This window comes from Geotrypetes seraphini, chromosome 12, assembly GCF_902459505.1.
Source record: "Geotrypetes seraphini chromosome 12, aGeoSer1.1, whole genome shotgun sequence".
In the NCBI taxonomy this organism is placed as follows: domain Eukaryota; kingdom Metazoa; phylum Chordata; class Amphibia; order Gymnophiona; family Dermophiidae; genus Geotrypetes; species Geotrypetes seraphini.
This window is the reverse complement of record NC_047095.1, coordinates 102,284,695-102,428,873: the sequence shown is the minus strand read 5'-3', so window position 1 is coordinate 102,428,873 and position 144,179 is coordinate 102,284,695. Positions and strand designations below refer to the sequence as shown.

The following is a 144,179-nucleotide window of genomic DNA, read 5'->3' as shown; positions in this document are numbered from 1 at the left end:
AACGCGCAGGTAGGAGTGCGCATGCGCCGCTTAGGGTTTTTATTATCTAGTCATTAAGCCCGTTACATTAACGGGTGCTAGAATATATGTTGTCTGTCTCCTCCCGCTGACTCTCTCTCTCTCCCTGGCCCCTTTTCTCTGTCTGTCTTTCTGTCCCTCTCCCTGCCCCTGAGTCTTTCTTTCTTTCTGTCTCCCCTCCCTCCCGCTGTCTGTCTGTCATTTTTCCCCATTTCCCTGTGCAGCAGCATTTCCATCCCACTTCTCTATGCAGCAGCAACAGCATTTCCCTCCTATTCCCCCCTCTTTCCTGTGCAGAAGCAGTATTTCCCTTCCCCTCCAAGTCCCTGTATAGCAGTAGCAGCATTTCCCCCCACCCCCCTTTCCCTTCTCTTACCGCGATCTGGCCTGCTCCGTTCAGCCCCTCCCCCTTCTTTTACTGCCGTTGTTCTGCTGATCTAGCCTGCTCCTGACAAACCTCCGGGCTCCAGCCGCATAGGCAGCACTTTAAACACGCTGCTTCGCGGCCTACTGCCGATTTCCTCTCCCGCGTCTGTCTCCCGATGATGTCATCAGAGACGCGGCAGAGGAAATCGGCAGTAGAAGGGCGCGAAGCAGCGTGTTTATAGTGCTGCCTATGCCGCTGGAGCCGGGAGATTTGTGGAAGGTCAACGGGCGGAGCGGGACTGCTCTCCACACTCAGTTGCTGCCACTGCCCCACAGGGCCGCGAGTGTGGGGCAGTTGTAGTTGTGCATGCGCACTTCTTCAGGCCACAGACATACGGAACACGCAAGTGGAAGTGCGCATGCGCGGCTTAGGGTTTTATTATAGAGATACCATGAGCCTTAAAATAGTACCTGGCAGGCCGCATATGGTCCCCAGGCCGCCAGTTTGAGAGCACTGTTATACAACATAAGAACAACCATACTGGGTGACCAATCCAGGTCAGAAGTATGTTGTGTTATGTTAGGGTATGTTAAACAGGTTCTTTGTTCCCTCTCTACCTATTAAGTTCAAGGTCTGATTACATTACAAGAGGTTGGTTCAGTTACCCAGGAAGTTACATTGAACCGTTTCTAATAAAGTTGGAAGTTCAGGTAGATCAGTATGACTATTCATACAATAAGTTACAGCTTAGGGAATATTTTGGAAACAAAGAGAAGTGCATGCCATTCCTAGTGTTAGGTAAGTTGAGTGTTGTAAGGGTGTTTATAGTTCTTTTTTTAGGAGATTCAGAGTATATGAAGGGGTTTTGTGATCATGCATGTTTCTGATGGTGTGTTGTTTGTTTGTTTTTTTTTGGGGGGGGGGTTTGGGAGCAGCTTTAAAGTGGTTTTCTAGATATTCAATATTATATACAGTATATGATCAAATTCTCTAACATATACTTCCATTAAACCCTGGTTACTTAACATGTTATCTGATTAGAAGCATAGAAACATAGAAGATGACGGCAGATAAGGGCCATAGCCCATCAGGTCTGCCCACTCTACTACTGACCCACCCCCAAGTCTACTATCCTAGAGGGTGGGTCAGTAGAGTATGCAGACATGATGGGCTATGGCCCTTATCTGCCGTCATCTTCTATGTTTCTAATCAGACACAAGTGGGTGCTGTTAATTAGCACAGGTTGTAGACTCTCCTTGAGTCAGGAACCTTCTTGATCCTTGAATTGTTTTGAGCTAGGTATAATAGAGTGAGTTTTAATTGAGGTAACTTTATTCTTGTTAGATGTTGCTGTAGGTGGTTAGATATTTAATCATGTTATGTATTTTTCTAGGGTATCAGCAGCAAGAATCCCCTGACGCAAGTTGCCTTAAATCATGTACCAATGTTTGGTGTTGAAAAGGGCATATATTGTTTAGACTATTTTTGAATTTTCTGGGTTCTCTGAATTTACAAGTTGGTGGTGACTTCTAACAACGGAAAGTAAATAGGAAAAGAGTCACTTGATTAAAGGCTTACATAATAAGATCAGGACCTGGAATAACTGTGTATTATAGAAGTCCAGGTTTCCTAAGCAACCCTGATACCTCTCTTCCAATTTATAGAAAGCAGGAGGGGGGTTTCAACAATTTGTTTTGAAGTTCATTGCAACTCTAGGGAGTGATAGTAATTTATCTACTCACCTGTCCCCCTTTTTCTTTTGACTTGTTAAAGCAGTTTGGGATAGTGTGTGAGAAACCCAAATAGAAGCAACATTCCATTCTATTGATCCCATGGCAAGCAGTGAGTTTCCTCAAACATCCATCTCAACTATGAACTTTTCCTCCAGGAACTTGTCCAAACCCTTTTAAAACCCAGCTATGCTAACCACTGTTACCATATCCTCTGTCAATGAGATCCTGAGCATAACTATTCTTTGAATAAAAAATCTATTTCCTCTTACTGGTTTTAAAAGTATCTCCCTATTACCGTATTTTCACGCAAATAACGCGCACCCGTATAAAACGCGCACACGGGTATAGCGCGCAGAAATCACGATGATATGTACAAAAACTTTGGTATACCGCGCTCACGGGTATACCGCGCATGCTGCCCGACGCTCCTTTCGCCCGCCCTGACTTTCTGTGCGCTGTCCCGACTCTCCGTTTACCCCCCCCTGACTTCCGTGTACTGTCCCCCCTTGAAGGTCTGTCCCCATCCTGAAAGCCTGATGCCCCCCCCCGACGTCCGATACATCCCTCCCCCCGAAGGACCGCCGACTCCCCAACAATATCGGGCCAGGAGGGAGCCCAAATCCTCCTGGCCACGGCGACCCCCTAACCCCACCCCGCACTACATTACGGGCAGGAGGGATCCCAGGCCCTCCTGCCCTCGACGCAAACCCCCCTCCCCCCCAACGACCGCCCCCCCCAAGAACCTCCGACCGCCCCCCAGCCGACCCGCGATCCCCCTGGCGACCCCCACCCCCCTGCCCCGTACCTTTGGTAGTTGGCCGGACAGACGGGAGCCAAACCCGCCTGTCCGGCAGGCAGCCAACGAAGGAATGAGGCCGGATTGGCCCATCCATCCTAAAGCTCCGCCTACTGGTGGGGCCTAAGGCGCGTGGGCCAATCAGAATAGGCCCTGGAGCCTTAGGTCCCACCTGGGGGCGCGGCCTGAGGCACATGGGCCCAACCCGACCATGTGCCTCAGGCCGCGCCCCCAGGTGGGACCTAAGGCTCCAGGGCCTATTCTGATTGGCCCACGCGCCTTAGGCCCCACCAGTAGGCGGAGCTTTAGGATGGATGGGCCAATCCGGCCTCATTCCTTCGTTGGCTGCCTGCCGGACAGGCGGGTTTGGCTCCCGTCTGTCCGGCCAACTACCAAAGGTACGGGGAAGGGGGGTGGGGGGGTCGTGGGGGTCGCCAGGGGGATCGCGGGTCGGCTGGGGGGCGGTCGGAGGTTCTTGGGGGGGGGGCGGTCGTTGGGGGGGAGGGGGGTTTGCGTCGAGGGCAGGAGGGCCTGGGATCCCTCCTGCCCGTAATGTAGTGCGGGGTGGGGTTAGGGGGTCGCCGTGGCCAGGAGGGTTTGGGCTCCCTTCTGGCCCGATATTGTCGGGAAGTCGGCGGTCCTGCCGGGGGGGGGGGGATGTATCGGACGTCGGGGAGTCGACCGGGCAAGAGGGCTTGGGCTCCCTCTTGCTCCGATCGTGGATGCGGGTGCGGGTGGGAGCGCGTGCGAGCGGTCGTTCGGGGTGAGGGTGCGAGCGGTCCTGCTGGGGGGGTGAATCGGGCGTCGGGCGGGGTGGGAACTATGTTTTAAAACTTTTGTATACCGCGCTCACGCATATAACGCGCGAGGGGTATGCGCGGTAGGTAAAAACGCGTATAACGCGCGCGTTATATGCGTGAAAATACGGTACTTCATCGACTGTCCCCCTAGTCTTTCGGCCTCTTTTACAAAGCCATGCGGCAACAGCCCCAAAGCCATTTAAATCTCTATGGGCTTTGGAGCCGTTAGCGCAGTGCAGCCGCTAGTGCGGCTTTGTAAAAGAGGCCATTTGTTTTCAAAATATTCCCATTTAATTTAATTTCCCCTGGTTTCTGTACTTTTTGAAAAAATTGATTCTATCTTACTCTTTTAGGTATATATTTATCCTTGACTGATAAGTCTCTTACACTAAAATTTGGTGAGTTCACAAAAGCAAAATATAGTTTCACAAACTGTTCACTCTTTATCCCAAAAACATTTTATGTAGGAATCAGTGTTTCCCATTCAATCCAAGAATATAACATCTTTGAAATTAAAATGATTAAATATTTTGATTCCTACCAGAAAGGACTTAACAAAGATCTGGGCTTTATTTCATACTGCAAAGAAATTTAAAACTTCCTTGCCACCTCTCTATCTCCTATCCACAAACCCACCCACCAACCTCTCCCTCTTCCTGTGAACTATCACTGAAATGCCTTCATATAGACTGATATTGTCACCAATTTGCATCATAAAATGCATTGTTACCTTTTTGCCTTTGTTTTATTTCTATATGTTACCTTGAAAAGTGGGCCACATCATTTCAGCACATGCACAGTCTTACCAACTGAGTGGCATAGTGAGGGAGCTTACAGTTTAGCTGTAAGCTGATAACAGTGGCTGAGTGAACCCTTATACAATAGTTACAGTAGGCTGGGGGTGGAGGGGGGGTTAGAATGTGAGGATTGATAGTGGGAGCTGGAGGTTGGCAGGGATTGGTGGTTGGGGTGCTAGGATGGGAGGATTGGTTGTTAGGAAGGGTGAAGGGTGATTGGTGGAGGAATTGTGTGGATGAAAGGTGATTTGGCGGTTAAATCATTTTGGGAAGGGTAGGAGTGTGATAAGAGGTGGGTAGGCAGGGTTAAATTTGTCCCTTGCCGCCCTCCCAGTTTTTTGGGTTGTTTGGTTTTGGTGGGTGGTGGTTGGGTTGGTCGCAGCTTTTGCGGAAATGTGTTTTGGGGGTGATTGTGGACAGTGTGGCTTATGAAGTTATGTATTTTATGTGCTTATTCTGCTCATGTGCGGAACCACCATGGGTGGCCAGCATGATTCTGCACTACTGTGAGTCTTGCAGGGGGAAGTGGGGTTTGCTGGAATGTGATGAATTTGGTGAGATGAGCTAATTCGACTCCGATTAGCATCAAGGGGTTTGAGTTTTGTGAATTGAGCTAGTTCGACACCGAATAGCTCCAAGGTTTATGGTTGTTAAGCTACACTGAATTATTTATGTATGAAAATGTTATGTTTATATGAATTCATTGATGGATAAGTTTAATAAAGCTGCGGCCCATGCTTTGCCATTACTAAGTGTTATGTGTCTTTATTCAGTGATGTGTATATGAGGAGTGATTGCGAATGCCAGTGTTATGGTAGGAAATACCCACTTCTGAGTGAATTCTGTACATTTGGGGGCAGCATGTATATGTAGGATATTCAAATTAAAAAGAAATCTCTTCATCCTTCACTCTTGTTGTCACCTCATCCTTGATGTGATACAAAAATCTTACTGTCACTAATATGATAAATCAACTTCTATAAAAGATTGTCACAGTAAGTTTTGTCACTTATCTTTATTGTGCAGTGTTACTAACAAGCCCGAAGGGACCTGTTTTGCAATGTATTGGCTTTATCATGGTTCTATAGGAGCTCGGCATACAATAAGAAAGACATATTTAAAACCAATTTATAACACATCATCAACACACTCAAACTATGTTAAAGCCCCAAGTGAATCTATCTAATCTGTTATTATTATGATTTAATAATTACATATAATTCATAATCATTTTAAAATATAGGAAATTTTTTAAATTCATATTATACTAATCTATTGTTTAATGCTTCAAATTCTATGGCCAATTAAACATTTAATTAAAAACTTTTTAAAATTACCTAAAATCTAAATACAAGAATTCGATCTTCACCATCACTTCCTCAACACCGATCGTGTTTCACGTAGGCTGCTTCATCAGGAGGAAGATTAGCAAATTAACTAAAAATTATTGTATTGGAATATATTCTTTTATAACACTACACGTTAAGGATTTGATTTTTGATATAACACGTTGAGATTTTCTTTTGGGACAGAATTTGAATGGAACACCTGAATGGATTGATTTTGATTTCAAGCCAGCAATATTGATCTGAATAGAGCATTTCAGACTCTTTGTACTCGTGACCAAACTCTTATCTGGAACATAATGTTTGAAGCTAAGTACCATCTTTTTTTAACATCTCATATTACAACAATTGGGAACATATATATATATATATATATATCTATATATATATATATATATATATATATATATATATATATTGAGTACTATTTTTCATTCAATAGATTGAGATTAATCTTACTAATTATATGCTAGGTAGGTAGGTTGGAGAGTGCAATGATGTCTTGATACAGTATCATTGTTTCACTACACTGCTGTGTTTGATGCTATTAACTGAGCACTCATAAATATTGAGCACATAGTTTATATTTAAGAACTATTAATACAGTTTTAAGTAATTAAATTCTTGTTTAATTTCATAGTTTTAAGTGAATTCATATTATATTAAGTTTTTCTTCTGTTATGTATTTTGTTTTTGATACTAAATCTAATGCCACATGAATAGCCAATAATCTTGTTAACATACCTAACAATCCATTACACTATAAAGCACACATAAAATAATTCTCCATTATTAACATATTTTCTTAACTGTGCTCATAAAATTTTCAGTTTATCCCATCCATTAAAACTCAAATCCACATGTCAACATTTTACCCAAGTTTTAGCACATTTTTTATATCATGCTGCCTTGATAGGGGCTCAATTTAAATATAGAGCTCAATCTATAGAAGCATGTTTCAGAATCAGCCTCTTTTTCTCGTGTGTGGTGTAATCCATCCTACATTTGTGCAATACTATCATCACATGTTGAATCAATACTCCTACTTTACACCACATTCTTTCAAAGCAATGTCTTCTAAAAAATTTATTTCAATCAATACAAAAACCTTTGATGTGAGCTAAAATAACTTGTCTTTTTGTAAAAATTTAATTTTGGATGGATACCATGCAAGATTTAAATCACACACAAACCTTCGCAAATATAATTAAATTCCTAGAACACAAAAGAGCTATTCAAATCTAACCCAATTCCGCTTATATTTTCAAATATTAATCACTGGCTTATTGCTGAAATGTATTCTAAAATGATCTCTCTTAACATATATTAAAGTGTCATTACTTTGTACAATCTAGTTTAAACGCACAAAGTTAATATTATTACTTTAAATTTTTAAATATGTTCACCATAATGAACATTAATTTCTTACTTGTAGACAAAGATATTATATATACTTTTTAAAATCATCTCTTCAATGATTGGCTTACTAAATTAAAATTATGCTCATGATTATAAAAAAGTCTACATCCTTCTTATATTACTTAGTGCGTGAGAGAGTTATATAAATCAGCAGAGGTATAACTTACATTTTTCAGCATCCTTTCTATCTTTAGAGCTAGATTCAACTGCAAAGGCACCTTCGTTTCTAGTGAGTTTTAAAGCCACCTAACTTTGCAAATGCATGATGCATTTATCACACACATGCACACTATATTCTGATCTCGTAAATTTTAAAAATTTTTATTATTAATCTATGCTTTTTTAATGAAAGCCAAACTTTCATGAATACATCTAAATGTATAATCACTAATTTCATATCAATTGTGAGCATTAATTCATGAATAATAGTATTTCATAATCGTAACTTCTTTCAACTCTAAGCATGCACAGTTCCATCATGTTACCATATAAACACTCATAAATGATTCATAGTCAGTGGCGCGCAAGATGCCAGCGTGCCGACAATCCAGCGCCGACAATTCGGCGCAAGACAGAAGCGCGCGGGGGAAAAAAGTAATTTTAAAGAGCTCCAACGGGGAGTTTGGGGTGGCAACCCCCCCCACTTTATTGGTTAATGTTCGTGCTGCTGTTGGAGGGGAGTTCAGGGGGTTGGAACCCTCCATTATAGAGAAAATGGAACGTTTTCTGATTTTTTTCGAGAAAAGTTCTGTTTTCTCTATAATGGGGGTTTTACCCCTCACATCCCTCCCCCCGCAACGGCAGCACGAACACTAACCAATAAAGTGGGGGGTTGCCACCCCAAACCCCCAGTTGGAGCTCTTTAAAACTATTTTTTCCCCCGCGTGCTTCTGTCTTGTGCCGAATTGTCGGTGTTCTGGCATTTGGCGCGCGATTATCCAATCACCGTGTAGCATATATGTCCATCTAGTTTCCTGGCGGAACATTGCTGTACATACCAGCAAAAATTTGAAGACTTGAAATGTTTAGCCATTGACCAGGACAAAGGGGGTGGCAAAAGGAAGAACAGACTTCAGAAGGAAACTAGATGGACACCTGGAATGCGCTTCCGGAGGTTATAATAGGACAGAGTACCCTACTGGGCTTCAAGGAAGGATTGGACAAATTCCTGAAGGACCCGGGGATTGAGGGATACAGATAGAGGTAGAGATAGGTTATGAAAGGGCTTAGATAGAAGGATAAGGGGGATTAATAGGGTTTAGACAACGATCACCTTACAGGTCATGGACCTGATGGGCTGCTGCGGGAGCGCACTGCTGGGCGCGATGGACCTCTAGTCTAGTCCAGCGGAGGCAACTTCTTATGTTCTTATGTATGTTACAGTCAGTGGAACCAAATGGTCTCAATATATATATTGACTGGAAAAGCTTTTCTATGAAATATTTTCTGTGAATTGTTTATGACTATATATTTAGATAATTTAAAAAATATGTACTGTAGATAGGCTTTCCCATTAGAGTAGCATTAAGAAGACAGAGAACATAACATCATCTTTCATAGATGCTTTTAACCAAAATAGAGTTAAGCACTTTAAATTAAAGTAAATATAACTTAAATTAAATATATTTAAGCAATTTAAATTGGTTCATTTTAAATGGAATACATTATGTTTAAAGATGAAAGAAGTTAGGATCACTAAACATTTTTATTATTCATGAGTAATAGTTCACTATGGACATTTAATATTAGTACATATATTTAGATCAGAGGTGTGATATGCATGAGATCTATTTGCATGCACTGCTTTCATTGTATGCTAATAGATCTCATACATATTCATTGGGGAAATCCTGAAAACCCGACTGGATTGCGGCCCTCGAGGACCGACATTGGACACCCCTGATTTAGATGAATTCACGACAATGGAGTTCTTTTTAGATCTATAAGGTTATAGCAGATTGTGCATGCTCATTATTAAAAACACTGCACATGTGCAAAATAGACAGCTTTAAAATTAAAAATAGTTAAGCATTTTTATTTAAATTAATTTAAATTTGAGTTGAACATAGTGAATATAATACACATATCATTTGAGTGTTTTTATGGTAACATGATAGAATTGCGCATGCTTAGAGTTGAAATAAGTTACTATTATGAAATGCTATTATTCATGAATTAATGCTCACAATTGATATGAAATTAGTAATTATATATTGAGATAGATTCAAGAAAGTATAGCATTCATAAAAAAAAGCATAGATTAATAACAAAAAAAATTAAATTTACGAGATGAGAACATAGGGCTCCTTTTACTAAGGTGCACTAGTGGTTTTAGCACACGCACAAAATTACTGCATGCTAGCAAAATTATTATTGCCTGCTTAAAAGGAGGCGGTAGTGGCTAGTGCATGCGGCAATTTAGCAAACGCTATTCTGCATGTTAAGGCCCTAGCGCACCTTTGTAAAAGGAGCCCATAGTGCACATGCACGTGATTAAATGCATCACGCATGTGCAAAATTAGCTGGCTTTAAAACTCACTAGAAGTGAAGGCGCCTTTGCAGTTGAATCTAGCCCTAAAGAAAGAAAGGATGCTGAAAAATGTGTTATACCTCTGTTGATTTATATAGCTCTCTCACGCACTAACCCCCTCTTTTACAAAGCTGCGCTAGTGGCTGCCAAGCTGCAACAGCCCCGAAGCCCTTTAAATCTCTATGGGCTTCGGGACCGTTACCGCAGTGGCCCGCACTAAACGGCTTCGTAAAAGAGGCCCTAAGAAGGAAGTAGACTTTTTTATAATCATGAGCATAGTTTTAATTTAGTAGGCCGAACATTGAAGAGATAATTTTAACAAGTATATATAACATCTTAGTCTACAAGTAAGAAATTAATGTTATTATGGTGAACATATTTAAATTTTAAAGTAATGGCATTAACTTTGGGCTCCTTCTACTAAGCTGCGCTAGCGGTTTTAGCATGCGCACCAGATGCTAATGCCAGCATTGAGCTGGCGTTAGTTCTTGCCATGTACCGTGGGGTTAGCATACGTGGCAATTTAGCATGTGCTAAAAATGCTAGAGCACCTTAGTAAAAGGAGCCCTTTCTGCGTTAAAACTAGATTGTGCATGTGCAAAATGAAATGCACTGCACATGTGCAAAGTAATGAAACTTTAATATATGTTAAAAGAGAGAGCATTTTAGAATATATTTCAGCAATAAGCCGGTGATTAACGTTTGAAAATGTAAACAGAATTGGGTTAGATATTAATTATATTTGCGAAGGTTTGTGCATGATTTTAAATCTTGTGTGCTATCCATCCAAAATTAAACTTTTACCAAAAAGGTGAAATATTTTAGGTCACATCAAAGATTTTTGTATTGATTGAGCTAAAAAAATTTTTGAAGACCTAGCTTTGCAAGAATGTGGTGTAAAGTAGGAGTATTGATTGAACATGTAATGATTGTAATGCATAAATGTGGGATGGATTACACTGCGTATGAGTAAGAGAGGCCGATTCTGAAACCTGCTTCTATAGATTGACCTCTATATTTAAACTGAGCTCCATATCAAGGCATCATGATGTAAAAAATGTTTGGGTAAAATGTTGAAATGTGGATCTGAGTTTTAATGGATGGGATAAACTGAAAATTTTATGAGTACAGTTAAGAAAATATGTTAATTAATAACTTTATTTTTCTATACCGCCATAGTCAAGCGACTTCTAGGGGGTTCACATTGAAAGAAGGCTGGACAGTCAGCGAATAACAATAAGCCTAAATAGAAAAATTACATACTAATTGGAGTTCCATGAGTAAAGAACTACATGAAAATGGAGCTTCCTGAGAGAAAGAAATAGCGTTTACAGAGGGGGATAGAGGGGAGGACTGTTTTAATCAATGAATTTGTCGAATTGGGCGGTTTTCTAATTGATTTTTCAGAATGCATTATAAGTCAGATTGGGTCATTTATGCAGTTTTTTCAGCCAGACTTGCTGTCTATTGATTGGAACATGAAGGTTCTATCCAGGAAGGATTTGTATCTGCAGCCGTTTTCTTTGGGTATGCAAAGATGTTTTTGTTCTAGGTTGTTCGTGTGGGGTTGTGCTACAATGAAGTGAGTTTGCAGGTAGGCAGGTGCAAGTCCCCAGACTTGTTTGTAAACGATGCAAAGCAATTTGAATAGTATTCCGCTTTCTATGGTAGCCAGTGCCAGTTTTTTTTATAGTTCGGGGCTAATGTGGTCTTTTTTTCTCAGTCCGAAGATTATTAAGCGAACAGCGGTGGAAAGTTATTTTGATTATGTATGCTTTATAGAGTAATGAATTGTTAGGTATGTTATTACTCATAAGTATAACAGATTAGATAGATTCACTTGGGGCTTTAGCATAGTTTGAGTGTGTTGATGATGTGTGTTGTAAATTGGTTGAAATATTCTTTCTTATTATATGCCGAGCTCCTATAGAACCCTTGATCAAGCCAATACATGGCGAAATGGGTCCGTTGGGCTGGCTAGATAACACTGCACAATAAAGATAAGTGGCAAAACTTACTGTGACAATCTGTTATTGAAGTTTATTTATCATTTTAGTGATGGTAAGATTTTTGCATCACATCAATGGAGGAAGTGGCAACAAGGGTGAAGGATGAAGAGATCAACCCTTTTAATTTGAATATCCTACATATACTGTACATGCTGCCCCCTTCTGTATAGAATTCACTCAGAAGTGGGTGTATCCATATTTAACCTCACTTCATCATGTTCTTCATTTTGATGGTAGGAGGTACCCCTCTCTCCTTCTGCACCCCCACACTCCTACCAATGTCCCTATCAACGTTTGTCTACTTTCTTCCTATATCTCTCTTTAACTCTTTGCCAGCACAAGCAGCACCTGCAACCCTCCTGCCCACACTGTTCTTGGCTCTCTCTTTGATGTTACTTCCTGTTTATCAGCATTACCCCAGACCATCTTACATCTAATCAGCTAGTGATGCTTCAGTTGCACTGCATTTTCAGTGGCATTAACCAGTCAAGTAGTGCTGAAAATCCAGCAGTAACCAGCTCATCAGGATTTAACTAGGCAAGAGTCTCTCATGAGGTATAATTTCTTATCTAGAATCCCCTCCTAAATGGTTTCATTTGCAAAGTATGTGCTTAAATGTAACTACACCTGTTATTTTGGGTGGGTGTTTGAGAAAGGAAAATGCCCTGTCTTGTGAAAATGTCATATACATTCTCTGCTTTTCTCATCTTTTCAAAGCACCCCTCTGGAGAAATCTTTGTCACTGGCTGCCTAAAGGTGGAAGAAGAAATATATTTTTCACTAGGCAGAGGACATTTTCAAACAGGACTATCAAGGCATGTTCATCTGTTTTAAAATTGATAAAAGTGTAAATATGTTAAACTTCAATTAAAAAATGATAACATATTAGCAGTGTAGGGAAGCTCATTGCTTGGCTAGAAAGAATTCACTTGCTATAATTCAATGAAGGCACCAAAAAACTCAAATGTAATTATAAATGCAGTAATATCGTATATAGGTACAATAGAAGAAGGAAAATATATACTCCTTAGAAGGCAAAGACCACAAAAGATCCTGCATACAGGTACAAGTTACAGCTGCAATTCAAAGTCAACAGCTAGTCACAGCGAAACACACAAACACTTCTTAAAAGGGAAGTAATACACAATGCTACTTACCCTACGTCTTTAAAAGATATGATGTTGCTAAAGGATTTAGTTAACTCAACTTGATACTGTTCAACAAATCCCCCAAATATAATGTCCCCATCCATAAAGTAGCCATCTTCTGAAAAATCCATTGACGGCTTTGCACATCGGCTCTCAACTGGCTTCCACAGATCAGTGTAAAATATGAATAAAATCAAAAGGGGATGAGCTCCCATATTTAAAGGTGAGAAACAACTGTTCTTCCTGCTCTGTCACTTTGGGAAATTTCTAGTGGAAGATTCTGCATATCATGGTGTACACCACCTTTTTAAATCTATGTATTATGTTTCAAACTGACACTGAGAAGACCCTTTGATGGACACAGATTACATTAATGATGAACCAGAGAAGCCTCCTCCTGATGTTGATGTGAGCTATGATCTGAGCGAGTATCCTGCAGCTGTGTGGGCACCCTGTGATCTTTATAGGTCTCTGCTCCTGAAAGGTTCAGCCTCAGGGGATTTCATCCACTGACCTGTGCATTTAATATTACATATAGATTGTTTTTATAAACTTGTTTTTCTGAAAATGACCTTGCAAGATAAATATTAATTTGAAAGGAGTGTAATAATGCTAGCAAGGGAATTGTGCACTTGATTTATAATACACAGAAAACAAATAAATTTTGATGATTAGAATCTACCAGATATTCAACCTCCTGAAGGCCATGATAGGACTCACTGTATATAGAACAATATTTTCTGTCTTAGAGCTGAATTTATCAGTTGTTTGATTATGAAAATACAGAATTTTGAGGGCAATCTTGTGGATTTGTTCACCAGTGCATGGGTCTTTAGTCATATACAAATACGCATGGCAAAAAGCCACTTTTCATAGTAACATAGTAGATGACGGCAGATAAAGACCCAAATAGTCCATCCAGTCTGCCCAACCTGATTCAATTAAATTTTTATTTTAATTTTTTTTTTTCTTCTTAGCTATTTCTGGGCAAGAATCCAAAGCTTTACCCGGTACTGTGCTTGGGTTCCAACTGCCGAAATCTCTGTTAAGACTTACTCTAGCCCATTTACACCCTCCCAGCCACAGTTGTTATGGGAGACTTCAACTATCCTGGGATAGACTGGAGTCTTGGAAGCTCAAGATGCGCTAGGGAGACAGAATTCCTGGAGGCTATACAAGATTGCTTCATGGAGCAGCTTGTTAGAGAACCGACGAGATGAAATGCCACTCTGGATTTAATCCTAAATGGACTAAGGGGACCTGCAAAGGAAGTGGAAGTAGTGGGACCGTTGGGAAACAGTGATCATAATATGATCAAGTTCAAGGTTGAAGTAGGCATACCGAACGGAAAGAGAACCATAGTGACATCTTTCAACTTCAGGAAAGGAAACTATGAAGCAATGAGGGAAATGGTAAGGAAGAAACTTAGGAACACTTCCAAAAAATGGCAAACAGTAGAACATGCCTGGTCTTTTTTCAAAGACACAGTGAGCGAGGCACAAAATCTGCACATCCCCAGATTCAGAAAGGGGTGCAAAAAGGGTCGAACAAAAGACCCAGTATGGATGACTAAAATAGTGAAGGAAGCGATAGGCAATAAGAAAAATTCATTCAGGGAATGGAAAAAGGACAAAACTGAAGGGAACCAGAAGGAGCACAGGAAGTATCAAAAAGAATGTCACCGTGTGGTTCGAAAAGCCAAAAGAGAGTATGAAGAGAGGCTAGCCAGGGAGGCACGAAATTTCAAACCGTTCTTCAGATATGTTAAAGGGAAACAGCCAGCTAGGGAGGAGGTAGGACCGCTGGACGAAGGAGACAGGAAGGGAGCGGTGAAGGAGGAGAAAGAAGTCGCAGAAAGACTCAACATGTTCTTCTCGTCTGTATTTACAAACGAAGACACAACCAACATACCGGAACCTGAACAAATATTCAATGGAAATCAAGCAGAAAAATTAACATCCATGGAAGTGAGCCTTGATGATGTACACAGGCAGATAGAAAAACTTAAAACTGACAAATCCCCGGGTCCGGACGGAATCCATCCCAGGGTTCTGAAGGAATTAAAGGAGGAGATAGCGGAACTACTGCAGCAAATTTGCAACCTATCCTTGAAAACAGGCATGATCCCGGAGGATTGGAAGATAGCCAATGTCACGCCCATCTTTAAAAAGGGATCAAGAGGTGACCCGGGAAACTACAGACCAGTGAGTTTGACTTCGGTTCCGGGGAAACTGACGGAAGCACTGATTAAAGAACACATCGATGAACATCTGGAAAGAAACGAACTTTTGAAAACAACCCAACATGGTTTCTGCAGGGGGAGATCGTGCCTAACGAACTTATTGCACTTCTTCGAAGGAATTAACAAACGGATGGACAGAGGAGACCCCATAGACATCATATACCTTGATTTCCAAAAAGCCTTTGACAAGGTGCCTCACGAACGTCTACTCCGGAAACTGAAGAACCATGGAGTGGACGGAGACGTACATAGATGGATCAGAAACTGGTTGGCGGGTAGGAAACAGAGGGTAGGGGTGAAGGGCCACTACTCGGACTGGATGGGGTCACGAGTGGTGTTCCGCAGGGCTCAGTGCTCGGGCCGCTGCTATTTAATATATTCATAAATGATCTAGAAACAGGCACGAAGTGTGAGATAATAAAATTTGCGGACGATACAAAACTATTTAGTGGAGCTGGGACTAAAGAGGAATGCGAAGAATTGCAAAGGGACTTGAACAAATTGGGGAATGGGTGGCGAGATGGCAGATGAAGTTCAACGTTGAGAAATGTAAAGTATTGCATGTTGGAAACAGAAACCCGAGGTACAACTATACGATGGGAGGGATATTATTGAATGAGAGCAACCAAGAAAGGGACTTGGGGGTAATGGTGGACATGACAATGAAGCCGACGGCACAGTGCGCAACAGCCGCTAAGAAAGCAAATAGAATGCTAGGCATAATCAAGAAGGGTATTACAACAAGGACAAAAGAAGTTATCCTGCCATTGTATCGGGCGATAGTGCGCCCGCATCTGGAATACTGCGTCCAATATTGGTCTCCGTACCTTAGGAAGGATATGGCGTTACTCGAGAGGGTTCAGAGGAGAGCGACACGCTTGATAAAAGGGATGGAAAACCTCTCATACGCTGAGAGATTGGAGAAACTGGGTCTCTTTTCCCTGGAGAAGAGGAGACTTAGAGGGGATATGATAGAGACTTATAAGATCATGAAGGGCATAGAGAGAGTAGAGAAGGACAGATTCTTCAAACTTTCGAAAAATAAAAGAACAAGAGGACACTTGGAAAAGTTGAAAGGGGACAGATTTAAAACGAATGCTAGGAAGTTCTTCTTTACCCAACGAGTGGTGGACACCTGGAATGCGCTTCCAGAGGGAGTAATAGGGCAGAGTACAGTACAGGGGTTTAAGAAAGGATTGGACAATTTCCTGCTGGAAAAGGGGTAGAGGGGTATATATAGAGGATTACTGCACAGGTCCTGGACCTGTTGGGCCGCCGCGTGAGCGGACTGCTGGGCATGATGGACCTCAGGTCTGACCCGCAGAGGCATTGCTTATGTTCTTATGAAGCCCTCCCCTGCCCATCCTCCACCAATGGGCCATACACAGACACAGACCGTGCAAGTCTGCCCAGTAACTGGCCTAGTTCAATATTTAATATTATTTTCTGATTCTAAATCTTCTGTGTTCATCCCACGCTTCTTTGAACTCAGTCACAGTTTTACTCTCCACCACCTCTTTCGGGAGCGCATTCCAGGCATCTACTACCCTCTCCGTAAAGTAGAATTTCCTAACATTGCCCCTGAATCAACCTCAAATTATGTCCTCTGGTTTTACCATTTCCTTTCTCTGGAAAAGATTTTGTTCTACGTTAATACCCTTCAAGAATTTGAATGTCTGAATCGTATCTCCCCTGTCTCTCCTTTCCTCTAGGGTATACATATTCAGGGCTTCCAGTCTCTCCTCATACGTCTTCTGGCGCAACCCTCCTATCATTTTCGTCGCCCTCCTCTGGACCGCCTCAAGTCTTCTTACGTCTTTCGCCAGATACGGTCTCCAAAACTGAACACAATACTCCAAGTGGGGCCTCACCAATGACCTGTACAGGGGCATCAGCATCTTCTTCCTTCTACTGACTATGCCTCTCTTTATACAGCCCAGCATCCTTCTGGCAGCAGCCACTGCCTTGTCACACTGTTTTTTTCGCCTTTAGATCTTCGGACACTATAACCCCAAGGTCCCTCTCCCCGTCCGTGCATATTGTGGCGTCGCCGGTGCCGGCTTGAACGAAGGCACCGGTCAGCGCCCAGAATAGCCTGTGTCCCACGTGCCTCCAGGAGACGCTGGAGGTCCTGCTGGTTTTTTAATCAATAAAATAAAACAAATCAGGAACAATAAAGTTCTTATATAAACCAGTCTCAATTTATTGAGTGCCTTGTCCCCTAAAGCTGGGGTTTAGATCATGTGCTTCATGAATGAAAAGAAATATAAAAAAACATCTGGGCTGTAAAACCAGCAAGTCCTCACCTTCCTTGCAGGTATTAGCAGGTAAGCCCTGCAACAGTCTTTGGTAGTCCAGTTCCAATAATCCTGTGATTCTAGGCAGGGTAAGAATCAGACTATTAGACCTTCAAAATTGTATGCAAGAGTTCAATTAGGCCTGGCTTGCAAAGGGCTCCAACCTTCCTGAACAGTTGGTGGGGGAGGGAGTAGTCAAATCCACTTCTCTAATATACTTGCCACAAATGGCCCCACAATCCCACCCAAGGATCTTGTGTGGATTCTCCCCAACTACTATCCCTTCACACAGTTCATAACATAGTCCACAATCAGCCCCCAAAAGGCAAAAAGGAAAAATTGTTATAAACAAATTGAACCTGGTTTTTAATGCTACCAGATTCTAGCACCTTTGTAGCCTTGGGGGCCTGCTCAGCAGGCTCCCCCCAGGTGCATACAGGTTTTCAAAAGAAAACAAAACCAGCAAAAACAAAGTTCATCAAGTTAAGCACTGCCAAAAAGCAAAAGTTACTGTACTTAACTCATATCCATTGCTGTGGCATCCGGTTCCATGGAAGCATCCAAGAACTCCATGGGCTCCAGGTTGGCTAGCTGGCTGGCTTCAGGAACAGGGCTGCCTCTACCATTTCAACATCCTGATTCCTTTGGGCCTCAGGAGACTGGTCCTGAGCACCTTCTTCCTGGGTTGTCCCAGGGTGGACTAACTTGTTCCTTCTCAGTGCTGCCTCTAAAGCACTGAGGTGACCCCGCCCTGTTCTGTGAGGGGAAGGGCAGCCTGTAGCTGTTGCTGGGATTTTCCTGGGACTCTAATTAGGCCCAGTTGCTGTGAATTACCTAAGCTTGTGTTCTGGCTCTTAGGCAGTTGCTTTGTATGAGGCACCTCCCTCTGCCCCAGGCTGTTCTCTCCATATCCCTCTCCTCCCCAGGGTTTGGTAACCTGAGTTTTAAATGGTAAATCAGAACTTTCTTTTTTCTTTCTGTCTAACCCATCACATTGGTTAGCCCGGGTCAAAGCCACTCCAGGGTTAGGAGGAGCCTTCCCTGGCACAAGCCGAACCTTAGTGCTAGGGTTGTGACAATATCAGCTTCTCTCCTCCCAGCATATACGGTTCCTTCCTATTATTAATCCCCAAATGCATTACTCTGCATTTCTTTGCATTGAATTTCAGTTGCCAGGCATTAGACCATTCCTCTAACTTTTGCAGATCCTTTTTCATATTTTCCACTCCCTCTTCGGTGTCTACTCTGTTACAAATCTTGGTATCATCTGCAAAAAGGCACACTTTTCCTTCTAACCCTTCAGCAATGTCACTCACAAACATATTGAACAGGATTGGCCCCAGCACCGAACCCTGAGGGACTCCACTAGTCACCTTTCCTTCCTTCGAGCGACTTCCATTAACCACCACCCTCTGGCGTCTGTCCGACAGCCAGTTTCTGACACAGTTCACCACTTTGGGTCCTAACTTCAGCCCTTCAAGTTTGTTCAACAGCTTCCTATGAGGAACTGTATCAAAGGCTTTGCTGAAATCCAAGTAAATTACATCTAGCATATGTCCTTGATCCAGCTCTCTGGTCACCCAATCAAAAAATTCAATCAGGTTCGTTTGGCACGATTTACCTTTTGTAAAGCCATGTTGCCTCGGATCCTGTAACCCATTAGATTCAAGGAAGTACACAATCCTTTCTTTCAGCAACACTTCCATTATTTTTCCAACAACTGAAGTGAGGCTCACCGGTCTGTAGTTTCCTGCTTCATCCCTGTGACCTCTTTTATGAATAGGGACCACATCCGCTCTCCTCCAATCCCCAGGAATCACTCCCGTCTCCAGAGATTTGTTGAACAAGTCTTTAATAGGACTCGCCAGAACCTCTCTGATCTCCCTTAGTATCCTGGGATGGATCCCGTCTGGTCCCATTGCTTTGTCCACCTTCAGTTTTTCAAGGTGCTCATAAACACCCTCCTCCATGTCTCGGTCCTTCTCCAGGATTTTCTTCTGTGAACACAGAACAGAAGTATTTGTTTAGCACATTTGCTTTCTCCTCATCACTCTCCACGTATTTGTTCCCAGCATCTTTTAGCCTAGCAATTCCATTTTTATCTTCCTCCTTTCACTAATATATCTGAAAAATTTTTTATCTCCCTTTTTTACATTTTTAGCCATTTGTTCTTCTGCCTGTGCCTTCGCCAAACGTATCTCTCTCTTGGCTTCTTTCAGTTTCACCCTGTAGTCCTTTCTGCTCTCCTCTTCTTGGGTTTTTATATTTCATGAACGCCAACTCTTTCGCCTTTATTTTCTCAGCCACTAGGTTGGAGAACCATATCGGCTTCCTTTTTCTCTTGTTTTTATTGATTTTCTTCACATAAAGGTCCGTAGCCATTTTTATCGCTCCTTTCAGCTTAGACCACTGTCTTTCCACTTCTCTTATGTCCTCCCATCCTAACAGCTCTTTCTTCAGATACTTTCCCATTGCATTAAAGTCCGTACGTTTGAAATCTAGGACTTTAAGTATCGTGCGGCCGCTCTCCACTTTAGCCGTTATATCAAACCAAACCGTTTGATGATCGCTACTTCCCAGGTGAGCACCCACTCGAACATTAGAGATACTCTCTCCATTTGTGAGGACCTGATCCAATATCGCTTTTTCCCTTGTGGGTTCAGTCACCATTTGTCCGAGCAGAGCCTCTTGAAAGGCATCCACAATCTCCCTACTTCTTTCCGATTCCGCAGACGGAACATTCCAGTCCGCATCCAGCAGGTTGAAATCTCCCAACAACAGAACCTCCTCTTTCCTTCCAAACTTTGGATATCCTCAATCCTCAATTTGCTGCGATTGAGTCGGAGGTCTGTAGACTACACCCACGTAGATAGAAGTTCCATCTTCTATTTTCAGAGCAATCCATATCACTTCTTCCTCTCCCCAGGTCCCTTGCATTTCGGTCGCTTGGATATTGATCTTTACATAGAGAGCTACTCCTCCATTATTCTTTATGCCATCTCTGTCCTTCCTAAAAAGATTATATCCTGGTATGTTTGCATCCCATCCATGTGATTCACTGAACCATGTCTCTGTGATAGCAACAATATCTAGATCTGCCTCTAACATCAGGGCTTGCAGATCATGAACTTTGTTGCTTAGACTGCGAGCATTTGTGGTCATCGCTTTCCAGCTATTTTTCAGCGATAATCTCCTTTTTCGTATGGATTTTGTGTCGTTTCACTTTCCGTTGCAATACTAAGAAATGAGTTGCTGATATTGCTTATGTTGCAGCCTTTACAACTATCACATCTTTTCTTTTGCCGGGGGTGGTCTCTATAATTGTCCTTCGTACATACACCACCCCCACCTTCTAGTTTAAATGCCTAGAAAAATATTGTCTAAATTTCTCTGCAAGGTTTCTTTTTCCTGCTGTAGTAATATGTAGCCCATCAGTGCAATATAGCTTCTTGTCCTTCTATGTATTTCCCCATCCCTCCTATGTACCTGAAGCCTTCTTGATGACACCAGGCTCTGAGCCATCTATTAAAGTCATCTGTGTTTTTCACTCTTTGCTCTCCCTTTCCATATGCAGGCAGTATTTCAGAAAAAGCTAAAGTCTTTACAAAAGGTTTCACGCCCTCACCAAGCTCCCGAAAAGCTTTCTGTGCTGCAAGTGTGGAGTTATTGGCCAGGTCATTTGTTCCCAGATGGATAACAACATCAGTGTTAAAATCCTTAGTTTCTTCTTTAATTATAGTCAGTATTTGCCTGGAACTCCTGGTAGCTGAGGATCCTGGAAGACATTTCACTATTTTGGTCTCCTCGCCCTGTGTTCCAAGGTTAATGCCTCTGATGATGGAATCCCATAACAGTAATAGTTTTCTGTTTTTGGCCTTTTTATTTGTGCTTAGGGTGTGCTTGTTCTCTTGAGTTACCTTCATTGGTTCCAGTCCCACCTCCCTTCTGTTTTCTTGAGTATCGCAGTGCACTAGTGGAGCGAAGGAATTCTGTAGAGGTAATATTAGTGAAGGTGGATGTTTCTGTGTTACATGTCGCAGTCTTCCTGAGCCTACTGTGACCCATTTATTCCTGGGCTGGTTTATTCTTTGAGGTAGAGGTGGTAAGTTGGTATGATTTTGTGGAGTGATGGAAGCTGCTTTAATTGTATTCAATTCCTGTTTAAGTTTGCAGAGCTCCTCCTTAATACTGGCAAGTTGAAGACAGATGGGGCAAGCCTCCAAATAGTATGTCTTGGAATTAAAGCACCACAGTGATTGCATAGAATAAAGGTCATCTTGATTGGTTGTGAAGTCCTGATTATATGGGTCTCTATATATGAATAGTGGTCCCTGGGGTTGGTGGGACTATAAGTCTTACCCTTATTCCTATGAAGGGAAAGAGGAAATAAGATTTAACAGAGGAAAGAGAAGGGTTTATTTTTTTGTGCTTTTTTTTTTAGTAAGAAACAGTAGATGAGAAGAGAAATTAAGCAGACATAATGCTGAAAACCAGTGAAAGGAGCAGAATATGAAATGCAGAGCAACTTATCTTATTGAAGTTCCAGGTCAGCCTTGTTCACAGCAATGTCCCAAAGATAATGCAATTAACCTTAGAAGTAAAACAGAGCCCCTCCCTTCTCCACCTAATCAGCAGAAAACAATGGCTGAATACTAGTAAGACAGAAATATAGGCTCTATACCACCTAAAACACAGTATTTTAAACAAAAATGCAGGTTCTATCAGTGCTACCCTAAAACACAGGATTTATAACAGGATTTTCCCTACTTTAGTCACCCTGAGCCACAGGCACCAGGATTTAATTAGAGTTAACAAAGTCTTACCCTTTTTCCTATGAAGAGGAAGAGGAAATAAGATTTAACAGAGGAAAGAGAAGGGTTATTTTTTTGTGCTTTTTTATTTTTTTTTTAGTAAGAAACAGGGATGAGAAGAGAAATTAAGCAGATATAATGCTGAAAACCAGTGAAAAGAGCAGAATATGAAATGCAGAGCAACTTATCTTATTGAAGTTCCTGGGCAGCCTTGTTCACAGCAAGGGTATTCTTTCTGCATTTCTTTGAGGGGATAAGCAAACAACTGTGTTATGGCCCTTGACACCAATAAAGTCCTTGATTATGTTGAATGGACATATTTGTTTCAGGTATTGTACTGGTATCATTTAGTATACAATTTTATTAATAAGGTCAGTGTATTGTACTGTCACCCAATGGCCAACATTTTTTTGATGGTTGTGTCACAGAGGCCTTTGAGTTATCCAGGGGAACCAATCAAGGATGCCCCTGATCACCGTGCTCTTCAATTTAGCTATAGATCCATTATTGCACAGAATTCAGTCACACCACAATCTTTGGAATTCCCATGAGTAATTGAGTTAAGGAAGAAGTCCAGCTCATGGCCTTCCCAGATGATGCTCTCTACTTAATTCATCCAGAAAAGTCTATCCCAGTGATATTAGCCATGTTAAGCATTTTGGATCTCTATCTGGATATACTGTAAACTGGGAGAAAACTGAAGTTATGCCACTGAATATACACTATACAAAAACTATGCTAGCTACTTTCCTCTTCAATGGTACTCCTCTGGGCTTAAGTATCATGGTATAAAATTTTCTCCCCCTTGGGAAGACAAATTGAAAATGAATATACATACTCTGTTGACCAAACTATGTGTTTTATGCCAGTCTTGGTCCCTCTTATGGCTTATGTGATGGGGTCTGTTGGAGAATATTTGGATGACCATGACTCCGCAAATTCTCTGTTCTACAGATGTTACCCTTTTCTTTTCCAGTTTCCTTTTTTAAACAGGTTTATTGTATCTTGCATAAATTTTTAAGGGGAGGTATAGGCCCGGGATATCTCTCAATACCCTGAAAAACCCAGAGCTAAAGGGGGAGTCAATTTTCCTGATTTTTGCAAATATACATTAGCTTTAAATTTACACACCATATGCTGGTGGTTTCATTGTGACTCCACATTCCCTGTTCCAGTCTGGCTGTCATCGGAGTCAAAGCATGCTAACTACAGACCGGTGAGTCTCACATCAATAGTGAGCAAGCTAATGGAAACTCTAATCAAACGTCAATTGGATACGATCCTGAACAAGGAGAATCTACGAGATACCCGTCAACATGGATTTACCAAGGGGAGGTCCTGCCAATCCAACCTAATCAGCTTCTTTGACTGGGTGACGGGGAAGCTGGATGTTGAGGAGTCCCTGGACATCGTATACTTGGACTTCAGCAAAGCATTCAATAGCGTACCACACCGCAGGTTGTTGAGCAAGATGAGCTCTATAGGATTGGGAGACACATTGGCAGCATGGTTGGGGAGTGGCTTGGAGGTAGGTTTCAGAAGGTGAAACGACGGAGGTGATCAGTGGAGTGCTGCAGGGCTCGGTCTTCGGCCCGATCCTATTCAACATCTTCATAAGGGACTTGGCTGAGGGGCTTCGAGGTAAAATAGCGCTATTCGCCGATGATGCCAAACTATGCAATAAGAACATAAGAAGTTGCCTCCGCTGAGGCAGACCAGAGGTCCATCTCGCCCAGCGGTCCGCTCCCGCTGCGGCCCATCAGGCCCATTGCCTGAGTAGTGGTCCCAGACTATACCTATAACCTACCTCTACTCCTATCTGTACCCCTCAATTCCTTTATCCTCTCGGAACCTATCCAAACCTTCTTTGAAGCCTTGTAACATGCTCCGGCCTATCACAGCCTCCGAAGCGCGTTCCATGTATCCACCACCCTCTGGGTGAAAAAGAACTTTCTGGCATTTGTTCTAAACCTGTCCCTTTTAATTTCTCCGAGTGCCCCCTTGTACTTGTGGTTCCCCATAATCTGAAAAATCTGTCCCTGTCTACCTTTTCTATACCCTTCAGGATCTTGAAGGTTTCTATCATGTCTCCGCTTTTCCAGGGAAACAGCCCCTCTCAGTATATGAGAGGTTTTCCATACCCCTTATCAGTTTAGTTGCTATTCTCTAGACTCCCTCAAGTACCGCCATGTCCTTCTTGAGGTACGCGACCAGTACTGGACACAGTACTCCAGAAGCGGTCGCACCATTGCACGATACAGTGGCAGGATGACCTCCTTCATCCTGGTCGTGATACCCTTCTTAATGATACCCAACATTTTGTTTGCTTTTCTTGAGGCTGTGGCGCACTGTGCCGACGCCTTCAAAGTTGTGTCTACCATCACTCCCAGGTCTCTTTCAAGGTTACTTACCCCTAGCAGTGATCCCCCCATTTTGTAAGTGAACATCGGGTTCTTTTTCCCCACATGCATGACCTTGCATTTCCCTACGTTAAAGTTCATTTGCCACTTTTTGGCCCATTCTTCTAGTGTCGTTAGGTCCCTTTGCAGATCTTCGCAGTCTTCCATGGTTTCAACCCTGCGGTAGAGTTTGGTGTCATCCGCAAATTTAATAACTTCACAATTTGTTCCCGCCTCCAGGTCATTAATAAATATATTGAACAGGAGCAGTCCCAGCACCGACCCCTGCGGAACTCCGCTCGTGACCCATTTCCAGTCTGAGTAATGGCCCTTTACTCCAACCCTCTGTTTCCTGTCCGCCAGCCAGTTTTTGATCCATCGGTGGACCTCCCCTTGCACCCCGTGTTTCCACAGCTTTTAAGCAGTCTTTCGTGCGGTACCTTGTCGAAGGCTTTTTGAAAGTCAAGGTAAATGATGTCAATGGATTCCCCTTTATCCACCTGGCTGTTTACCCCTCAAAGAAGTACAATAAGTTTGTGAGGCATGACCTACCCTTGCAGAAGCCGTGCTGACTCGACTTTAGCTGTCCATTGTTTTCTATGTGTTCACAGATGCTGTCCTTAATCAGTGCTTCCATCATCTTTCCCGGGACCGAGGTCAAGCTCACTGGCCTGTAGTTTCCAGGGTCCCCCCCTGAACCCTTTTGAAGATGGGCGTGACATTTGCAATTTTCCAGTCCTCCAGGATCTCTCCAGTTTTTAAGGATAGGTTACATATTTGGCGAAGTGGCTCTGCTATTTCGTTCCTTAGTTCCTTGAGGACCCTTGGGTGAATGCTGTCCGGACCTGGCGATTTGTCGCTCTTTAGTCTGTCTATCTGCCTGAGGACATCCTCTTGGCTTACCTCTAGTTGGTCCAGCTTTTCATCCCGTCCCCATTTACGATGTCCTCCGGTTCTGGAATATTGGATGTGTCCTCCCTCGTGAAGACTGACGTGAAGAACTTATTTAACCTGTCAGCTATCTCTTTTTCCTCCTTTACCACTCCCTTTTTGTCTCCATCATCCAATGGCCCCACTTCCTCCCTTCCTCCAGACAAAAGCACAGTGCTGGACGGAAACTCAATGCCTGACAGTATGGTGCACGACCTACTCCTACTGGAGCACTGGTCCAGGACCTGGCAACTAAGTTTCAGTACTGAAAAATGTAAAGTCATGCACCTTGGCAGCCAAAATCCATGCAAGACTTACACCCTTAATGGTGAGATCCTAGCAAGGACTGTATCAGAACGTGACTTAGGGGTGATCATCAGTGAGGACATGAAGACTGCCAAGCAAGTGGAGAAAGCTTCATCTAAGGCTAGACAAATCATAGGTTGTATACGTAGGAGTTTCGTCAGCCGTAAGCCCGAAGTTATTATGCCATTGTATAGATCCATGGTGAGACCCCTTCTGGAATACTGTGTACAATTCTGGAGGCCGCATTACCGCAAAGATGTGCTGACACTTGAATCAGTCCAGCGAATGGCCACCCGGATGGTCTCGGGACTCAAGGATCTCCCATATGAGGAACGGCTAAAAAAATTGCAGCTATACTCACTCGAGGAACGCAGAGAGAGGGGAGACATGATTGAGACGTTCAAATATCTCATGGGCTGTATCGAGGTGGAAGAAGATATTTTCTTTTTTAAAGGCCCCATAGCATCCGTGGAAAATCAGGGGCGGGAAACTACATGTTGATACCAGGAAATACTTCTTCACCGAAAGGGTGGTTGATCGCTGGAATAATCTTCCACTACAGGTAATCGAGGCCAGCAGCGTGCCTGATTTTAAGACAAAATGGGATCGTCACATGGGATCTCTTCACAGAGAAAGGTAGGGGAGGGTTATTGGGGTGGGCAGACTTGATGGGCCGTGGCCCTTATCTACCGTCTATTTCTATGTTTCTATGTAACCTTGTCCACTGTAAGCTTTGCTTGGATCTCCAAAGCTTCCCATTCCTTTCTACCACTCCCATTGTAGCAGCAATCTATGATTCCCAATTAAACTGTTCCATTAACACTACACTGGACACTCCTTTATGAGGTAACCCTTTATTGACTTTTGGTAATCATTCTTTTTATTGGAAACAGTGGATGGTTCGGGACATTTTTACACTGAGAGATATCATGGTTAACAACTGATTTCTATCTTTCTCAGAGTTGCAACTAATGCATGATCTTTTGGATTTTCAACTTGGACATTGTGTTCAGCATTATTTAACATCATATCACTATGAGTATTTAGACCATGACTCAGATGTGTTACCACTTTTGAGAACTGGTATTTTCATTCCAAATATTATGTCTCGTTTTGTCACAAGTCTGACTCCCATACCAGGATTGTGCCAGGTAAAAGACACAGAAATAACCCCATTAAGCTGGTTACGGCAGATCAATGTGCCTCTGCTGGGCAGAATCCTGAATATAGTGACCCCGCTGAGCCCAGAATGAACATTAGGCAAATAACACTACCTGTACTACTTTACAAGCACAGCCAGGGAAAACAGGACTCTGTCCCTTTAAGAGCATCCATTTTGAAGTTACTGGCTGAACAGGCTTGGAGGCAGTCAGAGCTGAGGAGAGACCATCCCCTGTGCAGGGCTGGGTGTGGATATGCAAGATTTAGATACCTAGGAGACTCAGTCAGAGGAGCAGCACGGGGAAGCTCCCATGCAGGAGGAGCTGTTGCAGCCCCAACTGCCAGAAGATATGATATGTCCTGAGGAGGACAGGGAGCCGGCAATGCAGAATGGGTCTGAGGCCATGGAGGTAAGAATCATGCCTGAACAACTTATGGTGGAAGCCATGGAAGTAAGTTAAGCTTGCTTGTGATTATGGGGGGAAAAAGTTGTTGTTTTTTGCTTTGCAAATTGACAGGCCTTGACTCTGGACTGAGTTAACTTAATTAGAGCTGATGGCAGGCTCTGTAAAGGGGGAAGTCATTATTTAAACTTTCCCAAGTATTGGAGATTTTGAGGTTTATTTCTTTGTTGCCTTGATGGAAGGTTTTTTTTCTTTTCTTGTCCAAGATGGCTGCTGATGTAGTCAGGAATTGGTTTAACAACTGTGCTGAACCCACGAAGGTTCCAGCACTGCAGAAGATAGTGGGGAAGTTTGTATTTCTTCTGAACAGTAAAAGCCTGGACTGCATGCAAGACCTATAGGGATTGAGGGCTTGAGTTTGCTGACATCTGTGGAGTGGGTATTCTGGGATGCATTTTGGAAGTGCTTTTCAAAATGCCAAATTTTGGCAGACTCGCCAATCTCTCTCCTAACCTAGTCAGAGAATAAGGGCTTTGAAGTACCTGGAAGCCAACCTGTTTATTTTTGTGGTGATTGGATTATGGACTGTATGAACTGGACTGAGAGTCTTTTGGTTTCTTTTCTGTTTGGGATTTTTTTAAAGCAGTTTGAAGATTCTGGAGAATGGCTGGATGATCATGCTCTCCCTAACCCTGCTCTTCTAATAGTCATCATCAATGATTTCTAAAACCCTTTTTTCTGGTTAATCACTTTCAGACTTAAGGATTATACCATGACTTCAAAAAAACAACCCAAACCAAATTGGAGACAGCTTTTGCAGCACCTACTGGATCAGGAGCAAAAAGACTCAAATCCTCCAACACCTTCTAAAGTGCCTTTACCAGCAGAGACTGAAGATTTCAATACCCAATTAATGGAAAAGCTGCAAAAGCTGCAAGATATTGTACAAGGAAACACTGAAAGACTTAACTCCATCCAAACTGAAGTCAGCAATCTGTCACAAAAGTTGACAGTTTGCTCTCTCAGAACAGACCAGCTTGAAGAAAGAGTTTCCACACTTGAAGATGATATGATACAAACAGCCATTGACAGGAAACTTATTAAACAATTGGTGAAAGATCTAGGAACAGCTGAGAATTATAGTAAAAGGAACAATTTTCATATTTTGGGATTTCCTGAGGGACTGGAGGGAGCAAATATTATTCAATATCTGGAGGAATTCTTACCTGGGTTTTTATCCATCAAGTTCACCTCTCCTTTTGAAACAGAGTGGGCTTACTGCTTGCCAGCTTATAGACCAAGTAAACAGGGAGGACCAAGACCTATCATAGTCAGGATGTTAAGGCATCAACAAACAATGCAAATTCTGATAGCTGCCAAACAGATTAGACCTCTTAAATGGCAGGATAAAAAATCTCAGTCCTGCCTGATTTTGCCAAGAAGACAGCTGCAGTAAGGAAGAAGTTCCTCCTTTTGTGCCCACAGCTTCAACAGATGAAGGCAAAGTATGGTCTCTTTTATCCAGCAATTATGTGGGTAACTATGAATAATAAGACTATTAATTTTGAAGATCCAAAGGACTTAAAAGAATTTATTAAGAAACAGGATAAACAAATGGTTCAATGATGATTTTAAATTGACAGAAGGTTCCTATAATAGGACATAATGAGAGACAAGGACTTGAAGCTAAATTTTGGATCTCTATCACTATATACATTTTGTTAATGTTATATCGTTGAAGACTGCAGTTGACAGTGGAACTTTGAGGAAATTGAACTTTTTTAAAAAGGAAAAAAAGCTGCTTTCCATTTTTTTAAACTTTGCGATCCTCATTTGCATAATATTGATGACAAAATCTCCTTCTGATCTGATTGAATTATACTCTGCAACTCTTGGATGTAGCTTTCTTGTAGAACATGAATGGAGTGTAGAGTTATCGATTTCATGGTAAGTCCAGAAAGAAGAAGGCCTATTGGGTTGATAGATGGGAAACCGTACCAGAGCTAAAGAGTTTAAGGCAGCAGTGAGATAGTGAATGCCTGAACATCAAGAGTGAAATGGACAATAGGTTTGATAGATGATGGAAGATCACAATATGATCTCAATATGATCAATTTTTCCATTGGCATCGGAAAAGGGAAAACAATCAAGACTAAAGCCACAACCTTTAACTTCAAAAAAGGGAATTATGACAGCATGAGAACCATGGTCAGAAAACGGCTCAAGAAGGGGAAAGCACAAATCCAAACAGTTGATCAAGCATGGTCTCTTCTGAAAAACACCATCATAGAAGCACAGAATCTTTACATACCGAAGATATCCAAAGGAAGGTGAAAAAAGGTCAAAGCGAACCAGCTTGGTTATCCAAAGAGGTGAAGGAGCAGTGCGGGAAAAGAGGAAATCATTTAAAAGATAGAAACGAGAAAAAACGACGGAGGCCTGGAACTGTCACAAAAATGACCAGAAAAATGTCATATAGTGGTAAGAGATGCCAAAAAAGTCTATGAAGAAAAGATAGCGAAAGAAGCCAAAAACTTTAAGCCCTTTTTTAGATATATAAAAGGAAAGAAACCAGCAAGAGAGGCAGTGGGCCCTCTCAACGACCAAGGAAGGAAAGGGTCAATTAAAGAAGACAAACAGGTTGCCGATAGGTTAAATTCATTTTTTGCATCTGTCTTCACAAATGAGGACACTGCAACAATGCCAGAAACAGGGAAGATATTCACCGGAGGCATAGAGGAAAGCCTCGCAACAGTAAATGTGGAGTTGGACATGATATACTTTCAGATTGACAAACTAAAGAATGACAAATCCCCTGGACCGGACGGAATTCACCCGAGAGTATTAAAGGAACTTAAGGTGGAAATTGGGGAACTATTACAATCCTTAGCTAAAATGTCAATTAGAACCGGCAAATACCAGACGACTGGAGGATAGCAAATGTCATCCCAATTTTCAAGAAAGGATCAAGAGGTGAACCGGGAAATACAGACCGTGAGTCTCACATCGGTCCCTGGGAAGATAATTGAAGCAATAATTAAAGATAACATTGTACAACATCTGGAAGATCACAACCTAATAAGAGCTAGTCAACACGGCTTCAGGAAAGGGAAGTCATGTTTGACAAATTTACTTCAATTCTTTGAGAAGGTGAACAAACACATGGATAGTGGACAACCAGTGGACATAATTTACTTGGACTTCCAGAAAGCATTTTACAAGGTCCCGCACGCAAGGCTTATGAGTAAATTACTAAGTCATGGAATAGGAGGAGAAGTGCACAGATGGATCGGCAAATGGTTAGAGAACAGAAGGCAGAGAGTAAGCATAAATGGGAAATTCTCGACTGGGAGAAGGTGACTAGCGGCGTGCCCCAGGGCTCTGTTCTTGGGCCCATCTTGTTCAATATTTTTATAAATGACCTGGAAGAGGAGACAACATGCAATATAATCAAGTTTGCAGATGATACAAAACTATGTCGGGTGGTGGGCTCTCAAAGGGACTGCAAGGATTTCAGAAGGATCTGAACCAGCTGGAAAAGTGGGCGATAAAGTGGCAGATGAATTTTAACGCAGACAAATGCAAGGTAATGCATCTGGGAAAGAAAAACAAAGAACATGAATATAGGATATTGGGTGTGACATTAGCCAAATGCGAACAAGAAAGGGATTTGGGGGTACTGATAGACAGAACCCTAAATCCATCAGCTCAATGTGCGGTGGCGGCAAAGAAAGCAAACAGGATGTTGGGCATGATTAAGGGGATCACGAGTAGATCGGAGGACGTCATAATGCCACTTTACAGAGCATTGGTCAGACCACACTTAGAATACTGTGTCCAACACTGGTCTCCATACCTTAAGAAGGATATAACTCTACTGGAGAGGGTGCAGAGGTGAGCCACGAAACTAGTCAAAGATATGGAGAATTTGAGCTACAAAGAACGCAGACTGAAAACTGGGACTGTTCACCCTCGAAAAGAGAAGACTGCGAGGAGGTTTGTTAAAGACTTTTAAAATATTAAAAGGATTTGATAAAATTGACCAGGAAACAGCATTACTGACATTTTCAGATGTGACACGGACAAGAGGTCATAGCCTGAAACTGAGCGGCAGCAGGTTCAGGACAAATGTCGGGAAGTTCTGTTTCACACAACAGAGTGGTGGGTGCTTGGAATGCTCTCCCAGAGGAGGTTGTGACAGAGACTACTGTTCTGGGTTTCAAGCGCAAGTTGGATTCTTCTTTATTGAAATATAGCTCGGAAGAATACAAAGCTTTATAATAATCCAAAAATTATTTTAACACATCTCCAATATGGGTATAAACTTTACCTTTTTCATCTTTAATTACCGCAATCTTTTTTCTTCTTTTTTTTTTTGCTTTAAGATAATTAGCCAATAATCTTCCCACTTTATTCGAGTTTCCATAATACACAGCTTGTTGACAAAACAAATCTTTCCTAGCCAATTGTGAGGAAATTTCATTATATTTAGCTTTCAACAGGGCATTCAAAGTATCTTGTTCCTATTTCAAAGCCAATTATGACTCTAAAGTCAAAATAATTTGTTCCAAATTGGAAAATTCTAATTTAAGTAATTTCCTAATATGCGCCGAATATGAAATAATATGCCCTCACACTGTAGCTTTAAAAGCATCCCATATAGTTTTCAAAGAGATTTCCTTCTAAAGGAGTGTTGAATTGAAAATATTCATTCATTTTTAGTTGAATTTCCTCAAGAAAGTTCAAATCTGAAAGCAGTGCATTATTAAACTTCCAAACAGGTCTATTAGAATCTTCTTCAGTGAACTAATATTCTATCCAAATTCCAGCATGATCCGACAAAAGAATTGGATCTATGCTGGCCTTTGTAACCTGTTGGAATAAATGATCTGAAACAAAAAAATAATCAATTCTTGAAAATGATTTATGAACTTGGAGGAGTGTGTGGCACAGTGGTTGGATCTACAGCCTCAGCACCCTGGGGTTGTGGGTTCAAACCCCGTGCTGCTCCTTGTGACTCTGGGCAAGTCACTTAATCCTCCATAGCCCCAGGTACATTAGATAGATTGTGAGCCCTCCGGGACAGAGAGGGAAAATGCTTGAGTACCTGATTGTAAAAACCGCTTAGATAACCTTGATAGGCGGTATATAAAATCCTAATAAAACTTGAAACTTGAACAAAATGAAAATTCACGAGCATTAAAATGAAAAATCCACCATATATCCTTTAATCCACATGTATGTATAATATTATCCAGACCAAATGATTTAAATTGCCTACTTGATTGTTTATCCATTATGGGATCCATGACAGTGTGCCTGGAAGAGAAGTCGGCCAGTATCTTGTGTGGAGCAGAGCCGGCAGCAGGGAACAGAGCTAGGGGTGGAGCTATGGTGAGTGAGTGCAGGACCAAAGGCCTGTCTTCAGGGTTCACTAATGCTACTCTGAATCCTCCAGCTGTCTTCTGCCATGGAAGCTGTTGAAACTGCCACAGGCAGAGTTCTACTCTACTGCACATGAGGGGGCACGGCACCACGGATCACGGACCCACCAAGTTTGAAGTGTGCATGCGTGCTAAGAGTATTACTATAGCAGATAATAAACACCCATAAATAATCTATAATGAATAAATGACACTAATATAAAGGCTCTCTTAATCTTAACCAAATCTGCTGAAGTTGCCACCGCCGTCTCCCATAAGAACATAAGAATTGCCACTGCTGGGTCAGACCAGTGGTTCCATCGTGCCAAGCAGTCTGCTCACACGGTGGCCCTTAGGTTCAAACACCAGTGCCTTATCTGACGTCTAGCCTTACCTGCGTATGTTCTGGGCCAGCAGGAACTTATCTAACCTTTTTCTTGAATCCCTGAAGGGTGCTTTCCTCTATAACAGCCTTTGGAAGGAGCGTTCCAGATTTCTACCAACTCTCTGGGTGAAGAAGAACTTTTTTACGTTTGTACAGAATCTATCCTCTTTTAACTTTAGCATGTTCCCTCTCGTTCTCTTCACCTTCGGATAGGGTGAGCAATCTCTCTTTCCTCTACTAAGTCAATTCCCTTCAATATCTTGAATGTTTCGAGATCATGTCCCCTCTCGGTTTCCTCTTTTCAAGGGAGAAAAGGCCCAGTTTCTATAGCCTCTCATTGTACAGCATCTCCTCCATTCCCTTAACCATTTTGTCACTCTCCTCTTACCCCTTTCGAGTACTATGTCATTTTTTTATGTATGGCGACCAGAATGATTATAGTGTAGTATTGCTTTGCAAATTAATCAAGACAACATTAAATGGAACTGGCTTTTTCTTTGGAAGCCTCTGTAAGAATACAGACAAAGAGGGAAACAGTCTGAGTAAATTTTTTCAAGCTGTAAATCTCTTCAACCTAGTCTTTTAAAAAGGTAAACCAGTGAATGTACTTGAAGGGAAATAGGGACATTTTCAAGGGAAAACAGTAGGCAGGAAGATGGGTTGAGTATTTCTTCCTATTGGTTGCACCACTTGGGTTTACTTTTCAAGGCCCCCTACTCTTGAAAACAGAGATTAGTGCACAGGTAGATGATGTTATATGTAATCAAGTGCAAAGTGATGTATGTGGGAAAGAAGAACCCAAACTATAGTTACATGATGTTGGGTTCTACATTAGGAGTCACCACCTAAGAAAAGGATCTAGATATCACTGAAGATACATTGAAACCTGCAGCCAGTGTGTGGAGGCAGTTTTTTTATTTTTAGAATTGGCACTGCTGGGTCAGACCAGTAGTCCATCGTTCCCAGCAGTCCGCTACCGCAGCAGCCCCAAGGTCAAAGACCAGTGCCCTAACTGAGACCAGCCCTACCTGAGTATGTTCCAGTTCAGCAGGAACTTGTCTAACTTTGTCTTGAATCCCTGGAGGGTGATTTCCCCTATAAAAACCTCTGGAAGAGCATTCCAGTTTTCTACCACTCTCTGGGTGAAGAAGAACTTCCTTACATTTGTTTGGAATCTATCCCTTTTAACTTTAGAGAGTGGCCTCTTGTACTCCCTACCTTGGAGAGGGTGAACAACCTGTCTTTATCTACTAAGTCTATTCCCTTCAGTATCTTGAATGTTTCTATCATGTCCCCTCTCAGTCTCCTCTTTTTAAGGGAGAAGAGGCCCAATTTCTCTAATCTCTCACTGTACAACAACTCCTCCAGCCCCTTAACCATTTTAGTCGCTCTTCTCTGGACACTTTTGAGTAGTACTGTGTCCTTCTTCATGTACGGTGACCAGTGCAGGATGCAGTATTCCAGGTGAGGGCGCACCATGGCCCGGTACAGTGGCATGATAACTTTCTCGGATCTGTTTGTGATCCCCTTCTTAATTATTCCTAGCATTCTGTTCAACCTTTTCACCACCACTGCACATTGCGTGGACTGCTTCATCGACTTGTCGACCAGTACTCCCAAGTCTTTTTCCTGGGAGGTCTCTTCAAGTACCACCCCGGACATCCTGTATTCGTATAAAAGATTTTTGTTACCAACTTGCATCACTTTACACTTATCCACATTGAACCTCATTTCCCATGTCGTGGCCCATTTATCAAGTGTGTTTATGTCACGTTGCAGGTCTTTACAATCCTCCTGCATCTTCACTACTCTGAATAACTTCGTATTATCTGCAAATTTAATCACATCACTCGTCGTACCAATTTCCAGATCATTTATAAATATGTTGAAGAGCACGTGTCTAAGCACCAAACCCTATGGCACTCCACTGCTGATACTTTTCCAGTCCAAGTATTTTCCATTTACCCCACTCTCTGTTTCCTATCCTCCAGCAGGTTTTTAATCCACGTATTTTACCCTCGATTCCATGGCTTGGAACCTTGTCAAACGCCTTCTGAAAATCCAGATATATAATGTTGACCAGGTCACCCTTGTCTATCCGCCTGTTTACTCCATTGAAGAAGTGCAGCAAGTTAGTCAAACAAGATCTTCCTTTGCTGAAGCCATGCTCGCTGGTCCTCATCAGATCGTGTCCATCAAGGTGCTCAATGATTCAGTCCTTTATCAGCACCTCTACCATCTTTCCTTGTACTGAGGTCAGATTCACCAGTCTGTGGTTTCCCAGCTCACCCCTCAAACCTTTCTTGAAGATCGACGTAACATTAGCCACTTTCCAGTCTTCTGAAATCCTTCCCAATTTGATCGATAAATTGGCTATCTGTTAAAGCAGTTCAGTCCCTTTATTACCCTTGGATGGATGCCATCTGGTTCCGGGGATTTATCAATTTTAAGCTTATCAATCTGCCTGCATACCTCTTCTAGACTGACCGTCAACCTTGCCAGTTTTCCATCTTCATTTCCCACGTATAGCCTGTCAGCTTCCAATATGTTGTGTATATCCTCTTTGGTAAATACATATGGAAAAAATGTGTTCAGTTTGTTGGCGATGGCTTGTCCTCCATTAGCACTCCCTTTATTCCATGGTCATCCAGTGGCCTCACCGCTTCATTCGCGGGTCATTTCCCTTTAATATATCAAAAGAACAGCTTGATGTTTTTTGCCTCCTTGGCTATTTTTTCCTCGTAGTCTCCCTTTGGCCCCTCTTACCACCTTATGGCACCTGCTTTGATGCTGTTTGTGCTTTTTCCAGTTTTTGTCCATTTTTGACTTTTTCCATTTCTTAAACAAAGTCTTCTTGTCTCTGATCGCTTCCTTCACCACTACAGTTTGTCACGCCGGTTTCTAGTACTTTTTCCTTTTGGATCCCTTGTTGAAATGTGGTATATATAGATTTTGTGCCCTGGTGACTGTGTCCTTAAAAAGGGACCATGCTTGCTCTAGAGTCTTTATACTGCTTATCCCCTTTTTAATCTTCTTCCCCAACATAAGTCTCATTCCTTTGTAATTTCCTTTTCGGAAGTTCAGCATCGTGGCCATTGTTCTTGATTGATCTTCCACCCTTGTGTCTAGGTCGAAGCAGATCATATTGTGATCACTGGTTCCAGTGTCCCCTCTACTTCTACACCTTGCGCCGGTCCTCGTAGTCCAGAATTGTGTTTCCTCTTGTATTTTCCTTGACAAGTTGTTCCAGTAATCAATCGCCTACAGCATCCAGGAACTTGGTCTCCCTACCACAGCCAGAAGTGCATAGGTTCCAGTCTATCCCCGGATATTTGAAGTCACCCATGATAACTGCATTGCCTCCCTTGCAGTTGCATTTAATCTCATCCGTCATTTCTCCATCAATTTCTTCGGACTGCCCTGGGGGTTGGTAGTAGATGCCAATCTTCTTTTCCGTTCCATTTGTTCCCAGAATTTTTATCCATAGAGATTCTAACTTATGTTTTCTCCAGTAGACTCAATTCCCTCTTTGATGTATTGGACAATGTCTCTATCTTTATGATCCATTCTGTCTCTGCGGTATAGCTTGTATCCCAGTAGCGCAGTGTCCCAGATGTTTTCCTCATTCCACCATGTTTCCATGATGCCGATGATGTCAAGGTTATCGTTTTGTACCATAGCTTCAAATTCACCCATCTTATTCTTTAGGCTCTTTGCGTTCGTGCATATACACTTGAGTTTGAGGCCTATTACTTTCTTGCAATTCTTTCCCTCTTGTGTCCCTTTCAATCCGTCAGGTTTTCTGTCCTGCCCATGATCCAGTAGTCTTCCCCGCTATCTTCTTGCATGGTATCCTATGGGTATACCGGTTCCCAAACCATCAACTCTTGGTCAACTGTCGGCTTTCCCCTTCTTCCTAGTTAAGAAAGCAAATCAGATTTTAGAAATGGAAAAGAAGGATGCACAACCATCTGGGACTAATTCAACCATGTCACAGAGGAAACTCTCGAAAACCCACTTAAAGGCCTATGGCCTACAACCTATCCTCTAAATCTCTGTCCAGCAAAAATAGTACAAGTGGGTATAGGCCTCCTTGAAGCGGCCAATTAAATTGTTAACTCCTTGTTTGGAGAAGGGCAGCAGCCAACAACTCAAAAAAGATCTGTGGTGCTCCTCTTGCTGATAAAGAGTTCTCTTGATGAGGATAAACTCAAAAATTACAAACCAGTCTCTTACATGCCTTTCCTGACAAAACTGACACAAAGTCCCGCAGCAACAAGGGGGCATCCGTGGAAAATCAGGGGTGGGAAACTGCACGGGGACACCAGGAAATTATTTTTCACTGAAAGGGTGGTTGATCGCTGGAATAGTCTTCCACTTCAGGTTATTGAGGCCAGCAGCGTGCCTGATTTTTAGGCCAAATGGGATAGACACGTGGGATCTATTCACAGAGAAAGGTAGGGGAGGGTCTTTGGGGTGGGCAGACTAGATGGGCCGTGGCCCTTATCTGCCATCTATTTCTATGTTTCTAAAGGGCTCCTTTTACTAAGCTGTGGTAGCTTTTTTAGCGCGTGCTGCAGATTAGAGCACTAACCCCACGCTACATGCCAAAAACTAATGCCAGCTCAATGGTGGCATTAGCGTCTAGCGCGAATGGCAATTTAGTGTACGCTATGTCCTCTACTGCAGCTTAGTAAAAGGAGCCCTAACTGGTTAACTGAACATAATTATCTAGACCAGGATCTGGCTTCAGACCTGGGTACATAACAGAGATAGTTCTTGTGTCCCTTCTTGATAATCTGCACAAGGACCATTACAGGAGATTATCCTTCAACACTGTGAATCATAATATCATGCTTACAAGACTAGCAGAAAAAGGTATTTGTGGCACAGTACTTACAGTACATTGCTCAAAACTTATTTGTCAAAGAGAGAACAATGAGTTTTGTTCAGCAACTGCACATCATTACCTTGGGCAGTGAATTGTAGGGTGCACAGGGGTCCATACTTTCTCCTATCTTATTTAATATCCACCTTAAGTCTCTGGCTGAACTGCTTCAGTCAATGGATTCACAATTCTATATTCATGCCAATGATGTGCAACTTCTCATACTCATTGAACGAGATCTACCAACTGACTGGCTGTCTAACCACAAATCAAGAATGGGAAAACAACAACAAACTCCATCTGAACCCACACAAAACAGAGATTCTTTTGGTTCCTAACACAATGGGACAAATACCTGACTTCAAAATTTATTTGGGTACGTATGACAGAAAAGGAATCTGGGGATACTGTTAGACTCATTGCTCACTCTGATTCTGCAAATTCAAATAACCTTTTAAAAATAGTCTGTATTATCTTTGGCAACTATGAAATCTCTTTCAATATATTGAAAAGACAAGTCTAAACAGAGTTGCCCATACCATGATAGCATCATGACTAGACTACTGCAATGCCCTGTGCACTTGGTCTAAATAAAAAGAGTTTGAATCAGATGCAACTAATTCATAATTCAGAGTGACAGCAGCATGACCACATTGCAACCTTCTTGAAAAACCTACATTGGCCACCAGTACATTACAGGGATAAATTTAAAATGCTATTTTTATCTTCACTAGGACTAGTGGACATACAATGAAACTACTAAGTAGTAGATTTAAACCAAAGTGGATAAAACATTTCCTCACTCAACATATAATTAAACTCTGAATTTGTTGCCAGCGAAGGAGGTGAAAGCAGTTATCTTAGCAGGGTTTTTAAAAATGTTTGAATAATTTCCTAAAATAAAAGTCCATTAGCCATTATTAAGATGGACGGGGAATTCCACTGGTTAGTCCAAGGAATGGCAGCATAAAATCTATTTTACTCTTTTGGGATCTCTCCAAATATTTGTGCCCTGAGTTGACCAGGATAGTAGGCTTGGTTGACCTCCAGTCTCTCCCAGTATTGCAACTGTTTTGTTCTTATGATGTTATGGTACTGTAGCTCTGATGATTGAAAAATAAGATTGAAAGAATATGAGAGTGACAAAGCTTTCAAATGAGGGTTTACCATCTTAATAATAAAATGCTAAGCGCGCATGCGCACTCGCGCTGCATGTTCCCTGATCCCTTTTCTGTCAGGATGTGGCAGCACAAGTGCGCATGCATGCCAGACAAGCTTCCCTGCTCTCCACCTCACAATACGGCCCTACCGGCCAAAGCTTCTTTAGATGCTGCTGCGGCAAGGCAGTGCAAAGGCAGTGCGGAGCGACGGCTGCAGGGAGGAGGCTGTGGCGGCTTGAGGCGAAAGGCGGTGCGGAGCAGCGGCTGCCGGCCGCTAGCACCCCCTGCCCTCTCCGTCACGGCCCAGGAGAGACGTGGCAGTGCGAGGCCTGGACATCACCGCCACACGATGCGACGCCTGGGCGCTGCACACAGAAGAAAGCGCTGTGGCTCGCCTGGGCGGACATGTTGGTGGTGGCGGCTGTGGAAGAGGGAATGGGAGCAAACACCAGCTCCCCGCGACCCGGCAGAGGCCCCACACCAGAGTGAACTCATGCTGCCACCCAGAACTCCCTCACCTTTGCTGACTCTTGCCCCTGCCTGTCCCACAGGGCACCCCTGGCAATCCTGGCCCACAATAGTCGGCCCAGACCCAAGGCAGAGGAGACACTGGAACCCCAACAATGCAACAGGTACTCTAATGATGCTGGATGAGGTGAAAAAGGTGGAAATAGGAAAGGTAAAAGGGGAAATGAGAATATTGGTAAGTAAAAAAAAGGGAGAAGGGCTGCTGCTGGACAGGGGGAGCAGGGAAGGGGTACTGCTGGACAGGATGAGGTAAAAGGAAGAGAAAAGGGCTACTGATGGACAGGGGGAGCAGGAAAGGGGTTCTGCTGGACAGAGGGGAGGTAAAAGGAAGGGAGAAGGGCTACTACTGGACAGGGGGGAGAGACAGAAAGAAAGGGGGGCAGGGAGAAAGAAAAAAAGACACACATACAGAAAGAGAGAAAGAAATGCCTAAGTCTACACATCTATTCTAGCACCCGTTAAAGTAACGGGCTAAAAAACTAGTACAATATAAGCAGGTTATAGGGATATGTGCACCTTGGATTGTACAAGGTTTGTTCAAAAAAATCCAGGACAGTTTGAATTGTACATCAACAGGAAGCTCTTTTGAAACATGCTAGATGGTATTGAAAAGTTTAAAACCTCATGAGCAATCTCTTTTTTCCTCTGTTAATAACTGTTTTTGTCTCAAACCTACAGCATTTCTTGTGATTGACTATTTTTCAACATTTTTAACTCAAAGAGCAGTGCTACTGCATGACATTCAGCTTTAAATTGGGCAAGACCAGTACAGAAACTTATGAAATGTTGAAAGTGGCTTATGGGGAAAATGTCATGATTCATGGAAGGTGTTTTGAATGATATTCCTGCTTCAAAAGTGGTTGTAAATCAGTGAAAGATGATTCACAAACTGGAAGACAATCAATGACAACTGATGATGATCATGTTGATCAAGTAAGGATTCTTGTGCACATTAATTGGTGATTAACTGTTAGAGAATTGGCAGACAAATGCATCTCCATTTGTTTAATCCACAACATTCCAATAAATAAGTTGGTGATGGATTGATTTGCGGCAAAGTTTGTTCCATGGTTGAGGACTGATGACCAGAACAACCACAAATTTTGCACAAAAATTACAATGAAAATTCTTCCCCAGCCACCTCACTTTTCTGACTTGACCCTTGTTGACTTCTTGTTTGTAAACTTAAATCCATTCTGAAAGTATAGCGATTCAACACCATTGAAGACATAAAGCAAAATTTGATGCAACAACTTTGTTGATTTCTGAAGATGTGTTTAATGACTGTTTCCAGAAGTGGAAATGACATTGGGAAAACTGTACAGTATATGTAGGGAAGGGGAGTACTTTGAAGTGGACCCAATGGAATAAGTTGTAAGATTGCAGGTTTTTCAATTCAAGCAATTTTTATTGAAAAGATTTTGCAATAGAAAAAAAATAGAACAGAAAACATTGCACATAGGCAAATAGGAATGTCTGGAGTTATATCACAAATGTGCATCAGCAACAGAAGACAGTAGTAACAATCTATAAAAGAACAGGATATCAGCAACATATGAATGAAATAAGTAAGGGAGATTTGTGTATCAGTACAGATAAAATATAGAAGCGGATCCCAAAAGTGCTTATATTTACTCAGTCTGTGATTGCGATCTGCTAGTAAAAATTCATATTTAGCAACAAGAATTATATAGTTCAATCAATTGGCCTATGTGGTAGAATAATTGTCTTTCCAATGTTGCAAAATTACTTTCAATGTAGAGGAAATCAGTATATCAATCAACTTCTTTTGAGAGTTCAACATAGCATCTGGCAACACTGCAGATCTCAGAATTATTAGTGCAAAGGTGGAAGAAGATGGACAGGAAGTATAATGAGCAACTGTCTATCACACAGCAGACCAGTAAGAAGGTAAACAAGGACAATGAAACAGATTAAGTTGCAAAGTATCTACACTATGGAAACAATTCCAGATTGTGCTGAGATATTAGCATTCTTACACACTTTATAAACCTTTAAAGCAGTCCATGTTATCTTATGACTTATATAATACAATGTTTGTTGGATGGGTGCCAAGTAGACAGGTTTATTACTATGATTCCAAAAATTAAGCAGATAGATTCAACTGAAAGAGGGGTAGTGTAGTGAGACAGGGTAAGATGATAATATAATTTTGGATAAGACATGCTGAGCATGCAAGCCATGCTGTAACACAATATAAATCTTGAGTTCTTGTTCTACCAAGGAAGGAAGGCTACATGGGAAGGATTTGTTATACAACTCTTAAGTTGTATATATATATATTCCCTTGTGTGGGTGTCAGGCCATATTGTTTTTGTAAAGACTCAAATGAACAAATCTGATTATCTAAAAGAATGTCTTTAAGAGGTCCAGCAAATGGGTCGCTTTCCTATCTATATGAGAATTACCCCACAAAGGGGAAAATTTATATTGTGAATCAAAATTGAAAAGGTTTTATCAAAACCATGTAATGTATTCACAATGATCTTCAAGATGTGTGATAGGAAGTGCAAGAGCACCTACCAATTGAACTAAGGGTAAAGGCTAAACTAGAAATCACTCAATGTTAAACCAAACAGGATCCTAGGAATGGGATCAGTTTGAATCCACCAACTAGTGCTGATGGATTAGCATAGCTGTGTCCACCCTCTGTTCCCTTAAAGTATATCTTATAGAATATAAGAACAACCATACTAGATCAGACCAGTATTCTCCTGTTTCCAAATGTGGCCAATCCAGGTCACAAGTATGTTATGTTAGGGTATGTTAATCAGGTTCTTTGTTCCACCTCTGACAAATTACATTACAAGAGGGAAATTTGATAGTGACATAAGGAAGTATTTCTTCACAGAAAGGGTTGTAGATCACTGGAACAAGCTTCCAGAGCAGGTGATCAAGGCCACCAGCGTTATTGACTTTAAGAATAAATGGGATGCCCTAGTAGGATCCTTACGAGGGTCGAGTTAAGGAACTAGGTCATTAGTACTCAGACTTAATGGGGTGGGTCAGTAGAGTGGGCAGACTTGATGGGCTATAGCCCTTTTCTGCCGTCATCTTTCTATGTTTCTATGAGGTTGGTTCAGTTACCCAGGAAGTTACAATGGACCATTTGACACAGACATTCAATAGAGTTGGAAGTACATGTAGATCAGTATGACTATTAATACAATTATGTTGTAAAAGGGGAAAAGGGGATAGAAGGGTATAGATAGAGGTTTACTACACAGGTCCTGGACCTGTTGGGCCACCGCGTGAGCGGACTGCTGGGCGCGATGGACCTCAGGTCTGACCCGGCAGAGGCATTGCTTATGTTCTTATGTTCTTATGTACAAGCTACAACTCAAAAGGAGCCTGAGAAGTTTCAATTCATGTACATCGAGAGTACTTTATGTACTGTGGTGCCTTGTCAATTAATTTAGGTGGATAAAACATGAAGATTTTTAAAAATGATGCTTATTGAGCATTGAATTCACCTCCAAAAACAGGTCAAGAACTCACCTATAGCTGCACATTGTTTGATTTCTACCATTCTTTTAATAACTTATGATTCACAGTTTTGAAGAATATTCACAGTATGCCAATTCATTGGCTCTTGAAACAGGAGGGGTATTGGATTTTTTTTATTTAGCCAGTGTGTTTCCAAATGGCTAGAATCATGAGTGTGGCATTGGAGCCCCTTTTTTTGTATTCCAGCTTAGGGGATATTTTGGAAACAACATAGTAACATGGTAGATGATGGCAGAAAAAAGACCCAAATGGTCCATCTAGTCTGCCCAACTTGATTCAATTGAAATTTTAAAAAATTTTTCTTTCTTAGCTATTTCTGAGCAAGAATCCAAAGCTGTACCCGGTACTGTGCTTGGGTTCCAACAGCTGAAATTGCCATCAAAACTGACTCCAGCCTATCTACACCCTCCCAGCCACTGAAACCCTCCCCAGCCCATCCTCTCCCAAACGGCCATATACAGACAGACACAGACCGTGCAAGTCTGCCCAGTACTGGCCTTAGTTCAATATTTAATATTATTTTCTGATTCTAGATCCTCTGTATTCATCCCACACTTCTTTGAACTCCATCACCATTTTCCTCTCCACCACCTCTCTCGGGAGCGCATACCAGGCATCCACCATCCTCTCCATAAAGTAGAATTTCCTAACATTGCTCTTGAATCTACCACCCCTCAACCTCAAATTATGTCCTCTGGTTTTACCATTTTCCTTTCTCCAGAAAAGATTTTGTTCTACGTTAATACCCTTCAAGTATTTGAATGTCTGAGTCATATCTCCCCTGTCCCTCCTTTCCTCTTGGGTATACATATTCAGCTCTTCCAGTTTCTCCTCATACGTCTTCTGGCACAAGCCTCCTATCATTTTCATCGCCCTCCTCTAGACCGCTTCAAGTCTTCTTACGACCTTCGCCAGATATGGTCTCCAAAACTGAACACAATATTCAAAGTTGGGCCTCACCAGCGACCTGTACAGGGGCATCAACACTTCTTCCTTCTACTGGCTACACCTCTCTTTATACAGCCCAGCATCTTTCTGGCAGCAGCCACTGCCTGGTCACACTGTTTTTTCGCCTTTAGATCTTTGGACACTATCACCCAAATGTCCCTTTCCCTGTCCGTGCATATCAGCTTCTCAGCTCCCAGCATATACAGTGCCTTCCAATTATTAATCCCCAAATGCATTACTTTGCATTTCTAGTGCATGCCATTCCTAATGTTAGGCAAGTTGAGTGTTTTGAGGATGTTTATAGTTCTTTATTAGGTGATTCAGAGTGTATATGAAGGGGGTTTTGTGATCATGCATGTTTCTGATGGTATTTTTTTGGGGGGGAGGGAGCAGCATTAATGTGGTTTTCTAGATATTTAATGCTCCTAATGTTTGATGGAGTCATTATATATATATGATCAAATTCTCTAACATAGGATTATGAAAGGGTATAGATAGAAGCATAAAGGGGAATAAAGGGTTTTAGACAAGGATCACCTTACAGGTCATGGACCTGATAGGCACCGCAGGAGCGGACTGCTGGGCGCGATGGACCTCTGGTCTGACCCAGCAGAGGCAACTTCTTATGTTCTTAAACCCTGGTTACTTAACATGTCATCATCTAATTACTCACAAGTGATTGCTGTTAATTAGCATGGGCTGTGGACTCTCCTTCCTGGATCCTTATTGAATCATGAATTGTTTCGAGCTAGTTGTAATAGAGTAAGTTTTGATTGATGTAATTTTATTGTTGTTAGAAGTTGGTGTAGGTGGTTAATTATTTACTCATGTTATGTATTTTTCTAGGGTATTGGTGGCAGGAATCCCCAAAGCAGCTTGTGTCAACTGAAATGCATGGTTGTGATATTGGGAGTTACATTTTACCAGTGCTGGATTCTTTACAGACAGAGAACTGGTTGACTTAAGCCATTTACCAATGTTTGGAGTTGTAAAGGTCTTATATCGTTTGGACTATTTTTGTATTTTCTGGGTACTCTGCATTTACACGTTGATGGTGACTGCTAACAGCAGAAAGTAAATAGGGAAAAAGAGTCACGTGATTAAAGGCTTACATTATAAGATAAGGACCTGAAATAATGTGCGTTAAAGGCGGCCCTATGATCCGGCTTTGATAAGCAACTCTGATGCCTCTCTTCCTATTTATAGAAAGCAGTTTTTTCAACAATTTGTTTTGAATGACCTTCATTGCAACCCTTTACATTTGACATGTTACTGATCTCAGGGCAAGTAGTCACTTTCCCCAATATTTTGGGGTCAATTCCTTTTGTTTTTTGCTTGTCACTTTCCCCAATGTCAGTCTCAAAAGCAAACTATGGACTTTTCCTCCATGAACTTGTTCAAGCTTTTTTTAAACTGCTGTTTCCACATCTTCTGGCAATGAGATCCAAAGCTTAACAATTCTATGAATAAAAAAATATTTCCTTCTATTAGTTTTAAAAATATCTCCCTGTATCTTCATCTAGAGTCTCCTAGTCTTTTTTCAAAGTATCCTCATGTAATTTCATTGAATGTCCCCTGATTTTTGTACAAAAGCAAAATATAGTGCCACAAACTGCAGCTCAAGTGGGTAGGTGGTTGTCACATAGTTATTTTCATTTGACATTTTTGGTTGGAGGGTGTGTGAATGGTGTATGGGTTCTCCTTTGTCTGGTTGAGGTGGATTGAATTAATCGATTGTTCCAATAGGCTGGGCTGTGTCCATTTATTGCTTTAAATAGTAGGCAGTAAAATTTGAAGTGTACTTTCGCTTGTATTGGGAGCCAGTGTGAGTCCTAGTATGCCTCTGTGATGTGGTCAAATTTTTTCAGTGAGTAGACCAGTCTTAGGGCTATGTTTTATATTGTTTATAGTTGTTTCATCATGGTTGCTGGACAAGGGAGATATAGTATGTTGCAGTAGTCTATTAGACCTAGGATTAGGGATTGTACCAAGAGTTGGAATTGTTTTCTGTCAAAGAATTTTCGAACTTGTCTTAGGTTTCTCATGACTGTGAATTATTTTTTTTATTGTTTTGTTGATTTGTGGCTGCATTGTACAGCCTCTGTTTATCAGTACTCCCAGGAATTTCATAAAATGCATTGAATTACCCTTTTTCCTTTGTTTTTGTTTTATTTCTACTTGTTACCTTGGAAAAGTGGGACAACACAGCCACCATACCTTTTCAGCACATACACAAAGTCTTACTCAGCAACTCAGTGGCATAGTGGTGGTAGGAAGAACCCCATCACTCCTTCTGCATCCCCACAATCCTTCCCTGTGTCCCTATCAAACATGTGCCTACTTTTCTCCCCATACCTCTTTTTCTCTTTGCCAGCACAAGCAGCACCTCCAACCTGCTGCCCACACAGGTCTTGGCTTTCTCTTTGAGGTGGCTTCCTGGGAAAATTTCAGTATTACCCCAGACCATGTTACATCTAATCAGCTAGTGCTACTTCAGTTGCACTGCATTTTTAGTGGCACTAACTAGTCAAGTAGTGCTGATATCCAGGAGAAGCCAGCTCATCATGAATTAACTAGACAAGAGTCTCTCATGATATGTAATATCTTTTCTAGGGTCCCCTCTAAATAGTCTTCATTTTGTGAAGTATGTGCTTTAAATGTGACTGCACCGGCTATTTTGGGTGGGTGGTTGTGAAGGGAAAATACCTTGCGTTCTTATGAAAATATTGTGTTTATTCTATGCTTATTCTCATGTTTTCAATGTACCCCTCTGGGAAAACCTTCTCACTGTCTTCCTAAAGGTGGAAAAAGAAATACACTTTTCACTGGGGAGAGGACATTTTCAGACAGGACTATCATAAAAACATAAGAATTGCTACTGCTGGGTCAGACGATGGACGTGCCCACAGTCCGCTCACGTGACGGCCCCCAGGTCAAAGACCAGTGCTCTAAAATGAGTCCAGCCTCAGCTGTGTATGTCCCAGTTTAGCAGGAACTTATCCAGCTTAGGCTTGAAACCCTGGAGGGTGTTTTCATCTACAACCGACCCCAGAAGAGCGTTCCAGCTCTCCACCACTCTCTGGGTGAAGAAGAACTTTCTTACGTTCGTACGGAATCTATCCCCTTTCAACTTTAGAGAGTGCTCTCTCGTTCTACCTACATTGGAGAGTGTTGTGAACAGTCTGTCTTTATCTACTAAGTCTATTCTCTTCAGTATTTTGAATGTTTCAATCATGTCTCCTCTCAGTTGCCTCTTTTCCAGGGAGAAGAGGCCCAGTTTCTCTAATCTCTCACTGTACGACAACTCCTCCAGCCCCTTAACCATTTTAATTGCTCTTTTCTGGACCCTTTCGAGTAGTACCGTGTCTTTCTTCATGTACAGTGACCAGTGCTGGATGCAGTACTCCAGGTGAGGGCGCACCATAGCCCGGTACAACAGCATGATAACCTCTGATCTGTTTGTGATACCTTCTTTATCATTCCTAGCATTAGTGAATTGCAATCTGCCCTTAACACACAGGAGAATAAAGATCAAGTTATTAATGCTATGAATCTATTAGGACATCCAGAAGGAGTCAGGACAAATATGAATTGGGAATATTTTATCATTCCAGATTGGAATTTTTTTGTAAACTTTACTCAAAATATGCCAAAAAAATATTGTCGTCTAGATATCTGCCCGAGGAATGTTTGGAGGAATGCATCAATTACTTTCCAAACCCAGCTTTTTAAATGGATGATTATTCAGCTGGACTCTAGTCAATTTGGAAAGATTTAGGAAGGATCATAATTACACCCATAGTAAAAAAAATCATAAGGAATCACATAGCAGTGAAAGTAATTACAGACCAGTAGCCAGCATTCCATAATGGAGGGATTGGTAAATGCGGAATTAGAAAAATATCTGGAAAAGTTTAATATTTTACATGACAATCAATCAAATGGGATCAAAACGTGGGCTCACTTCAAAGAAGAACTTAGAAGGGAGGGTTATTTGAATGGGCAGACTTGTTGGGCCGTAGGCCCTTTTCTGCCATCATATTCTATGTTTCTATGTTAATCTGGATTTTGCTCAGGACATAGCACAGAAATAGTGATAGCATCATTACTTAATCAACTTACGATTCTGTTTAGTATAGATTTAAGTACCCTGATCCTGCAGTTGGACCTAAGCAGTGCTTTTGATCTGGTAGATCATTATCATCTGCTGTACTGTTTGGATTCAATTGGGATCAGTGGCAATGTTAAAAATTGGTTTAGGGGGGTTCCTAGAACAAAGAACATATGAAGTGTTTATCGAGGACAATTATTCTCTGTCATGGAGGAACTCATGTGGAGTCTCGCAGGGATCTCCCCTATCCCCAACGCTCTTTAATATTTATCTAGTTCCTTTGGCATATTTACTGGTTGGCGGGTAGGAAACAGAGGGTAGGAGTGAAGGGCCACTACTCGGACTGGAGGAGGGTCATGAGTGGGGTCCCGCAGGGCTCGGTGCTCGGGCCGCTGCTATTTAATATATTCATAAATGATCTAGAAACAGGGACGAAGTGCGAAATAATAAAATTTGCAGATGACACCAAACTATTTAGTGGAGCTCAGACTAAAGAGGACTGCAAAGAATTGCAAAGGGACTTGAACAAACTAGGGGAATGGGCGATGAGATGGCAGATGAAGTTCAACGTTGAGAAATGTAAAGTATTACATGTGGGAAACAGAAACCCGAGGTACAACTATACGATGGGAGGGATGTTATTGAATGAGAGTACCCAAGAAAAGGACTTGGGGATAATGGTGGACATGACAATGAAGCCGACGGCACAGTGCGCAGTGGCCGCTAAGAAAGCAAATAGAATGCTAGGCATAATCAAGAAGGGTATTACAACAGAACGAAAGAAGTTATCCTGCCATTGTACTGGGCGATGGTGCGTCCGCATCTGGAGTACTACGTCCAATATTGGTTGCCGTACCTTAAGAAGGATATGGCGATACTTGAGAGGGTTCAGAGGAGAGCGACACGTCTGATAAAAGGTTTGGAAAACCTTCCATACGCTGAGAGATTGGAAAAACTGGGACTCTATTCCCTGGAGAAGAGGAGACTTAGAGGGGATATGATAGAGACTTACAAGATCATGAAGGGCATAGAGAGAGTAGAGAGGGACAGATTCTTCAAACTTTTGAAAAATAAAAGAACAAGAGGGCATTTGGAAAAGTTGAAAGGGGACAGATTCAAAATGAATGCTAGGAAGTTCTTTACTCAACGTGTGGTGGACACCTGGAATCGGGCAGCACTAGTCACCACATTGTCCTTAGCGGGGATGGCCAGGCGACAGTGTCAAGACTTGACTAAAATAAAGATATTAAGCACTATAGTTCATCTTTTCTGTTTTCTTTGTCTTTCTAACATGAAAAGGTTGGATTTCCTGCTTAGGTGCTTTGCTAATTTTGAAACAGAATTCAGAAGGCTGCCTGGCACTGGCCTTACCTCACAACCACATGTCCTTTTTGGGACACAGATTATATATTTAAAAATTTATATATCGCCTTCACTGGCCGTACTTTCCAACATATTAGAGTAGCTGTCTAAGCACCATTCCTGCCAGTGATAGCATTCTTGACTACCCAATTCACTTGGTTTCTATTCCTGTAAGTTGTGTGTCACTGGTGTTCTCTGTATCCCCTAGAGTTCCACTGCCCTCCCTCTCTGCCATACCTTTTAAGCTTCAATTTACTGTGGGTTATTCATACTCATTTTCCCACAATAAATATTTTCATGTTGCTTGGGGTGTCTGCTGTCCTGGAGCTTCATAACCCCCCACTACTTTTCTCCAAAGTACAAATCTGCCAACAATAATCCAGTCCAGGTTTTTATTCTTCCCAGCAAATCTCATTACATAATTCCAAAACTAAAACAACTTCAGATAATGAAACAAATGACTTATAAAGGTCAAACAGTGCTTTATGTGGTAGGCAAATTAATCTCATAAGTAAGATCTTAGTCCCCCTCTCTTCCTTAAATCAAGAGTGTTACTTAAGCAAGAAGTTTGGCTTTACTTTGGATCAGTTAATTTTAGGCAACAAGCTCTCAGACACTCCATGTATTTTTTTTAAATTATTGGTCTAGAAAGTTTCCTGTTCAGAACTCCTTTTAATTCAAATGCCCATTTTAAGCTGCTTTCCCAATACTTCATCAAAGTATAGCATGGTTCAATCAATGATCTGAAACAGTGAAAAGGGCATATAGAATGCTAGGAATGATTAAGAAGGGGATCACGAACAGATCGGAGAAGGTTATCATGCCACTGAACCAGACCATGGTACACCCCTACCTGGAATACTGCATCCAGCATTGGTCACCGTACATGAAGAAGGAAACGGTACTACTCGAAAGGGTCCAGATAAGAGCAACTAAAATGGTTAAAGGGCTGGAGAAGTTGCTGTACTGCAAGAGGTTAGAGAAACTAGGCCTCTTCTCCCTTGAAAAGAGGAGGCTGAGAGGGGACATGATCAAAACATTCGAGATAATGAAGGGAATAGACTTAGTAGATAGAGACAGGTTGTTCACCCTTTCCAAGGTAGAGAGAACAAGAGGGCATTCTCTAAAGTTAAAAGGGGATATATTCCGTACAAATGTAAGGAAGTTCTTCTTCATCCAGAGAGTGGTAGAAATCTGGAACGCTCTTACGGAGACTGTTATAGGGGAAAACACCCTCCAGGGTTTCAAGACAAAGTTATACAAGTTCCTGCTGAACCAGAACGTAAGCAGGTAGGGCTGGTCTTAGTTAGGGCACTGGTCTTTGACCTAGGGGCCACCGTGAGAGCGTACTGCTAGGCATGATGGACCGCTGCTCTGACCCAGCAGTGGCAATTCTTATATTCTTATGACTTTGGGGAGTTGGTGGACTAGAGAGGGAGAGATGGGGAGAAGATGTATGGGACAGATGAACTTGGTGGAGGTGGGAAAATGGATGGTGGAGGGGGAGATGGACTTGGGGAGGGAGATGAATTTGGGGGGATATCATGAAGAGGGGAGATGGGGGGAGGGAGAGGGGAGATAGGGGTTGGATAGAAGAAATAATGGATCTAATGACAGGAGAGGGAGAGAGATGGTGGACAATGGGATTTAGGGAGGGAAGAAACAGAAAGGGAGATAAGTTGAACACAAGGGATGGTGTAGCAGGGAAAAGAGATACTTGATTGGAGAGAAGTTGGAAAGAGAAAGGGAGAGCTGTGGACTCTGGGGTGGTGGGGAAGGAGGGAGAGATGTTGGATGAAAGGGTAGTTGAAGAAAGGATAGATGGTAGATCTGGGGATGGTGGAGGTCCATCGCTGCAGCCACAGAAATAGATACAAAAACAGGAAAGATACCAGACCTCCAGGGGAGGGAAGGGAAATAGAAGGGGAGGACAGAGAAGGAAGATGGATGGTTAGAAAGAAGGAGACCCTGGCAAGCGAGTTATCAGAAGACAACCAAAGCCTGGGACCAACATGATTTGAATAATGACCAGAAAAAATAATTTTATTTTCTGTTTTGTTAATGCAATGTGTCAGATTTGAAATTTGTATCCTGCCAGAGCTGGTATAAAACCGCAAACATGAACTAGGATTTAACAGAGAGAGGAAAATTTTCTTTTGTTTATTTATTTTGTTTACACCACAGTGCCAGTGTGGGTAGGAGAGAGAAAAGGGGGTGAAGAGGCTATAAAATAAACCCACCAGGATGTTTGAAAAACAAAACAAAACACTCAATTGGGCAGGAAAATCAAATCAAATTGAAAAAATCAATTCAATAGGTTGAATTGAATCAAATTGAAATATTTTTTCCTGAATTGGGCAGGACTACTTGGGACTTGCAAAAATTAAGATATGAGTACTTAACACCTATTATTTAGGAAGTCCTAACTTCTTTGTTAAGTCCACATTATCCAGTTTTCATTTGATCATTTTAGTGTGCTAGCAGGCCCAATCCCTTCCCATGACCCATCACTTTCGATTAGTACATACTGACTGGCAAAGTACTACAAAAAGCTTTAATGCAGCTTATGATTAATCATTTTCCCCATATTAAGGGCTCCTGTTACAAAGATGTGCTAGTAGGTTTTATCGCCTAGTGTGCACTAGCTGAAAATCTACCGCCTGCTCAAAAGGAGGTAGCGCACGCTATTCTGCACGTTAAGGCCCTAGCGCACCTTCGTAAAAGGAGCCCTAAGTGTGTGATAGCATTTAATGCTGTTTAGTAAAAGGGCACCTATATTTTCTTAGGTCCTTCTTGTTGTTCCTTTCAGGCCTCAGCAGAATAATATAGCATTTAGGGAAAAAGATACAACCCAATAGTCCAGTGCTAGAGGCCAGAATAGCAAATATCTCTACTGCCACCATGTACTTGCCTTTGGAGCTCAGGTAGGTTGGGATGAAGGAGATCCAGACGCTGCAGAAGACCAGCATGCTGAAGGTGATATTCTTGGCCTCATTGAAACTGCCAGGTAGATTTCTTGCTAGGAAAGCTATGATGAAGCTGATACCAGCCAGAAATCCCAGGTAAATCAGAACACAGTAAAATGCAATTACTGACCCTTCATTACATTCAATTAGTATTATTCCAATTTCTGATTTCAAATTAAGAAATATAAATGGGGGAGTAGTAAACAACCAGGCAAGACACAGAATGATTTGAATAAAGGAACAGGAAAGGATGATACAGTTAGAGACCCTGGAACCCATCCATTTCCGGAGCTTGCTTCCTGGTTTGGCAGCTTGGAAGGCTGTGACCACAGTGATGGTTTTTGCCAGAATAGAGGAGAGAGCAATGGAGAAAGTGATCCCAAATATAGTCTGTCTGAGAATGCAAATAACATCATCAGGATGCCCAATGAATAACAATGAAGAGAGGAAGCAAAACATGAGGGAGATGAGGAGAATGTAGCTGAGGTCCCTGTTGTTGGCTCTTACTATTGGAGTGTCTCTGTAATAAATAAAGATTCCCAAGATGACAGCAGTGATGAGAAAGAAGAGCATGCTGATGGAAGTTAAAGCAATCCCTAGAGGCTCTTCAAAAGATAGGAAAGTTATCACTTTTGGGATGCAGGCATCTCTTTTCTTATTGGACCATTGATCATCCGGGCATGTTGTACAGGTGTCCATATCTGAGAAAGAATGAAAGATTAGGTTTCTTACCACTGCTAATCTTCCTTCTTGTATAGCTTCTCTGGATGCTGAACGGATGGGATCTTGTATCTCTTTTTTTTTTTGTTCAAACATTCTTTATTAGAATTTTCAAATCAAACAAGTAAAACACAGCATATACAACAGAGCAAAAATAAAATATGCATACAAAGAAATTAAGCATTTTCAGCATTAAGATAGGATTGAAAAGTGGCCCACATACAATTGACAGACCTGAATTGAGAGGTAAAATAAGCATTCTCCAGTTCAAACTTATGGGTTAGAGAAACCAAATTCCACCAAGAGGCCACATGTAGATCATGATGAATTTTCCAGTTTCTAAGAATCATTTTCATGGCAAGAGCCATCAAAATATCAAATAAACTAGACTGATCCTTAGAAAGGGGAGAGACAAATACAGTGCTTCTTCAAAAGACAACAGCCACAGTGAGCTCCTCATCTATGGAGAAGATATGAGAAATAATACTCCAAACAGAAGACCAAAAAGGTTGCAACTTAGAACTTTCATAAATCATATGTACCAGAGTACCAGTTTCAGCAGCACAATGCCAACAAAAATCTGAAGATAAATGTCCAATACAGAATAATTTCCTTGGAGTCCAGAGAGCGCAATGATAAACAAAAAACAAGGACTGAGTCAGATTAGCAGACATCAATATTTTAAAAGTCCGAAGCCAAAAATCCTCCCATTGCACTGAAGTTAAATTACCCAACACATCCTTGTCCCAAACAGCATACAATGAATGAGGAGACCTAGCATCAAACTTATTAAGGTCCTTATATATACGAGAAGATAAATGGTGCTCCGTACATAAAAGAGACATGTATTTATAGAGATCTGGGAGCTCAGTAGAAAAAGACAGCTTACTTTTAGTCAAACATTGTTGTAAATGCAGCCATTGATACGAGGCCAAATCAGCCAAATGAAATTGACCTTGTAGATCCTGAAATGTAAGCAAAGTTTGATTTCACAATTGAGACAGGAAGAATACCCCTTTAGCCAAGATGGCTAAAAAATGGGAGCAAGAACAATGCGAAAATTGGTGTTAAGCCAAATAGATTGATGGAGTGTATCGCGTATACGAGTCTGAAAAAACGAATCCAACTTGAAAAGAGCCTGAATAGTGCTCAACAAAATAGGATGGGTTTGAATCTTAGATGGTAAAATACAGCTAAGTAATGATTTAAAGGTAAATGGTAGAATCAAAATTCTCTCTATCCCCACCCAACGAGGAAACAGCAACTCATTACACGGTTGAAATCAATACCATCCATGCCTCAGAAGAAAAGCCCAATGATAACGATAGAAGTTAGGGAAATTAACCCCTCCATGACACTTCGATCATTGAAGAGTGTGTCTCGACACTCGAGGCTTATCCTGCCACAAAAATCTACTGATCTTGGATTCCAACAACTTATAATACGCTACTTCAAACAAACACGGTAACATCATGGACGTGTGGTTTATAACAGTCTCCATTCTCCCCCACCAAGTAAGGAACAATGGAGACCATTTCCGTAATAGGCCTTCTACAGCAGTCAAAATCCTAGCTCTATTCAGGGACAGACTAGAATCAAAATCCATCGCGAATAAAATTCCTAAATATTTAACCGATGAAGTAACCCAATTAAAAGAAAAATGAGAAACATCTTGTTGGAAGCAGTGAATATTCAAAGGCAAGATATCAGACTTTTCCCAGTTAATTTTATAGCTGTAAATAAGAGAAAAATCTGAAATAAGTCATCAAAGGGGGGACGGAATCGGACACATCAGAAATATATAAGACCATATCTTCCGCATATAGAGAAATCTTAACCTCCTGAGACTGAAAATTTAATACCCTTAATCAGAGTAGACTGACGAATAGCCAGAGCAAGTGGTTTCAAAGCCTAATCGAAAAGGAGCGTGGATAAAAGACACCCTTGTCTAGTACCATTGGAAAAGAAAAAAAGAGCGAGACAAAACAGAATTAAGCCAAAGTCTAGCAGAGGGTTGAGAGTACAAAACACGTATCATATGAATAAAAGAAGAGGGAAATCCAAACCAATGGACAGCAAACAGATAGGGCCACTCGACCCTATCAAATGCCTTTTCCACATCCAGAAACAAGGCAGCCATAGGGTCTGTAGACTGTTTAGCAGCTAAAAGCATATGGAATAAAAGACGACTATTAGAGCTAGAATATTGAGAAGAAAGGAACAGTTTGGTCAGGGTGAATAAGGTTAGATAAAACAGAAGATAATCGAACTACTAAAACCTTGGCATACAATTTGGCCTCCACATTTATCAAAGATATAGGGCGATAATTTTTGATCTCCATAGGATCCTGATCTGGCTTTGGAAACAGTACTATAAGCGCTTCAAGAAAAGTGGAGGAAGCATGCACATTATGCGAGATATGATCATATAATTTCAATAATCTAGGCAAAAGAAAAGAAGAAAACTTATGAAAAAAATTCTGCTGGGAAACCATCCCCCCAGGTGACTTACATGGTTTCAGTGATTTTAAAGCAACTTCCAATTCCTCCACAGTAATAGGAGCACTGAGACTAGCACCATCAACTTCCGACAAGGAAGGGATAGTCCAGCGAGAAAGTCTGATATCTTGCTGTCACCATGAGTATAGTCTGTAACATATAAGGAAGAATAAAAATCAACAAAAAGCGAACTAATATCTGCAATACTCGTGACCACCTTCCCCAATGGAGATCTAATTCCAGAAATTCTCTGAGCAACCCTTTGAGTTTTCAAATAAGATGCCAACCTTATTTCCACTAGCATAATATTTAGCTGACTTTTTAAATAAAAAGAACGCAGATTCTTCAGAGCAAATAGTATTATATCGATACTTCAAGCGCAATAGATCATAATAAACAAGAGGATCATTATTACAAGCATGCTGATGTTCCAAATCTTTAATCTGAATATCTAACTCCTGTTTTAATTTAACATTAATCTTATGTTGTTTAGAGACGTGGAGGGGCATAAACAAAAAAAACGTCTAAGTCCCCTTTTGGCCTAAGTCCTTAAACGTTCAAAGCAGAAGCAGGGAAAGTGTCCATAACCAAAATAAACGTCCTTGTTTTGATTATGGCCTGCCTCTACTAAACGCCCAGATCACCACTGCGTCTAAAAGTACACCCCCACGACGTCTACACATTTTGCCCATAATGAACCAAAAAAACGCCTAAGCACCAAACTTCCAACAGAAGGGCTTTTAGGCGAAGGAGTAGCTAGTCCTTCGCCTAAAAGCTGGATTCTGTAACCGGTGTCTGTCAAAAACAACACTGGTTACAGAATCCCCCCTCCCACAACGATCCAGGCAGGAGGATGCCCATGTGCCTAAGGCCCCACCCACAGGAGGGGCCTAAGGCTCCCGAGCCTATTCTGATTGGCCCAGGTGCCTCAGGCCCCATCTGTGGGCGGGGTGTCTTTTGCCTGGGCCAATCCGGCCCCATTCAGAACCCGGCTGGTCTGGTACGGGGAAGGGGTGGGGGTAGGGAGTTGTGGAGTCGGCCGGGGGGTCGCGGGTCGGTCCGATCGGGGGATCTGGGGGGGCGGTAGTTAGGAGGAGGGGGTTGTGCCGAGGGCAAGAAAGCCTGGGATCCTTCCTGCCCGTATTGTAATGGGGGGTAGGAGGTAGGGGGGTCGCCGGGGCCAGGGGGGCTTGGGCTCCCTCCTGGCCCAATCCAGTAGGGGGGATCGTCGGGGCCAGGAGAGGGCTTGCCCCGATGTTGTATGTGTGTGTGTGGGGGGTGATGTATCGCAGCAGGAGAGATGCCTCATCTCCCCTACCACGATGCCATCACTCCTCTACTCAAGCTGCTGCAACCCGCGGCAGGAGAGATAGGGCATCGTTCAGGTAGAGGTAGAGATCGTGGCAGTTCATGTAGAGGAGTGATGGCATCACGGTAGGGGAGATGAGGCATCTCTCCTGCCGTGATGCTTGCGGTGGGTAGGTTGCCAGGCCGCTGAACTGATGGCGCCAGCGGCCATCAGCTCAGCAGCCCCTTTTTCGGCACTTAGACCTGGTTTGACTTCGTATAAGTCAAAAAGGTCTAAGTGCCGACTAGGCAACCTGTTAATGTTTTGGTTATACCTGTTGTACGCCTAGGTGTAGGTCGGCCCACCTCCCGCCCACTGCCTGCCCTTTCCCTTCCTCTAAACACACCTCTTTTCTCTCTGTGCATTTAGTGGCAGGGGAAAGGCCTAAGCTGTTTTTAGATACGTCTAAAAACCAGCTTTGGCTATGGGTATTTGGACGATCAGGCTTTTTGATCGTCCAAGTAGCCATTTAGGATACTTTTTAGATGTTTTTTTTATTATTAACCCCATAGTTATTAATGAAACCTTGAACCTTCATAGCATCCCATTGTATACTCACTGAAGTGGAAACATCATCATTGAGAATAAAAAATTCAACCAAAAAAGCTTCGACTTCAGTGATATCATCCATGAGAAGGGATGTGTTAAATCGCCATCGGGAATGTGCAGTAGAAGTAAAGTCTCCGGTCAAAACCACACTAACAGCAGCATGATCAGAAACTAAAATAGTATGAATCTGAGTAGATACCACCTGAGAAATTAACTGTTTAGAAAGCAAAAAAATAATCTATACGAGAATAAGATGAATGGGGAGCAGAAAAACAAGTATATTCCTTTCCAGTGGGGTTCAACAAACACCACGGATCAGTTAATCCAAGTTCATCCATAATAAAGCACAGGGTAGAACGAGATGTGGATGAAGAAACTTTACGAAAAGAGGACCGATCTAAAAGGGAGTCCAGGCAAAGATTAAAATCTCCACCGACTAATAAAGGCACCGTACTAACAAGATCTTAAAAAATCCAGGATCATCCCAGTTAGGGGCATAAATAGAGAGAACATCGAATAGAGCACCATTATGTGATAACTGACCCACACCCATCTACCATTTACATCTGATTTATGCTATAATACAGTAAAAGTTGCACGCTTATGTATTTAAACTGCAACACCACCATGCTTCCCTACAGCAGGTGCAAAAAAGCATTGTTCCACCCAATCAGTTTGTAGTTTCAGGGATTCTGCATGGCTCAAATGGGTTTCCTGCAAACAAACAATCGTAGGTTTCAAAGATTTTAAATAAGTCAGAATCTTTTTCCTCTTTACAACATTATTTAGGCCATTGACATTTAGAGAAACACAGTGACAATCAGAACTTAGCATAAGAAAAGATAAAACAAAAGAATATAGAAAATGCTTAAAAACTATAGAGGAATGCTCTGAAGTATCGCTGAAAAAACAGCCCAACCAAGAAACTGAACATCAAGAAAACTAACACACAAAGGGCAACAAAAAAAGCTCCAAAGAGCATAAGGCAATCACTTCTGTGGGGTGAATAACAGGCAAGGAGATGGGTTCACAAGACTCCCATGCAGAGATTTATGATATAAAAACAAAAATCATGCACCAATGAGCAAAGGAAAAGAAAATACTGATAATATAACTAGTACCCAACTATGAGCAATAACCACTAACATTCAAAATACAGTCAAATAGCAAGCTGAGACCAAGAGAAGGCAGATACAGCATTCAAGGAGGATGAGAAGATTGAACGTCCATATCAGAAAGACCCTGATGCTGAAGATAGGCTTGAAGATCCTCGGGTGAATCAAAGTTCTTTGTCACATTATTTAAAGTGACCCGCATCCATGCAGGATAATATAACCCATACTGCACATTTTTCAATTCGGGATGGAAAGCCAAAAACTGTTTCCTTTGAAAATCATAGCTTTCACAAAATCCGGCAGGATCAGAATCTTAGAGTCCTTCCATTTCAGCGGAGCTTTAGCTTTAACAGCATTCAATATCACTAGCACTTGAGGGTAGCGCAGAAGCTTCAATAGCATAGGCCTCGGATAAGGCAATGATGAAGAAGACCTCCCTGCTGGCACCCGAAGGGCACACTCAATTTCCATCGGCGGGGCAAAATGTAGATGTAGCAATTCTGGAAGAAATTTGCCACAAAACCCCACAGGATCATTCACCTCTGCTGTCTCCGGTAGGCCGAGAATTCATAAATTATTCCTGCGACTCCTGTTAGATAAATCTTCATAGTCATGTTGGAGTTTCAGAATCATTTTTGCATGAGCGTCATATGTTTTTGACTTTATCTCAAGCACTGCCGTGCGAGAATCCAGACTCTCAAACTTTTGGCAAAGCGTAGACAATTGCTCCGATTGAGAGTTCACACTAGAGAGTTGTGCGGGGACAGAAATCCCACCCGTCCCCGCCAAAATCCCACCCGTCCCCGTGAGGAATCCCATCCGTCCCCACCCATCCCCGTGAGGAATCCCATCCGTCCCCACCCGTCCCCGTGAGGAATCTCCTCCATCCCCACCCGTTTCCGTTAGGAATCCCCTCCGTTCCCACCCATCCCCGTGAAGAATCTCCTCCGTCCCCATCCTTCCCTATAAACTTCAGAAATAGTTATTTTATTTAATTATGCTACTAAATTAAAGGCTCTGGTAGAGACCCATTTATAAATAAGCAAAGAGACTTTATTAATTTGGAAATATTAATTGGGAAGAATACATATTTTGTAAATGGGTTTCTACCAGAACCTCTAATGTAAATATGAAATATAAATACTCAGCTGATGAGAAGAACCCACAAACTGTCAGCTGAGGACTTCCTTTGCAGTTGGCTGGGGGTCCCTTTTGCCAAGCTTGGCAGGCAGCAGTTGCGTCCCTGAGTCACAGATGCTAGCACCTCAGTGGCTCATGGATGCTGCCAGCGACTGCTGCGCTTGGTGGAGGGGAGTTCTGGCCATCTCTTGAGGAGGTCCTCTGCTGGTGGTGCTTGGGGATCCCCACCAGTCACAGCAAGGGTCAGCAAGTACTTCAACACTATAGAAATAAAACCAGAAATGCATTTCCTTTTCTTTTGAACACAAAACAAAGACATCTGCCATATACATTTCCCAAAGCTAACATATTTTAGTCAATAAATTCTGTTTTTTACCTTTGTTGTCTGGAGACTTATTTTTCCATAAAGTTGGTCCCAGTTTCTTTTTTCCGCTTTCCCATCTTCTGTAAATTCTTCTGTTGCTGTCCATTGGTTCCCCCTACCATGGTCCAGCATTTATCTCTTTCTCATCTTTCATGCCTGCCCACCAGCCCCATGCCCAACATTTCTCCTTCTATCACCCCCTCTCCAGCACCATGCCACATCTCTCCCTCCATTCCCGTCACCACTGTCCAACATTCCTCCCTCTTGCATCCCTTTCAATCTATCCCATTGTTCTCTTGCCACATTTCTCACTCTCATCTTTTTCTTCCCTATCATATTCTGTACCTCCCTCCCTACGACCAAAAATTCTCCTCTTTCTTCCATTTGCCGTGTGTACACAACCATCTCTCTTTCCCGCTCATTGACACACCCACACCCAATCCTCCCTTTCTATTCCCTCCCCCACCTCAGCATCTCTTTCCCTCCCTTCCTCTCTCCCCAGTTCATGACTTCTGTGTCCAAAAATGCACTCCCTTCCACCACTTCATTCGAGTCCAGATGACAGCAGGGGTTGGAGGCAGCCTGCAGCACGCCATATGTAGCCGACCCAGAAGTCTTCCCCCAAAGTTTATCAAGTTTCAAGTTTATTCAAGTTTATTATGTGATTTGATTAATCGCCTAATCTACATTCTAGGCGATGTACAAACAATAGCTGACATCGGAGAGAAGGATTTGTATCAGTCTGGCGGCAGCTGAGGTGTCAGGTGGGAGGGGGTAGATACTGGATGTAAGAGGTGAGAGGAGACAGACTGTAGATAGAAAGGGGGAGGGATCAGACACACTGGATGAAAGGGGAAAGATACAAGCTGGAATGCCTGGGGAGAGAGAAAAAGACAGATGATGGATGTAAAGAAAAGGAGAGGGGAGGAAGACATTGAATGTAAATGAGGAGAGGGGGAGGATACGGATGGAAGGGAGGAAAGAGAAAGATGGGGCAGACACTGAATAGAAGGGGGAGAAAGAGAAATGAAGCAGATGCTGGGCTGAAAGGGGGGAAAGATGGGCAGATGCTGGATGGAAGGGGAAGAAAGAAGGGTGGATGATGGATGGATGACAGAGGGGGCAGAAAGAAGGAAGAGAGGAGATAGATCAGATGCTGGGCAGAAGCAGGAGACAGAGGGGCAGATGCTGGATGGAAAGAGGGGGAGGGGCAGATGCTGGATGGAAAGGGATCTCAGGTCAGCATCAGAATGGCCGTGCAAGTGTACATGGGTCCAAATGGTGCCACACACTGCTAGACCCCCCCCAGTCCATTGTGCTTTCTAGAAGCCAGTATTGTGGTGCAGCCAGGTCCCTGCTAGATTTTCTCCCCCTAGAATGGGACAGACTGTGCTTTTGCCGGCAGAGGCAGAGTGGTGAGCCTGCACGATGACCTCTAGTTAGTGAGCGTGAGCTAGGACCTAACACCACGGCACAGGTGTGGGGTTGGAGAGGGCAAAGGGGGTGGGGTGAGTAAAGAGGCTACAAAATACCAGTCTGTTTAAAATATGCCCGATTGGGCAGGAAGTGAATCGAATTGAAAATATTTTTCCCTGAATCGGGCAGCACTACTATGGATCACTCCTGCCCTCTGAAGAGACCACTGATGACGGGGTTGGGAGATAAGCTGATAAAGAGAGTAAGTGGGTTTTTTTGGTGGTTTTTTTTTAAACAAAACAGGAAACTGTTCAATTTCTCTGCCGTTTGTACTAAATTTTCACAGGAAAAATACCAGAAAGTGTCACACACGCTTTTCAGACAACAGATTCACAAGTAAAAAACATGTTTTGCTCCATTTAAAAATCACTTTGAAAAGTTAAAATTATCCCCCACAAAGGTAAAACAGGAACCTTTTGTTGAAAAAGGCATCTATTAGAGGCAAATTAGGGCCTGTGTGTCCGGCGTCGCGGCGGGAAACAGCCATGCTGAGCAGTGATCTTAGCACGTACACAGCTGAGAGCCTTGCTTGCTAATCCCGCCCCGCCGTGCCGCCGGACCAATCAGCAAGCAAAGCTTTCAGCTGTATACGTGCTGAGCTCATTGCTCAGCATTGCTGTTTCCGCCGCGATGCCGGACTTGTCTTGTACTTAAGCTGCATGCCTGCATTGCCAGAATTTAGATAGGCCTGTTTTCATCCCCGTGGGAGTCCCGTGGGCCAGGGGGGGAACCCACGGGATCCCCGCGGGACCTGCGGGATTCCCGCGATCCCCGTTCCCGTGCAGACCTCTAGTTCACACCAGCTTGCAAGTCTTTAAATGCAGCATGAGTAATCTGAAGCATCTCCTTGATCTCAGCAAACTCTTCCTTCATGGCTACCGGCAAGGCTTGGCTCGTCAAATCTTTAGCAGCCGACGTCTTTTGAGGCGAAGGTGGATATTGTTTCGATCGTTTAGTAGACTGACCAGCCGCAAATTCCATGTCAATACGCTGCATTTTGGACATAATCTAATTATACATTATGCACAGTAAAAACCAAAATAAAGAAAATCTCTAAAAGGAATAGTAATCCAAATGGTGCATGAAAAGTAGGCCCAACAGGAGCTCTTCTGAAACACGTCCTCGCACATACTCAGCTAAACAGCGCCCCCCGGGATCTTGTATCTCTATTAGCTTCAGCCTCAGGGCAACTAAAAGATAATAATAATAATAATAACAGTTTATATACCGCAGTACCGTGAAGTTCTATGTGGTTTACAAAAGATTAAGCAAAGGTACAAATTGATTGACTTTAAGAGGGGTGGAAGAAAGAGAATTAATAGGACAGGAAATCCATTGTTGAGGAGAAAGTGATCAATAGGACAAGTTAATCGCTATTGAGGGGAGAGAGATGAGTGGATCAGTTGTCTAGATGCTTTAGGAACAGGTGTGTTTTTAGATGTTTCCTAAATTCCTCATAAGTAGTGGGCGAAAGCAATTGTTCTAGGTCTTTACCCCATGATGCTGCTTGGAGTGAGAGAAGGTGTTCATGGTGTTTTTTTCAGTTTGCAACCTTTCACTGGGGAGGAAACGAAGTTGGAATGTGAGCTTCTCTTGTGTCTGTTGGCTGAGAAGGAGAAAAGGTCAGTTATGTATTTAGGGGCAAGTCTGTGTAGTGCTTTAAAACAGAAGCAGGCAAATTTAAACTTTACGCGTGCCTCCATCGACAGCCAATGCAGCTGCCGGTAGTAGGGTGTCACGTGGTCAAATTTCTTTAGCCCCAAGATCAGTCTGACTGCTGCATTTTGCATCAATTGTAAACGTCGCATATTCTTCTGGGAAATTGCTAAATAGTCGATGTTACAGTAGTCAAGTAGACTTAGTACTTAGTATCGAAATAAGCTTTAATGGATCTAAGTTTCCAAAGAGTAAAGAATCCCTTTCTGATTAAGGAGTCCACCTGGTCTTTCATGGTTAGGCATTGATCCAGAGTTACACCTAGTATCTTTATGGTGGGCTGGATAGGGTAACTAAGTTTATTGATACACAGTGGTGTTTTGGTGTCAAGCGGATGTGGTGAAGCAACGAAGAAAGTCGTTTTTTCTGAATTAAGTTTGAGCCTAAAGTTTGTCATCCATTGCTCCATCACATTTATGGCTTCTGAAGCTTTGGGAATAGTTTCAGAGACAGAATTAGCGAATGGGATGATAATCGTAAAGTCATCTGCATAACTAAATAGTTTTATCCCCAGCTGGGTTAGCTGCGTGCCCAGTGAGGACATGTAGACGTTGAAAAGCAATGGGGATAGTGGAGACCCTTGGGGCACACCGGATGGATTGCTCCAGGTATTGGAAAGCTCATAATTAAAATGTACCTGATAGGTGCAGCAAACAACTAGTAAAGGAACAAGCTACTTTAGATACCTTTTTAAACGAGTAAAGGTGCTCAGAATCCAAGATGGAGTAAAAAAACTTCAATTTGGGGTACAAACCCCTAAAAGGCGTTTTTTATAGAATCAATCATTGCACCATTTTGAGTAAAAAGGTAATAGAGAGTGCTTGTTGAAAAACACTCAAAAATTAAATGTCCTTTAAATGTCCAATAAAGTAAATATTCTTCAACTACTATATAAATTCAAAGAGTTTGAGTTCAAAAAAATTAAGAACTTATCTAAGTGGGTTCAGATAGCGTTGACCCAGCGAGGTTCTGACGCGTTTCACCAATCCTGGCTGCTTCAGAGAACCTGCTACACTGCTAGTGAACTGTTGCTTAAATAGTCCAAAGTTAAAGGTGCTTCTTATATAAGAAGCATCCAATCCATCCATGAGCTTTCTTATATAAGAAGCACCTTTAACTTTGGACTATTTAAGCAACAGTTCACTAGCAGTGTAGCAGGTTCTCTGAAGCAGCCAGGATTGGCGAAACGCGTCAGAACCTCGCCGGGTCAACGCTATCTGAACCCACTTAGATAAGTTCTTAATTTTTTTGAACTCAAACTCTTTGAATTTATATAGTAGTTGAAGAATATTCACTTTGTTGGACATTTAAAGGACATTTAATTTTTGAGTGTTTTTCAACAAGCACTCTCTATTACCTTTTTACTCAAAATGGTGCAATGATTGATTCTATAAAAAACGCCTTTTAGGGGTTTGTACCCCAAATTGAAGTTTTTTTACTCCATCTTGGATTCTGAGCACCTTTACTCGTTTAAAAAGGTATCTAAAGTAGCTTGTTCCTTTACTAGTTGTTTGCCTATCCAGAGTTTTTGGGAACAACCCTTTTTCTGAAATTCTCCCCAGTTGTGTATATTGGGCCTGATAGGTGCAGGACATAAGGAAGCCACGGAACCAGTTCAGCACCTCATCCCTGATACTAATGGCGTCTAGGCATTGCAGCAGTTTCCCGTGGTCTACTAGATCAAAGGCTGAACTCATATTGAATTGCATAACCAGGGCATTAAGGCCCTTGCTAAACAGTAGGCGCAGATTGTCTAAGATAGCCGCAATTACTGTCCCCGTACTGAATAACGGTCTAAAACCGGATTGAGTTTCATGTAGGAGAGAAAATTGATTAACATAATCCATCAGTTGGGTGTGTACCAATCCCTCCATGATTTTTACAATAAACGGAATAAATACAATACAATAAAAGATCCCTCCCCTTTGGGCTACCTGCCCGGGAGCTTCCTGTCTTGCTTCAGTTAGTAGAAAAGCCATGTAGACCTATGACAACAGGAAACAGAAGAAAAGAGAGAGAGGGTACGGGAACTCTCGCTATCAGTTAAAATCTGCTCAATATCGTATTATACCAAAAACTACGGCCAACAATGACCAACTGGAAACAAACAGAGAATACAAACATCATAAACTGCAAAACCCAGGAAAATCCTAGAACAGGGACACAGCCTGAAGATCAGAAGGGGCACACCCCCAGGGAACCCCCAGCAACTCTTAAACCCAACAAAGGGGAATACACATGAAATTTTTTTAATGTAGTGAGACTAGTCAAAGACAGAAATACAGCTTACCAGGTACTGAAGAGGCGACCTGTGAATCGGACAAAAAAACAGATGGGCGGGTGTTCAGCATCCAGAGAAGCTATACAAGAAGGAAGATTAGCAGAGGTAAGAAACCTAATCTTTCATTCTTGTACAAGCTCTCTTGATTCTGAATGGATGGGATGTATCAAAGCCATCCTAAAACTCAAGGGGGGCCCAATGAGCCCGCCACAAGAACAGAAATGCTAAAGACCGTATCTCCCATAGCCACCACATCAAGCTTGGAAAACCTGCAAAAGGTATGAAGGGAAGTCCACGGGGCCTCCCGACAAGTCTCCACAGGCGAGACCGTGTGAGATTCAACCCATGAGGAAGCCATTCCTCAGGAGTGTGGACCTCCACCTCAAGGGAAGTCTTCTTTTTTACCGCCCCTTAGGCCATGAATTAGCCGCTCGCATCCACGTGAAAGAGAAGTCTTGGAAGCAGGCCGACCCCGACGCGTGGGGCCCGCCAGGACAAACAGATGGGCTGACAAATGTAAGTTGATAGTGGCTAAAAGGTGTCTCAAAAAACGATGCCAGATAGCCAGAGACCACAGAACATGGACCCGAAACATGGAACCCGAAGAAACAAAAGGCTGGCAACCGAACTCCCTGGTTTATGGGGAAAGAAGAAACCACTTTCGGGAAAAGAAGGCACAGTCCTCAAAATCACCACTGACTCCATGATGTGTAGAAAAGGATCTCTGCATGACAAAGCTGGAAGTTCTGACACTCGCCGTGCAGAAGTGACCACCACCAGGAAGATGGTCTTAATGGTAAGATCTTTCAGAGAGATGTCATCCAGGGCTCAGGGAGCGTAGGACCAAATTCAGGCTCCACGATGGCAAGGCTGTCGTAATGGAGGCCCCAGCCTCCCTTTCCCCCGCAATAACTGGACAATAGTTGGGTGAGAAGCTAGAGAATCCCTGAATGAAGAGGGACCCAAACAAGAGAGGCCCGCAAACTGAACAAATAGAGAGAAGACTGCCTGCAGGAAGTCCAGAACCGGAGCCATTGACGGAACCCAAAGGGTCCAACCGGAGCCCTGCACACCAAGCCAAAAAACCCCCAGGCGTTCGCGTAAGCCGAGACCGGCAACTTCTGCTTGTATTACAGAAGCGTGGCATTAACTGCAGAGGACTAACCCGTGGCTGTCAAGGCTGACCACTCAAGCGCCAGGCCGCAGGACCAAAGCGGTCTGGATCTTGAAGTGCAAAGTGACCCTATTTGAGGAACCGCCAATGGCGAGGAAGATGCAGGCCACTCCCAGAGCTCAACCTCACAAGGTCTGTGTACCAATGTCGTCTGGGCCAGTCCGAAGCCACAAGGATCACCGTGCCCGTGTATGAGGATACCCAGGGCAAAACACACCCTATTATGGACCACGTAAGCAGGATGCACAGAAGGACTCCTGTGGGCCAAGGTTGAACCAGACCGTCAAGTCTGACGACGCCCACCTCACATCGATGGCTGAAGAATCTGTCCGCCTTCCTGTTCACTAGGATGCCATCAAATTGAATGAGTGAAAGCCAGCTGCCAAGAGATGACACGCCACCCATGGAAAGAGCATCCGAGCCTCCAATCCCAGCTAGGGATTCTTCATGCCCCCTGACAGCAGACATAGGCAACAGCCGCCGCATTGGCTGAGAACAGACAAAAGTCAACCACCACAGCACACTGCTGCGCGCCACTGCCAACCCAGGTAGCAGCATCCCCAGTGCAGCTCTTAGGGGATTCCACCTTTACAGAAGACGCAGTTGAGCTCTCACCCATGGATGATGTCCATGGTTGCCACCATGAGACCCAACACCTGCAGGTACCACCAAGCCAGCGGAGCCGGCACCGCCAACATGTCCCGAATCACACTCTGGAGGTCCAGAATTCGGGATTCTGAAAGAAACGCCTGGTTCAGCCCCATGTTGAACCGGATACCCAGGTACTCCAATACCTTGGTTGACACGAGGCAACCTTCTTCAGGTAGATCACCCATCCGAAACTTTCCAGCCAAGACACCACTCGGCGAACTGCCAAGCAGCCCTGCTCCCACCAGGGAGCTCTGATCAGCCAGTGAGGAATGGATGCACTAACACACCCAGTGATCGCAGAAAGGCAGCCACCACCACCATGAACTAGGTGCCGATGCCAAACCGAAAGGGAGCACAGCCAACTGGAAATGCCTCCCTAGAACACGAAACCGCAGGAACCTCCGATGTTCTGGGAAAATCAGGATGTATAGATACACTTCCGTGAGATCCAAGGAAGCCAAAAACTCCACGGGTGCCACCGCTGTAAACACAGCACGCACCGATACCATGCGGAAACATTGAACACGCAAGAATGCATGCACCTTCATGAGGTCCAGAATTGGTCTGCAATCGACGGAGTTCTCCTTTGGCTCGATGAAGTAAATTGAATATCTCCAGAGCCCAAGTCACCCTGTGGAACCAGCTCTATAGCTGCCAGATCCAGCAACCGGTGCACCCAGTCTGGATTGCCCTTTGGAGAGGACATGAAGAAGACTTCTGCCGGCTGGAAGAAAGGCAGTCGAAGATCTTCCCTGAGTACCTCCAGAACCCACTGGGCTGAGGTTATCTTCAGCCATTCAAGAAGGAAGGCTGATAGCCGATCTGGGGAGGCCTCACCAGAGCCCTGGCATCATAATTCTCTTTTGGAAGGCACCGAAGGTCGAGAGTTGGGAGTCTGTGGGTGTACTGTACCTCCAAGCGAGGCCTGTTGGAGGCTCCGAAATGCCGTCCCGCCACAGAGGGTCTGACGTACTGCGAGGTACTCCTGAAATGATGAAAATTCAGCTGTCTCGGCCCCCTGGGCAGCCAAGAACCAGGGCCAGAAAGCACCTGAGGCTAACGAACCTGCACACTTGCCATAAGGTCATCCAAACCCTGGCTAAATAAGAGCAAACCTTTGAATGGCAGCTTGCCCAGAGCAGCCTTGAATGAAGAATCCCCCAACCACTGGTGAAGTCATAACAATCTCCTAGCAGAAACTGAATAAGCTTCCAACGTAGCGAAAACTGTCAAAATATGATAGAGGTTTAGTTTGACATACCCGGACCACAAAGAAAGTGGCCGCTGCAATTCGCACCCCTGTCGCAGCAGAATCAAAAAGGCGCTTCAAGACAAAATCCAGCCTATGGTCCTAGACATCCAGCAGGACCACCCCTCCATACGAGGGCAAGGAGGTACGTTTGGGGACCTGAGCCATCGCCGAATCCACCCACGGCGGGATTATGCGCATGGAAAATTCCGAAGCCATGGGATACAATTTAGTCATAACCCTAGCATACTTCAGCGGACCCTCAAGGGCACCCCAACCTCCAAGAGCATTTTGCCGACTCCTCATGATCTGGAAATGCAGCAGAAAATGGGCATGTAGAACACATGATCGAACACTCTGCTTGAACTGCAGTCAAAATCAAGTTCCAATGTCCGCAGGGATTCAGAGATAAAATCAGGGAGGCAACTGGACTTAGCCTGTGCACCATCTGATACTCTCCCACATCGTGAGAATCAGTGTTCTAAGAATCCCCAAGATCCGCTAGGCTAGTCACGCAGCGGGACCCGCCGAATCACCGTTCGACAGAAACGGCTTAGAAAGAGATACAGGTACCACGACAATAGCGGGAAGTTGCTGCTGACATTCAGGCATACCAGCAAGGATCAGAATGACATGCTGGAATCCAAAGGCTGAACAGACTGCTGTACCGCAGTCTGAAAGGGAGACACAGGCATAGCCCGCTTTCTCATGAAGGCCTGAGACAACATATCCACAATTTTCAGCTGAAAATAGCCCTTGGCAGCCTGAGCTGATCAGCGGGACTCAGATTTGAAATTTTCTGAAGATCCGGGCACAGAGGACAAAGCAGGCGCTGAGGACACACAACCAAGCAGACACTGAGGGCACAACCAGGCAAACACAGAAGACACAACAGGCACAGAAGACATCCACAAGAGACCAGCAATGGAAGCAGCAGACTGAAGCAGGATGAGCTACCCAGTTTTCTGCACCATCTGCCATATGTATAACTACCTCCCTTCTGGGAGGTGGTCTTACGTATGCGCTCGATGCAGAGAAATGGAAAGCCTGAAGAAGCAAGTCAGACTCCTGGAGGACAGAATACTGGAAGTGGAGGCATGTCAAGTAGTGGAGGAGGAATGCAGAGATGCAGAGATCATCAAAACAGAGGATACAATCAAGGAAAAAGTCCAAGAACTGGAGAACTTCACAGAAGAGGAATATAAGGAGGCCGTGGAAAGACACCAGCAACAGTGGAACTGCAGGGATATGCCTACAGAGAGTGTGGACCACCAGCCAGACAGCCACCAGGAGGAAATGGGGGACACAGCAGCAAGATCTGGAAACAGCTGCTGTGTCCCCCAGGAACACACAAGAAGATGAACGCCAGGATGAGAGGAGATGCATAGGAATGAAGGACACGGACCTATGGTTAGAGAGATGGACACACACCAGTGACACGGACTTGCGGCTGGAGAATCAAAAGAAGATAGAGAGGACAGCAATCATCATGGGAGACTCTATCATCAGACAAGTTGACAGCCACATAGCGGAAGGAAGACTGGATCGACTGGTGACCTGCCTACCAGGAGCCAAGGTAGAAGACATAGTGAGCCGCATTGACAGGATCATCGACAGTGTGGGAGAAGAAGATACAGCGGGTAGTGATCCATGTGGGGATGAACAACGTGAGCAACAGGAACTACAACAGAGAAGTACTGAAGGACCAGTTCCGTATGCTAGAAAGAAAGCTGAAGACCAGAACGAAGAGGGTAGCATTCTCGGAGATCCTGCCGGTACCCAGGGCAGATGAGAAGAGACAGATGGAGCTGCATGCAGTCAATGTGTGGATGCGGCACTGCTGTGAGGAAGAAGGATTCCACTTCATGCGCAACTGAACGACATTCTGGGGGAAGAGAAAGCTATTCAGGAAGGATGGACTCCACCTCAGCAGAGACAGAATGAGGCTACTTGCAAGCAACATCAAGAGAGAAGTTGAGAAGTTTTTAAACTAGGAAGAAGGGGAAAGCCGACAGTCGACCGAGAAAAGAGTTGATGGTTTGGGATCCAGTATACCCAGAGGATACCGTGCAGGAAGATGGAGGAGAAGAATCACCGGATCGCAGACAAGAAAAACCAAAAGGGAAGGACACGCAAGAAGGGACCAGTTTGCAAACTCAAGTGTATGTACATGAATGCAAGGAGCCTTAGAAATAAGATGGGTGAATTAGAAGTTGTGGCACAAAATGATAATGTTGACATCATTGGCATTCCAGAAACATGGTGAACTGATGAAAATGTCTGGGACACGGTGCTACCGGGATACACACTATACCGCAGAGACAGAGTGACTCAAAAAGGAGGAGGCATCACCATATATGTCAAAGAGGGACTTGAATCTACTGAAGGGAACATGCAACAACATTTGGATAAGTTAAAGTCTTTATGGGTCAAAATTTCGGGAACAAATGGACCGGAAATAAGGATAGGCATCTACTATCGACCCCCAGGGCAGTCCAAAGAAATTGATGGAGAAATGACAATGAGATTAAATTCAACTGCAAGAGAGGAAATGCAATTATCATGGGCGACTTCAACTATACGGGGATAAAATGGAACCTAGGCACCTCCGGCTGTGCTAGAGAGACCAAGTTCCTGGAAACTGTAGGCGATTGCTTCTTGGAACAACTTGTCAAGGAAAATACAAGAGGAAATATAATTCTGGACCTAATTCTAAATGGACTGTGAGGACCGGCACAAGATGTAGAAGTAGAAGGGACACTGTGAAACAGCGATCACAATACGATCCGCTTCAACCTGGAAATAGGGGCAAAACATTGGTCCAGAATGACAGCCATGGCCCTAAACTTCCAAAAAGGGAATTACGAAGGGATGAAATGCATGGTGGGGAAGAAAATTAAGAAGAGCATAAACAATGTAAAGACGCCAGAGCAAGCTTGGTCTCTTTTGAAGGATACGGTCACTAAGGCACAGAATCTATATATGTCGCGTATCAACAAGGGATCAAAGAGGAAAAAGAAAAAAGAACCGGCGTGGCTCACTGTAGAGGTAAAGGAAGACAAAAAACCTCATTTAAGGAGTGGAAAAGGTAAAAAACGGATGAAAATTGGAAGACGCACAAACAGCATCAACGCAGGTGCCATAAGGCAGTAAAAGGGGCCAAAAGAGACTACGAGGAAAAAATAGCCAAGGAGGTGAAAAACTTCAAACCGTTCTCTCAATATATTAAAGGGAAAAGACCCGCGAAGGAAGCGGTAGGACAGTTGGATGACCAAGGAATAAAGGGAGTGCTAAAGGAGGACAAAGCAATCGCTGACAAATTGAACACATTTTTTGCATCTGTTTTTACCGAAGGTTTACACAGTATACCGGAACCCATCAGGCTATATGCTGGAAATGAGGACGGAAAGCTGACAGGATTGACGGTCAGTCTAGAGGTGTGTAGGCAGATTGATAGGCTTAAGAGCAATAAATCCCTGGAACCAGATGGCATCCATCCGAGGGTCATCAAGGAACTGAAAGGGACCATAGCTGAACTGCTTCAAATAATAGCCAATCTGTCGATCGAATCGGGAACGATTCTGGAAGACTGGAAGATGGTGAATGTTACGCCAATCTTCAAAAAAGGTTCGAGGGGAGACCCGGGAAACTACAGACCGGTGAGTCTGACCTCGGTACCAGGAAAGATGGTAGAGGCGCTGATAAAGGACTACATCATTGATCACCTTGATGGACATGGTCTGTTAAGGACCAGCCAGCACGGTTTCAGCAAAGGCAGATCTTGTCTGACAAACTTGCTGCACTTCTTCGAGGGAGTAAACAGGCAGATAGACAAGGGCGACCCGGTCGACATTGAACGACTGCTTTGGAATATTGCGAGCCATGGAATCGAGGGTGAAATACTCACTTGGATTAAAAACTGGCTGGAGCATAGGAAACAGAGAGTGCGGTAAATGGACATTACTCGGACTGGAAGAGCGTCACCAGTGGGGTGCTGCAAGGCTCGGTGCTTGGACCTGTGCTCTTTAACATCTTTATAAATGATCTGGACATAGGTATAACAAGCCAGGTGATTAAATTTGCGGATGATACGAAGTTATGCAGAGTAGTGAAGATGTAGGGGGACTGCGAAGATCTGCAACGTGACATAATCAGGCTCGAGGAATGGGCATCAACATGACAGATGAGATTCAACGTGGATAAGTGTAAAGTGATGCATGTCGGTAACAAAAATCTCAGGCATGAATACAGGATGTCCGGGGCAGTACTTGGAGAGACCTCCCAGGAAAGAGACTTGGGAGTTCTGATCGACAAGTCGATGAAGCCATCTGCGCAATGTGCGGCGGCGGCAAAAAGGGCAAAGAGAATGCTAGAAATGACAAAGAAGGGGATCATAAACAGATCGGAGAAGGTTATCCTGCCACTATACCGCCCTCACCTGGAGTACTGTGTACAGCATTGGTCGCCGTACATGAAGAAGGACACGGTACTACTCGAAAAGGTCCAGAGAAGAACAACCAAGATGGCTAAGGGGTTGGAGGAGCTGCCGTACAGTGAAAGATTAGAGAAATTGGGCCTCTTCTCCCTCAAACAGAGGAGATTGAGAGGGGACATGATCGAAACATTCAAGGTACTGAAGGGGATAGACTTAGTAGATAAGGACAGGTTGTTCACACTCTCCAAAGTAGGGAGAACGAGAGGGCACTATCTAAAGTTGAAAGGGGATAGATTCCATACAAATGTAAGGAAGTTCTTCTTCACCCAGAGAGTGGTAGAAAATTGGAACGCTCTTCCGGAGTCTGTCATAGGGGAAAACACCCTCAAGGGATTCAAGACAAATTTAGACAAGTTCCTGCTAAATAGGAATGTGCGCTGGTAGTACTAGTCTCAATTAGGTTGCTGGTCTTTGACCATTGGGCCGCCGCGTGAATGGACTGCTGGGCATGATGGATCACTGGTCTGACCCAGCAGTGGCACTTCTTATGTTCTTAGCAATGAGACTTTCCCTGGAACTGTGCCTGCGTTTATGCAAAAAACACCATCCTCACGCAATAGCGGTATCCCGGACACTGGAATTGCAACTCTGGCAGCAATGGAGGAAAGCAGGTCCTCTCCAGAGGAGGAAAGTGTGGAATCCACACACCAGATATGTCCCTGATGAGCAGCGGCAGACAGAATATGCGGCTGCACAACTGCAAGCCATCCGCTGGATTTACAGCATGAATCCATGCCATCCTGTCCTGAGGTGGCCATCTGTGAAGTTTGGAGCAAAAATGAAGCTTCTATGTCCAAAAAATATAGTTTTTAAAACTTTTTTAAAAATCCAAGATGGATGCCGAGTTTGACATAAAAACGGCTGTTAAAAACGCAGGAAAATGCTAAAAATAGTGATTTTAGGATTTTACATGTGGGGGGACTAGGGCATGGAGGGAAACCCCCTAAAACCCTGATTTGAGGACCTCCCCAAAATTGGCAAACTCTGTGACTCACAGACCCCACAGATACATGTGCTTCAATGCATTTCAATGGCAGCCAGCATTACACAGTGCAAGGGGACAGATTCAAAACAAATGCTAGGAAGTTCTTCTTTACCCAACGTGTGGTGGACACCTGGAATGCGCTTCCAGAGGACGTTATAAGGCAGAGTACGGTACTGGGGTTCAAGAAAGGATTGGACAAATTCCTACTGGAAATGGGGATAGAGGGGTATAGATAGAAGATTACTGCATAGGTCCTGGACCTGTTGGGCCGCCGCGTGAGCGGACTGCTGGGCACGATGGACCTCGGGTCTGACCCAGCAGAGGCATTTCTTATGTTCTTATGTTCTTATGTTCATAGGGAGATCATACCTCAGGAGCTGATTAAACTGGAATTTCAAATCTTCTGGCCACCTCAACTTCCCTGCTACCTCAGATCACGACCATCAGGACCCCTCAGGGAAATCAGGGAAGACATGCGGCGCAGTTCCAATCCCGGCATACTTCCTCAGAACCGCAGAAGTCTACGCTCTACCCCTTTGCAGACGAACCAGGGGAGAGATGACTCCAGAACCTGGAGACCTGATTCAATCTGCAGGCTGTCTAGAGGGCTTACTGCAGTTTCAGGCTTACAGAGCACCCTCCCGAAGCAGACAAATGTTAACATGTCTGCAATCTCCCACCGAAGGATCACTCGCATGGAGTTGATCTGCAGCACGCGGGCAAACCCATGAAAAAACCACAATAAGACTAGAAAGTGAAAACAAATCACGAACAGAATTAACTGTGAAACCAAGCAATGAAGCTGCAGGAACAAACTGAAGCAAGACAGGATGCTCCCGGGCAGGTAGCCCAAAGGGGAGGGATCTTTTCGTTGCCCTGCAGCTGAAGCTAATAGAGATACAAGATCCCATCCATTCAGCATCCAGAGAGCTTGTACAAGAAGATTATCATCTCATTATCTCACATATATCATGAGGTCTATTTACTAAAGTGCACTTAAATATTATTAGCCTTATAACCTTCACAACTCAGCCAAGATAGAGCATTCTAATTCACTCTAACTGCATGGAGAGTGAAGAACTGAACTTCGTACTGAGTTAGCACCTGGTACTTTAACTCTAATATCTACAAATAACACGGCTGCATGTAAGAGCAGGTAGTATAGGCACTCATGTTACCCACAAGCAGATACCACAGACCATTGCACAAACAATGCAACTATTCCCCCAATCTGAATCCTGAACCCTCCCATTCCACTGGTGAAGACCTAACCCTTCTCTTGCTCATACTGATTACCCAAGCGTTAATAGTGTTTCTCTGGGAGGTTAGGCAGGGGGCATGAGCAATTCTCAGACATTTTTGTTGCTTTTCAAGTTCAAATTTAAAATAGTGGCTCTGATCCATGGTACTACAGTCTACCAAATAAGGATGATACAACTTTATTTGATAATTTGACCCCTTGTGCTAGGGGTGGGTCAAAGAAAATAAGAGGAACAAATTTCCTAAATCTTATTGGGATGGTGGGAAGGGTGGGCAGGTGAGTGGTAAGGAAATCTAGAATCCTGTCAGTGGTGTGAATTCAAAACAACAGTAAATTCCACTCTTTATACAGCTATCTTCAGACATTCAGTTTATTCTTGGAACTTATTCACAACAGTTCATCATCTTAATCCAAGACACGTCCAAACAACTGTAAGCTGTTCACAACATGGCTGCTGCTTCAATTCAGTGCTTGCAGCCACCGCTGTGGGCACCTCACCCTGCTGGTCTGCCTACCAGCAGGAATGAATAACCTTCTACTTTACCTTTTCTCCACATTAATCCTGGAGGAGCTATCAAACAGTTCTAGACCAATCTTTCTTTGAAGCACTGAAACACTTTTACCTAACTGACCTTTCTCACAATCTAAGGCCAGAAGGTAAGGAAGCCTTCATCCTTATAGTGATTTTATGGTTCTGTACCCACCCAATATCCCTCTACTATTAAGTGTCACTGGGGTAGCAACCTTGGAGCATTAAAAGCAAATTCAATTACTTTTTAATTTAGCACTGGAACTGTTACTTGTGGTCATCAGGACTCAACCAGATATTATTGGTTTCAGATACAATGGTGGTAAAATTAAGCTCTCTGCTTATGCAGATGACATCATGCTTTATATCCAAACCACCTTCCAAAAATAGTATATTAAATACAAAATACCAAAAAAGGAAACTCTTTGTTTCAGAGTAAATAAATTTGTTCAAAAGATAACCAATCTCAAGTGTCTGCAGTCAGACCTCAGAACAAATCTTGAGGGCAAACTTAAATGCAGACTATCATTGATCGTTAAAATCTCTTTTTAATAATTTTATCAGTGCTAAATGTTTATATTAATCATTGAAATGAAGTGGCACCTCTGAAAATTACCTGGTGGGGTTGACTTGCCACCATTAAAATGATGGCCCTATCTTTTAAACAAAAGAATATATAATAATATAGAACAAATTTTGAGTAAATTTCTACGGAACAACAAGCAACCATAAATTGCTTTACATAAACTTAAAAATGTAAAGTCAAATGATGGCGTCAACTTCCCAGATTTTTAAAAAATACCATCAGGCTTTTATCATGCGCCCAGGGCACCTTATGGATTCTCAATAAAAACATTCTTAATCCTCCATCATGGCTCCTTATGGAGAAAAGTTTACTTGGTGCAACATGCTTGCACTTACTTTCCTTTCCACTAAACATATCCTTTCCACTAAACCAACAAAAACAGTTAAATTGCATCACTCGATCAACAAAAAGGGTACTACAACATTTTGACAGTGTGATGGAAACTAAATGGATGGACACCTCATTGATCTCATTATGGGATAATGACATTTTTAAAATTCAAAATACCACCTTGAATTGGTCTTATGTGGCATAAGCATGAGATTTGCACTCTACAAGGTCTTCTTACCCATAATAACTGGATGTCTTTTGAGGAAATATGTAATAAATATAATCTACCACTTAACCGGTATAATAAATGGATACAACTAAAGCAATGTGCTAGTGCAGCATTTCCAGATTTGAATAAATTAAAGTCTATACCTGACCTTCTACTTCAAAGTATTACTATTTCTCCACTCAAAGGCATTGCCTCCAAATGGTAAGGACTGCTGTGTCAAGCACTACTGGTATCTGTATCAATGCTGATGAGTCCCTGGCAATCTGACTTAGATATATCCACTAATGATTAAGTATGGCAAGTGGTGTGGACAAGATTATTTAAATCAATTTGCTCTGCTTAAGTACTCCAATCAATATACTTATTTTTACATTGGGCTCACTGGACCCCACAGAAGATTGCTAAATTCTCACATAAAGTCTCTAATTCATACTGGTCATGTGAGTTCTGTGGGTACCTTGCCGCATATGATATTCAAGTTTCAAGTTTATTATAACATTTGATTAATCGCTTATTCTGAATTCTAAGTGATGTACAAAGTAATAAAATTACAAAAGTACAAAATAAGGGGAGACAAACTTAAAAGAAATGTATTATAGCTACTGATACATAATAATGATTAAAATTACAAATATAAACAACAAGTTTCGTAGCTACTAATACATAATAAATTAAGATAGACATACATTGATAAAAAAAGAAACAAGAGGAAAACTCAGGATGAAATACAATTTAAATATAAAAGTAGAACAATCAAGGTAAAAACAATAGGATGGGAAATAAAAGATGATAGAAGTAGTAGAAGAAAAAAAAATTTCACAGCCAAAAGTAGTTCAATTAAACATTGAATGCATCTTGAAAAAGAAGACTCTTTAATTTACTCTTAAATATTCCAAGATTCTTTTCATCTCTTAGGTGAATTGGAAGAGAATTCCAAGATTGAGGAGCCGTGACAGAAAAAATAGTCTGCTGCCCTGTGTTAATTACTTTTAAGAGAGGGAATGACTAACAATTCCGATGTCCTCAGCTCAAAATCTATTGGGAAAGAGTTTGGAATATCATCTTCTCCATTGTAATGATCCAAGAGCCGCTTAAATCTCAAGATTATTTTTTTTTGGTCAACAGGGTCTCATACAACACCTCTCGGAGCTCAGTGCTCGCCTGCTTAACATATTATTGTTTTTGGCCTTCAAAAATATCTTGCACTGTTGGAAGAGTTTATCTAATGTAGAATTCATGGTATGGTGGAACACTGTATGTATCGCTTTTCTTTTTTTTTTTTATAAATTCTTTATTCATTTTCAAATTTACAATAAATGTAACAATATATCCAAACAAATTAACAATAAATATAACACTTAATAATCATCAATGGTACAAATGATATGCTCTTATCTCCCACCCTTCCCACCCTTTCTTATCATATAATCAATATCTTATATAATATGTAACAATAAATTTACCCTCCCCTCCCCCAATCACAATCAAACTTGTAAATTTAAGGGAAAAAAAGAAAATAAAATGTCATCTAATCGGTATAATACTTTGTAAATGGCTCCCACACATCCTGAAATTTCCTGAAAAAACCGCACTGTATTGCAATAAATCTTTCCATTTTATAAACATGACATAAGGAATTCCACCAGAAATTTTAATTTAATCTACTCCAATTTTTCCAATTAAACATAATTTGTTGAATGGCAACCCCAGTCATTATAAGTAATAATTTTGTTATTATTTGTAGAAATCTGACTTTTTGCTCTCACTGTAAGTATCACTAACAAATATGAAAGTGTAATCGCAGGGAAACATCATTCACTAGCATATTTCTCAAAATATGGAGCCCTGTTCAAACCTATTGTGCTTTATACCATTGACAAACAGAGTTTCAGAATATATTGCTATCTAATCTAATCTAATCCTTAGGTTTGTATACCGCATCATCTCCACGTTCGTAGAGCTCAATGCGGTTTACAGTAGGAGAAATAGGAAGGAACTACAACAGAGGGTTAGAGGTAGAAGTGGGAAGAAAATTTACAGGACTTGGGATGGCAAGATATAAGAGTTTCCTTGATTCCTAAGTTGGAGGGAGACTTACATTTTTTGAGAAAAGCCAGGAGCCAGGTTTTCAGATGTTTGCGGAAAACTTGGAGAGAGCTCAAGTTCCGAAGAGGGGAGGTAAGGTTGTTCCAGAGCTCAGTGATTTTGAAGTGGAGGGAGGTCCCTAGCTTTCCTGTGTGGGAAATGCCTTTTAGCGAGGGGAAGGATAGTTTTAATTTCTGGGAGGATCTGGTGATATTAGGGTTTGAGGAATTCCAAGAAAGAGGGATAAAGGGAGGGAGGATACCATATAGGATTTTGAAAGTTAAACAGGCACATTTATAGTGGACCCTGGCGATTATCGGAAGCCAGTGGAGCTTGGCCAGGAGTGGGGAGACATGGTCAAATTTACTTTTAGCGAAGATGAGCTTGGCCGCAGCATTCTGAATCCGTTGGAGTCTGTGGAGGTTTTTCTTAGTTAGGCTTAAGTAGATAGAATTGCAATAGTCCAATCTGGAGAGGATGATGGATTGGACAAGGAGGGTAAAATGTTTTTGATGGAAGCAGGATCTAACTTTCCTCAGCATGTGAAGGCTGAAAAAGCATTTTTTTACCAAGGATTGGAGGTGGTCATTGAAGGACAATGTGGAATCAATGATGATGCCCAAGACCTTGCTCGAGAACTGAAGCTGCAGAGAGGAGCCAGAGGGTAGTGGGATGGAGGTGGGTAGGTGATCTAGTTTTGGACCGAGCCAAAGAAGTCTTGTTTTGGACTCATTCAATTTCATTTGCACAGTGTGGGCCCAGGATTGTAGGTTCATTATACAAGAGGATATGTTCTTAGACAGGTCGGTGAGGTTCGAATCGGTCTCGAGGAGGACGAGGATGTCGTCTGCATAAGTGTAAATTGTTTCAAGGGGGGATAGGTGGAGGAGTTTTAGGGAGGACATATAGATATTGAAAAGGATAGGGGATAGTGGAGAACCTTGCGGGACTCCACAATTCGGTTTCCAGGGGGAGGATGAGGTGCCATTCATGTTAACAATGTAAGAACGAGAGCGGAGGAATTTAGAGAACCAACCTAGGACTGTGGAGTCGATACCTATCTCAGAGAGTTGGTAAACAAGAATATCATGGTGAACAACGTCAAAAACAGCGGAAAGGTCAAATTGCAGGAGGACGGCGAACTTATTTCGAGAGTGAAGTTGTTGAACCCTTGAAATCAGGGAAGACAGTAGGGATTCGGTGCTGAAGTTAGGACGAAAGCCATATTGATAGAGTAAAAGAATAGAGAATCTCTCTAAGTATGATGAGAGTTGGGAAGAAATGATGGACTCTAGCATCTTGGTTAGGAGAGGGATATTTGCAATTAACTTATGTAGCTGGTGATGCCTCTTGAAAGTTTCACTACATTTTAATGTGATTGCTGCTTACCATGTGCCGACAATACATATGATGGTCCCCCCCCCATATTCATTAACTATTTATATTTTATGTAATCATATAGATTTATATGCACACAATGATTTGTACATATGATCTACTTCTTGTCTTATTTAATATTTGTATTTATTGCTTTCTACATATGATTTGTTTTTTGTTTTACTTAATACTTGTACTTTCTGTTCACTAATCTTATAAAATTAATAAAACATTTTAAAAAAGCAAATTCCACTCTCTTCCTGGTCTTTAAACCAGGATCCTGTTAGCAGCAGTGCTGGTGGTCTCAGTCTCTTTCTACCCCCATAGCTATTGCAACTCACTCCAAGCTTTATAGCCAATTCATTTCATATTCTTTAATCTTCAGGATCATTCTATTTAAACACAGTCAGGCTAGCTACAATAACCAGTTCATTCACTCATATATTCATCTATCACACTTTATTCTGGTTCTGCACTGGTGGTTTACACCAGTCCATATATTCTGGTTTATTCAAATCTAGGTCATCTTCTCCATAGAGCTTTCTTCTTCAGTTAGCTGTTCCCCACCCCCTACCAGTGGGTGCAGATGTTTTCCTAAAGCACCTTCTGGATACACCTCACCTGAGAATTCCTCCTCCCAGGAAAGTTTATATTTAGAAGCCTTGTATCTGACTTTCCTGTCCCCTTCTGTTAGAGCTCTGCTACAGGGCAGTGGCGTACCTAGGGGGGGGCGGGGGGGGCGGGCCGCCCCGGGTACCAGCCCTGAGGGGGTGTTCCCGGCCTTGCCGCTCAGTCCCCCCCCACGCCCGAAGGACCGCTCGCCCCACTGACCTTCCAGCACACCTATGAAGCAGCCCGCAGCAGGATCAAGACGTCAGCAATCCCTCAGCTGCTTGGGCACTGCTTCCTGCGCCGCGGTCCCGTCCCTCCTCTGACGTCAGAGGAGGGGGCGGGACCGCGGCGCAGGAAGCAGCGCCCAAGCAGCTGAGGGATTGCTGACGTCTTGATCCTGCTGCGGGCTGCTTCATAGGTGTGCTGGAAGGTCAGTGGGGCGAGCGGTCCTTCGGGCGTGGGGGGGGGCAGTAGCTTAAGGTAGCCCGGCGCAGGAAGCAGCTCCTAAGCAGCGCAAAGATAGCTGACGTCGCGATCTTGCTGCGGCTGCTTCATAGGTAGTGCGGGGAGGCCAGGGGGGCGAATGGTCCTTCGGGGTGGGTCGGGGCATCAGGCCTTCAGGGTGGGGCGGGCGGGCGGGCAGGCAGACTTTCAGGGGGAGGGGGGTGATAGGCAGGCAGGCAGGCCTTCAAGGGGGGGTGCAGGTCTTCGGGGGGGGGTGCAGACCTTCAAGGGGGGACAGGCCTTCAGGGGGGGTGCATGCCTTCAGGGGGGGTGCCGACCTTCAAGGGGGTGCAGGCCTTCAAGGGGGGGACAGGCAGGCAGGCCTTCAAGTGGGGGGACAGGCCTTCGGGGGGGTGCAGGCCTTCGGGGGGGGGTGCAGACCTTCAAGGGGGTGCAGGCCTTCAAGGGGGGGACAGGCAGGCAGGCCTTCAAGGGGGGGACAGGCCTACAAGGGGGTGGGACAGGCCTTCAAGGGGGTGCAGGCCTTTGGGGGGGTGCCATCCTTCAAGGGGGGGTGCAGGCCTTCAAGGGGGGGACAGGCCTTCAAGGGGGGACAAGCAGGCAGGCCTTCAAGGGGGGGACAGGCCTACAAGGGGGTGGGACAGGCCTTCAAGGGGGTGCAGGCCTTTGGGGGGGACAGGCAGGCAGGCCTTCAAGTGGGGGGACAGGCCTTCGGGGGGGTGCAGGCCTTCGGGTGGGGGGTACAATCCTTCGGGGAGGGTGCAGGCCTTCAGGGGTGGGGTTTAGGCGTTCAGAGGGGGACAGACCTTCGGGTGGGAGGTAAAGTCCTTCGGGGGGTGCAGGTCTTCAGGGGTGGGGTGTAGCCCTTCTGAGGGGGGACAGACCTTCGGGGGAGGGGGGTCCTGGTGTAAAAGTACACAGAGGGAGAGAGGGAAGGGGGGGTTCAAAGATACGTGCATATGCCAGACTTTGGGGGTTAGAAATAATGGGTCTAAAAACAGAGGAGTGGGAGAGAGATGGTGCATAATGGGATTTAGGGAGGGAAGGAACAGAAAGGGAGAGAACTTGGAAACAGGGGATGGTGTGGAGGGGGGATAGAGATACTGGATAGGAGGATAGTTGGGAACAGAAAGGGAGAGATGGTGGATCCTGGGGTGGTGGGGAGTTGAGAAAAGGTGAATCTGTGGATGGAGACAAAAAAAAGGAAAGATGCCAGATCTCCGGGAGAGGGAAGGGAAACGGAAGGGGAGAACAGAGATGGCAGACGGATGGTTAGCACGGAGAAAGGAGACCCTGGCAAGCAAGACAACAAGAGCCTGGGACCAACAAGATTTGAATATTGATCAGAGAACAAAAGGTAGAAAAAATAATTTTATTATTTGTTTTGTGATTACAATATGTTAGATTTGAAAAGTGTACATGAGACAGCTTGAAATGGGAACTTTTCTATTTTTGTGAATGGCAAGGCTGAGTTCAGTTAAAATATATGCTTTATAAGAAAATATAATAATGTGTTTTATAAAGTTTATAAGCATTGCTGGCATACTCGGTGAGGTGTTCCTAGTGTTGGTGGTGGTGGTAGCATGTCAGTGTGTTGAGAGGAAGAGGTAGTCTGGGAAATTCTGCTGAGCAAACTCTGGGCCCATTTCCACCCCCAGTTAGTCCACTCCACTCAACTGGTTCACACGCTGAGTGGGTCTTTGGGTGTTATTTCTGGGTAGTTGTTTTAGAATCTCTTCCAGTGGTTTGTCAGTATCTCCTTCTGGTCCAAGGAAGGAAACTTTGTCAACCTTAGCATTGACCTTCAGAATATGTTTGTAACAGCGCTGCTTGTGTGGCATTAGGCTATGTAGTGATCGAAAGAAAAAAACAGACCTTTGCACATTTTTGCACTATATGGTGGGTGTATGAGGAGATTCATTTCCTGCACAGTTAAGTCCATGTGAAGTTACCTTGTGCTGTATTTGACATCTAGCAAGGTCTCTGTTTGGAAGGAAAGATCTAAGCTTAAAAATGAAGTGGCCAGAAGTTATGTTAAAAGTAGATAGCGTAGCTGGTTTTAAGAAAGGTTTGGACAAATTCCTGGAGGAAAAGTCCATTGTCTGTTATTAAGACATGGGGGAAGCGTCTGCTTGCCCTGGATTGGTGCACTCAGCAGCAACAATTTTTTCTACTGAATAATAGTCTAGGTACAATGAAAGTAAATAGCAAAAATGTTTGAGTAGATAATTAAGGAAATCTTTTTCATATTGCTTGCTTATGGACTGGGAAAAAAGACTGTTCAAGCAAATGTCTCCAGAACTGCTTTAATGGAAAAATGTGATTTTTTTTTTTTAAGTACTTTGTGAAATTTATTGTTGTTGTGAAATTTATTGTTATACTTTGTTTAAACTTAAAAAGCGGTGTCATTAACAGTGAATCTAATCGAAAACAGGGTGAATCGAATCGAATGAAATATTTTTCTCTGAATCGGGCAGCACTATTGGCTACCATGAGAATGGGCTACTGGGCATGATGGACCATTGGTGTGACCCAGTTAGGCTATTCTTATGTTATGTTCTCATCTGTAGGGGCCTTTGTTTTCACTTCTTATTTTAATGTATTTTTTTCCTGGGAACTTATCAGTGTTTTTTTATAATGGGAACAAAAATGGAAGAGAATTAATGTGTGTGGAATGGGGGGGTAACTAATTTCTTCAGCTAAATAATTCAATCCACTTCAAACAGACATAGGAGAACTCACGCACCATTCACACACCCTCCAACCAAAAACGTCAAAAGAAAAAAACTGTTCGACAACCTCCTAGCCATTCGAGCTGCAACACTTGACCCCCAACTCTACAACCTATTGACCTCGACCACAAACTACAAAACCTTAAAAAAAGAAATAAAAACCCTTCTATTCAAAAAACACATAAAACCAAACTAACATAATCAGAACTGTCCCAAGCATCACCTGCAACTACTCCATATGTACTTCTGATGTCATGACAATTCCGACATAATTTATGTTATGTTATGTTTGGAATAATGGTTACATAAATGAGGTTCAATAAAAGAAAATTTTCACTGCCTGTTTCTTTTTTTTTTTTTTTTTTTTTTGGTGCCGTTTCTATTCTGACCATTTATTCCATTTCATGGTTATTGCAAAAAAAAAAAAAAAAAATTTTACATGGGGGGGGGGGGGGGTGTCAAAAAATGATGGGCCCCGGGTGCCACATACCCTAGGTACGCCACTGCTACAGGGCACAGGTTAAGGAACCCAGTTTCTCTCCTGAGCATCCTGCATGGCTAGGAAGTTTCTCACTTCTCTAGTTCTATGCTGTCCTGGTAAATTAGGTTCCCCAGTTGAGTAGGATATATCCAGGTAAGGCTTCTGCATTTCTCAGTTTCCATTAGCAAATGAATGGTGTAACTGAGGCACATTAGCTCTGCTACTCCCTCACCCCTATATTTTACCCTTCCCTGGTCAGGCTTGAGGTTTAAAGCAGACTTTCCAAGTATGCTTAAGAAAGGAAGAATAGGGTGACAAAGCAGATTCTAGCGTTAACTCTGCCCTGTCTCCTCAACTACTAGTGGGACTTTAGCCTTCTGCCAAAGCCTTCCACTTCTATTTCTTGCTCTAGGAAGGAGAACAGGTTGATTCAATGCTAGGCTGGCTGCAGGGGTTTTAGCCGGTAACAGGGGCATACCTGTCACTATATATATATATATATATTGTGACAGGGCCAGGGGTAAGCCTAGTGCTGGCAACCCGGCTCCCACCTCAGGTGAAAATATTAGTGCTCTTTGGCGGACCACTCTGGAATAAGAACAGCAGAGAAAAAGAAAAGGGAAAAAAACCTTCCACCAATAATTGCCAGTTCCAAGTTTTATTATCCAGTTCAGTTTGCACTAAGAACATAAGAACATAAGAAACGCCTTCACCGGATCAGACCCTAGGTCCATCTAGTCCGGCGACCTGTACATGCGGAGGCCAAGCTAGGTGCTCCCTGATGGAGACCTTGATTACCCGTATCCCTCAAAGTGATTTGCAAGAAGATGTGAATCCAACTTGCGCTTGAACCCCCGAATGGTGGTATCCGTCACAACCTCCTCCGGGAGAGCATTCCAAGCGTCCACCACTCGCTGTGCGAAACAGAACTTCCTGACATTTGTTCTGAGCCTGCTGCCCCTCAGTTTCAGTCCATGACCTCTTGTCCGTGTCACATTTGAGAAAGTGAATAACGATGTTTCTTGGTCTATTTGTCGAATCTTTTTAATATTTTAAAAGTCTCTATCATATCCCCTCGAAGCCTCCTCTTTTCGAGGGTGAACAGTCCCAATTTTTCTAGGCGTTCCTTGTAGCTCAAATTTTCCATACCTTTTACTTTAAGAATAGCAAGATTCCAGAATCCCAGAGAGTAACAAGATTTTAGAACCCCAAAGAATAGCAACATTCCAGAATCTGAAAGAATAGCAAGATTCTGGAACCCAAAAAGTAATAAGATTCTGGAACTTCAAACAGTAGCAACATTCCATGCTACCAATTCAGGGCAAGCAGTGGGTTCCCCCACGTCTTCCTCAATAACAGACTATGGACTTTTCCTCCAGGAAATTGTCCAAACCCTTCTTAAAACCACCTACGCTATCCACTCCAAAACATCTCTCATATCGATTCAAGTAACCTCCAATCAAACCTTTTCTCAGAGCACTGTGGACAAGCACTTTTTTTTTTATTTCACTTCACAAACTCAAACAGATTCTCTTGACATACATTTGTGAAAAAAAACAGATTTAGGTTCTAGTACAGCCACACCAGCTTATGATGCTTGTAACATAGTAATATAGTAGATGACGGCAGATAAAGACCCGAATGGTCCATCCAGTCTGCCCAACCTGATTCCAGACGACTAGAAAGAATATGGAAAAAAACAGGAGAATTATCAGATCGTAACAATTGGAGAGCCAATATAAAAACTTACAAACAACTGATAAAAGATAAACGCAAAGCATTCTACTCAAACAAAATCAATTCATCCTGCAACAGCCCACAAGGAATCAATACAAAAGAGCTGTTCAATCTGATTACGAACTTATTTGACACCACCCGCTACACTCTACCTACACACAACACTAAATTACCCTCTGCGAACGACTTAGCCTTACACTTTGACTCAAAAATTAAAAACCTAAGAAACAATTGCTCAACAAAAGAACCTAGTGATCACCATATAGCTAACACACAAGGAAATGAAACACCTGCAGACATGATCTGGAATTCTTTTCAAGACATAAATTGGAATAACTATACCAAATTATATAACAAATACTCCAAATCATATTGCTTCCTGGACACATGTCCCCCGGAAATCATGAAAGCGGCACCACTTGAATTTAAACTCACTACTGCACTACTTAGCCCATAACCTGAAAAATGGGAAATTTCTCACCAAGAACGGCCATATAATAATAACCCTTATCCTAAAAAATAGCAAAGAATCCTCAGCCCTAGTAACCAACTATAGACCAATTGCTTCCATTCCACTCATCATAAAGATCATGGAGGGATTGGTACACTCCCAATTGATGGAATATCTTGACCGGTTCTCTCTCTTACATGAGACTCAATCCGGCTTTAGACCTCTTTTTCAGCACGGAAACTGTAATTGTGGCTATCTTAGATTACTCGCATCTATTGTTAAGCAAAGGCCTCAATGCCCTGATCATGCAATTTGACATGAGCTCCGCCTTTGATCTAGTAGACAATGCGAAAATGCTACAATGCTTAGATGCCATTGGCATCAGGGGTGATGTGCTAAACTGGTTTCACGGCTTCCCGCACCTATCAGGTTCGTTTCAATAATGATCTCTCCAACACCTGGAGCAACCCATCCGGTGTACCGTAAGGGTCCCCACTATCCCCAGTGCTTTTCAATATCTACATGACCTCACTGAGCGTTCAATTAACACAGCTAGGGATAAAATTATTCAGTTACGCTGATGACTTTACGATCATCATCCCATTTGCCAACTCCATCTCGGAAACCATTCCAAAGCATCAGAAGCCATAAACTTGATGGAGCACTGGATGACAGACTTCAAGCTCAAGCTCAATACAGAGAAGACAAAATTCTTTGTCGCTTCACCACGCCCACTCGACACCAAAACACCACTAGGCATCAACAAACTTAACTACCCCATACAGCCCACCATTAAAATACTGGGTGTAACTCTGGACCAATGCCTAACCATGAAAGACCAGGTGGACTCCATAATCAAAAAGGGTTTTTCACCCTCTGGAAGCTCAAATCCATTAAAGCATACTTTGATAACTCTGCATTCAGAATCCTGGTACAATCCCTCGTACTGAGTCAACTTGACTACTGTAACATTGCCTATTTAGCAATCCCCCAAAAGAACATGCGACGCTTACAACTAATGCAAAACACTGCGGTCAGACTTATCTTTGGTCTAAAGAAATTCGATCACGTGACGCCATACTACAAACAGCTACACTGGCTGCCGTTGGAAGCTTGTGTAAAGTTTAAGTTTGCCTGCCTTTGCTTTAAAGTTTTTTACGATCTAACCCTTAAATACATAACTGACCTCTTCTCCTTCTTAGCCAACAGACACAAGAGAAGCTCCCACTTGCACTTCGTTTCCCCTCCCCCCGGTTAGAGGTTGCAAACTTAAAAAACACTACAGACACCTTCTCTCACATCAAGCAGCTAAATGGGGTAAAGAACTAGAACAACTCCTCTCGCCTACCACTTACGAGGTGTTCAGGAAACGCCTCAAAACTCACCTGTTCCTGAAGTACCTAGAATCCAAAGCTTTACCCTGTACTGTGCTTGGGTTCCAACTGCAGAAATCTCTGTTAAGACTTACTCTGTTAAGACTTACTTACATCTACACCCTCCCAGCCATTGAAGCCCTCCCCAGCCCATCCTCCACCAAACAGCCATATACAGACACAGATCGTGCAAGTCTGCCCAGTACTGGCCTTAGTTCAATATTTAATATTATTTTCTGATTTTAAATCCTCTGTGTTCATCCCACCCTTCTTTGAACTCAGTCACAGTTTTACTCTCCACCACCTCTCTCGGGAACGCATTCCAGGCATCCACTACCCTCTCCATAAAGTAGAATTTCCTAACATTGCCCCTGAATCTACAACCCCTCAACCTCAAATTATGTCCTCTGGTTTTACCATTTTCCTCTCTGGAAAAGATTTTGTTCTACGTTAATACCCTTCAAGTATTTGAACGTCTGAATCATATCTCCCCTGTCTCTCCTTTCCTCTAGGGTATACATATTCAGGTCTTCCAGTCTCTCCTCATACATCTTCTGGCGCAAGCCTCCTATCATTTTCGTCACCCTCCTCTGGACCGCCTCAAGTCTTCTTACGTCCTTCGCCAGATACGGTATCCAAAATTGAACACAATACTACAAGTGGGGCCTTACCAATGACCTGTACAGGGGCATCAGCACCTTCTTCCTTCTACTGACTACGCCTCTCTTTATACAGCCCAGCATCCTTCTGGCAGCAGCCACTGCCTTGTCACACTGTTTTTCACCTTTAGATCTTCGGACACTATCACCCCAAGGTCCCTCTCCCCATCCGTGCATATCAGCTTCTCTCCTCCCAGCATATACGGTTCCTTCCTATTATTAGTCCCCAAATGCATTACTCTGCATTTCTTTGCATTGAATTTTAGTTGCCAGGCATTAGACCATTCCTCTAACTTTTGCAGATCCTTTTTCATATTTTCCACTCTCTCTTCGGTGTCTACTCTGTTACAAATCTTGGTATCATCTGCAAAAAGGCACACTTTTCCTTCTAACCCTTCAGCAATGTCATTCACAAACATATTGAACAGGATTGGCCCCAGCACCGAACCCTGAGGGACTCCACTAGTCACCTTTCCTTCCTTCGAGCGACTTCCACCACCCTCTGGCATCTGTCCGACAGCCAATTTCTGACCCAGTTCACCACTTTGGGTCCTAACTTCAGCCCTTCAAGTTTGTTCAACAGCCTCCTATGAGGAACTGTATCAAAGGCTTTGCTGAAATCCAAGTAAATTACATCTAGCATATGTCCTTGATCCAGCTCTCTGGTCACCCAATCAAAAAATTCAATCAGGTTCGTTTGGCACGATTTACCTTTTGTAAAGCCATGTTGCCTCGGATCCTGTAACCCATTAGATTCAAGGAAGTACACTATCCTTTCTTTCAGCAAAACTTCCATTATTTTTCCAACAACTGAAGTGAGGCTCACCGGCCTGTAGTTTCCTGCTTCATCCCTGTGACCACTTTTATGAATAGGGACCACATCCGCTCTCCTCCAATCCCCAGAAATCACTCCCGTCTCCAGAGATTTGTTAAATAAGTCTTTAATAGGACTCGCCAGAACCTCTCTGAGCTCCCTTAGTATCCTGAGATGGATCCCGTCTGGTCCCATCGCTTTGTCCACCTTCAGTTTTTCAAGTTGCTCATAAACACCCTCCTCCGTGAACGGCGCAGAATCTACTCCATTTTCTCGTGTAACTTTGCTAGACAATCTCGGTCCTTCTCCAGGATTTTCTTCTGTGAACACAGAACAGAAGTATTTGTTTAGCACATTTGCTTTCTACTCATCATTTTCCACATATTGGTTCCCAGCATCTTTTAGCCTAGCAATTCCATTTTTCATCTTCCTCCTTTCACTAATATATCTGAAAAAATTTTTGTCTCCCTTTTTTACATTTTTAGCCATTTGTTCTTCCGCTCTTTCGCCACCCGTATCTCTCTCTTGGCTTCTTTCAGTTTCACCCTGTAGTCCTTTCTGCTCTTCTCTTCTTGGGTTTTTTTATATTTCACGAATGCCAACTCTTTCGCCTTTATTTTCTCAGCCACTAGGTTGGAGAACCATATTGGCTTCCTTTTTCTCTTGTTTTTATTGATTTTCTTCACATAAAGGTCCGTAGCCATTTGTATCGCTCCTTTCAGCTTAGACCACTGTCTTTCCACTTCTCTTATGTCCTCCCATCCTAATAGCTCTTTCTTCAGGTACTCTCCCATAGCATTAAAGTCCGTACGTTTGAAATCTAGGACTTTAAGTATCGTGTGGCCGCTCTCCACTTTAGCCTTATATCAAACCAAACCGTTTGATGATCGCTACTTCCCAGGTGCGCACCCACTCGAACATTAGAGATACTCTCTCCATTTGTGAGGACCAGATCCAATATCGCTTTTTCCCTTGTGGGTTCCATCACCATTTGTCTGAGCAGAGCCTCTTGAAAGGCATCCACAATCTCCCTACTTCTTTCCGATTCTGCAGACGGAACATTCCAGTCCGCATCCGGCAGGTTGAAATCTCCCAACAGCAGAACCTCATCTTTCCTTCCAAACTTTTGGATATCCACAATCAGATCCTTATCAATTTGCTGCGATTGAGTCGGAGGTCTGTAGACTACACCCACATAGACAGAAGTTCCATCTTCTCTTTTCAGAGCAATCCATATTGCTTCTTCCTCTCCCCAGGTCCCTTGCATTTCGGTCGCTTGGATATTGATTTTTACATAGAGAGCTACTCCTCCACCTTTTTGACCATCTCTGTCCTTCCTAAAAAGATTATAACCCAGTATGTTTGCATCCCATCCAAGTGATTCATTGAACCATGTCTCTGTGATAGCGACAATATCTAGATCTGCCTCTAACATCAGGGCTTGCAGATCATGAACTTTGTTGCTTAGACCGCGAGCATTTGTGGTCATCGCTTTCCAGCTATTTTTCAGCGATAATCTCCTTTTTCGTACGGATTTTTGTTTCGTTTCACTTTCCATTGCAATACTAAGAAATGAGTTGTTGATATTGCTTAAGTTGCAGTCTTTACTACTATCACATCTTTTCTTTTGCCGGGGGTGGTCTCTATAATTGTCCTTCGTATATACACCACCCCCACCTTCTAGTTTAAATGCCTAGAAAAATATTGTCTAAATTTATCTGCAAGGTTTCTTTTTCCTGCTGTAGTAATATGTAGCCCATCAGTGCAATATAGCTTCTTGTTCTTCCATGTATTTCCCTATCCTCCTATGTACCTGAAGCCTTCTTGATGACACCAGGCTTTGAGCCATCTATTAAAGTCCTCTGTGTTTTTCACTCTTTGCTCTCCCTTTCCATATGCAGGCAGTATTTCAGAAAAAGCTAAAGTCTTTACAAAAGGTTTCACTCCCTCACCAAGCTCCCGAAAAGCTTTCTGTGCTGCAAGTGTGGAGTTGTTGGCCAAGTCATTTGTTCCCAGATGGATAACAACATCAGTGTTAAAATCTTTAGTTTCTTCCTTAATTATAGTCAGTATTTGCCTGGAACTCCTGGTAGCTGAGGATCCTGGAAGACATTTCACTATTTTGGTCTCCTCGCCTTGTGTTCCAAGGTTAATGCCTCTGATGATGGAATAGTTTTCTGTTTTTGGCCTTTTTATTTGTGCTTAGGGTGCGCTTGTTCTCTTGAGTTACATTCATTGGTTCCAGTCCCACCTCCCTTCTGTTTTCTTGTGTATCGCCGTGCACTAGTGGAGCGAAGGAATTCTGTAGAGGTAATATTTGTGAAGGTGGAAAATGTTTATCACAAACAAAGTTCTCCTTTTACAGCAAGTCCTTGCTTCAGTCAGGAAAGAAAAAAATCCAAAATATTTTCCCTTAAACCAGGGTTTCTTTCTCACAATTCACCTGCCATGCTTTGCAGTTCTGGGCAGCATTCTGGTTTCAAGAACTTATATACAAGAGCCCCTGTGGACCAGCTGGCCCTGGGCTTTAGTATAAATAACCCCCACTACCCTTCTTATTTCTGGGCAGGGGGCTGGAAACCATCTACCTTTTTTTTAATGGTCTAAGATTCCCCTCCCAAAAGTTCCCACTATCAGGGATGTGCAATGTCAGGTCAGTGAATTCACTTTGGGCCTTATTTCTCCTTTTAATGATGCGGTATATAAACTTAAGGTTTAGATTAGATTTAAGGTTAGTTAGAATTACCCATCCCCCACTCACTATGCTTTGTTTACATACAGGGATTCTGGTTTAATTTCTGTTGCTAACCAATCCTCACATTCACAAATCAAAATCTCATTCATTATACAGTCCCTCATGAGGACAGAAATGTTTCTTTTAAGTACTTTAGACCATTGTTATAGAACAACTTTCATTCCCTTCCCCCACACAGTACCTTACTGACTCATGCTGTATTCAGTCATATAGTCTAAGGCTTCTGGGCTGCAGTCCATTTCATTCTCCTCAGAGATATCTCCCTCTACTTCCATAAGGGACTCCTCACTCTCTGAAGCTGGATACAAGCTATCCTCTGGAGCAGCATTGGGCCAGCCCTACTCGTGGAGCTTTTCCCTTCCAATTATAACTGCCCCCACATTATGGAATTCTCTCCCTCAATTTCTTCGGGACGAAACCCAATTACCAAAATTTAAGATTAATCTTAAAACTTATCTATTCCAAGATGCCTTTGCCAAATCTTAATCTTTACTTGGTTCATTCGTCGATCTTTCTCAAAACTACCCTTTTCTTCAGCGCATATCTCTTATACCATGCACCCTCACCCCTCGTGTTATATCCCTTCCCTCTATCTCATTTCTTCTACTATTATGTAACTTTTCCCTTCCTCCCCACCCATCCTCACTGTCAGGTTTTGTCCGTACATGTTTTATATGTCTTTCTTTTTTTTTTTTTTTTACACCATTAACTAATTCTTTTTATTCTATTTTAAATTTTATTGTTAACCGGTCAGATATTTGTTTTATGATCGGGATATTAAAAACCAATAAACTTGAAACTTGAATTAGCCTCTGCTTAAGAAGCAGTTTTGTCAATATGGAAGTGCTGTGGAACAGGAGTTTTCTTAGCAACGCAATAAGACAGAGGTCCTAGCCTTCAGTTCCCTGCTCTGTGAGGAATGTCCTTCCCTCCAGGTTTCTGATTGCTTGTGGGTGTTGTCAGCTGGCTTTGATTTATTCTGCTGTATAACTTACACTCCTGCTCTAGCCACATTCTGCCTGTCAGATCCACCCCTTTCCTTAACCCTTACTGTGTCAGATTGCCTGACCAGAGGTATAGTTAGAGAATTAACAGATGATTTATAAAAGGGATTATAGTGGCTTGGAACAGGTATTCTGTTCTTCTCTGCCACCCCTTCTCTGTTCTGCCCTGTCTGTCTGATCTTAGCACTGGGAACAGGATTAATGGGCAGCTTCCTTGGCTTAGGAATAGGCACATTTCCTTTAGTTGCAGGGTTTAAAGCAGATTTTGAAACCATGACAGGGGCTTCCCTGTCACATATTCCCCCTCAAAATATTATCTTTGGGTGAGGGTCCTATCCCTTCTTCTAGCTGTGACAGAATGTTAGCATCAGGCTTCCCCTGGCTTCTTGTATCACCTATACTAGTGGAACCACAAACCTGGTTCCCTTGTCTGGTGTCTTCCAATCTCACCTCCTCATGCAAATCCGGAAGAGAAATTCTCTCACAAAATAGCTGGGATATTTGGTCCCCCTCCTTTATCCCTCTTCAGGATCACCGAGCTGTGGAACGGCTTTACTGCCCTGCTTCGGAGTACGACCTCCCTCCAACGCTTCCGAAAACATTTGAAAACCTGGCTTTTTTCTAAAATGTAACTACTCCCCACTCTTCGATATGCTAAGTCCCTCTATCTTCCTCTTTACTAAGTCCTTCCCCTCTTCATTGGAGTTCCTTTCTATATCAATTCCTGTAAACCGTGTCGAGCTCTATTTTTGTGGAGATGATGCGGTATACAAACTTAACGTTTAGTTTAGTTTAATCTTCATCCCCTAAATTGAAGATGAGTATCTTTAGAGGTCCTCTATAATTGGGGTCAGTTATGCCTGGCCCTACACATAGCCCATGCCTAAGTGCTAGTCCTGATCTAGGTGCTATTCAACCATAGCACCCTGATGGCAATGATATTTGCAAGTCTTTGTTTATGACCTCCCGGCCCCCACTAGGTATTACTATCTCCCGGGCACTACTTAAATCAAAGCCTGCAGCCTGGGCCGTAGCCTTGTAAGGAGGTCTCACTTTGTATGATAGCCGCACAAACCTTAACAGTGGTTCCCTGTTTTTCTCTTTAGCAAGCCCTATGTTTACCTCAGCTTCACCTTCTTTCTTGCTACTGTACTTGTCTTGATGTTCCCCTGGGACTGGCACAGGTTTACAGGGCTTACTCTTTTGGCACCTGGTTTTAACTTCTTGTAGCAAAGAAGGCCAACAGAGCTTCAGAGAAATGATTTATCCTGGGATCCATATGGGTGACCCAAAACATCCTTCTCCTATAAGTTTGGGGAATTACCAGATGTCTTTGTCACTGCCCGGTTTCCTTATCCCAGGTCAAGTAATATAGTAGGTCCCCACTATCTGAAACTGCCGGTACCTTTTCGCTGGATGCTCTACTTGCCACCAAATGTATCACAAGGAAGGGTCAGCTCTCTGTTCTTGTTTTAGGGTAGGGAACTTCCACACCACCTCCCAGGGTTGCCAGGGCCTCCAGGACAGATCTCCCCCAGATCTTAATTCTTGGGAATATGCTACTTTATCTGCCTTTCTTTCAGCCCATGTTTTCTTAATTCTCTGTGAGGGTGGTCCCATAAATTCATCCTCCCAAGGAAATATTTCCCCCAGTTCTTCTTCCAAGGGCTCCCTCACTCCTTGCGGTTTCAGGTCCTCATTATGCTTAGTCTGGGGCAACCTTTCCAGATTTCTCATGCATTCTTGGAAGCCAGACCACTGCCTAACTAAGATGAGGTCTTAGGGAGGTCTTGGCATTACTGCCACATCTAAGGTCTGCCTTTTCCCCCATATTCCAACCAAATTCTTTTCAGCTCATAGGGAATTGTAGTGCCATACATACACTGGATTCTGGATATGCCTCTTGGTATATCTACCTGCTCCCCTCTCTTGCCAAGAATGCTCTTCCATAATCTTTGAGAAATGCTGGACTGATTGGCACCCGATTCCAGTAGGGCTATCAAAGGCACTCCTTCCAACTTGACATGAATGGTGTATTCCCTCCCTGCATTTGGGAGTGGTGAGTCTTTCTTACTAGCCAAGTTCATTTTCCCCAAACACTGCTTGCTCTTATGGCCCATCTTCCCACATGAGAAGCAGCAAAAGGTCAGATCTCAGGAAGTACTCCATTTAAACCTACCCTGGGCTGTTTGACTGGACCCACATACCCTAGTGGCTTCCTCCCAGTGTATTCTCCCGGACTCTTGGGTTCTAGAAGTGACGTGAACCTCCAAGAAGGCTTCAGCAATGGTCACTGTCTGGCCAAGGGTTGGGGCACCCTGCTTTTCCAACCAGTCCCTTAAATACCCGGGATAATCTCCATAAACTGTTCCCTCACCAGCTCTGCTATTACTGCTGGGAGACTTTGGAGATAAGATGCTAACCACCTTTCACAGAAACATTTAAGTCGCTGCACCAGGGCCTTAGGTCTCTCTCCGGGTTTCATTATTAGGGCCCTGAACTGCAAACGATATTGCTCAGGTGTATGTCTAATGTATTCTAACAGAGCTTCTTTTATGCATTTATAGTCTGAGGCTTGCTCAGGATTTAAAGTTTGGTAAGCCTCTAACGCTTGTCCTGCTAAGCATGGAATAAGCTTTACTGCCCACAGGTCCTGTGGCCAGTGAGATGCCCCAGCCACCCGCTCAAAAGCCAACAAAAAATCTTCAATATCGTCCTCCGGTGCTAGCTTATTAAGTCTAATATGTTCCCCAAAGGAAGCTCCTACTGGGGTGCTGGTAGTTGGATCAGTCACTTGCTGCTGTGTGAGCTTGTACTTGTTCTTCAAGCATATGTAGCAGCTCTGCATGGCATGTTTGCTGGACACTCTGGTCAGCTTTTCATATGTCCATTTGTGTCCACACCGATTCCCGCATCCTCCTGGAAAGGAACCCTTTTACTTGGTATCCCTCACCAGCACCCTAAGGTACCCTTACCTCAGGCACTGATGAGTCTGTGCCTTGGCTTTAGTGCAGAGTCTGGCACCTCTCTCCAAGAACACTGCTCCTCCAGTCACCTTGCCACCAGGATTTGCCTCGGCATCCTTTGATCTCTGCTCTCCAGCTCTTCCAACTGGTTCTGTAGCTCTCTGCTCTCCGGCAAGGATCTTTTTGCCACAATAGCCAAGCCCTCCAACACACTCCTCTACAGTACTCTTTTCTCAGCTCCAACAAAAATATCCTGTAGCACTGTCAAAACTCAAAAAATAATCCACTTGAAATCAAAGTTCTTTGTCTCAGTCTTTTGGCACTGGCATATAGCAATCAAATCCCAAACAAAAGACAGTATTGCAGTCAAAAATTCAAAAAGCAGTTTGTCAATAGTCCTTGCAAGACTAAAAATACAGTGCAATTTTTCAAGAATAATTAGTTCTTGAAGCCAAAATTGAAAAAAACCCCCAAAATTCCACTGTTTTACCAGAAGTGGCTTGTGGGTGGCGCTAAATCTCCAAACTGCCACCATTAACGTTCTGTGACTGGGCCAGGAGTAAGCCTAGTACTGGCAACCCGGCTCCCACCTCAGGCGCAAGTATTAGCACTCTTTGGAGGACCACTCTGGAATAAGAACAGCAGAGAAAAAGAAAAGAAAAAAAAACCTTCCACCAATAATTGCCAGCTCCAAGTTTTATTATCCAGTTCAGTTTGCAGTGGTTCTAGTACAGACACTCCTTTTACAGCAAGTCCTTGCTTCAATCAGGAAAGAAAACCCCCCAAAATATTTTCCCTTAAACCAGGGTTTCTTTCTCACAATTCACCTGCCATGCTTTGCACATTTCTGGGCAGCATTCTGGTTTCAAGAACTTATATACAAGAGCCCCTGTGGACCAGCTGGCCCTAGGCTTTAGCTCCACTCTTTTAAGGCTTGCCACAATTATTGTATTGAGCCCCCTGTTTATTCAGGAATTTCTCCCTACCTGAAGTATAAATACCCCCACTACCCTTTTTATTTCTGGTCAGGGGGCTGGGAACCATCTACCCTTGTTTTAATGGTCTAAGATTCCCCTCTCAAAAGTTCCCACTATCAGGGATGTACAATGTCAGGTTAGTGAATCCACTCCGGGCTTTATTTCTCCTTTTAAGGTTAGTTAGAATTACCCATCCCCCCACTCACTATGCTTTGCTTGCATACATGGATTCTGGTTTAATTTCTATTGCTAATCAATCCTCACATTCACACATCAAACTCTCATTCATTATACCAGAGTTCTTCAACTGCCAGTCCGCGGACTGGTGCCAGTCACCAGAAAATTCCTGCCGCTCTGCGCAGGGCCGGCAAGATTGGATAGGGGCCATCGGCAGCATCTGGGCTGCAACGGCGATGGGTGGCATCTGCATCAGGCCTTCCCGCGCCGCAACTCAAGATCAGCAACGGGCCTCCCCCCTCCTGTGATGGCACTCAAGATAGGGAAAGAGCCTCCTTCTCCCCCTGACATCAACAGCACTTAAGATCGGCAACACGGTGCTCAGCCCAAAGCTACCCCTCTGACGCAGCTTCCTGTTTCCGCCCAGGAAGTTCAAGTCAGAGGGAAGCTTTGGACTGAGCACCGCGTTGCCGATCTAAAGTGCTGTTGATGCCGGGAGAGAAGGAAGCCCATTGCCAATCTTGAGTGTCATCACGGGGGAGGGGATGTTGCCGATCTTGTTGCCAAAATTGGAAAGAAAGGTGAGAGGAAGGGAGAGATCCTGTGGTGGATAGAGAGATTGAGAGAAAGGGGCAGATGGAAGTGGGGGAAAAGAGAGAAGGGGCAAAAGAACATAAGAATTGCCACTGCTGGGTCAGACCAGTGGTCCATCATGCCCAGCAGCCGGCTCACGTGGTGGCCCTCTGGTCAAAGACCAGCACCCCAACTAAGACTAGCCCTACAGCGCATGTTCTTTTTCAGCAGGAACTTGCCTAACTTTGTCTTGAATCCTTAGAGGGTGTTTTCCCTTATAACAGCCTCTGGAAGAGCGTTCCAGCTTTCTACCAGTCTCTGAGTGAAGAAGAACTTCCTTTACGTTTGTACGGAATCTATCCCCTTTCAACTTTAGAGAAAGATGGAAGTGGGGAGAAGGGGGAGAGAGAAAAGGGCAGATGATGGAAGTGGGGAGAAGGGATAGCAAATGTTAAATGGAAGTGGAGAAAGAGAACACATACTGGATAGAAGGAGGGATAAAGAAAAGGAACATATGTTGGATGGGGGAAGAAGATAGAGTAAGTGAGATAGTGGATGTGTGAAGGAAAGGGGTGGCAAGCTGTGGGTAAACATAGTGAAAACAGGGAAACTGAGGACTGCATAGTAAGAAAGAATTTAATTTAGATGGAGGCAGAAAATAAAGAAGGAAGACCAGAGAAGAAAAGGAAAGGGAAGAGAGAGAGATGCCAGAGAATGGGGAAGGAGACAGAGATATCAAATCTGAGTGGAGGAAATGAGAAGAGAGAGATGCTAAAACTACAGGGGGAGGGAAAGAGAGATGAAAGGAGAAAGATGCCAGACCATGAGGGAACAGAGGGAAGATGATGGATGCCAGACCAAAATGGGGGGGGGGGGGTCTAGAGTACAGATGGCAGAGGGAGACAGACAGTTTCTGGAAGGGTCAGACAGTGGATGGAATGGGCAGATGCTGGATTGAAGAGACAGGGCAGATGATTGAAGGAAAAGAGTGAAAAGAAGATGAAAGCAAAAACCAGAGACAACAAAAGGTAGAAAAAATTATTTTATTTCTATTTTGTCATTAGAATATATCAGATTTGAAATATATATCCTGCTAGAGACATAACTGTGGACTGCAAAGCCCAGGCAGTGCTTCTTTAGCTTCCAGCTGGCTTAGGGTTCTCTCTGACCAGGGGGCACTCCCCTAACACTATTCCTGTCATGTGTGACTGCAGTATTCTGTTAGCAAGATATTTCTGTGTAGCATTCTGTAATAATTTGGCTTGTTCAGGGGAGGGGAGACAGGGGTTTTGTTGGTCCTTGCTCTATATGTTTGTATTTATAAAATGACAATTGTACAGAATATTGTTTCTTTTTATACTTTAATAAAATATGTTCAATATAAAATCATAACTGAGGCTTGTGCGGATGGAATCAGATGGTTTGCAGGGACTGAGCTCGCAGAGACGGGGCGGAAATTGGTTTTTTAAATTTCAGTCTTAGTAGTTTGTTGGTCCACAAAAAATTATTTTATTTCTGCTGGTCCACGGGTGTACAGTCCTTCATGAGGACAGAAATGTTTCTTTTAAGTACTTTAGACCATTGTTTTAGAACAAACTTTCATTCCCTTCCCCCACACAGTACCTTACTGACTTATGCTCCTTTTACAAAGCTGGGTTAGGGCTTTAACGTGCAGAATAGGGAGTGCTAAATTGCCCCGTGCGCTAGACTTTAACACCAGCATTGAGCTGGCGTTAGTTCTAGAAGAATAGCGTGGGTTTAGCGTGTGGTAATTTCCTGCGTGTGCTAAAAAGGCTAGTGCACCTTAGTAAAAGGAGCCCATAGTCTAAGGCAGGGGTGCCCACACTTTTTGGGCTTGCGAGCTACTTTTAAAATGACCTACCAACAATAATTTAAAATTTCTTTATTGATTTTCAATACTTTAATAATGCAATACAACAAATGTAACATATAATGATACAATAAAATCACTTTCAACTTACACATATTCATAATCAACCATTTTCTCCCACCCCCACCCACCCAATGATTAATCAATCAAGCACAAAAACATGGATTATCACAAAAACCCTTACCCTTTTCTAATTGATATCTTCCCATCTATTCACCCACCCTCAAATGTAAATACCCCAAAACAAAATTAAGACATAAATAACCTCCCCTTCCCCACCCTTCCCTGGATATGCACCAAAATAAACAAAAACTGACTCACAATCAGAAACATATTATAATCAGGCAACATATGATGTTAATGGGCCCCATATCTGTTTAAATATATTACCATGCCCCAAACTGTCAGTGTTCATCCTTTCAAATCTATAACTGGAGCAAAGACTTGTCCACCAGAAAGGAAAATTTAAACGCTCATAGTTCTTCCAGTTTCGGGTTACCATATAGATGGCTATCCCAGTTATTATAAAGAAGAGACAGCTTTTATATTGATCCAAAGGGGGCTTAACATGTAATATAGTACCACAAATGATCGCCTCATATGTTAGTGGAATTGATGATTCTATAATGTTATTAATTCTACCCCATATTGACCTCCAAAAGTTAAGTATCAAATGACAATAGAATAACAGATGATCCAGTGTCCCAATGTCTACATGACAGTGCCAGCATTTATTAGATTTAGAACTATCTAACTTATGCAACCTAACAGGGGTCCAAAAACATCTATGCTGTTTTTGAAAGATTGCTGAATTTCTGTAGGTTCCTGAAGGATGTTATCCGAAACTGAGTTCAGTTGAACCTTTGCTGAGTCCTCTTTCAAGCAGCTGTTATTTCTATGTGTCCTGGATTTTGTCCTGAAACATGTCTGGGAGCGGTGTGGGTCTTTTGAGCCCTTCTTGAGATAAGTTTTGGTCTCCCTATACTTTTCGGGACTGTGCAGTCACTTTTGTGTTTTATATACTATGCTAGCGCAGCATTTACAGGTTATGATTTACACTGTTTTAATTTTGACAGTTTATTAAGTTGTGCACTAATTTATATCTCAAACGGAAAACGCGATGATAGTGAGGTTGTGGTAACACACGGATTGCAGTATTGAACGTTCACCCATTCATTTGATTACACAATCCTACACTGAGTTCTTCCCACCATTTAAATTTAAACATTATTCATCAGTTCCTGTTGGTGCTGCACTGCGTAGTAGATTCTACACTTGTGTTATAAAACTCATTTTTTCTTTGCTCTTACATCTGTTCTATACAAACTCAGGTTTTGTTAAACACTTAGCAGGTATGGTTTAAATTCCTCTGCAGCTTCGTTCTATCTCCTCGGAGAAGCTTACATTTTTTAACGCATATCACTTTTTAAAACACTCTAGCCAACCTGGACTTGCAGAATAGGGTTTCAAGTTGAATGAGTTATAAAATAATACTATATGGTATTATAGTCAGCACTTTTATGCTTGTCATAGAATCTGAAGGAATTTAGAGAAAAACTAATGCACTTAACAGGATTTGTGGGATATTTGAAAACAAATAGCACTGGACATCTGAATGAAATTTATGAGAGGTCAATGTTTTGTAGATTTGACTAAAAAATAAGAGATGGATAGATCTGGATTACCATAGTAACAGGATAATAAATAGCCAGGGATGTCACCCCTGAAATTAAGCAGATAACTTTACAGCAGGGGTGCCCACACTTTTTGGGCTTGCGAGCTACCTTTAAAATGACCAAGTCAAAATGATCTACCAAAAATAAAATTTAAAAAAACACAAAGCACTCTGTACGCAGAGAAAATGCTAATTATCATTTATATTCCACAGGTTTTCAAAGAGGTCAAGGCAGCTGACTTTATGCAATGTCACCTCAGTAACAACTATACAAAAAATAGACTAATATACCCCCTTCCCTTTTTACTAAACTGCAATATCATTTTTTTGCGCAGGGAGCTGTGATGAATACCCAGTGCTGCTCTCGATGCTCATAGGCTCCCTGTGCTAAAAACTGCTATTGCAGTTTAGTAAAAGGGGGCCATAGTGCAAAATATAGACAGCAGATAAAAATTCTCAAAACGGACACATTTTGAACACAAAATTGAAAATAAAATCATTTTTCCTACCTTTGTTGTCTAGTGATTTCATGAGTCTCTGGTTGCAATTTCTTCTTCTGACTGTGCATCCAAAATTTCTTCCCTTCTTTCAGCCTCCTGTATGCTTCCTCTCCTCCAGACCTCATTCCCTCCCCCAACTTTTTCTTCCTCTCTCCCTGCCCTCCTCCCCTTTCTTTCTTTCTCTCCATCTTTCTTTCTGTCTCCCTGCCCCATTCTTTCTTTCTCCCTGACCCCCTTTCTTTCTGTCTCCCTGTCTTTCTCTCTCCATGCCCCCTTTCTTTCTGTCTCTCTGTCTGTCTTTCTGTCTCCCTGCCCTCCCCCAAGCCACCGCCGCCACAATCAGGCAACAGGCCACCACCACCACAGCCATCAGCAAATAGGCCGCCGCTGTAAAGAGGACACTGAAGCGCCGGGCCCACCAACCTTCCCCACCCAATGTCAATTCTAACATCGGAGAGGAAATTCCGTGCCAGACAGGCAGCAATTGGCTGGCCCGGAAGTTCCTCTTTGACGTCAGAATTGACATTGAGTGAGGAACGTTGGTCAGCCCTGCGCTTCAGCATACTCTTTACAGGGTCGGGAATCAGATAGAATGGAAAGCGACATGAGTCAATCATGGAGCCTAGGATGGGCTCCGCGATCTACTGGTCGATCGTGATCAACCTTTTGGGCACCCCTGGTCTAAGGCTTCTGGGCTGCAGTCCATTTCATTACCCTCAGAGATATCTCCCTCTACTTCCATAAGGGACTCCTCACTCTCTGAAGCTGGATACAAGCTATCCTCTGGAGCAGCATTGGGCCAGCCCTGCTCATGGAGCTTTTCCCTTCCAATTAGCCTCTGTTTAAGAAGCAGAGTTTTGTCAGTATAGAAGTGCTGTGGAACAGGGGGATTTTTAGCAGAAGGCAATAAGACAGAGCTCCTAGCCTTAAGTTCCCTGCTCTATGAGGAATGTCCTTCCCTCCAGGTTTCTGAGTGCTTGAGGGTGTTCTCAGCTGGCATTGATTTATTCTGCTGTATAACTTTCACTCCTGCTCTAGCCACGTTCTGCCTGTCAGATCTACCCTTTTTCTTAACCCTTACTATATCAGATTGCCTGACCAGAGGTATAGTTAGAGAATTAACAAATGATTTAGAAAAGGGATTATAGTGACTTGGAACAGGTATTCTGTTCTTCTTTGCCACCACTTCTCTGTTCTGCCCTGCCTGTCTGATCTTAGCACTGGGAACATGATTAATGGGCAGCTTCCTTGGCTTAGGAATAGGCACATTTCCTTTAGTGGCAGGGTTTAAAACAGGTTTTGAACCAGTGACAGGGGCTACCCTGTCACAATATCTATATATATATCTATATATATCTATATATCTATATATATATATATATATATATATATATATATATAGTGACAGGGAAGGTCTTGTCACTGGCTAGAACCGGTTATATGATACTACTTTACTTATAAATTTATTTTTTTCAGTCAGGGCTCCATCACTTTGGAATGCAGTGTCCCAAGACCTCTGGCAAGAGTCTTCCCTGGCAAGATTCAAATCTCAACTAAAAACATTCCTATTCAAGGAAGCATTCAATATGTGAGACTTAATTCTTCATAAGAGGAAGAACAACAATTTTCCTACTGACTGTGTATTCCCCTTACCCCCTTCCCATTATTATTATTTTTTTTTAACTAAATGTAATGTTGTATTACCCTTTCACTCTCCCTAATGGGTCATGTTGGTTATGTAATGTTTCTACCCCTTTTTAAAATTTTTACAAAAATTAAAAAAGGTTTTAATTAATTTATATATATATATATATATATATATATATATATAGTTTCTCTTATTGTAAACCATTTATGGCCACTTTTACAAATCTGCACTAGCAGCTACAGCATGGCAACAGCCCCAAAGCCTTTTAAATCTCTATGGGCGTGCAGCTGCTAGCACGGCTTTGTAAAAGAGGCCGTTAGATATCTTTGATTGACGGTATATCAAGAAACTAATAAACTTGAAACTTATGGAAAGTATATTAAAGCAACGTGGTACCAATTTATCTTTTCCTTGGACTGAGTTCAGTAAGGTAAAGTCAGCCCCAGTAGGAACCATAAAATGAGGAGGCCAAGATGCAGGTAGGACTGCTAAGCAGGTCACACCATGCTGCAAGCAGGGAAATAGTTTAGATAAGCCTACAGTTTTCACATGGTCAAGTGAAGAACAGCCTACACTTGTTGCTAGTTTCCACAAGCCTAGCAATGAAAAGCAAAGAGGTGGAACAGAGAGCAACAGCACTGAGAAGATACAGGAAATGAAGCCAAAAGCCCAGCCACACTTGGAGAGGAGAAGCAGAGCCCCCCAAAGAAACCAGGTCATACAGCTACAAGATTTTGTATTTGAAGTCCCTGAAATGAAATGCAGGAAGAGGTTCGCATGGAAAACAAGGCCATAGTCAAGAGATTAAATGAATGTTTTATATTTGTCTTCAATGAGGAAGATAAGGGGCAGATACAAGTACCAGAAATGGTAGTCAATGCTGATGAACCAGAGAAACTGAAACAGATCTCTGAAACACTGGAAGATATAATGGGTCAGTTTCAGAAACTAAATATTAGCAACGTGCCTGGACTGGATGAACATGCAGAGCCATTGTTAGTCATTTGTCTTAAAAATCCACATTGTACTGGAAGACTGGAGGGTGACCAACATGACGCCAATTTTTTAAAAAGGTTCCAGAGATGATCTGAAAAATTATAGACTGATTAGTCTGATGTTGGTGCCAGGCAAATTGGTAGACACCATTATAAAGAACAAAATGACAGAACTTGTACATAAGCATGGATTAAAGAGAGAAAGCCAGCATGAATTTAGTCAAGAGAAATCTTGCCTCACTAATCTATTACATTTCTTTGATGGAGTGAATGAACATGTGGATAAAAGTATGCCAGTTGATATTATGCATTTAGTTTTTCAAAAGGCATGTTCATTTTTTAACCTAATTTACCTCATTTTTGTAAACAGGTCCCTTCAGTTTTACAGCAATGGGAGAAAATCTTTAGATTATAAGCCCTCTTGGTACAGGGCAAGTTTCATTTCATTTTATTAAAAATGAATAAATCACTCTATTCTAAAGTGATATACAGTACCATCAATGTCCTCCTTCAGCTACAAATACAGATGCGTGTTTAATGAACAATATTAAAAATTCTACTATAGAATTTTAAAAAAACTTTATTTAGTTTTTAATGCCAACAAAAAGTGCAATACAATTTACATACAAATAATAATAATCAAAGCACTTAAAAACAATCAGAATCTATACAAAAGATAAAAATTCCCTCCCCATCATTACCATCAGGAATAATACCAAAACAAAAGATATACCCCCTCCTGCTCCCAACTCCCTGGATATATGGGTGCAATACAATGGAAAATAAAGAAAGATAAAGGGCAACTATAACAAATCTACAAAAGATATCAATGGACCCAAAACCAATTTGAATATCTTATTATGCCCCAGCAAGTCAGCATCCATTTTCTCATACTTATTAGTTAAGCATAACCTCGCCCACCAGAAAGGAAAACTAAGGCGATCCCAATTTTTCCATTTGTGAGTAATCATTTGCATGGCTATCCCGGTCATAATTAGGAAAAGCCGGCATTTATAGTGGTCTATGGGGGGCTTAATATGCAATAATGTTCCACATATAAATACCTCATACGTCAATACAATTGATGCCTCCAGTATGGTATTAATCTGTCCCCATATTAACTTCCAAAAGTTAAGTATCAAAGGCCAATAGAACAGCAGATGATCCAGTGTCCCTACATCAAGATGACAGTGCCAGCATCTATTATATTTAGAACTGTCTAATTTTTGTAAACGAACAGAGGTCCAGAAACTTCTATGTAACAAAAAAACATGTTTGTCTCATAGATGCTGATGCTGTACATCTCATTCTCCCAGTCCAAATTCGTGGCCTTTGAGATGCAGGAATATGCTGCTTTATCTCAATGCTCCAAATGTCTCTAAGACAAGATTTTGGCTTTTTATTCAAGAATTCAGATATTAATTTATACCACCAGGTGGCCTGATGTCCTAGCAAATCTACTATAGAATTTTTTAACATTTTGGTGATGGTGTGGCTCTACATAATTTTCATAGGACAAAATTGATGCATTTTTAAATTTCAGGGTGTCTCTGTTCTTAGACTAAGCTGAAGGCCTCAGTTTTCATAGATATATAAAAACATGACAGCAGTTAAAGTCCTAATGGCCCATCCAGTCTGCCCTTCCTCAACATCCATTATCATCTCTTCTCTTCTCCATATGAGATCCCACATGCCTGCTCCATGCTATCTTGAATTCAGATACAGTCTTCATCTCCACCACTTCCACTGGGAGGCCATTTCTACCACCTTTTGTATAAAGAAGCATTTTCTTAAATTACTCCTAAAGACTATCATCACTTAGCTTCATCTTATGCCCTCTACATCTGGTATCCTACCCTATGGTGTTTTGTTTTTAAAGAGACAAAGGGCAGTTCCTGAATTATCACCATGACTGCTTGGCTAGCTGGTGGGAAAAAAAGAATCTTATCGAGTATTTTCCCATTCTGTAAATATAAAAATTGTCCCACCAAGCCTGTGTTCTCCCTTTTTTGTATTTGTTTTATTATTATTATTATTCTTTATTTATTCATTTCTTACAATTTAAATAACAAACATGCAGGAAAATTCATTTCAACAATAACATAAATATTCATCAAAAATAAAGTACCGGTTAAACAAGTTCTTCTTGTCGGTCTTCACGAGCGAAGACACATCCAATGTACCAGAACCCGAGGAGACCATAAGTGGGGATCAAGATGAAAAGATGGAGCGAATAGAGGTGAGCCATGAGGACGTCCTCCGACAGATAGATATATTGAGAAGCGACAAATCACCGGGCCCAGACGAAATCCACCCACAGGTGCTAAAAGAACTGAGAAGGGAAATAGCGGAAACACTCCGGCAAATATGTAACCTATCCTTGAAAACTGGGGAGATCCCGGAGGACTGGAAAATAGCAAATGTCACGCCTATCTTTAAGAAGGGATCGAGAGGTGACCCGGGAAACTACAGGCCAGTGAGCTTGACTTCGGTTCCGGGAAAGATGATGGAAGCACTGATCAAGGACAGCATCTGCGAGTACATAGAAAAGAATGGCCAGCTGAGGGCGAGCCAGCATGGCTTCTGCAAGGGAAGGTCATCCCTTACGAACTTACTACACTTCTTTGAGGGAATAAACAGCCAGATGGACAAAGGGGAATCCATGGACATCATTTACCTCAACTTCCAAAAAGCCTTCGACAAGGTACCCCACAAACGGCTGCTTAAGAAGCTGTGTAACCACGGGGTGGAGGGGGATGCACACCGATGGATTAAACACTGGTTGGCGGGCAGAAAACAGAGGGTTGGAGTAAAAGGCCAATACTCAGACTGGCAATGGGTCACAAGCGGAGTTCCGCAGGGGTTGGTGTTGGGACCGCTCTTGTTCAACATATTTATAAACGATCTGGAGACGGGGACGAAATGTGAGGTTATCAAATTTGCGGATGACACCAAGCTCTGCAGCAGGGTTAGTACCAAGGAAGACTGTGAAGACCTGCAAAGAGACCTAACGAAGCTGGAAGAATGGGCAAAAAAGTGGCAGATGTGTTTTAATATAGAAAAATGCAAGGTCATGCATGTTGGGAAAAAGAACCTGATGTTCAGCTATGCAATGGGGGGATCATTGCTAGGGGTAAGCAACCTCGAAAGAGACCTGGGTGTGCTGGTGGATACAACAATGAAAGCATCAGCACAATGTGCGACAGCTTCAAAGAAAGCCAACAGAATGCTGGGTATTATCAAGAAGGGTATCACGACCAGGACAAAGGAAGTCATCATGCCGCTGTATCGTGCTATGGTACGCCCGCATCTGGAGTACTGTGTCCAGTATTGGTTGCCGTACCTCAAGAAGGACATGGCAATACTTGAGGGGGTCCAGAGAAGAGCGACAAAAATGGTAAGAGGTATGGAAAACTTGTCATATGCCGACAGGCTGGAAAAGCTGGGGATGTTCTCCCTGGAAAAGCGGAGACTTAGAGGAGACATGATAGAAACTTTTAAGATCCTGAAGGGCATAGATAAGGTAGATAGGGATAGATTCTTCAGACTGTGGGGAACAACAAGTACAAGGGGGCACTCGGAGAAACTGAAGGGGGACAGATTTAGAACCAATGCCAGGAAGTTCTTCTTCACCCAGAGAGTGGTGGACACATGGAACGCACTCCCGGAAGCTGTGATTGAACAGAACACAATACAGGGATTCAAAGTGGGTTTAGATAAATTCCTGAAGGAGAAGGGGATTGAGGGGTACAGATAGAAGTAGAGATAGGTTATAGGATGAGCTCAGGGACCACTGACAGGTCATGGACCTGATGGGCCGCCGCGGGTGCGGACTGCTGGGCACGATGGACCTCTGGTCTGCCCCAGCGGAGGCAACTTCTTATGTTCTTATGTTCTAATGATCTAGTCCACATCATTCAGACCACCAGTGCTGCCACTAGGAAACTAAATAACTAAACTAGATATTTAACATGTGGCAGGCAAATAAACATGTGGCACACTTTTTAAATGTCAAATAAACATCCTCTCAGTCTTGTAAAGGTAAATTAAGAAATTACCTGTTGGTCTATCCTTAAGAAAGTCTTCCAACTGGACTGGGTCCAGAAACACATATGAAAAAAAGGCATTTAAAGGGAAATTTTAGAAAAAAGGTTGCACCCACCACTAGAACTTTAGGTTTGAGCAGTAGGAATTGCTTCCTCTTTAATTGAGTGTGCTTAGATACATCAGGAAGATACGGCGGTGGTGATACATGTGGGGACAAACAACGTGAGCAAAAGGAACTACAACAGGGAAGTACTGAAGGACCAGTTCTGGATGCTAGGAAGGAAGCTGAAGACCAGAACGCAGAGGGTAGCATTATCAGAGATCCTGCCGGTACCCAGGGCTGACGAGAAGAGGCAGATGGAGCTGCAAGCAGTAAACACGTGGACGCGGTGCTGGTGTGAGGAAGAATGATTCTACTTCATGCACAACTGGATGACGTTCTGGGGAAAGAGCAAGCTATTCAGGAAGGATGGACTCCACCTCAGCGGAGATGGAATGAGGTTACTTGCAGGCAACATCAAGAGAGAAATTGAGAAATTTTTAAACTAGGAAGAAGGGGAAAGCCCATAATCGACCGAGAGTCGATGGTTCGGGAACTGGTATACCCAGAGGATACCATGCAGAAAGACAGCAGGGAAGACACACTGGATCATAGGCAAGACAGAAATCCTGACGGATTGAAAGGGACACAAGAGGGAAGGAAATGCAAGAAAGTAGCAGGCTGCAAACTTAAGTGTATGTACACGAACACAAGGAACTTAAATGTAACCAGGGTTAAAAGTTTAAAAGTTACCCGAGATTTTAAAGGTTTTAAAGCAAAGAAATTCTGGAATGTAAGACCTGTGGGATTTTTTTCTATTTTGAGAAGTTTGGTTTGTGTATTTTTTATATTGCTGCAATTTTGGTATTCTGTTGCTGATCTCCTACATAGGTTTGCTGTCCTAGTGCAGAGATCAGCATCAGCTGCTTGAACATTCTGACAGATTTGACAGTTGGGAGGGTGACTTGGATCTGTATGGAGGTAGTTTGGTTTCTGTGCCTTGTGAGAAGATAATTATAGCTGGTTTTATTTAATTTTGAATAGGAATAGGTTTTGGTCGAAGTTGAGGTTTGATATATAGATTCTGGTATTTTTCCAAGTGTGAAAATATTTTTTTCGAGCTGATGTGAAGAATTGTTTTATCTGTAAAACTGTTTGATGCTGGAAATTTATCTGTGAGATTACTGTGAAATGTTGTAAGAGAAATATTGGTGAAGCAAAGTTGTGAAACTGCTATTGAAACCAGATTTTTGTAGAAATTCTCAATCCCTGTGTAACAAATCTGTGGTGCTGATTTCTGGAGAAAGTTTCAATCTGATATCCTGTGAGAATCTTCTGGGCAATGATTGAGAGATTCTCTGAGTAACAAATCTGTGGTGCTGATTTTTGGAGAAGATTTTATGAGACGTCCTGTAACAGATTCCTGTGAAATGTTGTGTGAGAATATTGGTGAAGAAAAGTTGTGAACTGCTTTAGAAACCTTTTTCTGGGAATTTTTGCTGTAAAGTTTATTGAGAATTTGATTTTTTTGTGATTTGATTTTTTGTGATTTTTGTGATTTGATTTTTTTGTGATTTGAGATATAGGAAATTCTGGGGAGAGAAAAAGTTTAGGGAACATCAACAAGGGATCCAAGAGAAAAAAGAACAAGGAACCTGCATGGCTCACTGAAGCGATGAAGGAAGCAATCAGAGACAAGAAGACTTCGTTTAAGGAATGGAAAGGTCGAAAACAGACAAAAACTGGAAAAAGCACAAACAGAATCAAAGCAGGTGCCATAAGGCAGTAAGAGGGACCAAAAGAGACTATGAGGAAAAAATAGCCAAGGAGGCAAAAAACTTCAAGCCGTTCTTTTGCTATATTAAGGGGAAATGACGTGCAAACGAAGGAGTGGTGCCGTTGGATGACCATGGAATAAAGGGAGTGCAAAACGATGACAAAGCCATTGCCAACAAACTGAACACATTTTTTGTGTCTGTGTTTACTGAAGAGGATATTTACAACAGACTATACACGGGAAATGAAGATGAGAAACTGACAGGGTTGATTATCAGTCTAGAAGTGGTAAGTAGGCAGATTGCTAGGCTTAAAAATGATAAATCCCTGAGACTGGATGACATCCATCTGAGGGTAATCAAGGAACTGAAAGGGGTTATAGCTGAACTGCTTCAACTAATACCCAATCTGTCAATCAAATCAGGAAGGATTCCAGAAGACTGGAAGGTGTCAAATGTTATGCCGAACTTCAAGAAAGGTTCAAGGAGGTGTTCCAGAAAACTACAGACCGGTAAATCTGACCTCAGTACTGGGAAAGATGGTATAGGCGCTGATAAAGTACCGCATCATTGAGTACCTTGATGGACACAATCTGATGAGGACCAGCCAGCATGGCTTCAGCAAAGGAAGATCTTGTTTGACAAATTGCTGCGCTTCTTCGAGGGAGTAAACAGGCAGATAGACAAGGGAGACCCAGTTGATATTGTATATCTGGATTTTCAGAAGGCATTCGACAAGGTTCCGCATGAACGACTACTTAAAAAAATTGTGAGCCATGGAATCGAGGCTGAAATACTCACGTGGATTAAAAACTGGCTGGCGGATAGGAAATAGAGAGTGGGAGTAAATGGAAAATACTCGGACTGGAAAAGCATCACCAGTGGAATGCCACAGGGTTCAGTGCTTGGGCCCATGCTCTTCAACATATTTATAAATGAGCTGGAAATTGGCAAGTCGAGTGAGGTGATTTAATTTGAAGACTATACTAAGTTATTCAAAGTAGTGAAGATGCAGGAGTATTGCAAAGATCTGCAGCGTGACATAAACACACTCAAGAAATGGTCCACAACATGGCAAAAGAGGTTCAGCGTGGATAAGTGTAAGGTAATGCATGTCGGTACCAAAAATCTTATACACGAATACAGGATGTCTGGGGCAGTACTTGGAGAGACCCCCCCAGGAAAGAGACTTGGGAATACTGGTTGAAAGTCGATGAAGCCATCCACACAATGTGCAGCAGCGGCAAAAAGAACAAACAGAATGCTAGGAATGATTAAGAAAGGGATCACAAACAGATCAGAGAAGGTTATCATGCTGCTGTACTGTGCCATGGTACGCCCTCACCTGGAATACTGCATCCAGCACTTGTTGCCATACATGAAGGACAGACTCGAAAGGGTCCAGAGAAGAGTAACTAAAATGATTAAGGGGCTGGAGAAATTAGAGAAACTGGGCTGCGAGAGATTAGAGAAACTGGGCCTCTTCTCCCTTGAAAAGAGGAGACAGAGGGGACATGATCGAAACATTCAAGGTACTGAAGGGAATAGACTTAGTAGATAAAGACAGGTTGTTCACCCTCTCCAAGGCAGGGAGAATGAGAGGGCACTCTCTAAAGAGTGGTGGAAAACTGGAACACTCTTCTAGAGGCTGTTATCGGGGAAAACACCCTCCAGGGATTCAAAAAAAAGTTAGAGAAGTCCCTGCTGAACCAGAATGTACGCAGGTAGGACTGGTCTCAGTTATGGCACTGATCTTTGACCTAGGGGCCACCGCGGGAGTGGACTGCTTGGCACGATGGACCACTGGTCTGACCCAGCAGCAGCAATTCTTATGTTCTTATGTAGGAAAAATAGAAACTTGGCCTCAAAACAGAACTTTTTTCTTCATGAAAGAGAACTTTAAAATAGCTTGCTTCTCCAGTTATGATTTGAACACTACCAACAGAGTAGCACGTTTTGTTATTGTGTCCTTAGATGATTCAAGAAATTGAGATAAATCCAAACTATCTGGTGAAACTAGTTCATCTATTTCCCCCTCATCTACCAACTCCCTAGAAGCCCTCGGAATGTAGTAGAGATTATTAGGCTCAAAGGTATCCTCATTAGTATATTGTAATCTCTCCCATAAATACATTCTTTTTTTATTATTTGTTTATAAGATTTAAAAATTATATTCCAAGCATAACATCTTGTACAGAAAGTGTTATCCAAACATAAAGTACACTTCAAAATCCCAGAAGTAACTATTTAACTGGAACACCCTCAAGTCCTCAAAAAATAATATGGATCCAAGATTATGAAAAAGATTAATTAGTTATGAACATAATCAATTCTAAGTATACTAGTAATCTGCTAAACAAAGAGCTACTTTACTAATTGGATGCAGTTGTTGATATTGTTCCAACATTCTCAAAGATGCTTTGAGTAGAGAAAACTTACTAACTGTTTCAGATCTACAAAGACATATTTAATTGAATGCTATCTAATAACACACTTGCAAGGATATCTGAAGAAAAATGTACCCCCTAGCTGAGTCACCTCAGGCTTCAACATCAAAAATTATCTACTTCTTTTCTGAGTCTCCCTCAAGACATCAGGAAATATTTGAATATAGCACTCAAGGAAGCATCTAGATCTATTCTTGAAGAAAAGTTAAAGGATCCAATCCTTATCTGGAGCCAAAGCTACAGTCAATAAGAGAGTGGCTGGAGTAGCCACTTCACTTTCAGATTGTTCCAATAAAGTGGAAACGTCCAAAGGACCTTCCTGAAGGTTACCGTCATCTTTTTTATTTTGTGGAACTTTAGATTTAATAGGCAAGTAATAAGCCTGCGTAAATAGAGGCAGTGAATGTTCTAGGATCTTCAAAACTTCCAAAAAATAATGTTTTATCATAGCTTGAGGGGAAATTGAGGAAATCCTAGGAAAATTATCATAAATTATTTATTCGACTATTGTTCTCAAGGGCTTCCAATTTTCTCCTCATCATTAAATTATCTCTTACAAGTAAATCCTGATTGTTTTTAACACTTTTCAAGTCTTTTTCCTTCTTTTGTATATCAGATTTTATTAAAATCATATCTTCACTGAGAGAATTAATTTCTTCTTTATGATTATCCAATTCTTTATTCAAATATTCAATTTGAGGAGTAAAAGAGTTCCCCAAATTCACCACCAGATCCCAAAGGGCTTCAAGGGTGACTTGTGGAGATTTAACAGGAACAAAGGAAAATGCAGGTGTGCTTAGACATTGTTCTTTCATCAGTTTTATCTCCTTAGTAGAGCCTTGATCCTCCATAGCTCCAGATATCTCCAGATATTTGTTCAGATATCCTCCATAGATCCAGATATCCCAGCCATGGGTTCATTCGGGAGGAATACCTCACTCCCAGATATTTCTACTGGCAAGCACTCCAGAACACTGGCCTCTTGAGATGAGAGCTCCTCCTCTTCAGGTGTGCTTTCATCTTGTGGAAAGCTGGCTCCCAATGGCAATGGCTGTAGAGGTGGTGTCCTGATGTCGGGGCTCAGAGCAACATCTAGCCGGTACACGCAGTGGGCAAATCCCCAAAGTTTCTTGCTCTTGTTGGAAGCGTCTGAAGAAATCATCTATAGTAGGAAGGGGAACCTACAAGCATCGGGAGGCACCACTAACGCGTTTTCCCCTTCTCTTCGGCATTCCGAAGGAGAAACCGAAGAGGTAATAAGACGCGTCTGCATCAGCAGTCAAATAGAAGCAGCCATCTTAGAACTCTCCCACAAATACATTTTTAACAGCTCCAATGGAGATAGGTAGTGTGTGACAAGGAAATTAATAAACGAAGATTCTTAGCTCTCATATAATTCTCCATTTTTTCTATTTTAGCATGAAGAAATATACTATCTTTAATATTAGATGTAGCAGTGCTCCGTAAACCACCCATAGATTTATCTTATTTCTCTAACTTATTTCCTAGCTCTGCTATTTAACTTTCATGCTCATTCATTTTTACAGTTGTGTCTGAGGAAATTGGCACAATTTCAAAACTAGTTTGTAGTGAAGACTAAATTCTATTGACAGTTAACCAAGTGATGGCTTTATATTTAGGGAGAACATTAAGGTTTGGTTCCATAACCATTTGAATAGGAGTCAAACCTTCTGTTCCCAACACTCCACCAGCAGCATTAAAATTTACATTGGGGCAGGCAGCCCCCACAGCAACCCAGCATCCAGTGCTTCCAGGTGGGGTCCTTTGGGGCCTCATAAAATGATCAGGGAGCCATGAAAGGGATACCAGCCAGCAGCACTAACCTTTTTTTAATTTCTATCCTATCAATAATTGCATTTCCAGCACCTTATCATATGTATGAAATTAAAGCCAAATTCTATAAGCAGCGCCTAAAAGTTAGGCGTCTAATTAGGCGCCGTTCAGCGCGATTCAAGCACAATTGGGTGCTGTTTAGTGAATCACGCTGAGCAGCATCTATTTTAGAGGCGCCAAGTAAATAGGCCAGCTCTAGACACACTTAAAAGTTAGGCACCTAGTTGAGCGCTTAAGCACGCATAAGAGCAGCGATTCTAAAACAAGGCGCCTAACGGGTAGCCACGCCCATGCCTAACATGCATAGTGCCTAATTTTTTGAAGGGCGCCTAAATTTTTATAGGCGTCTTGTTACAGAATCGCTTTTTCTTGATAGGCGCCTATGTTTCAATCAGAGCTGATTAAAAAGCTTAATTGAACTTGTTATTCAATTTAGATAGGCGTCTAACTTTAGGCGCTGCTTATAGAATTTGGGCTTAAATGTCTTTGTCTGTTAGTTTGTACTTGACACCCCATATTTAAGTAAATTATTATTATTATGTGCACAGCTTAGATATGTTAAGTGATATATAAAATTTTAATTAAACTTGAAACTGAATTACACTTTTTGGAGATCTACATCGTTCCCTAATTTCAGGAACAGAGACCATAATAGAGACCCTTTGTTTATTTGTATCCCATGTTTTCCATGATATCACCCACCAGTTTGGTTGGAGATCTCTCCCTCTGAACACGGAATACAGTCATAGCAGCAGACCGGCTCTCCTGTTTTGGTTAATTTCCTGTAACCAGGATGGCAGCTTGGATTACATCTGAACTGTGGAGGTGTCTGAGGATTGAGAAAACTTGATATATAACTTCATTTAATACTGGACAGTTGTTTCTGAAATGTAATGTTCCTTTTATTTATTTTTAAATTGTCATCATGTGTAACAGCATATTTAATGCTTAGGAAGATACTTTTAAAAATACCCAAAAAGTGTTGATTCTTGTCAGTGCATAGACAGATTAGACCAACCTCAGATCAGATGGGACCACTTTCATGGATATAAATTTATAAAAACTAATTAAGTTATATAATAATATTTAGAGCTCACTAATCTAAAGATAGGTTACAGTAATCAATAATTGAATATTCATAATACATCACATTAAAAACAAAAACGGTGAAATGAAAAAAAACTGTTAAAAAGGCAGAACAGCCAACAAATTTCAAAATAGATAAAAACAGCATCATGCCCCCTCACATCCCACTTACTTCCTGAAAAAGAACACCTTCTTCTTTCTGAGTGGGGGAGTGGCCAAGTGGTTCAAGAAGCTTCCTAAGCACCCGGAGGTTGTGAGTTCAATTCTCACAGCAGCTCCTTTTGGCTCTGGGAAAGTTGTTTAATATTTTGGGCTCCTTTTACTAAGGTGCCCTAGCGGTTTTAGCGCACACACAAAATTACCGTGCGTTATAGTACACACTAGCAAAATTATTACCGCCTGCTTAAAAGGAGACAGTAGTGGCTAGCGTATGTGGCAATTTAGCATGTGCTATTCCGTGCTCTAAGGCCCTAGTGCAGCTTAGTAAAAGGAGGCCTTTGTCTTTTGGAACTTTGCCAGTTCTAGCAATTTTTAAAGACTCATTATTAAACTTTGATATAAACTATAAATAAAACATTTGTGACCAAAGGTTGGACTTGACATCTCCAGTGCCTCTTTTTGTTGATTTTGTTTTGCCTCAAGGCTTAGTACCTTCTTTCCCTTTCCCTATAATACTTTATTGTATCATGCATTTTTAAAGACTCATTATTAAACTTTGATATAAACTATAAATAAAACATTTGTGACCAAAGGTTGGACTTGACATCTCCAGTGCCTCTTTTTGTTGATTTTGTTTTGCCTCGAGGCTTAGTACCTTCTTTCCCTTTCCCTATAATACTCTATTGTATCATACTTTATTGTATCATGCATGAGCAGACCATCTGTAGATGATCTGCACATGATCAAGGGCAGCAACCTTTTTTTAAAAAAACTTTGTGAACCTGTGGTTTTAACCCACAGGTTAAAACCATGGGTTCGTAGTGTGGGGAAGGGCAAGAGAGATTCAGGACAGGCAGGAAGAAGAATGGGAGATTCAGGGTAGGCAGGGGAAGAATGGAAGATTCGGGGCAGGCAAGAGAACAAGAAATTCGGGGCAGGCAGGAGAAGAACAAGAGATTCGGGGCAGGCAGGAGAGAACAGGAGATCAGGGCTGGAGCAGAGAAGCAGGACAGAGAGCAGGGTGGCAGAGGGCAGGGAAGTTCGAAAGGACTTCAGCGACTGTTCCTCAGCAGTCACTTATTTTTGGATCAGCCAGCCCAGTCGGTGTTGCTTTTTATTTTAGTTAATCGCTTCCTGCCTATATTTGAATGCCGTTCCCCCTCATTTGCATGTGCGGATCGGAGGATGATCGGGACAGAGGCTAGTGAATCAGGTCACAGGGAAATATGGTCATAAAGAGGTTGCTATGTGGTCAGAAGTTCATCAGTAGGCTTTGTGAATCTAGCCCTTTGTAATCACAGAGAAAAAGCAATAGATGAAGCCCCATCCACTTTGTTTCTATTTCAAATGAGCCAGGAGTTTATTCCTAGTAAGTTGGCAGACATGCCTGTAACAGCTAATTAATCCCAATTGACTAATTACTATATGTACACACCTGGGATCAGCACTCCAATTTAAGTGATCTTTACAGAATCTGGAAACTAACGTTTTGCCCATAAAGCCAAAAAACACCATTCGTTTGACCATTTTAAGACAAGTTTCATGATACCTGTTTGGATCACCATCTTCAATCACTTAAATCTAACCTGAGTGAAAGAACTCTCCCAGATGATCGCCTTCTCATCAATGGTGAAATCCTGCCCTGGGGGAGCGTTGGGGTTATAATGTCCAACAACTTCATATTTCCATGTCCCATCAGCAAGAACAATCATATTCGAAATATCGTATCCAGTGGTGAGCTCTCCATTTTTATCCAGGTACATCTGTTCCCCCAGACCATTCTTAAAATGGAGGTTCCTCAGATAATGATGGAGCTAAGAAATGAGGGGTGCATTTTAAGTAGTGCCAGGTTAAACAGGTAATTTCAAGCATACATAAACATTTGTTTATAACTATAAGGAGAACTAATTTTAAATTAATTAATAATGGGGAGATATTATTTATTCCTCTGTGATATTGATTATAAAACTATTAAATAATCACAGCTCTTAAACTGATTAAAGAACTTTACACTGTTTTATGCATACAGCTACATATAATGTTATGTGAAATGCTCAGACCCTACACCCCGTGATTTTAGTGATAACACCAAACTGGGGTTCATGAGGGGACCATCATGGCTTTCACCGTCCCCATTACCAACCATACCAGACTACTCAAGTGAAGACATTTTATCTGACTTTAGCAAGAATCTTAAAGAAAATGATTCTACACAAACAACTTATCTGGATATGGTGGTGTTGTTAATTGTACTGAACCCCAGACGACTTTAAAACTGCCAATGCGAGTTCTTCTCTTTTATTCTTGTTGGCTTTATTTCTTTATAATAACTGTGTTGATGTCATCGTCCCCCCGACTCGAGTTTCACGTCTTCTTCAGGGAAGGACACTGGATTGGCTCTCCGAAATGAATGAACAGCACAAACAGGGCTAACTCCCTGTTAGCCCTGTTTGTGCTATTCATTCGTTTCGGAGAGCCAATCCAGTGTCCTTCCCTGAAGAAGACGCGAAACTCGAGTCGGGGGGGACAATGACATCAGCACAGTTATTATAAAGAAATAAAGCCAACAAGAATAAAAGAGAAGAACTCGCATTGGCAGTTTTAAAGTCGTCTGGGGTTCAGTACAATTAACAACACCACCATATCCAGATAAGTTGTTTGTGAAGAATCATTATCTTTAAGATTCTTGCTAAAGTCAGATAAAATGTCTTCACTTGAGTAGTCTGGTATGGTTGGTAATGGGGACGGTGAAAGCCATGATGGTCCCCACATGAACCCCAGTTTGGTTTTATCACTAAATCACGGGGTGTAGGGTCTGAGCATTTCACATAACATTATATGTAGCTGTATGCATAAAACAGTGTAAAATTCTTTAATCAGTTTAAGAGCTGTGATTATTTAATAGTGAACTAATTTTAAAGCCATTTCTGGAGATAAAGCACTCTCCATCACCTCCCACTGACAGATGGGCACAACCTTAAAGAATGGACCAACTACCTGAAGAGCTTAGGAAAATTATTTCATAACAGCCATATAAACTTCTCTGATTCCGTTCTAAAAGTGCAGTATACAGTACAGTATAAAAATCCATTAAATAATGTGACTAGCCAGTAAATGGGGAGAAGGAAGGCACAAAGAAAAGAATATCTATATTATCTTTTCAATTCATTCTTCCATCTTTAATGACAGATCTACAGGAAGTTAGGGCTGTAAGAGCAAAGACCACACCATTACACTCATCTTTAAAACCGAAACATGATTTGAAAGTGGCACTAAATTTTTTCTTGACGAAACTAATGTTCAAGACTTTAATGATTTTTGAACCTCAGAATTGGTTTTTTTTTATGGTAGAAATTGTATAAATGGGCTGAAGGTGGCTTTGATTTTAGCTTCAGTGGATGGAATATAAAGACAGTACCTCATGGATTTCTATGGTATTTGTCCAAGAAATAGCAAAAAAAGATGAGGATCAAACATTTTATATCACATTCAGTGTTGATTTTTAATCATGAACTAATATGAATTTGACTTTTGGGCAGACTGGATAGACTTTTTTGCAGTCATCTACTGTTACTATCAGGCACATAATCAAGAACCGTAGACATCCAAAAACTCACAAAAATTGACACTTGGACAACTTACTAATCAAAACATCGAAGTGGTCACTGTGCATTCAGAGTAGAAATGGGCATGTTGGGAGGCATGTCATGGGTGGGATATAGGTCGGCATATACCTGTACATCCTGCACCTATAATCAAACCTTTTCCAGGGTGCCCTAGATGGAAATTAGATGATTTCAAGTAGACCAATTTGAGAATCATCTAAGTGTCAAAAAACATACCCAAATTGACCAGATGAGCACTGGAGGGATTAATTAATGTTCCCCCACACTCCACCAGTGATCACTAAATGCTTCCTAACACCAAAACATGTGAAAATGAATCAGTACATATTTGTATCTAGAATAGCAGCACCTGGTTTTGGAAAAGCCTAGTAAAGCATCACACAGAGGTCTTAAGTAGCCAAGTAGGTGGGCTAGTGAACCATAGAAAGGAAGAGTCAGGATCATAAATCACTTTAACCAGTACATTTTGGGTAGAAACTGTGAGGCCACCAAAAACCACCAAACCCCTACTATACTACTGCCATATAGGTACCACCTGCAGGCAAAATGACTGGTAGACAGGTGGGTATAATTGATTTGAGAAGAGTTTAGGGGGCTCACCATCAATTATAAGGGGGTTATGGTGAGATGTATATGTGGTACCCTTTATGTGAAGTTCACAGTAGTTCCTTTTAAGAAGCCTCACTTCTCTGTTGCAATGTGTGAGTGGCCAGTCCATTACAATGGTAGCCCCTCCCATGTCCAAATAGTGTCAATTTGGAAGTTTCCAAATTGGACGCTTTTTTGGTAAGAAATGAGGTATAAATTTGGTCATCCTGATGACTTAGATATCCAAGTACATGAAATTACAGAAAATTGGATATCTAGCAGTCCAGCTTTCAAAAATGGCTGTTCTTGTACTTCCAACTTTTGGTGTTTTACAGAAAATGTCCAAAATTGGACTTAGAGGGCTATTTTTGATAGGGTGTCTATTTTATACTTAAAGTACTGGATTCAATAACTGGTGCTTAAAAAATCATTGCTGAGAGCTATTCTATAAATGGTTCTTAGAGTCAGGATGAATACAAGCCAGAACCCCCCCCCCAAAAAAAAAAATAAAAAACCCTCCACAGAAACTAGAAATAGAGACAGAGAATACTTTTGAGACTCCATTTTTCATGAATTGAATTGAGAGCCATAGCTATCATTAGGTGTGGCCATTTATACCATCTAAATCAAGCAGGGATTCTACCTTATTTTATATGTTTGTCACCTTGAAAAATACCCCTGATCTAACCACAACTCTCCCCTTTCAAAGCCCCCTTTTTGGACTCATGTAAAATTTAAGTACAAACTCCACACCTAAATTTATATATGAAGATTTTAATTAATGCCAATTAGCACCAAGATTTGCTTGCTTCAGGGGGATACATTTCATGATTATCTCAATTCAGCAGGAGATCTCAGATCATGTGGCCATATTATGAATGTTACATATTAACTCTCCCACTTCAACATGGGGTTTAAAATTAATCAAAGCACTGAATTTCTTTGGATAGCACCACAGAAGTATTTTAAATGAATATAAACTTTTCCTGGTCATTTAAAATGCATTGAATAAGAACATAAGAATAGCCTTAGTGGGTCAAACCAATGGTCCATCAAGCCCAGTAGCCCATTCTCATGGTGTCCAATCTAGGTTACTAGTACCTGGTGTGACAAACCCAAGTCCAGTCCGGGTTTTGCCACAGAGATAAGGAAGAAATACACTATACCCCTTTGCAAAAGAGCTGACTAAGTAGAATGATAGACTACAGAGTTAGCTGACTACTGCTCAGATATTGAAGTGGAGTCAGAAGAGGCAGGTCAGGAAAAGTTGAAGCAGAAAAGCTGCACACGGTTTAAACCTGTCCCTAAGCATGCTAGGAGATTACTAACTTTCCAGCAGCCTATCCAGGCAAGGGTTAAGGCTGGAAAAGAACCTGCACATAGCCAGATGGAACAAGCCTGTGTGTGGAAGGCCCCTCCCCCACCTAGGCTGAGGGGGAGTGTCTCTCCACAGCTTAAAACGAGGCAGTGCAGTATACTAAGGGGGGGAAGCAGCATGGAGGCAAACGGGAGAGAGCCAGTCACTCTCTCTTCACCCAGAGGAGTCTGATGCTACAGACTGGCAGATGGTGGATGCAGAGAAGTTGAGAGTTGGGAAGGAACCCCAGGGAAAGCCATGGATACACAAGAAAGTCTGGTAGGACCGGAGGTGGTGCCCATGGATATTGACATACAGTAAGAGATATGTGTAGTGCTACAATTGTGGAGCCACCAGAGAACAGAGGGATTTATTTTGAAGGGGATTTGTATGTCTCTCCTTGTATAGTAAACTTTAAGTTTGTGCCCAAAAGCTTTATTTCTGAGGCTAACAAATGTTTTGAAGTATTTTCCTGCTAGCTGCTAGGCTGAGCCAGGAACGTTCCTCCCCCACAGCTGTGCATAATTAATTACCTTAACGGCACAGCAGGGCGTGCTGAGAACCCTGCATGTACCCAGAGCTAAGACTAAGCAGAAAGAAAACTTCTTCCCAGTCTGGGGTGTGCTAAGTTTGCCTTTTGAAACTTGTGCAAATGAGGATTACTTTTTACAGATCAACAGTGTGTGAGGAAACATTAAGCTGGTGAAACCATGTGACATGCTGGCCAGGTTTTTGGTTACTCAGTTTTTGTTAAGGTTTGTTTTCCTTTGCTAGGCTTACATGCCCATGAACTGACACAGCTGCTGGAGCATAAGCGGCGTTGTAAATGCCCCGTAGATGATGTGCCTAAACGACCTGCCCTGGTGAAAAGGACTGTGTAGTGGAATACTAAGAAAGTCCAGAGGCAGGGGGACTGAAGGCTAAGATGGGGCTTACCAAAACCTGGACACTGGATTTTGAGGATTTTGCCCTGTTTGAGCAGCTTATGTTTGCCCCATGATAATGATTGTTTGTTTTGAAACTGCTGTTCCTTTTGCTTAATGACAATAATAAAACTTTGATTTAATGCATTCTGACTTGGACTCTTCCCTTGCATGCCCTTATTAGGCTGTTAAGAAGTCAGGCAAAGTCCTGAAGGGTCCCTTGGTGGTAAGGGACACGCCAGGCCAAAGAACTTTGTCATGATCCCTGGGCTCGCAATGCAGCGCCAGAGTGCGGGTGTGACACTGGCCAAAACCCAAGGAGTAGCAATATTCCATGCTACCGATCCAGAGCAAGCAGTGGCTTCCCCATGTCTTCCTTAATAACAGACTATGGACTTTTCCTTCAGGAACTTGTCCAAACCTTTCTTAAAACCAGCTACACTATCCACTCTTACTACATCCTCTGGCAATGTGTTCCAGAGCTTAACTATTCTCTGAGTGAAAAAAAATTTCCTCCAATTGGTTTTAAAAGTATTTCCCTGTAACTTCATCGTGTTTGTTTGTTCATGATTGTTGGGTGTATTTATCAAAATCATGAGGGGAAGAAGGTGGTTAAGGATGAAAGGTCACCTTCACTACTCCTGTGTAAGTTTCCCTCTCACTCTGAGCAAAGGATACCACTCTTTCTTTTGAATAAAAAATTCTGGTATCAAATACTAAAATTACCTTCCATGGCAAAGAGTGCAAAACTTCCCTATTTTCTCTAGTCCATGTGGTGCCATTTCTTGAGCCAGACATGATCATGTCATGCAGTGCGTGTGCCACGACATACACAGCATTGTATACACTGTAGCTGCTGCTAAAGGATGTGCTGAAACATTGAGAGAAAACCATATTGTAAAACTTGCAGTCTCTTCTGATCATCTTTGGGCATCTGCTGTTACACAGGTCTTCCCACCAAAATTTAGCTTCCAAATCACTTGCCAGCCAGACAGGTTTCATCTCACGGATAAATTTAAAAAAATTTGGCATAACTTTCTTTTGTGGTTTGAATATAAAGAACTTGTTGCTTATGTTATAGTGATATAAGTCTATATTTGGATTTATTAATTCTACCTCAGCTAGGGTGATAGAAACCTTGCCACTTTTTGCATATGTTTGATATTCCCGTATAAGTGGTAGTGGAAAGTCAGAGTATTTACCATAGTAGAGAATGATCACAGTTGATGATTCTTTAATTGTTCTTTGAAGTTGCTGTGAATCAAATTTTGTGGTTTTTTCCCGGTGAGGAAAGGTGTGATGAAATGCAATGCAGCCACCATTCCGTTCAATCCCTTCTTTGAGGATCTGGACAGATCTCATACTACTTTCATCATCAGTTGAAAATATACTGACCCATTTCCAGCCAAAATACTTCAGTAGCTTGCCTATCGCAACACAGAGATGCAACTCATTGGAGACAGTCCGATAAAAATAAGGATATCGAACAGGGTCACTCATATAAATATTCTGTGAAATATAACTGACCTGTCAAGAAAATATAAAATAATGAATATATAATCCTTTTTTAATCACTCTGAGAGAACAGTTTATATCACATGGGTCATAGCATCCAATAGCACATAATTTGCAGATTTGCTTGTTTCTGGGCTCCTGTTAGGCTCTCCTTTATAAAATTGGGGGTCATTTTATAAAGGAATGTATTCTGTACCTGGTATTACATGCTCCCCCTTTGGGGAGATTTAGTCATTTACACATAGACAGCCTCACATTAGGCCAATTCTCTTCTTTCCACCCTCCCCACAAATCCAGGGATACTCCTAAGAGGATGGTACATAAATGTATTTAACCCTTTCTAATCCCTTATATTCCTACTAAATCCTTAAGATTAGAAGAGAAATCTCTCCTTTTAGTACCTTCACTAAGACTCATTTATTGAAGGAGACATGATCTTTTCTGTTAAGGCCCCTCAAATCTGGAATTCACTTCCAATCAATATAAGGGGAGAAAAATTACTTAGTAAGTTTAAAAGTCTCCTGAAAAGCTGGCATTTTAAGGATGCATGTTAGAGTATTAGAACGCTGATAAGTGAAAATTGAGCGGGTAACCTTTCCCCCATCCTATTGTTTCATCACCTTGTCCTTTTCATTTGTTTACAAATTGTATTTAACCCTTCATTTTTTTTTTAACCTTCTGTGTCTGGTTGGTCTAAAGTTGTATTAACCGTCTGGTTTGATTAATGTTTTTTTACTCCAATTTTATCATTATTTGTAAATCGCATTGAAATATGATTTTGCGATCAAATCAAATTTTTATTAAACTTGAAACTTGAAGTGTCCCTGAATTTACAGAGAGGCTAAGGATGAACCATCCCAAAGAGTGAGATTGTTGTTTTTTTTACCCCAATTTTATCATTATTTGTAAATCGCATTGAATTATGATTTTGGATCAAATCAAAGTTTTATTAAACTTGAAACTTGAAGTGTCCCTGAATTTACAGAGATGCTAAGGATGAACCATCCCAAAGAGTGAGATTTATCACTCCAAGGAGTGAGATTGAGGGCTACAGAGTGAAATGTTTCAAATAGTACGCACAGAAATCTAGAATGATTTATAAGAACATAAGCAGTGCCTCTGCTGGGTCAGACCAGAGGTCCATCATGCCCAGCAGTCCACTCATGCGGCGGCCCAACAGGTCCAGGACCTGTGTAGTAATCCTCTTTCTATACCCCTCTATCCCCTTTTCCTTCAGAAAATTGTCCAATCCCTTCTTGAACCCCAATACCGTACTCTGTCCTATCACGCGCTCTGGAAGCTCATTCCAACTGTCCACCACCCGTTGGATGAAGAAAAACTTCCTAGCATTGGTTTTATGAGTGGTATTGCTTTGCAAGTGAATCAAGACAACATTAAATAGTATTGGCTTTTCTTTGGAGCCTCTGGAAGAATAAAAACAAAGTGGGGAACAGTCTGAGTAAATTTTTCAAGCTGGAAATATTCTTCAACCTAGTCATTAAAAATGTATGCATATTTGTTTTAGAGTGAATGTATTTGGTGAAGGTACTTGAAGTAAATGGAAAAAGGGACAAATCAAGAAGAAGCAGTAGGCAGGAAGATGGGCTGAGATTTTTTCCTACCGGTTGCACCACTTGGTTTATATTTCAAGGCACCTTTCTTTTGAAAATAGAGATTAGTGCATGGGTATATGATGCTAAATGTGATCAAGTGCAAAGTGATGTATGTGGGAAAGGAGAACCTGCACTATAGCTATGTAATGCAAGTTTCTATGTTAAGACTCACCACCCAGGAAAAGGATCTGGATATCATCACTGAGGATACATTGAAACCCCTAGCTCAATGTGTGGTGGCAGCTAAGAAAGCAAATCAGATTTTAGAAATGGAAAAGAAAGATGCACAACCATTTGGGATTCATTCAACCAAGTCACAGAGGAAGCTCTTAAAAAAAACCCTGAAAACCCTATGGCCTACAACCTGCCCTCTAAATCCCTGTCCAGCAAAAATAGTACAAGTGAGTAAAGCCGGACAGGACTAGTAAGTGCATCATGCTGACTCTACATAAAAGTAGGGGGAAACAGTATGAAGAAAGGTCAAAATAGCCTCAGTAGAAGGCAATACTCCAAAGGTTACTATAAGAATCTTGAAATTGCTGAACTAAATCCTTAGGTTAGGGGTGTCAAACTCAAATCACATAAGGGGCCAAAATCTATAACACAGGCTAAGTTGGGGGTTGAATACTTTATTAAGATACTTAGGGCCTCTTCTATTATACTGCGCTAGCAGTTTTTAGCGCAGTGAGCCATGCTGCTCACGACACTCATAGAGTTCCTATTAGTTTTGGGAGCAGCATGGCCCTCTGCGCTACAAACTGCTAGCACAGTTTAATAGAAGAGGAGTTTAATCTTAGTAGAAATATAGGGATACAACCTCTCCAACCCCACACTGACTCTCTGATATAAACAAAATAAATAAAAAAGACTTTTCCTTTCTCTTTTAGGCCCCAGTTCACGCTTACTGTTTAACACCAGCTCTGACAGGATACACATTTCAAATCTGATATATTGTGATCACAAAATAGAAAATAAAATTATTTTTTCTACCTTTTGTTATCTGGTCATTTTGCTTTTTCATCATCTTGGTCCTAGTTTTTCTCTTTCTGCTTTTTGTCTATCTTCTACTAATTTTCTTTCCAGTGTCTGCTGTCCATTTTTTCTCTTCTTCTTTCTTGCAGAGAGCTGCACAGGAATGGGGTCTATGGGAATCTCTTGGGTTCCCCCTTCAGATCATGGGGATCCCATGGGGACACCATTTTAGGTCATGGGTATCCCGTGGAGTTAGAGCAGTGGTCTCAACCTCATGGCCCGGGGGCCATATGCGGCCCGCCAGGTACTATTTTGAGGCCCTCGGTATGTTTATCATAATCACAAAAGTAAAAAAAAACAGTTTCTTGATCATTTGTCTATTTAGCTATAAATGACAATATTATTATTAAGACTTAGCCAAAAGGAAAGATTTATAAACTATAAAAAGTTTTACCTCATGCAAAATTGTCATTTCTTTAATAAGACATTAACTATTTTTTTCTGAGGCCCTCCAAGTACCTACAAATCCAAAATGTGGCCCTGAAAAGGATTTGAGTTTGAATCCACTGGGTTAGAGGCAGCTCAAGCCGAGAGGCGTGTCTTCTTTCCTTGCCTGCAGCGCGCATTGTGACAGGGATCTGGCTAGTCCTGCTGAATCCAAGGAGAAAGTCCCTGTAAACCCCAGTAAAAACCCGGTAACCAGGTCTAGGAAACATCCTGAGCGAGGTGAAACTCCTGTGAACAGCTGTAGGAAGGTGCCTGCCCCTTTAAGAGTATCCAAAGCTCAAGCTGAAAGAACAGGGCCCTTTAAGAATTTGGCTAACCCTGCTAGGAGGGGGCGTGGCTTGTTGCCGAGGCTCCCATTTACAGAGCTTTCCTCGTCAGATAGAGGGGAGAGAAAGCTGGGACAGGAAGCTGAGGAGAAGCTGGGAAGGAAGCCAGTCCTTCCAATTGAACCATGGCCAGCACAAGAAAGTTTCCCTGAAGATTGGGAAATGGAGGAACCAGAAGTCCAACCTGAGGAACAAGACATGGAATGGCAGGTGGACTATGACTTGCCTAACTGGGAGGAACACTTAATGGAGTGTGAGTAGGCTATTAAGCCCAGAAGTTTTCCTTGTTTTTTTGAACTTTTGAATTTATGTTTTGGAGCAGCTTGTGCGCTGCTCTGACTTGTGCTGGGAGTGTAAGAAGTCAAACCGGAGCCTGTCTCTTTGGGGAGGGCGGCAACACCTGTGGTGAACAGGCTCCTCTCCTCCCAACCTGTTGGGGATTTAGCTCTACCCAACAGGGACACAGTCAGAACCAGAGCCAGAGCCAGAAAGAACATTTTACAAGAAAGTGCTTGGACTGTTTTGTTAAGCCATGAGTATGGCCAGAAGACTAAAGTTTCAAGTTTCAAGTTTCAAGTTTTATTTCACATTTGATGGATCGCCTATTTCGAAATTCTAGGCGATGTACATAATAATATAATATAGAAACTTTAACAAAATTACAAAATCAATTAAGACTCACATGAAAGATAGGGAAGGAGGGTAAAGTTACAATGTGGGAGAAGAAAAAAACAAAAAACCAGGAAAGAACGAAAGGTAGGGTAAAATTTATGAATAAAAATTTATGCGTAAAAAATTTATGCATTAAAAATTTATGCGTAAAAATTTATGCGTAAAAAATTTATGCATTAAAATTGTTTAAGGGCGTCCTTTAGTTATATTATAAATCAAAGGCGTCCTTAAATAAATAAGATTTTAAAAGCTTTTTAAATGTTTTGATATCACTTTCAATTCTGATGTAATGGGGAAGGGAGTTCCACCATTGTGGCCCTGCGACAGTAAACATTTCAGCTCTTCGTGTTCCGATGACTTTTAATGATGGCACAGTTAATAAGTTTTGATTAGATGAGCGCAGAGATCTTTGAGGTGTGTATGGGATAAGTGATTTTAAGATAAATTGTGGTTCGCTGAATGTGAGGGTCTTAAAAATTAGGAACATCAGCTTGTAGAGGATCCTATGGTTAACTGGTAACCAATGCGCGTCAATTAATAATGGGGTGACGTGATCGAATTTTTTTGCATTGTAGGTTAACTTTATGGCTGTGTTCTGAATGATTTGTAGTCTTCTTTTTTCTTTTTTGCTGATATTTAAAAAAAGGGCGTTACAATAGTCTATTTTAGTTATGATGAATGAATGGATTAAAATCTTTAATGATGAAGGATAGAGAAATTTGGAAATTGATCTTATCTGTCGAAGTTTGTAAAAACAATGTTTAACAATGGAAGAGATATGTTCATGATAGGATAAGTTATTATCGAATAGCACTCCAAGAATTTTAACCGTTGGTTCCGTGCTGATAGGTATATTATTAATTAGAAAAGGTTTTATCAGTGAAATATCTTTTTTCCATTTAAATAGAATGGATTTTGTTTTGTTAATATTCAGAGCTAGTTTGTTTGAGTTCAGCCAGTTATGTATTAACTCTAATTTTTGATTAATAGAGAAGATGTCAGTGTCGCTTTCGGGATCTACAGGGTGAATCAATTGGATATCATCCGCGTATGAAAAAGGGATGAAACCTGTTGCCTGACAAATTTCTAGGAGTGGTGACAAAAAAATGTTAAATTAAGGATTTTTATATTGTAGCCAGTATCCGCCTTATACTCAAAAGCTATGACTTGATGCATGACTGTTCTGTCATATCCTGAATGTGGCCGGAAGGCTAAACTGAGGATTTTGCTGCTATTAGTTTGGACTGACTCTGGAAGTACAGCTGGTGCTAGGAGTAGGACTTATTTGTTTGATAAAAGAAGTAAAGAGAATTTTTGAAAGTTTGTTTTCACTCATGCCAAATTCTGACATTTTTGTTTGAAACTTTTGGTGTTCCATTAAAAGTGTTTTGTTTGAACAACCTGGACATTTTAGTGTGCAATTTCTGGGAGACATTAAAGAATCTGTGTTCCACTACCTTTATTTTAACTCCAGGACTAGGATTCAGCAGAGCCACTAGGCCTAGCCAGGATCCTTGTCCCACAGCACACATTGCCAACCGGAAGTCTTCCCCTGATGTCAGAGCTGACGTCGAGGGAGGACTTCACATCAGTCATGTGCAGTGTGCAGTGCATGCAGCATGTTGCATGTGACTAATGTGAAGCCCTCCCTCCAATGTCAGCTGTGTCTTCGGAGAAGACTTCCGGTCAGCTACATGTGCGTGCTGCAGGCAGGAAAAGAATATGAGCCTCTTGGCTCGAGCTGCCTTTCAGAGCTCCATTTGGATGATGAGGAGAAAGTTGCTGAGAAGATGAGAGCTGATCCAGGGCTTTTGCTTGTCAGAGCAACAGGATGGAATTTCCTCTGCCTGGTGCCAGCAGCATTCTGGGGCTGGATGAGGTTAGAACTCAGAGCAAACATTGCCTCTCTGAACATAAAGCAGAGTTCATCAGCAGAAAAGAACCCCCTCTGTTTCTTTTCCCTTTCCTGTTCTTGTCGTGTTTCTGTTTTAGAAAAATAATTCTTTAACCCCTTTCCCCTGCCATCTCCTCTCTCTTGCATGTGTTTTCACTGCTTTTAAAGATGTTTTGAATTTCTTTTCACTGCTTTTAAAGATGTTTTGAATTTGTATTACACTATCAAAGTTTAAAAATCAATAAAGATTTACAGAAAAAAAGAATTACTGCTGCTTGCTTCTCCTCTAGGACCCATCAGAGCTGTAGTCTAATGAGATCTACTCTCCATGGCTTTGGCTTTCAGACAGACTCTGTTTGGAAAATTTTACAGCCTTTTGTCACAAGGAAATGCTACTATGACTCCCCTTTTAGTTGTATTATTATTATTAATAATGATAAAAGGAGCCCACTGCAAGTGGAGTTTGAAACATTAATGGAAACATTTGACTGTCTTTATACTTATTTTGCCTTCACCATACAAAAGAAGACTTTGAGCTGCCTCCAACCCCTGCTGTTATCCGGATGTGAATGTTGGAGGCAAACACGGGACACCCAAGGGGTCAAACGTGGGAGGCAAAAATGGGACACAGAAGGGGGGAGGAAGTACCTTTTTGGACACAGAAGGCATGAACTTGGGAGAGAGGATGGAGGAAAGGAGGGAAAGAGATGTTGAGGTGGGGGAGGGAATAGAAAGGGATAATTGGGTGTGGGTGTGTCAGTGAGAGGGAAGAGATGGTCTGCACACGGGGAATGGAAGAAAGGAGAATTTTTGGTCATAGGGAGGAAGTGAGGTACAGATGAGAGGGAAGAGAAAGATGAGAGGGAGAAATGTGGTAGAAAGGGAACAGTGAGACAGACTGAAAGGGATGCAAGAGGGAGGAATGCTGGACATAGTGGTGAAGGGAATGGAGGGAGAAATGTGGCATGGTGCTAGAGAGGGGTGATAGAAGGAGAAATGTTGGGCATGGGATTGGTGGGCAGGGGTGAAAGATGCTGCACCATGGTCCTGGGGATGATAGAGGGATAAATGCTGGACTATGGTATGAGAAACCAATGGACAGCAACAGAAGAATTTACAGAAAATGGGAAAGTAGAAAAAATAAACTGGGACCAACTTGATGGAAAAATAAGTGAAAAGACAACAAAGGTAAAAAACAGAATTTATTGAGCAAAATATGTTAGCTTTGGGAAATGTATATAGCAGATGTCTTTGTATTATGTTCAAAAGAAAAGGAAATACATTTCTGGTTTTATTTCTACAGTGTTGAAGTACTTGCTGACCCTTGCTGTGGCTGATGGGGATCCCCAAGCACTGCCAGCAGAGGACCTCCTCTAGAGATAACCAAAACTCCCCTCCAACCAAGCACAGAAGTCACTGGTAGCATCCGAGAGCCACTGAGGTGTCAGCATCTGTGACTCAGGGACGCTACTTCTGCCTGCCAAGCTTGGCAAAAAGGGAGCCCCGGCCACCTGCAGAGGAAGTCCTCAGCTGACATAGCTTGGGGGTCCTCATCAGCTGAGTATTTATATTTTATATTTACATTAGAGGTTCTGGTAGAAATCCTTTACAAAGTATGTATTCTTCCCAATTAATATTTCCCAACTAAAGTGTCTTTGCTTATTTGTAAATTCATCTACTCTTTATCTCCTCTAGAAATTACCAGATATCTTCTTCTTGTAACAAATTTTTTTTTGTAATTCTTTTGTAATCCACCCTGAACCACAAGGCAATGGTGGAATAGAAATCTCGTAATGTAATGTAATCAGAGTCTTTAATTCAGTAGCATAATTAAATGAAATAACTACTTCTGAAGTTTATAGGGACAGTCAGGGACAGATTCGAGTGGGGATGGATTTGATTCTAGTAGGGACAGGCAGGGACAAGTTTGACTCCAACGGGAACGGGTTTGATTTTACCGGGGACAGGTGGGGATGGGTTTGATTTCTGTCTCCATGCAACTCTCTATTCTCTTGTTCCATTCCCTCCTTAAGAACATAAGAACATAAGCAATGCCTCTGCTGGGTCAGACCTGAGGTCCATCATGCCCAGAAGTCCGCTCACGCGGCGGCCCAACAGGTCCAGGACCTGTGCAGTAATCCTCTATTTATACCCTTCTATCCCCTTTTCCAGCAGGAAATTGTCCAATCCTTTCTTAAACCCCAGTACTGTACTCTGCCCTATTACGCCCTCTGGAAGCGCATTCCTTATGCCTGTCTTCAACATATTGGTTTTTTCCCATTGAGCTTTCTTAACTTTATTGCTTCTGTCCACTCAAATCTTGCCCTCTTTCTCACCGTTCTTTTAAAGTTTTTTTTAAATTTTAAAACAATTTTATTAAACAGTGCAAAGAGCCAAACACAGGCTAAATGCCAACAACAAAAAACAAAAGAGCATCCCCAAGCAGAACAACAATCCCCCTTCCCTACCGGGTAATATACATTCCCCAAATAGCAGGCAAGTAACCCACCAGCAAGAAAGAATTGACTGGATATTCCCAAATTAAAGCCTTTAGATGATGCCCCTCCAAGCACCATAGGCACGCCAAATGTGATGAAAAGAACTACAGGTATCAGTTTGTAAAGCAGTCAGTTTAGACATAAGATAGATATCATCCACTCTAAGAGGAAGATACAACTGTGCAGGAAGAGCAGTCTGTTTTCAAAACTGGGCCACACAGTCTGGCTGCCGTAGCAACCAAAGCCACAAAATGAGCTGGATCACAATCCAGCCCCTGGGCAGGTTGATTGAGCTAAAAAATGTCCATGTGCAGAGAACAGGAGTATGCAATACATCAGACAACACCTGTTGAACCATTCCCCAGAAGAGTACCACTTTAGGGCAGTCCCACCAGATGTGCCCAAAAGTCCCCAGCCCCCCACAGCCTCTCCAACAATAATCATCCCCATCGGCATACAAATAGTACAACTTCTCAGAAGTGTAATACCATTAAAATAACATCTTGTATCCCTGTTCAACCAGGGGACTGGCCAGTGAGACTCATAACAAGGCACCATAAAGGCTTTCCCATTGTTGCAAATCAAGTGGCACCCCCAAAAGGGCCTCCCATTTATGCTTGAATGATCTGTCCTGGGGACGGCTATACAATAGGGCTTTATACAATCGTGAAATAAGTTCCACAACAGAACCCATGCGGAACACCTGAAGAAAGGCTGAGTCCACTTTCTTCCAGTCCAGGAGAACCCACTTCTGTACAAAATCCCGAAGCTGGGTATAGGCAATAATATCTTCCGCTGGGAGATCATAGACATCCTGCAAAGCTGCAAAAGGGATCAGTTCCCCTTGGAAAATCAGCTGGCCCAGCACTCGGAGCCCACTTCTCTCCCATCGCTAAAATATCCCAGAGTCCCGAGCAGGTAAAAACCCCGGTGCATATTGAATAGGGGTAGCATGAAAATAGCATTTCCGCGGGAACCAAGACCACCACACCTGTTCCCACAGATGCAAGGTGCAAGCCATTCAAGTTTCAAGTTTATTCAGTTTTTGATGAATCGCCTATAACAGATTCTAGGCGATGTACATATTACAATTTAGATAGAAGAAACTTACAAAATAAATACAAATTACAAATTTAAAACTATACATACATGAGTTTGAGGAAAAGGGATAAAAGTTACAATATTTGGGTATAGTTAAAAAGGAAAAAAACAATAGGAAAGGTATTTTAAAACCAAAGCACCATGTAAGAAATAAATTTTAAAATATTTGAAAAAAAAACTAGTTTTAAAAATCATAGGCATCTTTAAATAAATAAGTCTTTAAAAGTGTTTTAAATTTTACAAGATCTAGTTCCGATCGAATAAACTGAGGCAGAGTGTTCCACCATTGAGGGCCCATAACTGTAAAAATATCTAATCTTCTGGTCCCAATAATCTTTAATGACGGTACCGAAAGGAGGTTTTGTTCAGATGATCGCAGAGAGCGTTTTGGTTTATAAGGAATTAATAATTTGGAAATGAACTGTGGTTCATTAGATGCTAATGTCTTAAAAATAAGAAACATTATTTTAAACATGATCCTATGACCGATAGGTAACCAGTGCGCATCTTTCAAGAGAGGGGAAACATGGTCAAACTTTTTTGCATTATAAATTAATTTTACGGCTGTATTCTGGATTATCTGTAATCTCCTTTTTTCCTTATTAGTAATATTTAAAAATAAAGCGTTACAATAATCGATTTTTGATATAATAAAAGAATGGATTAATATTTTCAAAGATGATGTGGTAAGAAATTTGGAAATTGCCCTAATTTGATGAAGTTTATAAAAACAGTTTTTAACTATGAGGGAAATATGGTCATGGTATGAAAGCTTTTCGTCAATCAATATCCCAAGGATTTTAACCGAGGGAACCAAATTAATTTGAATGTTATTAAGATGAAAAGGATTTATAAGTGTTATTTCTTTCTTCCAAGTAAACAGAATGGATTTAGTTTTGTTAATATTTAGTGCCAGTTTATTTATATCCAGCCAATTTTGAATTTGTTCCAATTTTTGGTTTATAGCTAGAATTTCTGAGTGATTTTCAGGATCCAAAGGATGTATAAGTTGTATATCGTCTGCATAGGAAAATGGTATAAAACCTAAAGCCTCACTAATTTCTAATAACGGAGATAAAAAGATGTTGAATAATAAAGGGGATAAGATGGAACCTTGAGGTATACCAAATGATGTGGTAAATGAATTAGAATTTTCATTATTAAATCTGACTGTGGTAGTTCGATTTGTAAGGTAAGATTTAAACCATTGTAATACACATTCATTTATTCCTTTTTCCTCAAGTCTATATAAAAGTAAATCATGATCAATGGTATCAAAGGCAGCCGAAATGTCAAGGGAGAAAAGAATGACAGATCTATGGTGATCTAAATAGTATTGGATGTTGGAGGTCAATCCTATTAAAGAGTATTCAGTACTATGAAATTTTCTAAAACCAGTTTGATTCGGATGTAGTGCATTTGTTTTCTCGATGAAATCAGAAAGCTGATTAAATATTAGTTTTTCTGTCAATTTTGCTATAAATGGTATATTAGTGATTGGCCGATAATTTGATACTTCATTTATACTAATTTTATGATCTTTGACAATAGGAGTAATGGATGCTTTTTTCCAGTGAGATGGCACAATAGATGTAAGCAGACTATTCTGGATAAGAGATAGTATGAATGGACCGAAATGAGAAAAATATTTTTTTAGGTAGAATGGAGGTATCAAATCAAATTGAGAACTTTTTAAATTCATTTGTGAAAATAAGGATTGGATTTCTTGAAGAGAAGGAATTTTGAAATGGGAACATTTTGATGTTGGAATAAGTGTAGAAGAAGAGTCTAAGCTATTTAGGGTAGAAGGTATAGATTGAGTGAATGAGTTTCGGATTTTGTTTATTTTTTGAACAAATGCATCTGCTAAATCTTGAGCTGTTAGAGTAGAATTTTGACTGAAATTATTTTTATTGTTTTTTGGATCCATAGATTTTAAGATTTTATATAGTATCGACGTATTTTTTGCTTTTTCAATTTTTTTAGAGTAATAAAGTTTTTTAACTGAGTTAATTTTTGTTTTATAAAATGAGATCTTATCTCTGTATAATTGAAGATTCTCAGTTGTTTTATTCTTTCTCCATTTTCTTTCGAGGGAACGCACTTGTTGTTTAATTAGTTTTAATTCTAAATTGTACCATGGATTAGTGATACGACGAAAGGAGAGAGTTTTAATTATTAATGGAGCTAACTTATCAAGGAGAGTTATCAAAGATGAATTCCATGCCGACATTTGAGTTTCAATGGTGTTTGAATGTGTTGTTAAAATTTCTGGATCAAGTAAAGAAGTTATGTCTATATTTTCTAGATTGTCAAAATCTCTATAAGATATAGTTTTAATTTTAGAAGGAATGGATAGATTAGTAATATTAACAGAGTTAAAAGTAAATGTTATAAAATGATGATCAGACCAAGGAACAGGTACAACTGAGAGATGTAAAAGGTTTGATTGTTGAGAGTAAGGTAATAATATCATGTCTAGTGTGTGGTTGGCTATATGCGTAGGAATTGATATTTGTGGATGCATCTGAAGGGGCATTAAGATATTAAGTAGGTCCTTTGTATTAGGGTTGTCAGAATCGTCAAAATGTACATTAAGATCACCTAATATGAACGGAATGGTGGTTGAAGACGAAAAGTCGAAAATAATGTCCTGAAGTTGTGTCAATTTATTTAAATCTACCGGTGGTGGCACATATAATAGTAGAAAATGAATCTTATTATTTATATTACATTTTAAGTGTAGATATTCGATAGCAGATGCTTTTGGGGATTGATCAATTAAATTCAGAAAATTATGTTTATAGATAACCGCAAGTCCTCCACCCCTATGGTTATGACGGTGATTGTAAAGAAAATTGTAATTGGAAGGACAACAATATGATAAGTAAGCTTCTTCACCCTCTGCTAACCAAGTTTCTGTGATGAATAAAGCATGTAGTTTCTTATTTTTAATTTCATCTTTTATTAAGTGATATTTATTTTTAATGGATCTAGTGTTAATTAATCCCAATTTAAAGTCATTGGTACTGCTTGTTCCTGAGCTATTACAGGAGGGAGTAGAAATAGGAATTTGTATGAGAGAAGAATGAGTTAATTTGTGTGTTTTAAAGTTTTTAAATATAGGTCTGTGTCCCCAAAAAGGTGGAATACTATTTCCAATTGGGTTTATTGACATATTGTGAAATGTTTGCTTGTTAAGATCGGAAGTTTGGTTAAATGTTAAGAAAAAGTTTAGAATTAATGCATTAATGAGAATAAGGAAAAGTAGTCTATTGATTATAAAGACAAAATTAGGGGTTTGTGGTTTTATTTCGCCCTCAGGCTGCGCACGAAGGAGCACACCAAGGAGCAGGATCTGCTCCTTATGTGCGCTCCTTCGGCGTGCGCCGCAGTAGGCTGGTTTATATAGTTCATCAGCTGACCTGATGGGGGAGGTGTTCGGATTAACCGCTTGCAAACTTTAGAGCCTCATGGTCTAAATACTGTTTATGAGTGGCAACCTTTCTATTGAACTTTGAAACTTCTTATGAAATATAAGATCGCTAACTTCTTATGAAATATAAGATCGCTAATTTTGAACGTTGTAATGTTCCATGAAACATAGGACTTCTAATTTATGTTGGTTGTATATCAGCTGAGGTTTAGCCTATCACGCATCACGTTTTTGTGATGATGTCATGTCGCCCGGTTCGTTCGTCTTTTTGTTCGAGCCGGGCGCGTCTCGCAGTCCCAGAACCATTTTGAGAGGAGCCAGCTTTACAACTGTTGCGTTGGAAGAAGCGGGTTGATTTTTGGACACTGGACTTATCCCCTGAAGTAGCCTTTCAGACGAAACAGAAGGACTTTTCTGTCGGGACAAGAAATTGAGAATCTTTTGAGTCATTTCACACTTTCAGATGAGTGAATGTTTTTTTCTCTTAGTATTGCTCCAGATTCCACACCTCAACAACTGCCTATATCTGTAAAGTTGAGCTGTAGCCCTCGCTAATATTTTAGTCAGTTGGGGATCCTGTTCATGCTGTTGATATGTTCTAATATATTGAACTCTGCTTACACTGTTCGCACTAAAAAATCTTTGAAAAATTTTTTTTTGAAAAATATTACCGTGCATGAATGGAAACTATTTATTTAAATGTACACGGAGTTTTTTCATAAATCAGTGATGATGTGAGTAGGTTCGGGCACTTGTGTAGTCCCGGCCTCTCACAATTGGGGTTTATTTTTCTCCGTTGTTTTATTCTTTTTCATATTGATGGTGTGATGTCAAGTGTTCTTATAAATGTGGTATGAATGATTCCCTGCTACTAAATATCATTCACAATACGTTTCATATACATTTTGATTACCTCTATTTGCTCCAGCTTTTCATCTTGATCCCCACTTATGATCTCCTCGGGTTCTGGTACATTAGATATGCCCTTGCTCGTGAAGACCGACGAGAAGAACTTGTTTAACCTGTCCACTACCTCTTTTTCCTCCTTTACCACTCCCTTTCTGTCTCCATCATCCAACGGTCCCACTTCCTCCCTCGCCGGTTGCTTCCCTTTCACGTACCTGAAGAACGGTTTGAAGTTTCTCGCTTCCCCAGCCAGCTTCTCTTCGTATTCTCTTTTTGCTTTCCTAACTACTCGATGACATTCTTTCTGGTGTTTTTTGTGTTCCTTCTGGGTAAGCCTAGCATTGTTATTTCTCATGGTGTTCAACCATTTGAGGGCTGCATGATCAATTACCAATGTGAATTATCCGCCCTCCAAATAGTGAAACAAGGTCTGCAACGCCCACTTAGCAGCTAGGCACTCCAGTTCTACTGTGGCGTACCCTCTCTCATTGTCATGGAGTTTGTAACTGAGGTACAGTACTGGGTGATCTATTCCTTGCACCTCCTGACTAAGGATAGCCCCTAATCCACTTGTGGAAGCGTCTGTCTGTAGGATCATAGTTTTAGAGAAATCCACAGCCCTTAAAACTGGTTCTGAAGAAAGACAGTCTTTCAGATCCTTTAAGGCTTCCTGCCCTAGCATTCCCCAGTTTAAGGTGTCTGGTTGATCCTTCTTTAACATATTCGTAAGCGGAGCCGCTCTGATAGCAAACTGGGGAATAAACCTCCTATAATATCCTATAAGCCCTAAGAACCCTCTTAGCTGCTTCTTTGTGACAGGTAAGGGGTAGGACTTAATACACTGGATTTTGTCCACTAGTGGTTTTACCTGGCCCCGGCCTACAACATAGCCCAAGTACCTCACCTCCCTCTCTCCCAGGAAACATTTCTTGGGATTTACCTTTAAGCCAGTCTCCCTCAATGACCTCAGGAATGCCACAACATGTTACAAGTGCTGAGTCCAACTGCTCGAGTGGATGACAATATCGTCCAGGTATGCCTCCGCATAGGGATGGTGGTCCCATAGCATCTCATTGACTAGCCTTTGACATGTTGCAGCAGCGCCAAGAAGGCGAAAAGGCATGCGCCTAAATTGGAACAGGCCAGCAGAGGTACTGAAGGCTGTTTTGGGTCTAGCAGCTGGCATTAAGGATATCTGCCAGTACCCTTTCGTTAAATCCAATGTGGATAAGTACTGGGTCTGTCCTAGACAGTCTAATAGTTCATCTACCCATGGCATAGGGAAAGCGTCAAATTAAGAGACCTCATTAAGTTGATAGAAGTCTATACAGAATCTAGGGGACCCATCTGCCTTGGGTACAATTACTATAGGACTGCACCATGGGCTAAGTGAGGGCTCAATTACTCCCAGGGCCAACATTTCATCCACTAGGTCTTATACTAGCTTCTTTATTTCTTCTGATAACCTTTATGGTTTAACGCACACTATCCTACCTGGTGTGGTAATGATATCATGGGCTACCACCTCAGTGCGCCCTGGGGTCACAGAGAACACATCCTCAATGTTCTTAACCAATGCACCTGGTTGCACCTGGGCATCAGAGTTCCGTACCTATATTGACCCCTTCTTCCTGAGTGAGATCTTCCACCTGGGGCTCAAAATCTTCCTCTTGGATTTGTTGTGCTATCGGTGCTAAAGTTTCCCTGTCCTTCCAGGGCTTGAGCAGGTTGATGTGATATGTTTACTCCCATCCCTTCTCATCTCTAACCTGATAGTCCACCTCATTCAATCTTTTCACCACAGTGGCCGGGCCCTTCCACTGTGCCAGGAACTTATGGGGGTCAGTGGGCACCAAAATTAGCATCCTATCTCCCACTTGCAGATGTCTTTCCCGAGATTTCTGATCATAATAAATCTTTGTCTTCTCTGGCTCCATTCTAAATTATTTTTGCCAATTTGAGCCACCTGCGTTAGTCAGTGCTTCAACTGCGTCAGGTATGATATTAGGTTGGTGTCAGCTTCCTCTGAGGGACTACACCCTTCCTTTAACACATCCAAAATACCCCTAGGGTTCCTCCCAAATAACATTTCGAATGGGCTTACCCCTAGTGAGTCCTGGACTTTCTCTACAGGCTAGGAGTACAAAGGGCACCCAGAGGTTCCAATCTTTCAGTTCCCCATCTAACCCTTTCTTCAACATTTGTTTTAAGGTCTGGTTAAAGCGTTCGACCAGTCCGTTAGCCTGAGGATGATATGCTGAGGTCCGAATGGGCCTAAATCCAAACCCTCACCAATAGTCCTGTATTTCTTTGGACATGAAATTACTGCCTTGGTCCGTGAGCACTTCCCGAGGAAACCCTATCATACTGAATAAACCTGTAAGCTCTTTCATAATGGCAGCAGATGACGTCTTCCTTAAAGGAAAGGCCCATGGAAATCTAGTGGCCACATCCATCACCACTAGAATAAAACTGTATCCCTGTGGGGGGTTTTCCAAGGGTCCCACGATGTCCATAGCCAGTCTACTACAGGGGTCAGCTACTCTCGGGATAGGAATCAGAGGCACTTGAAAGGGTTTCACCAAGGACAATTTTTGACATGTGGGGCAAGCTGTATAATAGTCTAGTACATCCTGCCGAACCCCTGGCCAAAACATAAGAAGGTGCCTCCGCTGAGACAGACCAGAGGTCCATCCTGCCCAGTGGTCCACTCCCGCGGCGGCCCATCAGGCCTATTGCCTGAACAGTGGTCCCAAACTAATTTTGTAACTCACCTCTAATCCTCTAATCCTGTCCCTATAACCTACTTCTACTCCTAACAATCTACGCCTAACTTGCTTCAATGAGGCCTCCGCCCCCTTATGCCCCGATAAGGGATGGTCATGAGCAGTCTGAAGAATGACCTTCCTAAACCCTCTTGGGACCACCAACTGTTCTTCCGAGGTTCCTGTATCCTCTACCTCCTGGTGGATGAGTAGCCCCCCCTTTATCTTGAAGGCCTGTCTACCCTGTCTAGGCTCAGCAACCTGTTGCCAGGCCTCTAACAGAGAGTGATCTGCTTTCTGTTCAGCAGCAAAGGTGGGGAACATCGTCATAATTTCCTTCAGGAGGGTGGAGATTTCCTGGCTCGATAATACACGACCCAGAGTCTGCCTTCACTGGTGTTTCTGCTTCTTTTTCCCTACTTTATAAGAGACCTCGTGTCTCTGGGAGTACTTATGAAGCATGCCCTCTTGGAAGGGAAATACTTCTCCTAATTGTTCCCCTTCCACCGAGGTTGAGGCCTTTTGTGAACGAGTGTTCACACATCCTTGCTTATTCCCCAGTTATTCTCCTAAACCCCCCCCCCCCCCACAGTCCCTGTTTAATATAAGATCAAATGGGGCTTCCGGCACTACTGCCAATTTTAATCGATAAACCCTATCTTTATGTAAGATAGTGGCACTCTTGAGAGGATACTGGACACTATCTCCATGAATACATCGGATGGCAATCGACCCGGCTCCCGTTTGATCATCAGGAAAGATCTTTTTCCAGTGTCGAGCTGCCACCATGGATTGGTCAGCGCCAGTATCCACCAGAGCCACAGACAGCTGCCCCCCTACTGACACCTGAGTAAGGTAGGATCCCGTCCTCTCCGGTATGTCTGTCACCCTCAAAGCCACTAGATCCTTTTTAACCTGACAGTTCCGTTGTATATGACCCATTTTACCATAGCGGAAACACTTGGGTCCTTCTCTACGTGTGGAATCCCTGGGTTCATTAGTTTTCATTTTGGCTTTTGGGACATAGTGTGCCTGTTGCCTGATGCAAATTCCTTTCCTGTCTCACTACGGGAAGGAGGAACTACCCTCACTTCCTCGGCAGAACCCCTGGCATCTAAATAGGCCTTTGCTACCTCCAAGACCTGTATTAGGCTTTTACACCCCTGCTTTTGCACCCAGCTTCTGAGCTCCTTGTGCATTGATTCAAGGCACTGTTCTTTAATAATCTCTGTAAAGAGTGCCCTAGGGTCAGCTAGGCAAGGTTGTAACCAACGCTCAGCCATCTTAGTTAGGCGTTGGACAAGGGCCTTGGGTCTCTCATGCTCCCTCATTATAGCAGATCTAAACTTTTGCCTATAATGTTCGTGGGTGAAGCCTAAATAATCTAAAATGTGCACCTTGACATTTTGATAATTGCTGGCCAAATCAGAGTTCAAGGTTTGGAAGGCAGCCAAAGTCTCACCCACTAAATAGGTAGCAATCGTGCTGCCCACTGTTTCTGCGGCCAACCAGCGGCATTGCAGTCCTTTCAAAGGCTGACAAAAAATCATCGGGTGCGTCATCTGGCGTAATTTTGTTTAACTGCATCCAAGCCAAAGGATTGGCTCCTACCAGTTGTTGGGGCACCGAGTTTGGTAGTGGGGCACCCAGGATCGGTTGTTGAGGGGCTTGAAGAAATTGCAAAACAGTCTTGATTGCTCCCCCATAGCTGCCATGAGTTCCTGGTGCTGCATCATCGCACGGTCCTGCACCTGGTTCCAGCGGTCCTGGCTTGTCCTGAAGACCTCCTGCATCTCCTGGATCTGCTTCTGGCATTCTACAGCGATCAGGGGCAACACCTGCTGCTGCTCCATCTCCGACACCTGAAATGGAATCAAATTTAAAAAACCAAGTGTGGCTCCTCTTAACTTTCTCCTGACCCTCCTCCAACAGCGTAGCCAACCAGCCTCCCCGAGTGATACTTTCTATCCTCAACAGCCCATTGAATTAGGTACTCTTACCCACGGTACTGATGAGTCTGCGCCTTGTATCACTCAGGTACTCGGGAACACTCCGACTCTGGTCCGGATACCGCTGGGGATGGATCCTGCGTCCAACTCCGAGCCTCTCCAAACTGGAACTGCTCTCCAAAGACTGGAACACTGACTTTTCAATGTCCCAGCTTGCTGATTTCCAGTCCTCCTGTGACTTGTCTTCCGGTGTCTGTAAGTCACTGGTCCACCAGTGCAAGCTCCACAGTACCAAAAAGGGACAGCTCCAACAAAAATCCAATGATTACATTACATTACATTACATTAGTGACTTCTATTCTGCCTGTACCTTGCAGTTCTAAGCAGATTACATTTGAAGATAACTGGACATTACCAGGAAGTTACAAATTAGAGGTTGGATACAAAGGAGAGGCTTTAGAGTAAAAGAGGATAGGTAGAAAAATGAGGAATACCTTTAGGGAAATTGCAGTTGAGGGGGCAGGTTACAGGATTGAGTCATTGAGGAGTTACAAGAGGGGAGGGAGGTCGACGGGAGAATTGCAAGAAGGGGGGGGGGAGAAGAGAGGGAGGGATAAGAGGACTAGATATATTTTTTGAATAGCAGAGTTTTGATTTTTTTTCGAAA

The 144,179-nt window shown here is 42.2% G+C and overlaps 1 protein-coding gene across 1 annotated transcript; it reads right to left on the bottom strand.

Moving 5' to 3' along the window:
- Positions 1 to 52,593: 52,593 nt before the first annotated feature.
- LOC117346194 (vomeronasal type-2 receptor 26-like) lies at positions 52,594 to 118,627 on the bottom strand. Its single transcript, XM_033915597.1, has 3 exons — positions 118,451 to 118,627; positions 116,322 to 116,448; positions 52,594 to 53,513 (listed from the first exon to the last, which is right to left on the bottom strand). Exons 1-3 carry the CDS (start codon positions 118,625 to 118,627, stop codon positions 52,594 to 52,596), a joined length of 1,224 nt encoding a protein of 407 aa, XP_033771488.1.
- Positions 118,628 to 144,179: the final 25,552 nt, after the last annotated feature.

What these genes read in the sequence shown, in the direction of transcription:
- LOC117346194 (XM_033915597.1), bottom strand. Translation starts at nt 118,627, where the DNA reads ATGTACCTGGATAAAAATGGAGAGCTCACCACTGGATACGATATTTCG. An exon ending in GGGAGAGTTCTTTCACTCAG is followed by an intron (nt 116,449 to 118,450) that starts GTTAGATTTAAG and finishes CTCAATCCTCAG; the next exon opens with ACACCTCCACAGTTCAGATG. An exon ending in AGAGATCTCCAACCAAACTG is followed by an intron (nt 53,514 to 116,321) that starts GTGGGTGATATC and finishes ATTCTTTCTCAG; the next exon opens with ATATGGACACCTGTACAACA.